This window comes from Canis aureus, chromosome 4 (assembly GCF_053574225.1).
Source record: "Canis aureus isolate CA01 chromosome 4, VMU_Caureus_v.1.0, whole genome shotgun sequence".
NCBI lineage: Eukaryota > Metazoa > Chordata > Mammalia > Carnivora > Canidae > Canis > Canis aureus.
In genome coordinates, this window is record NC_135614.1 from 52,335,724 (window position 1) to 52,440,874 (window position 105,151).

At 43.4% G+C, this 105,151-nt stretch overlaps 2 protein-coding genes and 1 long non-coding RNA gene across 26 annotated transcripts; 2 read left to right on the plus strand and 1 right to left on the minus strand.

Annotated features, from left to right (window-relative positions):
- The first annotated feature begins 8,936 nt into the window (after window positions 1–8,936).
- LOC144311889 (uncharacterized) lies at window positions 8,937–30,825 on the plus strand. 4 transcript variants are annotated; one of them, XM_077894315.1, is made up of 6 exons: window positions 8,937–9,118; window positions 9,276–9,366; window positions 13,049–13,189; window positions 26,023–26,144; window positions 27,608–27,675; window positions 30,376–30,825. In XM_077894315.1, the coding sequence occupies exons 3-6, from the start codon at window positions 13,049–13,051 to the stop codon at window positions 30,432–30,434; spliced, it is 390 nt and encodes a 129-aa protein (XP_077750441.1). In that variant the 5' UTR covers window positions 8,937–9,118; window positions 9,276–9,366; the 3' UTR covers window positions 30,435–30,825. The 4 variants fall into 4 exon arrangements, 1 of the variants encoding a protein (XP_077750441.1); XR_013377377.1 differs by lacking the exon at window positions 26,023–26,144 and having other exon boundaries at window positions 8,937–9,366; XR_013377378.1 differs by lacking the exons at window positions 26,023–26,144; window positions 30,376–30,825 and adding an exon at window positions 28,251–28,445 and having other exon boundaries at window positions 8,937–9,366.
- Window positions 30,826–61,399: 30,574 nt separating this feature from the next.
- PWWP2A (PWWP domain containing 2A) lies at window positions 61,400–98,490 on the plus strand. Of its 21 annotated transcripts, none has more exons than XR_013378290.1 (7): window positions 62,317–62,462; window positions 62,909–62,977; window positions 63,978–64,136; window positions 67,947–68,016; window positions 81,355–83,052; window positions 93,838–93,957; window positions 96,284–96,302. XR_013378290.1 is itself a non-coding variant. In XM_077895672.1 (4 exons), exons 1-4 carry the CDS (start codon window positions 61,480–61,482, stop codon window positions 96,295–96,297), a joined length of 1,719 nt encoding a protein of 572 aa, XP_077751798.1. In that variant the 5' UTR covers window positions 61,405–61,479; the 3' UTR covers window positions 96,298–98,490. The 21 variants fall into 21 exon arrangements, 4 of the variants coding, with proteins under 4 accessions (XP_077751797.1, XP_077751796.1, XP_077751798.1 ...); XR_013378292.1 differs by having other exon boundaries at window positions 64,074–64,136; XR_013378300.1 differs by lacking the exons at window positions 62,317–62,462; window positions 62,909–62,977; window positions 63,978–64,136 and adding exons at window positions 61,967–62,099; window positions 68,736–68,798.
- LOC144312720 (uncharacterized) lies at window positions 91,688–103,851 on the minus strand. Its single transcript, XR_013378303.1, has 4 exons — window positions 102,353–103,851; window positions 99,387–99,548; window positions 92,423–92,548; window positions 91,688–91,936 (listed from the first exon to the last, which is right to left on the minus strand). It is a non-coding gene; the product is annotated as an uncharacterized LOC144312720 (long non-coding RNA).
- Between the last annotated feature and the right edge of the window lie 1,300 nt (window positions 103,852–105,151).

A 105,151-nucleotide genomic window follows, 5' to 3' on the forward strand; every position in this document is an offset into this window, starting at 1 on the left:
TGCCCAGGCAACAGAACACTTGCCTTCAGAGCAATATGATGCATATAGACACAAATATGTATACATTTGTATGTGTTTATATATCCCCCCTGCCTGTCACACTTCGATTTTTAAATTTATATAGCCTGAAGAATGTTCCATGTTGGTGCCAAACAGGTCCTCCTTCTTGATTCCAGCTGCCTGGTATTTCATTCTGTGGCTCCATCACAGTGTATTGGACCAATCACCTACTGATGCAGCTTTTAGGTTACTTCCAACCTTTCAGTGTAACAGAGCTGCAGCAGAAACTGTGCATTGTTTTGTTTCACATCTGTAAGATTACATCTGTCGGATGAAGTCCCCTGAAGTAGCAGAGCTGGCCAATCATCCCCTGTGAGGGTTCATATTCCCCCAGCATGTTTGAGAGCACCTTCCTGCCTCCCCCAACCCCTAGCTCCATCTCTGGGCTGGGTATGAAGGGATGTCAGGTGCAGCCAGGCCGGGAGGAAGGGTGGAGTGGCCCCAGGGAAGCTCAGGGCAGGAAAACACTAGCAGGCCCTGGGGGAAGGCCCTATGACATCAGCTGGTGACCCAGACCTCTCCCCAAGACAAGGCAGCACGTCTGTTCCCAGTGGCCTCGGCCACCTGTGTACCGGGGCCAAAGGGTTAATCGGAAGATTCTGGGCTCAGGGCTGCAGCCTCAGCTGGACAAGGGGCTGTAAGCAAGCGCTCCAGGCAGAGCGCTGAGCTGGCACTTCTGCAGCCTGAGTTCAGAAGGCTTAGGGAAGCTGCCCAAAGAGGTCCAGCCCTTAAATCACAGTCAGGATTTGATCCTAGACTTAGCACTGTGTTTCATGGTCTCGGCTTCCCCTTTGGGCAGTGAGGGGCTCAGAGAGGATCTGGCTGGGGTAGGGCAGGTGGGCATGTGTCCCCCCTCCACGGAGAAGACTGTGTCAAGTTCCACTTCTTACAGGAAAGCCCGAATCTCCAGCAGTCCCACACTGGGGTCTGGTGCTAGGGCTTATCAGAGCAGGGTTCAGAGTGGGTTTACGGATGGAGGAAGACAAGCTTCGGTGAAGGATGAAGCTAGGTAGGGACAGAGAGAGAAAGAGAGACCCCAGCAGGTAGGACACAGGCTAAGGCCAGCAAACCCTCCTCTCTCTGGCCCCAGGCCTCTGGCTGCCACAGATGCCCTGACCTGGGGCGCCCTCTGGTGACACTCTGCAGCCTGGCCTGCGAAGGCCCCCCCCATGGGTCGGGGCCCAGGGGAAAGGCGCTGCCTCCTTCTGGCCTCGAGCATCTCTGGGTGGCTGGCTGGCCTGCCACTGTACCCAGGAGTGGTCTTCTTTGGAGGAAAGTCAGCTTAATAATAGCCATAATGAGGCATTCACAAAAAGAGAGGAGGAAAGGGAATCTTGTAGCCATGATTGGTCCCTCAGAGCTACAAGAGAAGTGTGACAAATCCTGCAAGTGTCCTCCCTAGTAACCCGGGACATTCTAGCATTTGTACCGTTGACATCTCTGCACCTGCACAGAGCTGCCTGGGGCCACATCTGTTGCCCCATCACCAGAGGCTGGGCCAGCCTCGGCCTGTGGGCCTTGCTGAGCCAGAGGACAAAGCCTGCGATGACACAGAGCCAAAGCCATAGTGTAGAAAGGGGCTCCTCAGACCATCTTATCACTTATTTGCCTGTCTAGTCAATCAATCTTCATGATCCTCTACTATGTGCAGACGCCTCAGCCCCGGGGATGTGGAAATTAGCAATAGGCAAGATCCCTAACTTCTGGGAACTGAGATGCAGGGCCAGCAGAGGCAAACAACAAAGGGACAAGGTGAAAAAGTGCTGTGAACCCTATACAACTGGGTGATATGCCAGCATCTAAGGAGGTCATTTGCACACTGGTGGGCAGGGAAGGCCTAATAAGATCACTTGGTGGAGACATTCTAATGCTTAGGACAGGGGACTGCAGACAACGGGCAGAGGAACCTCAGGCAAAATTCAGCTTGTGAAGAGCTGGGGTGGGGGTGGGAGGCCTGCTCAGCATATGGCAGAAATCAAAGGAAGGACAAGGTGGGGTGAAAGAAAGAGCAAGAAGAGCTGAGGTCTGGCAGAGGGCAGGAACCACACATGCTCCAGGGCTGTGCCAGAGGTTTGATTTGATTCTGAGGGCTGAGGCGGTCACTGCAGGGCTTTGAGTCTGAGGATGGCACAATCTGATTTGCATTTTTAATAGGTCGTGCCTTTTACTTTGTGAAAAATAAAGGGTGGAAGGAATGAGGGTGCAAGCAAGGAGGCCAGCTAGGAGGTGAGTCCAGGTCTCTAGATACCTGGAGGTATCTAGAGGCGGTTACTGCAACGGGGTGGGGAAGAGTCATGTTCTGATGGATCTTAGTGGACAGAAGCCCTGGAGTGGCCGGAGAGTGAGACCCGGCTGGGTGCCTTCCCTCCCACTCCGTGCCCTTCCAGCCTGGGCCTGGGGCCTCAGGAGTCATCTCCCTCAGCCCACTTCCAGGCGGGGCAAAGGACCTTAGACTCCACTGCCAGAGGCCCCCAGGCTCTATCGTGGGTGCTGTGTTCAGAGACTAGGGACGCGGGGACCAAGAGTGCTTTCAGGCTTCCCCAGTCTCCCCTCCCCCCAGTCTCCCCCCCCAACCCCAGTCTCATTCTCCTCTCTGGGTCCCTCCTCTGCCCCCTCCCTCTCTCTCCCGCCCTTCCCTTTCTTTCTTTCCCTCTCTCTCTCTCTCTCTCTCTCTCTCTCACACACACACACACACACACACATGCACGCAGTTTACTGCAGCCTTATCAGAAAGAAGCCTCCAGCAGAAACAAGGAGTCTCCAGGGACAGAGCAAGAGGCGCTGACTGAGGAGCTTTCCAAGCAGGGGGAGGTAGCCTTTGCTGCCTTCCCTGTTCCATCCTCCCGCTCCTGCTGCCTCCACAATACCCTCCTGGTTCCTGCAGCAAGAGGAGCTGTGGTTCTCAACTAGAGGCAATTTTGTCTTGGGCTATTTGGCAGCCTCTGAAAGCATTTTCGGTTATCCTACCCGGGGAGAGAAGGAGACAGGCCACCTAGGGGGTGGAAGCCAGGGATGCTGCTAAACCTCCTACAAGGCACATGACAGCCCCCACTTCAAAGAATGATCTGGCCCCAAATGTCAACAGAGGCAAGAGAAACTTCCCTAGGCTCACGGCCATCCAAAATAGAGGAGACTGTCCCCTTCCCCAAGGTCCTGCTGTCATCACGCTGCCATGGATCAGGTGGTGGCCATGTGGCCGCACAGTGGCTGCATTATCTCCCTTAGTCCTCTCAGCCACACGGGGAGGTAGGTAGTAGTATTTGCCCAAGGTCACAGTCAGTGAGAGGCCAAGCCGTTAATCAGACTCCAAAATCTAGGGTCTCACTGCCCCCTCTCCAGTGAACAGATTTCCCAGGGTGTGTCACTCTTATTAGCAATGTGACACTTTGTTTCAAGTGAAGTCTTACTGGGAAGTCCACTGTATAAGAGATAAAGTAGGACTGCCTGGGTGGAAGCGGCCTGGGAGATTATCAAAGGGAGGATAATCCATCCTCCCCCTCGAGCCTCCAAAGCCATCTCTCTATCCTGGGCCACTGTGGAGGGGGCTGCCCAGGTTGCGCTCTGCAAAATGGGGGACCCCATTCCCGTGGGCCACTTGTGGGGCTGGTAGGGCTAGGGCAGAGTTCCCTTTAGGGCAGGGGTGGCAAACAGGTAGCATCCTGAGTGTGAACATGCACTGCTTATTAGACGAGGTGCCATGATTAACTAAGGAGGAGCAGAAAGGGGTATGGGGGTGGCTGTGAATGCTGAGTACCTGCCTTCCCTGTTCTGAGGTATGGGAAATACGAAACTGAATTTTACTAGGAGATATCTTGTCCTGCTCTACTCCTTGCAACTCAGTGGTGACTGAAAATCATAGCTGTCAACTCTGCACTGAAAAAAAAAATGCACAAGACCGGAGGCTCATATACCTGGCAGTCCCCTAGAAGAGCCTCCAGCAAACCCTGGATTAGGGAACCAGCTCTGCCTCTTTCCCAGAACCCTGGCAGGTTTGCTTTCTTGGGTGCTTCTACATTTGTCTTAACCAATATTTTTTTTAAAAAGATTTTATTTATTTATGAGAAGCACAGAGAGGAGAGAGAGAGGCAGAGGGAGAAGCAGGGTCCATGCAGGGAGCCCGACGTGGGACTCCAGGATCATGCCCTGGGCTGAAGGTGGCGCTAAACCGCTGAGCCACCCAGGCTGCCCTGTCTTAACCAATGTTGACCTCAAGTCCTCTGTTTGGGCAGAGAGGGGCTGTTGAGATTTTTTTTTCTTTTTTCTTTTTTACTGTCTTCACTATCCTTTGGTGAGGAAGGTTTAGAGCTAGAAGTGGCCAAATGAGACAGATTGAGGATGCTCCTCCTCCAGGTCCCACACTGGAGTGAGATCCTTCACCCTGGGAGCCTTGGCTTCTTTCCACCCTTTGTCAAGCCGTTTGGCATCTCCGGGGGTCTGGCCAGGAGGACCAGCGGAGACCTTGTAATGCAGGACAGCAGGCACTGTCTGTTCTCGCTGCAAGGGGGTTCCCCAGCTGCCCTGGAGTCTGGGAATCTTCCAGCCTGGGATGAATCATCCTGGCTCTCTGCCTTTACCTCCTCCATCGCTCTGCCTGGACCCAGCTACAGAGAGAGGCCACTAATGCCAAAAGTGATGTTCTCCTTCCTCTGTAGCTAGAGAGGCCAGGAAACGCAGGCTGCAGGCCTCTCTGGGGCACGTACCACGTACCACAAAGAGGAGTCCAGCAGAGGGAAGGGCTGGCAGCAGCTGACCTCCAGGAAGGAGAGGCAGGGAGCCACCTCACGCATACCCTTTTGTACTTCTTGAGATGTGTACATAGTGGAGCTATTCTCAAGAAAAAATTAACAAGAGAAAGTATCAATGGGCGTCTGGCTGGTTCAGTTGGTAGAGCATGCGACTCTTGATCTTGGGGTAATGAGTCTGAGCTCCATGTTGGGCATAGAGTTTGCTTTAAAAAAAAACAAAACAAAACAAAACAAAACAAACCAGCCTGGTAAATCAAAACAAACCAAAACATATTTTGGGGGCACCTGGTTGGCTCAGTCAGTAGAGCCTGAGACCCTTGATCTGAGTTAGGGTCAGGGGTTCCAGCCTCATGTTGGAGGTAAAGTTTATTTAAAAGAAAAGAAGAAGAGAAAACATCAGTTTGGGACTTGACACTAGAGCCTCCAGATAGGGAGGTGGCCAGGCCAATGCAAATACAGAGAATGGGCCACACCTAAGTGGAGGGGCTCTGGAACTCACCGCCTTGTCTTGGCCTCAGAAAGATGAAATTCTGCTTCCCAAGAAATTCCTTATCTGTGCATTTATTTGGGAAATAAATACTTCTTGAACTCATGCTTTGTGCTTTGCACTACACTTGGTGCTGGTCAAGGTCCCTGTGTCCCTGGAATAAATAGCCCTACAGTGTGTGTGTGTGAGGTATAGACAGGGAAACAGGCAGACAGACAATGCAAAGTGCTAGGACTGGGACCCACTACCAGGCTGCCCTCAAGGTGGGGTCTGAGGAGCCAAGGAAGGCCTCCTGGGGGAAGGGTTATGGAAACTGGGGTCCAAAGAATGAATCAGAGCCGGGGAGGGCTGGAGGTGCCAGTAAGAGGTGTTTCAGACAGAGGGAGCCTAAGTGAGAGGCCCAGCTCTGGCACAGAATGAGTATGGGGATTTCTGATTCCAAACCCATGTGGCATTATCTCTAGCTACCTCTGAGCCCAGATAGCTTTCAACAGAACCTGGGCATACATACAGTGTCTCTGGTCTTACTGTGTGTGCACATATCTCTGCCCAGGGGGTCAGAGAGTCACTAACCCCGGGCCTGGGTATGTCTTTGTGGTTGCCCCACTGGCTAACATGGGGCCAGGCACATGGTCAGGCTCCATTTCTCTTGAATGGTTATGTTGCAAGTTCATGATCTCCCACTGAGAGGACAGAGATCCAGCCAAGATGAGTCATTAGCTCATCAGATATTTGTTGAGCACCGACTCTTTATCAGATATGGGCTAAGCACTGGCGATTTAGGAGAGGACAAGCAAACAAGTTTGGGCTGGAATGGAGTTTACATTCCACTAGGGGAGGTACCCTGCGTGCAGAGCATCAGATACCAGGACTGCCGGAAACAGGACAACATAAGGCTTGTGATAAAGGGTGGTTGGGGATGGGGATGGCCAGGGACGCCTGGCTGGGGAGGTATCACTGTGCCATCTCCTATATGAAGACCTGCAGATGAGGCAAGAGGTCAGGGGAGGGCAGAGGATTTGGCACCCTGGTGAGTCAGAGGAACAAAAAGAATGACACCACTAAGGCTGGAGCAAAGGGAATGAGGGCATGAGAGGGGGTTCAGGGCAGAGACAGGGAGGGACTGGGTGGCACAGCACCCTGTGAGAGATATAAGGTTTTAGATTTTATTCCAAGTCAACTAGGAAACCTTCCAAGTTTCTAAGAAGGGGTGTGGAGGGACTTGATCTGCACTTTTATTTATTGTTTGTTTTAAAAAATGTTAAAGGTTTATTTATTTATTTTAGAGACGGAGAATGAGAGAGAGAGAGAGAGAGAGAGAGGAGGAGAAGGGCAGAGAGGGACCAAAAGAATCTCTAACAGATTCCCTGCTGAGCATGGAGCCCCGTGCAGGCTCAGTCTCACAACCCTGAGGTCATGACCTGAGCCAAAATCAAGAATCGGATGCTTAGCTGACTGAGCCATCCAGGAGTCCCTTGATTTGCACTTTTAAAAGATCACAGCAGCCCCAAAGGATATATTTTCAAGGATGAGAGAAAACAACTGGCCAATATGCTGGATGTGGGTTGAGGGAAGGGAGGAGTCATAGAGGGCTCCTGGATTTGGGGCTTGTGCAGTCAGTTACTCTGGAGCTACTGTCATTAGAGCTCAGTTTGGGGGTCAGATAGGCCCAAACTTCAATCTTCACTTAACTGTTTCAAGCCTTGCTTTTCTCTTCTGGAAAATGACAACACATGACAGTTGCACATAGAGGTTGTAAATTCTTGTCCCCTGACCAAAGAGATACAGATGTCCAGAAAAATAAAGTGTCCTGTATAAGGTCACATAGCCAGACTAAGTACCTCCAAGTTCACTCAGAGGAAAATAAGGAAGATGAATAGAGGCTCTGAAGGTCAACCCAATACTCAGTTCAAATTCAGCTCTGAACATGTGACTCTTGATCTCCGGGTTATGAGTCTGAGCCCCATGTTGGGTGTTGGGTATAGATGTTACTAAAAAAAAAAAAGAAGAAAAAAAAAAAAGAGAGACTTAAGAAAAACCTCACTTCTGAGCCTTGGTTTCCTTACCTATAAAATGGGAATATGTTTTTGTCTCTCCTAGGCCTGAAATGATTAAATGAGGTATTGCATGGTGATCACCTAGCACAGAGCTGTCACATAGTAATAACTCAGAAAATTGGGGCGTGCAAGGCCTATCCTGGAAGTCCCTATGCTCTGTTGAGGACACATTTAAACTATAACACAAAAAAAAAATCACATCATTCACACAGTATCTTCATCTGTGGTCTGACTTCATCCCCATAATCATACTGCAATCTGTCAGTATTCTGCAGATGAGGAAACAGCTCCAGAAAGGCCAAAGAACCAGCCCCAGAGCTCCCAAAACAAAGCCTGGGCTATAAACCAGGGCTTGCACAGTGTCGCCTGGGCCACGTAGTGGATTTTAATGCAGTCTGCTAGCTACGCATGGTTTCCACGTTTTTTAACGTGGTATTATTTATTTATTCATGAAAGACACAGAGAGTGAGGCAGAGACACAGGCAGAGGGAGAAGCAGGCTCCATGCAGGGAGCCCGATACGGGACACCAGCCGGGGACTCCAACATCACACCCTGGACGGGAGGCAGACACTCAACCACTGAGCCACCCAGGCGTCCCTAAAAAATATTTTTAAAAGAACACGCTTTCTTGACACGTGAGAATAAGAAACTCACATCTCAGCTGCCATTAGCAAGGCCTTAGGGGAACACAGCCCGGCTCATTTTGCTACAAGGGCAGAGTTGAGCGGTGGTGACAGGGCAGGGCCTAGAGATCCTAAAATATTTACTCTCTGGCTCTAGCGGAGGGGGAGGGGGAGGGGGAGGGGGCGGAAGGGAGAGGACGCGCCGAGCGCTTCTGGAAGGCACAGCTGCACTTCCACGGTTCTCGCCCGCCCGCCCCGAGGCCGGACGGATGGAAGCCGCGGAAGCGCCCCCGGTCCACGGTCCACGGTCCACGGTCCACCTGCAGGCCGAGGGCACGGGGGTGTTCCCGCGAGGAGGAAGGCAGGTCCCTCACGGGCCGCTCCAGCTGCAGGGACCTTGGAGAAACCGAGTCCAGCCGCCTTTTTTTAGACGAGAAAAAGCCGAGGCCCGGAGACGGGAGGGAAGCTGCCCGAGGCCACCGGGCACGTGGCCGGCAGCCGGGGCCGGGCGGGGCGGGGCGGGGCGGCGCGGCCGGTGCCCCTGGGGCCTCTTCCGTTCAGTGCGGAGCCGGGGCCCGGGAAGGGAAGGCGGGCAGCCCCGAGGCCTCCCCGGCGGGAATGGGGAGGCGCCTGGGCCCGGCCGGAGCGGCTCGCGGCTCCCCGCCCCGGGCTGGGCCTCCCCGCGCTCCGCGCCCCACCCCGGCCCCAAGGGAGGCCGCGCGCAGCCTGCGGCTACCGGGGCGCTGGGGCGTGCCCAGCCCTCTTCTGTCTTCCGTCTTTTGTCTGTCCGCTTCGCAGAGCACCGAGCCCCGCCCCGCCCGGGGGCTCCGAAAGCCGCGGGGGAGCGCGCGCGGCGGGGGGCGGGGGGCGCTGGGGCTGCGGAGGGGGCGGGGCGGGGAGTCCCGGGGGCTCCTTCCCGGCGCCGCCCGCAGGATGAGACACGTTCCCAGCCAGCATCTGTGAGCGGCGAGGCTCAGGGTGGGCGCTCGCGGAGTCCGTTTGTGGGACCGCGAGATCCTTCAGGCCGGAGCCGCCCCGGCTGCCCCCAGCCCCTGCACAACTACCCCTCCCACCCAGATTCCCCCCGTTGGGCGACCACCCTGCCCGGGGGCCCTCAGGAGCCACAGCCCTCAGCCAAGGCCTGGGTACCGAGCCGCCTCCCCACCCCGGACCCCATCCTTTCCGCCCCTCGAGGGAGGCCTGCTAACTTCCGCACACCTGTGGGGAGGCGTCGGGGTAGGGCCACCTGCGCGCTCCTCGGGGACCCTGGCAACCCGTTTCTCTTGCCTTCTCCTTCCGAAGTCATTTCTTCTCTGGACTATCCTACCGCCAGTCTAGACAGCCTACAACCCCACTTGTTACTCTAGGGAAGGAAACGTTCAAGGTCTAAAAGGTGGGTGAAGAATTCAGTTTACATGGGACAGATTAGCAGGAGAAAAAAAAACACTACAGTTTTATTACCATGTGCATAGAGGCCCAATAGTGAAATTGAGACTCAAAGAAATGACCAACGGAGGCAATTTTTTTTTTAATTTTTTATTTATTTATGATAGTCAGAGAGAGAGAGAGAGAGAGAGAGAGACGGAGGCAGAGACACAGGCGGAGGGAGAAGCAGGCTCCATGCACCGGGAGCCCGAGGTGGGATTCAATCCCGAGTCTCCAGGATCACGCCCTGGGCCAAAGGCAGGCGCTAAACCGCTGCGCCACCCAGGGATCCCAACGGAGGCAATTTTTATGCTTTTTAAGACAAAGAGGCGATAAATCTGTGAGGATAGACAGGACAAAGAAAATTTAACTTTGGGAACATTCGCTCTGTAAGGAATGCTAAACAGAAGAATTTGGGCTGGAGTGGTAAATTAGTGAAAAGTTAACAGTTGCTCATACAGTCTTCTGGGCTCTGAATTTTCAGTCTCTGATTAAGGAGGTTTCTCTACCTCCTGGTACAGGGAGGGGGACTTTCATGTGGGAGATTTATTTCCTGCTTTCAGAGGGAAAAAGGAGCGTCTGGGTGTCCTTACACAGGCTGTCTCTTCAGTTAACTTTGATTTAAAGTCACCGATATGCCAAAGTGGCCCATCTTGGGATAGCCTGCCTTTGGCCCCTACATTACTCTCTCCTGCAAGCTTTTTCTTTAAGATTTTATTCATTTATTTTGAGAGAGAGTGAGAGAGTGAGCACATGAGCAGGGGGAGGGGCAGAGAGGGAGAAGCAAACCCCTGGCTGAGCAGGGAGCCTGATATCAGCAGGGCTTCATCCCAGGACTCCAGGATCATGACCAGAACTAAAGGCCGACGCTTAACCTACTGAGCCACCCAGGCACCCTCTCCTGCAGGCTTCCTTTTTTTGTTGTTTTTTAATTTACTCATGAGAGACACACAGAGAGAGGCAGAGACACAGGCAGAGGGAGAAGTAGGCTTTCCGTGGGGAACCCCATGCGGAACTTGATGCCAGGGCCCTGAGACCATGAGCCAAAGGCAGACGCTCAACCACTGAGCCACCCAGGCGTCTCTCCTGCAGGCTTCTTAAAAGTGACTCTCACTGGTCAGACACCTCCCTTATTCCTGTTACCCTCTGCCCCCCCGCCCCCTCAGCCACATCCTCCCACCAGTGGTATCCTTAACTCCTATTGCCAGCATCACAATTTTAGGGGTCCTTGTTCCCTTCAACTGCCACCTCCTCTTCCTCCTTTTTCCTTCTCTTCCCTCCAGCATGTCTTCAACTTCATCCAGGCCTCCAACCCATTGTCTCTGTGAGCCACCTTCTCCCTTCCTTCCAGTGCCGTCCCCAGACACCCAGTTTCCTTTACCACACCCGCCACTAGTTTGGTTTCGCGTGTAGTACTTCCTCTTGCGTGGCATGCTTTCTTGAAAAGCTTTTATTCTCCCAAAGAAATGTCTTGGTTTCCCTTATACTTCACTGACTGACCCTCCTCAGGCTCCTTAACATGTTCCTCATCTAGTTGGCATCAGAATGCCCTGCCCTGGGACACCCGGGTAGCTCAGTGGTTGAGCGTCTGCCTTCAGCTCAAGGAGTAATCCTGGAGTCCCAGGATCGAGTCCCACATCAGGCTCCCTGCATTTAAAAAAATAAATTAATTAAATAAATAGTACCCAGAAGCTATAATACCCACATTTGTTTCTTCAGTTCCAACTTCTCTGGGGTCCAGCCACTAACTTGACACCTCCACGTGGGTGTCTAGCAGTCCTCTCAAAGCTAGCATGTATTCATCTTAGTAATGCTGCTCTTTTTGTGTTCATAGGATTTTCTCCCCATGTCCCCAGTCCTGTGCCCCATCATGAGCCTCACACCCCCCCACCCCACCACCTCCACCCCTATCTTCCCCACTGCAACGAATGGCATTCATACCACAGGTGCTTAAGTCCAAACAAGGTATCATCTTTGATTCCTCTCCTCCCTTCTGTGGCCACAGCCAGCCTCTCAGGAGTTCTTGTCAACTCCAAATGAATCCTTGACCCCAAAGTCTGAACTCTCACCCCCTAAATTATCACAATATCCTTATCAGTGATATCTCTGCTTTTTTTTTTAAAAGGTTTTATTTGTTTATTCATGACAGACAGAGAGAGAGAGAGAGAGGCAGAGACATAGCCAGAGGGAGAAGCAGGCTCCCTGTGGGGAGCCTGAGGAAGGACTCGATCCCAGGACCCCAGGATCACACCCTGAGCCAAAGGCAGAGGCTCAACCGCTGAGCCACCCAGGCATCCTGATCTCTCTGCTTCTTCCCTTGATGCCCTGTGGTATATTTACACAGCAGCTAGAGTGACCTGTCAAGGTGAAGTCGTGCCTCTGCTTGAACTCCCACTTCCCTCCCAGTGACAGTCCCTACAGAGGCCCACAAGGCCTAATGACCTGGGCCCTTGACCTCTCATCAGAGTGGGTTAGGGCTGCTGTAACAAAATACTGCAAACTGGGTGGCTTACCAACAACAGAAATTTATTTCTCACGGTTCTGGAGGCTGAAAGTCCAAAATCAGGGAGCTAGCATGGTCAGGTGAGGGCCCTTTTCCAGGGTCACATACCTGTCTCTGTGTCTTCACATGGCAGAAGGAGGCCAGGAATCTCTCTGGAGCCCCCTTTATTAGGCCACTAGTGCCATGTGTGAAGGCTCTGCCCCGTGACCTAAGCATTTCCCAAAGGCCCCACCTCCTAATACAAGTACTTTGGGGATTAGGATTTCAACATAAGAATTTTGAGAGGCCACCACATTCAGACCACAGCCCCTCTCTGACTCATCTCCTGCTAGCCCACTCAGCCACGTGGGCCTTCTTTCTCCCTGTTCCTTCCACATGCTCATTCCCCACACAGGACCATTGGCTAGTGGTCTCCTCTGCTTGGGAAGCTCATTCCCTCACCTGCCACATTTGGTTCAATGACACCTTCTGGGTGCCAAGAGGAGGCACTTCTCATTATCATGAGGTCTCCTTAGGGACCAGAGGTTGCACTGTTGACAAGGGCAGGAAATTGTGTCTGTGTTGCCCTCTGGTATGTGCTCTGCACTTGAACACTGCCTGGCACACAGGATAAGTGACATCAAATCCCTGGAGCCTTAGCGCCTTTGCTCAGCAGCAACCTTCCCCAGCTCTATGCCCCTACAAAGCCAAAGCTCAGCCCCCTCCCTGTGCAGGAGCCCCAGCCTCTCTCACATTTCCCTGATGACACTTATCACCTAGTGTACTTGGTGTCTGTTTCCCTGACCTGATATGTCAAGTTGGCTGTCTTCTTTCCCTCCTGTATCTGACTGTTGGGAGATAGGCTCTCAGCAAATACTGACTAGATCAGGTTAACATTTGCATTACTATACTTCCCCCTGACCCTCCAACCCAGCCCTGAATAGTGAAGAGGGACCAAGAAAAGTTCCTTGGATTTTTAATCAACTCCTTTTTCCCAAATAACTCCTAGCAGTCACAGCCCAAAGAACCATCCGATCATATATTTTATTCAACTAACCTTTATTCAGCAATCCCCATGTGCCTGGGAGGTGTTTATACATTAGTTGTATATTTGATATCCGTTTAATCTTCACAACTCTATGACATAATGTTATTACCCCTTTTACAGATGAGGAAATTGAGGAACATGGTAGGAAAGTCTGGAGTCAGTCCTCTGCTAAACCTTAAGACTGGGAAGACCCAAAATCCAGGCCAGAAATTCCAGCCAGACTCTGCACAGAGCCAACTGGATGCATCTCACACTCCACAGGTCTGAAGAATTTGACTCTCCCTCATACTTCTCTTCCACGGTTCCTCACCACCACCCCCATGCCTCCATTTGCAGGTCATCCCAGCCAGAAACAGGCCTCACAGATCTAATCCAGCACCAAAGCCCTCTTTATCTTTGGCAATCCCACCAAGCAAACCTCCAGGCATTTGCCCCCAGGCCACCGCGCCCATCCTCTAGATCTTGAGCTTTCTAAATGTATAATATCCTGCAACAGTTCCCCAATGTCCTGAGGAAGAAATCCATGTTCCAGTAGCCTGTTGAATCTCCATTTCTACCTTGCTCCTCCTATCCTCCTGGAGCGGAAGCTCTGGTGGCAGCTGTGGCTGACTGCTGGGCCCCTGCTGGGCTGGCCCCAGTTCCTCTCTTTGTCTGAAGAATTGCTTAATTGGTTGGACCAGAAGACTCAGCTTGCCCTCTTTGTCCCCTGGACTAGATGATGCTGTGACATCCAATGCTCATCCCTCCCCTAGTGGAATTGCTGGTCTGTCTGTCCTGTCCCCCAATGTGTGAATGTAAGCTGCAGAAGTGCTGGGATTCCACTGGTCTTGGAAACAACGGCCTGGCAGACAGAGCAGATACTCAATATTATATTTGTTGAATGAGTGAATGAATAGATGAACAAGTAGGAGGATCTGTTGTTTTTTATCTGTTTTAATTTTTAAAGATTTTATTTATTCAGTTGATAAGTCATGCACACACACTAGCAGATGAGTGACAGGCAGAGGGAGAGGGAGAAGCAGGCTCCCTGCTGAGCAGGGGACCCAATGTGGGGCTGGATCCCAGGACCCTGGGATCATGACCTAAGCTGAAGACAGATGCTTAACCTACTGAGCCACCCCGGTACCCCAGAAGGATCAATTTAGATACCAAGCAGAGAGGTAGGCACATTTACACAGTTGTCCTAGGATGGGGTTGTCATACTCAAGTAGTGGAGTGGCCCAGAGCCTTGGTTTGGAGGCAGATAAATGGATTTGTATCCTGTTTCTGACAGTATGTGTATGGGTGACATTAGGCAGGCTCCTTGGTTTCACTGTGCCTGGGGTTTTCCACCTGGAAGATAGGATGACAGTATCATCCCCAGGTGGTTAAAGTAAAAGGCATGACGGGTGGGAAGGGCTCTGCAGACAGTGTTTATTTTTTTTTAAGATTTTATTTATTTATTCATAAGAGATACAGAGAGAGAAAGGCAAAGACACAGGCAGAGAGAAGCAGGCTCCTCGCAGGGAGCCCTACACGGACCCAATCCTGGGACCAGGATCACGCCCTGAGCCAAAGGCAGACGCTCAACCGCTGAGCCACCCAGGCGTCCCTGTTTATTAAATGGTGGCTCTGCCTGTTTCGGCTGCTCAGCAGGATGACAGAATGACAAAGACAAGGATTCGATGATCAGGCTGCCTGGGTCCAAATATTGATTCTTCCATGTATTAGCTGTGCGACTTTGGGCAGATTACTTAACTGATCTGAGTCTCTGTTTTGCCATATAAATTGGGGTCATAGTGTCTATTTCCCAGGGTTGCTGTGAGAATAAAATAAGACAATGTAAAGCAGTTAGCACGATGCCAATAATGGGTGGCTGTATTTTTAGCCAAAGCTACAAATGTAGCACATTTGAGTCCTGTAAAGGGGTATGGTGGGCAGGACCCCTGGGTTCTCCATAAGTGACTTAGAGACAAACTCTTTCTCTCTACTGTTCGGTTTTCACATCTGTACAAAGGAGCAGCTCACCTGGCTCCCTTGAGCTCTGAAGTGCTGTAAATCTGAGTCTTGCCTGATCTTTGCCTTCCCTGACACTCCCTGGCACCCTCTCTAAGGAAAACCATTTTCCAAGGAAAGAAGAAAACTGCTTTCCCGTCCCTCCATCTCTCCTCCCTCAGCCTCTTCAAAGCTGGCTTACTCTGTGACTCATCCCCTCTGGGGTCCCTGTACTTCTGCTTCCACTGGGTGCTAAGGGGTTAATCTTAGGCATTAATGGAACCAACAGGAACTCAGTGTTAGCTCACTAATGGGTCGCCCCATCTGCCCTCCCTGTAACATAATGCCTTCACCCTGGTAAAAGGCACTCAGGGATTTCCTGTTGGCTCCAATCTGCTGGTTTCTGACATCTTGAAAGGCAGAGGCTGAAGAGGGAAGGAGTGGCCTGATAGAGGTGGGGACAGGATGAGGAAGGCTCTGAACCAACAGTCGGGTCATCTGGACTCTCATCCCAGCCCTGCCACTGAGGTGCTGTGCGAGCTTGCACAAATTCGTTCCCCTCTCTGGGCCTCAGTTTCTTCATTTGTGACCTGTGCAGATTGAGCCGTAATGGCCTTGCTGGAGCTAACATTCTGGAATTATCCGATCCTGTCACTTTCACAGCTGAGGGGAGTATGTGCTTCCAGCATCAATGAACATCCACAAACTATTGAGCACCTAACAATGTGCCAGTCTATGCCGGGCACTGTGGTCAGGGTGCAAAGGTGTGTCAATGAGGCACGGTCCTACCCCAGGAGCAGGCTCTGTGCTGTTCTGCTACAGCTTTTCTATTTGCAAATGGAAGAGTGCAGAGAGGCCTCCATGCTTACTGAGGACCTCCTGTCTGCCAGGCTGAGGGCACAAAGCAAGTACAGAGAGCTGCAGATCTTCCATTTCTTTAAGTTTCCTGATGATACCATGTTTTCTCACCTCCTGGCCTTTGTACAAGCCATTCCCTATGCCTGGAATAGTCTTACTTCCCCTTGCTCTTTGTCTGTCTAACTCTATTTATTTTTCTGGCCTTGCCTGTCTTTTTTCCTTCCTTCCTTCCTTCCTTCCTTCCTTCCTTCCTTCCTTCCTTCCTTCCTTCCTTCCTTCCTCCTTCCTTCCTTCCTTCCTTCCTTCCTTCCTTCCTTCCTTCCTTCCTTCCTTCCTTCCTTCCTCCTCTATTTCTAGAGCACTTACCATATGCCTGGCTGTGCCAAGGATTTGGGATCTAGGAGTGAACAAGACACACTGTCTCTGCCCCCTGGGAGCTTATGGATTCTTAGGGGAGATAACAGCCAATTAAACACTTTCATAAAAAAATAAAATACAATAATTTAAGTCACAATGCACACAAGAGGGACAGAAACAGAGCTGAGATAGAAGGTGAGGTGGGGGCGCTCTTGGAAGAGGCAACAGCATGCACACAACTCAGAGGCAGGAAAGCAAATGGCTTGTCAGGAGAGTGGGCAGGCCAGTGTGCTGGAGTGTTGGAAGGGAGGAAGCCAAGCAGGAGGCTGGAGAGAGGGCCTGGCTGGAGCAGATCAGCTTGGGGGTCCTTCGTGGGGAAGCCAGGACTCCTTCCCCACGTTTGGATAGGTGCTCATGCTCCCCCTTTCTTTCCCTATCACAGCACCCATCACCCTGGATCACAGCACACTTCCTGCTCATTTCTCTGACCTCCCTGCCCCCAACCAAATAGACCACAAATCCTAAGGACAGAGACCACTTCGTGTAAGCATTGTACCCTTTATTATTTTTTTTTTAAGATTTTATTTATTTATTTTGAGAAAAAGAGCAGGGGATGGGGTGGAGGGAGAGGGAGAGAGAGAATCTCAAGTAGATTCCTTGCTAAACGCAGAGCCTGAGGTAGGGCTCAATCTCACCACTGTGAGATCATGATCTGAGCCAAAGTTAAGAGTCAGATGCTTAATAGACTGAGCCACCCAGGTGTCACCACCCCCCCCACACACACACTTTTTATTAAGATTTAATTTTATTTTTGTAAGTAATCTACACCCAACATGGGGCTCTAACTTACAACCCTGAGATCAAGAGTTGCATGCTCCACCTACTGAGCCAGCCAGGGACTCCTGTACCCTTGATTCTTGACTCACTGCATAAAGCAAACTACTTCTCATCCGTAGAGCTGCCAAACACCGTCTCTCCATTTAGCCCCATTTGGTTTTTTGTTTTTTTAAGATTTTATTTATTTATTCATGAGAGACACACAGAGAGAGAGAGAGAGAGAGGCAGAGACACAGGCAGAGGGAGAAGCAGGCTCCATGCGGGGAGCCATATGTGGGACTCCATCCTGGGTCTCTGGGATCGTGCCCTGGGCCGCAGGCAGACGCTCAACCACTGAGCCAGCCAGGCGTCCCCATTTGGCCCCATTTCTGTTAATGGCTCTACCTTTCAAACAGCAGCTCACACAAAATACCCAGGAATCATTGCAGACACCTTGATTTCAATTTCTCTCCTCCTGGGTATCCAGAAAAAGACTTGTCCCCTCTATTTCTTGCACCATCCCAGATCTGCCATGGCCAGGGCCCTGGCCCAAGCCACCATGGAGCTGCTGTGCTGTCCTCCCTTCTACTCCCCCCATCTTAAAATGTTGGCAAGTAATTTTTCTTCTTCTTCTTCTTCTTTCTTCTTTCTTCTTTCTTCTTTCTTCTTTCTTCTTTTCTTCTTGGCAGGTTGAAAAGCAAAACAAAAACAAAAGCACAGTCACTCCCCACTGTGCTTAAAATAAAATCTTTATCCCGGCCTTCAAGTCCTTGCTGATCTGGTCTTGTCTGGGTCCAAGCTCCTGTCCTACACTCTCCCCTTTGCTTTTTTAGACATCCTGCTCACATTCTCTCTCTCTCTCCCCTGTTGCTTGCCTATTCCAAGGTTCATTCCTGCCTCAGGATCTTTACAAGTGCTGCTTTCTCCTTGTTTATTGGTTCAGTTATTTATTGTCAGTCTTCTCACTCTCAAAGGTAAACAGTGTGAAAGCTGAGAACTCATCTGCCTCATTCACAGCTGTCACCCCAGAACCTGGCACATCAGAGGCCTTCAGTTTTGGGGTGTTGAATGAATGAAATAATATGTTTATCTCTTTTATATGCCAGGCTCTAGTCTAAGCATTTTGCATGTAGGATCTCACCAAATCTCACAGTGGCAGCCCTGAGAGAGGAGTTGCAGCCTAGAGAGGCAAAGTGACCTGCCCAAGGCTACACAGCTAGGACGTCCTGGAGCCTGGCTGCAAGCCAGCCTGCCCCCCAAGACCACATTAGCAATTACAGTGATGTGCTGATCCCCATAGCAAACCCTTATGTTGTGAGAATAAATGAATGAAAGAATGAGCAAATGGCAAACACCTGGATGGAGCGGCATGCTTGAATGGCAGACATGCCCAGCTTTTAGGAGCTCACCGCCTTTAACTGCGTGGGTCTCTATTTTGAAGTGGGGAAAGAAGGGAGCGCTCTCAATGGCTGAGGGATCCGTGTGGGGGCCGTTCTGTATCCAGTGGCCCTTGTGGTTCTCTGCTCTGCCTAAAGTGGTTGCCATGTCAGCCTGGGCAATGGGGAACACCAGGTAGCATCCTGGGGGGTATGGGCTCCCCCCCGCCCCCCACCTACAGGAAGCTTGCTATCCGGTGAGAGCCCTGTCTGCCTGGCTGCCCACCACCCGCCAGCCCGAGCTTCTTAGCTCATCAATCACGCTGCTGTGCTCTGCCAGGCTCTGCATCTGAGGAAGACAAGTCAGCTGAAGATGGAATGGGCCTCAGACCGGGGATGGGAAGGGAGTGGAAGATGCGGAGGGGGGGCGGGGGAGGCCCAGAGACACAGCCAAGGTCTGGATTAATCCTGCTCTGCTGAGGAGGGTTGACTGGGGACAGAGGCAGGGGCAGGGTTCCCATTAGAAAAGCAGAGGGGGGAGCAGAAGGGGGGGAAGCCTGGTGTGGGGCCCGAGCCGTTTCCCCTTGCAACTGAAATTCAGTCTCCCCTGGTGCCCAGGGAGCAGACAGACAGCTCTGGAGGGCGGGCAGTTTATGGGGGGGATTCAGGCAGGCTCAGCTGCCCACCCACACTGCTCCAGGCGCCCCGTGGCTTGGCTTCCCAGCACCCCCTGCTTCCTCACCCTCGCAGGGAGGGCCAGAGAGGCTGGGGCATCTGCACCTTCACCACTCCCAGTCCTTTCTCAGATGGCAGCCACTTGGGATTGGGCTTTGCGCTCCCTCCCCAGAGAGGTTCTGCTGAAAGTCAAGATGTCTGAGCTGAAAATTCCTTGGAGATCTTCTAGTCCAGAGAGGCAAATCGGCAGGCTTTTGTTTTTGTTTTGCTTTTCCGACTGCACAGTTTAAAAAAAAGAAGAAGAAGAAGAAGAAAAGAAAAGAGTTAGTTGCCAACATTGAAACAGGAATAGATTGCACATAAAAATCTGATTTCTAGTTTCCCTTAAAAAATTCAAAGATCTGACAACTTTGGGCTGGCTTTCCCAGAGCTGAGTAGAGGCAGCTAGCTGCCAATAGAGCCCACCACACCTGTTCAGCCCTTTGTGTTACCTCCCAGGTTTGGAGTGGGCTTGGGCTTTTCGACCCCTTGCCTATCTGGAACCCCTCCCTGAGGAAACTGAGGCCCACCAGGGGCAAGGGATGGGAGCAGCGTCCCAGGGATGAACACCCTGACGCTGGTAGGTCCCTTGGTTTCATGTCCCAGGGCTGCCCTCTTATGAGCTGTGTCATCTTAGACAAGTAACCCAAGAACCTATGGGCTTCTTAGTTTTCTCAACTGACCATGGAGACAATGGCAGTTCCCCGTGAGGAATAAACATTTAGCATGTCCTTTGTGTGTTTACAAGGAACATGCTCTTACTTTTGAATAGTAAGGTGTATGGTAATATATACATGCTACTTTTAATATCACTTCCCCCATCACTTCCCACCAACCACCCCCATGCTTAGTGACCTAGAACAATATTGTAGTACTGTCTTTGGCAGGTCTGTGTGTGCCTTGGTTCAGATGGGTGGTTTTTATCTGGGGTGTCTGGCATTGTGGCTTTGTGGTCACATAGTGGCAGAAAGGGGGGTTGCAGTCATTTGAATGCTCGACTGGAGCTGAACATCTCAGATGGCTTTCTCATATAGCTGACACTTGATGTTAGCTTTCAGCGGGAGCTCAGATGGGGCTGTGGACCACAGTGCCCATGGGGGGCCTCTCCATGTGGGTTGGGCTTCTCCCAACATGGGTAGCTGGGGGCTGAGAGTATCCCAGAGGAGGCAATCAAAGAGAAGCAGATGTAGCTGAATGACCTTCGATGTCACAGAGTGGCACTTCCACCATTCTTTATTGGTCTCAGCAGGTATAAATCCCCTGAGATTGAATGGGAGGGGACACAGAACCCACCTCTCAAAGAATGTGGGGGCCATCTTTTAAAACCATCACAACATATATGTAAACTGAAAAATAAGTTCCCTTCCACCTCATTCCCCCAGGGCTGAATTACCCTCCCTGGTGGCAACCACTAATCCACTTCCTGTGTGTCTTCCCAGAGAGAGTCCACACATATATGGACATGAGAGTTACACCTATACAGATATCCATACTAGGTACTCTGCTTATCCAAACACTATACCAACTCAAGAATCAAATGGATTCAGATAGCCTCTCAGATAAGCTATTTGCTCTCAAACTCCTGCTATTTGCTATCTGAAATGAAATGCAGGAGTCAAAAGATTCCAATAATGCAGCATCTCCTGCTATCGGAACCCTCATTATCTGAATTCAGAAACCAAATAGATTTGAATAGCAAAAGATGCTTGTATAAATATGCATAAAAAACATCTCTCCCCCACCTGAAATGTGAGCATACCTGGCACACCGTCCTGCACCTTGCATTTTTCACTTAACAATTTATCTTGGAGATCAGCCTATTTGTACAGGGTCTCATTCCTTGTACGAGCACAGAGCATTCCATTGTTCAAATGCACCATCATTTGTTTAATCAAATTGGCCACTTGCTTTTTCTCCCAATCTTCTGCTAATCGTAATCCACATGACAGTGAGTAACCTTGTCCCGAAGTCTTTATGCAGTTGTGTAAGATTATCTGTGTGATAAGTTCTTAGAGGCAGAACTCTAGGTCGAAGGGCAGGGTTCTTGTAACCATCTCTACTACCTCCCAGCTGGACAGGCTCAGACTCCACGTCTTGTGCTCTGGCCTGGATCTTCCACCCTAGCCTGTGCTGTCACCTGTGCGATCCTGCTTGCTCCAAGCTGCTTCCTAGCTACTGGCAGCTGCTTCCTAGCTACTCACTGAGGGGACACAGGGGCCTGCGGTGGGGAGGGGAATGAGAGGACTCTGCAGGGACAGAGATGATGGCGTTTGCAAAAGGAGGATGTGGGCACCTGGGAGGTACTTCATCCACTTACTTGCCTCCTGATTTTCAGCAGCATTTATGTCTGTTTGTCTTGGACCTCAAAGTAGTTGCTGAGGAGATTCAGACTGTTGTCCCTTTAAAGAGAATAAGATCTGGGACGCCTGGGGTGGTAGAGCGTCTGTCTTTGGCTCAGGGTGTGATCCTGGGGTCCTGGGACAGAGTCCCCCATCAGACTCCCTGCAGGGAGCCTACTTCTCCCTCTGCCTATGTCTCTGCCTCGCTCTGTGTCATGAATGAATGAATGAATGAATGAATGAATGAATGAATCTTTAAAAAAATAATAAAGATTATGAGAGCTTGCTTCTGTGGTGGGTCCTGCACCTGGCTGTGCAGAACCATCTGTAGAAGCTTCCAGATGTACAAAGGCCAAGAGGAGGTGGGTATAATCAGGAGCTTTGCAATGTCACAGGATGCTCATAACTGCTGGATTCTACTCCCATGCTTGCCACAGCATTGAACTAGGCATCAGGGACTTAAATTCTTGCCCCCACAGTATGTGTCTTCCATTCCCATTTATGGCATGATTGTCCTTATGTGCTCTGCATTTTGATGAGGAGGCTGTACAGCACGGTGCATATGCAGTCATTTCCTGTTTGGTCTTAAATCCATCCCCTGCCCTACCCCTGCTGGGCTCAGCATCTGGGGCTCAACAACATTTCCCAGACTGACCTGCCCACTGGTTTCCTATTAGGTTTGGCCAATGGGAGGTCCGGGCAGATGCCAGGATGTAAACCAGCACTAGTAGGTCTGCAGTCTCTGGTCATGACTCCAGAGAATGGCTCCTTCCTCCAGTGTCCCAGCTCTGCCCAGGGAGCATGGCTCTTGGGCTATAGTGACACCTCTCCCTGGGCAAATAGTGCTTCCCTACAGCTGTTACTCTCTAGATTGTCCCACCAGTTCTTGGTTTCCATCTCTGCTAGCCTGTCTTATTGGTTGCTCATATTCACTCCTTCTCTTCAGCCCTCTGCTGTGGGGTTGACTTCCTGCCTGGACCACTACTGATGGGTGGGTGAGCATGTGGATACAGGCTGGTCAGAATGCCTAGATTCAAATCCCAGCTATACCAGTACTAGTTGTGAGACCCTGGACAAGTCCCTGACCTCCCCATGCTCTAAAGTGAGAATAATAATAGTTCCTTCATCTGTAAAGTGAGAATAGTAATAGTACCCACTTCCTCCGCTTTTTGTCAAGGTAATTCGACCAATAGTTTGTAAAGTGCTTAGAACCAAGCCTGGATATAGTAAGCATAACATTAAAATTAGGGTTTGTTTCTTTCTCTCTCTCTCTCTTTCTCTCTCTCTCTCATCTTGTCCTTACAACTTCTCTGAAAGGAGCTGTTATGTCCTTAATTTCCCGGACATGGAAACAGAAGCCAGAAAGGTAAAGTGACTAAGGTCACACAACTATAGTGATGGGATTCAGACTAGGCCAGTCAGACTCCAGTTAATACCCACTCTATCACACAGCCAATTCAAATCACATTTGGTGTCCAGGCTGGGGACCTGGGCAGGGCTGCTGCAGCTCTCAAGCTGAATGGGGGGCACTGGGTGGTTTGGTCTGCTTGTCACCATACCCCTCACCCCCAGCCCATTTTTGCACCCCCAGCCTATATAACCAGCAGCCTGTTTCCCAGTACAGAAGGAAAGGGGTGAGTCATGTTCTGGAAGGGAAAGAAGTAGTGGCAAAGGAGGCATAGGACCATTTTCACCCTCTTATTGTAATGACCAGTCACTGAGCTCTTCTTATGGTGGCAGATACTGAGCTCATGGTTTTTCATGACAAATGATTTAAGATTTTTGTATCTGCATATAAAAGAAACCCAACTCATTTGACTTAAGGAAAATGCTAATGAGTTGGCTGGAGGAACTGGGAAGTCTAGGAGTGGATTTGGCTTCAAGTAGTGCAGTGTGATGTGTGTTACATCATCATCAACATCGTCATCATCATTAGCATCATCATCTTGGCTCTATTTCCTTCTAAGAAGTAATTTCATCCATGGATACATGGGCTTTGTCCAAAGTCATATTTTCCAGCTCCGGAACTTCAAGCAGGAGAGATCCTTCCCCCAGGGAGACTCTGGTTGGCCCATGGGAATATTGAGTCCACCATAGGGACCAATCGCTATTGTCAAGGAGGGGATATCATAATTGGCTGATATGGTCAACACCCCATCCCTATGTCCAGGAGAAGGCCAAAGCTCCATGACTGCAAGTCTCAATGGAGCACATGGAACAATCTGGATCCCAAGGAAAAATAAATATAAAAAAAGAGTAAATGAACAAATTCATGACTGTGTCACCAGTTATGCATTACTTTTTTTAATCTGTACCATATTAGCTTCATGTTTCAGAGGAGCAGTCAGGCACAGAGACGTTGAGTAAGAAGGCTACTTTTACCCATGATAGTTCCTGTCCTCCCAGGCCCAGAAGACTCAAGGACATGGATGGAAAGGGAAGAATCTAGGAGGGGTGAGGAGTGGGAGAGAAGATGGCAGACTTTGCTTTAGGCCCTGCCTTCAGTGGCCTATAGTTCTTTCCAACAGGAAAATCCAAGCTTTCTCTGTGGGCAAGGAGCTCACCAATGCTTGTGTTCAAGGACTCTGTTGTACCCCCTTGACCCAGGACCCTGGCTGGGAATCTGCCAGCTTGTTTTCTTCTCTGTGGGCATGAGTCAGGCTTTGCTCCAGGCTCATGTTTGCTGCTGAGCTATGTTGCTTGCTAACTATGGGTCTGTGCCCACAGGAAGCTGTCCTCATCACAGGAAATGTGTCAAAGCTTAGCTGCCCTATTCCTGATGGACAATCTCTGTGCCTCTCCCCAATCCAGCTCTGTGCCAGACAGTGCTGGCAGGCCACAGCCTCTCCCATCTCCCCAAGGTTCTATCATGTGCTGTTCCTTTGGCTTACCTGGAAAGCACTTCCTCTACCCACTATCCAGCTGACTCCTCAACATATGGAATTCAGCCTGGATCACTGCCTTCAGAAAGCTTCTTTGCCATGCTTGCTGCTCTTCTCCTGGTATCAAGGCCTCTTCTCTGTGCTTATTTTTAGCAAGCACTAATCACATTCTGATGAAATTCTTTTGACTAGTCTGTTTTCTTCACCAAATCCTAAGATCTCTGATGATAAGAACTTCATTTTTTAACACAGCTGGTGCTCCATAAACGAGTGTTGGATTAACAAATGAATTAATAAAGGGCACCAGGGGGACATGTGACATTTGTTTCGCAGGCAGGTTTGGGCACTGACCAAGAGTGCTCAAGGGTTACTTTGGGGGTACAGACAGGGCAGCAATGCGGCCAGAATCTTTGGGTCTTCAAAAGCAAATCCCTCTGATTTCAGGGAACCAGGGCAGGTCTTCAGAGGCCCAGGTCACTGCAGGCTTCTCTCTGCCGTAAAAAAAAAAAAAAAAAAAAAAAAAGATTCAGTAAAATTTAGTTCTTAAGTAAATTATAGAGTAAATCATAGACTTGAGTGGAATGGTAGAGTCATGGAAGCGGGTGTCAGAGGGAGATTTTTTGATTATGTAAAACTTTTCCTATACCCTCTTAGGCTCATTTTTGAGGCCTGCAAATTAAACTGAAAAAAGTCAGATTTGCTCACATCCAGACAGGAATTCACAGAAAAAAAAAAAAGACTCTGGATAGTGGTTAGAATTTGGGATTCAGGGATCCCTGGGTGGCGCAGCGGTTTAGCGCCTGCCTTTGGCCCAGGGCGCGATCCTGGAGACCTGGGATCGAATCCCACGTTGGGCTCCCGGTGCATGGAGCCTGCTTCTCCCTCTGCCTATGTCTCTGCCTCTCTCTCTCTCTCTCTGTGTGACTATCATAAATAAATAAAAATTAAAAAAAAAAAGAATTTGGGATTCATACACCATCTTCATTGGGAAATGCAAATAGGGAGAAGGCACTTACAGGAAAACAAATGACTTTAAGTAAAGATAAACTGGCCCTTAGGAGACAGATGAGATGATAGTTTTGTGACAATGTCTGTTTAGATGCAGCAATTCTAATCTCTAGTCAGTCTCTCCTGGTTGCCTCCCAGAGGGGATTTATGACAATTGAGTTATTTTGGGAGGCTATTGCATTTAGGCAGATAAGCCACATCAGGAATTCAAATGCCTTCTGCCCCAAATAATTTTGGTGCCATGGTAGCATATTCTTGACCCCTTCATTGAAAAGTCCAAGGATTATGGGGCTTCTGGCTGGCTGGTTCATTCAGTAGATCATGTGACTCTTGATCTCAGGTGTGAGCTCAAGCCCCACATTGAACATAGAGATTGCTTACAAAAAAAGAAAGAAAGAAAGAAAGAAAGAAAGAAAGAAAGAAAGAAAGAAAGAAAGAAAGAAAGAAAGAAAGAAAGAAAGAAAGAAAAAGAGAGAAATAAAAGAAAAAGAAAAGTCCAGGAGTTAAATACTGCATCTGTTAAAGCTGAACCAGGGGCTCAACCCATTTTGTCAAGTCTCGGGTCTCCATCTCTTTCTTATAAGCATCAGTTAATTAATTAATCTGTTCCACTCTCTCTTCCTTCTTCTCTAATTCTCTCCCTCTCATTCCACACTGTCTTCTGTGATGGTTTCGTTCTCAAGAAAGCTCCTCCCCTGTCATGGCCAGATGGTCTCTAGCACCTCCAGATGTGCACCAAACCAATTGCTGGCAATTCCTTTTTTCCCAAGAGTTCCAGCAAAATTCCTTGGATGGGATCTCACTGGACCCAGCAAGCAGAAAACGTAGCTGATGAGCCACGCCAGGCCTGGCATGCATGCCCACCGTGGAGCCAGGCGGGTAGAAAGGCCAGGTCAGCCTCACCCAAGCTGCATGAAGTGAGAGTGGAGGAGGGGTGGTTTCTGGAAGGATGACGAGGGTGCTACTAATAGAAGGAGTGGAGTGGATTCCAGGCAAGGGAAAACCACAGATGTCCTTTATAGAGAGAGAAGTCTACAGTGAGAAAAGCTGAATCATAGTCGTGGAATCAGAGTTTCAGAAGGTTGGAGCTGAAGGACCCCTTAAAAATGGGCTCATGCAGGCCTTTCTGTGACAGCTGCTTGCCTAGTGCTCTGGGGAGTCCTGTGCTGTTACTGGCTGATGCCGGAGTCCTGGGCAGCCGGGGGGGCATAGGGGGAAGAGTCCCCCTGGTATTCTCTCTCCCTCCTCGCTGCTCTTCTGCTGGAAGATTCTGGGTCACAGCTGCCCACCAGGGGCCTTGTTATGCTCCTTCCCGGTGAGCTCTGGGCTCCGGCCATCTGCCAGCCTGGCAGTCAGCCACGCCGATCATGGGCTCCACGCTCCCTCCGTGACACAGAGGCCCAGCCGGAAAGACATCGGGGCTCCTCCGGAGCTAGAAGCAATCCAGGGAACAGGGAGCAGTACAGCCCGAGGCAGAGGCCCGGGGCCCTGCTCAGACCTAGGAGGCTGAGCCCCCCACCCCCTCCCTCCAGCAGCCCTGGGAGCCAGGACCCGCCACTTCAACCACCAACGAACTGGGCCATCCTGTTCAGACCTGTTCAGACACTCCTGAGGCTTGGGCCATTGTGTTTCTCCCAACTGAGAGCTGAAAGCCAGAGGAAAAGACAGTTAACCTAAACAAAGCTCTATAGAGTGGAAAGGCCAGCCTTCCTCTCCCTTTTCCCAACCCTCCACTTAACCAGCAGAGGTTTGGAAGCTCAGCAGAGGCTGAACAGGGTCTCAGAGAGATTCCTCTGTGGCTCCTGCCATCCTTCCTTCTTTCATGTCCTCCTTCCCTCTTCCCTGCCCCCTTCACTTCTCACATAGAATGTTCCAGCAGAAAGGGTGCTTTACAAACACCAACTCCAGAGATTGCAGACTGACGGCTCATGGTTCAGAACATGTTGTATTTGGCCCTCCCACTGTTTAAGAAAAAATTGAGCCAACATTTTGAAAATTGGGAGATTTTACATAAAAATTCACATGTCTAGCTTCTTTAGAAAGCTACGATCTGTTAGCGCTGGGCCTGTGTGTCCACATGGTACCAACTGGTCAGCTGCTCCTGTGGACGGGGAGTGGGCTACAGTCCCCTCCTGCCCCTTCTCCGGAGACCATCTACCAGCTTCCATCTTCCTTCACTCTTCCCGTTCTTGTTTTCATTACTTTAGAAAGTTTGCATATATGACCCCACCAGAAAATGAAAGACTGACAGAGTGGCATGTTTTCAGGAAATCAGAGGATGTTTCTATCATTAGCTTGGCCCCAGTGGGCATTTGTGCTTACAACCCCAATGTAATCAACACCTTAATTTTGCAGAAAGACTGATCTGGCCTCAGAAAGTTACAGTCCTCTCGACCCAGGATGCACACTGAGCTGGTGGAAAGGTATCTGTACCTGTGCTTCTTGGATGGGGAGGGGGCTTGAGGTGGCTTGAGGTCCCCTCCATCCATACCTGCCCTCTCAGCAGGGATGAGGACATACTTTCCAAAGCAGCAGTGTCACCCTTGTCTCTGTGCCTCTGGCTTAAAGAGGGAGCCTTTGGAGAGGAGACAAGCAGCAGAATGGAGGTCTGGGACTCCAGCTGTCAGAAGCCTTCCAGAAAGGGAGGTGGAGGTGGGATGGACCCAGAGCTCTCTGTCTGGAAGCAGAGAGCTGGCTTGTTCTCTGAGGCTACAGGCTCTGTGCAGTGGCCTCTCTCTGGGAGACAGCTATCACCTCACCAGACAGAAGTTTGTATTGAATCTTGCTGTTTGAGGAAGGAGCTGCCTGGGGAGGCCGGAAGTTGGCCAAACAAGAGCAAAGGCTATTGATGGGGATGTTGTAAGGAGAGAAGAGTTACAGGGATTGGGTTGAGCAGAGGCTATTTTTTGGAGGTTCTCTGATACATATCAGAGTTTTGGGGAACCCCTAAAATGACAAAGTTATGTGTCTGAGGAAAGTATTTATGGCTCTTTTTCAGATTCCCAAAGGTTCACTTGAGCCTACAAATAGGTTATTGTGCAAGTGGCAGGTAGATGGCCAAGAGGCAGGACAGTGCAAAGTGAGGAGCACAAGACCATCCCGGGCCTGGGTCCAGTTTCCCTCCCTGTTGTTAGCCATCTGCTGCATCACTCCAGTGGCTTCTCTGCCTGACCTCCTTCCGCCTCTGTTTCTACACTTGTAAGACAAAAATAATAATGGCACCTACTTTGTATTTTAAAGGTTAAGTGAACTTACATTGATAGTTGACACAGGATTAACTATGATTGTTGCTAATTTTCCTTTCAACTCGGAGCTTCTACTGTAAACAGATTCATGCATTTTGAATGTGTGCATACCTGGTAAGGCTTAATATAAGTCTTGCATTTTTTCAGGAGGGGAAGCTATGATCCTTAGGTAGGATTCTTTAATAGTGAAACTTCAGTCTGTGATGGAGCAAGGAGGGGAAGCTGCATAGCTCTGCTTAGAACTTTCTGATTGATTGATCGATTGATTGATTTTGGAGAGAGAGAGAGAGTGAGCAAGGTGAGGGGGGCAGTGAGGGAGAGGAAGAGAAAGTCTTAAGCAGACTCCTCACTGTGCACGGAGCCCTACACACTGGCTCAATCCCACAGAACCTGAGATCATAACCTGAGCCGAAACCAAGAGGTGGCCACCTAAATGACTGAGCCACACAGGTGCCCCTATTTATTTATTATTTTTCTGAGTAGTCTTTGCACCAGATATGCGGCTCCACTCATGACCCTGAGATCAGGAGTCATGTGCTTCACTGACTGAGCCAGCCAGATGCCCCTGCTTAGAACTGTCTTAACATGGCCTTAGTTCAAACTAAGTTAAACTTAGGTAAACTTATGGCCTTAGTTTCTATATTTATAAAATGGGAGTCATGACAGTTCCTACCTCCTAGGGTTACTTTAAAGATTAAATAGCATCATTCATTCAAAACATTCAACCAGTGTTTTCCACAAATGAGAAAGCGCTCAACAAATAAATGATGTTTGTCACCATCGTTCTGGGTAGGACGTTCTTTGGGAAGATCCTAAAATCACAAGGGATGGGTGTACTGCCTTGCACATACTAAGTCTCAGTTGTCACTGTAGGTTCCTGAGATTTATTATGTACATGTACAGGCTCCCCTCTTAGACCTAAGGCCCTTGGGGACAAGAAATGGCAGCCACCACAGATAGTGGAAAGAGCATGAAGCAAGAGCAACAAGTTCCAGCCTAGGCTCTGGCGCTTAATTGGTAGTCTCTACGCTTCATCTCAACATTTCATTTGTATGAAAATGTGCCTAAGAATTATTCAGTCGCTCCCCTCTGCTGATCACTGCTTAAAATGATTAAGGGAGACAATTTAGGTGATACAAACAAATTTATTTAACACTTCATGAAGCAGGCGGTCTCTGTTCCTGAGGGTCCAGAGAACAGCAAAATGGGGCAGAAGGCAGAAAGCTTTTATAGGGTAAAGAATAAAGAACAAGGAAGAGAAAAATAGAAAATGAATAAGGAACAAGGAAATGAGTATGGGGCCCAGAGTGAGCTTGGCCTTTGGGAATTGGCTGCCTGGATACACTGCGTTTCTGGTTTGCCAGAACATTTACAGGGATTCAAAAGTAACCTAAATTTCTATTTCCCTGACTTGGTTCTCCAGGCAGGAGTGGCTCCCTGTTGGGCCTAGACATTTATTTCAACAGCACACGATGCTGACCTTTATATGGCTGAACTCACTTAACCACAGGATCACTTTGTAAAGTACCTTGTATTATTATCATTCTATTTTACAAATGGGGAAATCAAGGCTCAGCAGTTGACTCCAGATGACACAGGAGGTAAAGGATGGAGCTAGTTTTGGACCGAGAGCCTGTGTATTTCACTATTTTACACAATGATCTCTAAGACCTCAATATCCCACACGCAGCAGGAGTCAAACATCCTAGAAAAGCTGATCTAACTCTGGGCCGTTTTATTCTCCCCATCCCATCGTATCTGCCTCATATCTCTCTTCCTACTTCTACCTTCCAGTACTTCTGGGTTGCCTGGACCTGGGTTTCAGCAAAAGAGGTGCCGGTACCAAAAGCCCTCATTTTATGTTCTCTTCTTTTCTAGGCCCTGGAGATATGAACTACTCTTGGTCCACACAGCTGAATATATCTCCCTTAGGCTGACGGCTTCTCGAAAGTTACTGAAATAATTTACCTAAAGTGGCCATTTGTCGTGTGGTGATTTGAATAAGCAAAGCTTGATCCAATTCGAGTTTGATTCTAGAGTGCCATTTACTTCACAACTGTTTATTAAATGCTGGTAATGTGCTAGATACGACCCTAGCTGTGGGGCCAGAGTGATCAGTTACTCTCTAGCAGGTGAAAGAGGAAGAATGAAACCAATAGGTACCTACCTAAACAATTTCAGATAAGGATAAACGTCATGGAGGTGAGAACGCCAGGCGAGTGAGTGAGAGCGTGAAGACATGTGGTTGGTATGCAGAGGGTTCTCTGAAGCAGTGTGGCTGCCAGCAGGTTTAAACTCCACCATGGGCATCATTCCTCAGAAGATCTCCAGGAGGAAAGTATTATGATCTTTATTTTACTGAGGACGAATGAGGCTTCCAGATGTTAAAACCTTACCTGAGTTGCAAAGCTCAGAAGTGGCTGGCTGGGATTCGAACCACATCCCTTGCATACCAGGTCTGTTAACTTCCCTGGCGTTGTGCTCGCTTCACTATAAAATGAGTGGGTTAGAGAAAGATGGCTTCTAAAGGTCTTTCTTCTAAAATCCTATATATGGCAGGAAGCTGGCAAGGGAGGTTATGTGTGCCTGGGTGGCTCAGTTGCTTAAGTATCTGACTCTTGATTTCAGCTCAGGTCTTGATCTCAGGGTTGTGAGTTCCAGTTCCATGCTGGACATAGACATTACTTAAAAAATAAGTTAAAAATAAATTAAAAATAGAAGTGCCTGGGTGGCTCAGTGGTTGAACATCTGCCTTTGGCTCAGGTCATGATTCCGGGGTTCTGGGATCGAGTCCTGCATTGGGCTCCCCACGGGGAGCCTGCTTCTCCCTTTGCCTGTGTCTCTGCCTCTCTCTCTTTCTCTCTCTCATGAATAAAATAAAATCTTAAAAAAATAATAAACTGGGATCCCTGGGCGGCTCAGTGGTTTAGCGCCTGCCTTTGGCCCAGGGCTTGATCCTGGAGACCGGGGATCAAATCCCGCATCAGACTCCCTGCATGGAGCCTGCTTCTCTCTCTCTGCCTCTCTCTCTCTCTCTCTCTCTCATGAATAAATAAATAAAATCTTAAAAAATAATAATAAATTTAAATTAATAAATAAATAAAATCATATATATGAAGAATATACAAAGGAGATCTGGTGGCAATTGATGCCCCAAGAGTAGGTACTCTGGCTATTCCCTCTCTATGCAAGGAATAAAACACTAATATGACAAGAAAGCTGGGAGGACCAGGCTTACTCATATCCTGCCTGTGCACTGGGGTTTTGGAGAAAACATATCAATGGCTTAGTAGCTGCTGAACAGGTCAGCAGTCAAAATACCAAATGCAAATGCCTCGCACCCAGAAATTCCTGCCTTGTGGAGACAGAGGACCTCAGGCAGTCTCAGGAAGGGCTCACCTAGGTGGGCCAGCAGGAGCTTGTGCTAAGGGTGTGGAGCCCTTCTTTTTTCTTTTTTCTTTCCTTTTTTTTTCTTTAAGGTTTAATTTGTTTATTCATGAGAGACAGAGAGAGAGGCAGAGACATACGCAGAGGGAGAAGCAGGCTCCCTGTGGGGAGCCTGATGCGGGACTTGACCCCAACCCCAGCATCCCAGGATAACGCCCTGAGCTGAAGGCAGATGCTCAACCACTGAGCCATCCAGGGGTCCCATGGAGGGGACGCTTTATAATCTATGGTTTCAGGCTCACAGGAGCTGTAGTTTTGGCCTTTCCGAGCTCCCCCCTCCAACTCTATGACAAAAGGTGATTCCTGTGTCACCTCAGCTGTGAAGGGTCCCTGACCAAGCCATAGACAGAGTTGACCAACTTGCTTGCTCCTGCTTCCCTAGCTCTGCTTCCTTCCTTTATTAGAATACTAGGAAGAGGGATCCCTGGGTGGCGCAGTGGTTTGGCGCCTGCCTTTGGCCCAGGGCACGATCCTGGAGACCCAGGATCGAATCCCACGTCGGGCTCCCGGTGCATGGAGCCTGCTTTTCTCTCTGCCTGTGTCTCTGCCTCTCTGTGTGTGTGTGTGTGACTATCATAAATAAATAAAAAATTAAAAAAAAAAAGGATACTAGGAAAAAAGTGATGATAATGAACATCTATTATGTCCTGTCCTAAGAGGCCTTAAAAATGATCTCATTTAATTTTTCTTTGTCGTAGGGTGGTAACATATATGTACCATAAAAATTTATTATTTTAGCTATTTTTCTTTTTACTACTGAAATTTTTTTTTACCTTTATTCAAGTATATTTAATATACAGTGTTGTATTAGTTTCAGGTGTACAATAAAATGACTCAACAATTCTATACAGTACAGTGCTCATCATAAGTGTACTCTTAGTCTCCATCACCTATTTCACCCATCCGCCACCCACTTACCCTGTGGAAACTACGAGTTTGTTCTCTATAGTTACAAGTCTGGTTTTTTTGTTTGTATATTTTGTTCTTTGTTCATTTGTTGTTGTTATTGTTTTAGAGCAGGGTAGGGAGGGGCAGAGAGAGAGGGAGAGAGAATCTTAAGCAGGCTCCACATTGCGCTCCATGCTGAGATCATGACCTGAGCCAAAATCAAGAGTCAGACACTTAACTGACTGAGCCAGCCAGGGCCCTTTTTTTCATTTGTTTTGTTCCCTAAATTCCACAGATGAGTGAAATCACATAGTATTTATCTCTCTGACTGACTTATTTCACTCAGCATTATACCCTCTAGATACATCCATATTGTTAATTATATATATATATATATGTAAATCCCACATTTTCTTTATCCATTCATCTATGGATGGACACTTGGGTTGGGTTGCTTCTATATCTTGGCTATTATAAATAGTGCTGCAATAAACTTAGGGGTGCATATATCATTTTGAATTAGTGTTTCCATTTTCTTTGGGTAAATACCCACCAGTGGAATTACTGAATTATATGATAATTCTATTTTTCATTTTTGAGGAACCTCCATACTGTTTTCCAGAGTGGCTGTGCCAAATTTACATTTCCACTAAGAGTGCACATTTTTTATCCACATCTTTGCCAACACTTATTATTTCTTGTGTTTTGGTTTTAAACATCTGACAAGTGTGAAGTAATATCTCATTGTTATTTTGATTTGCATTTCCCCGATGATGTGTGATGTTGAGCATCTTTTCATATATCTGTTGGGCATCTGTGTGTCTTCTTTGGAAAAATGTCTATACATGTCCTCTGCCCTTTTAATTAGATTATTTGTTTTTTGGTGTTAAGTTGTATAAGTTTTTTATTTATTTTGGGTATTAGCCCCTTATCAGATACATCATTCACAAATATTTTCTTCTGTTTAGTAGGTTGTCTTCCATTTTACCTATTTTTTTAAGTGTATAATTCAGCAGCATTAGGTATATTCACAACCAGCCCCTGGTAAATATCATTCTACTACCTGTCTCTGAATTTGTCTATTCTAGGTAGCTCATGTAAGTAGAATCACAAAATATTTGTCCTTTTGTATCCAGCTCATTTCACTTAGCATGATATTTTCAAGGTTTATTCATGTTGTAGCATGTATGAAAATTTCATTCCTTTATATGGTTGAATAATATTCTATCATATGTATATGCTACATTTTGTTTATCCATTCATCCTTTAATGGACATTTGGAATGCTTCCACCTTTTTGCTCTTGTGAATCATGCTGCTATGACATGGGTGTACAAACATCTGTTCAGTTCTGTGCTTTTAATTCATTTGGGTATATACCCAGAAATGGAATTACTAGATCATCTGCATTTTATAGATAGGCAAACCAAGGTTCCAAAGAATTCATTCACCCAAGGCCAGGAAGTGAATGAAAACTATGTCATCCTTGCTTTCTCAGAGCTTATAGTCTAGTGAAGAGAAGAAAGACATTAAGCAGCTAACTACACAAAATGTTACTTAGTCACAATTGTGACAACTGCTGGGTCTTCCCTTGCTCTCCCATAGCTGGTCACCAAGCCCCTCACCTCTCCATAGCTCTCAAATCCCCCTTCTTTGCTACTCTCCACGGCTGCCACCATCAAAAGCCGCCCCAGCAGTCTCCCAGCTTCCACGCACCCCCAGCCCGGTTTCCTGCAGCAGCTCAGGTGCTCTCTAAAGTGCCAATCTAAGCCTGCCACTGAATCCTTTAAGATTCTTCAGCGCCTTCCTGAGGTTCTCCGAAATGGTTTCTCACTCCCGTGTGTTCCTGCTTACCTTCCCCTCTCCGTGAATGTAGGACTGAAGATCAGGATGTACAGACCTCCAGGGCAGTCCCAGCCCAGGGCTTCACCGCCTTGAAACTACAGACATTTTGGGTGAGATCATTCTTTATGTAGGGGCCTGTCCTGTACATTGTAGGATGTTGAGCAGCATCCCTGGTCTCTCCCCACTAGATACCAGTAGCACCTTCTTCCCCCAACTGTGACAACCACAAACGTCTCCAGACATTGCCAAAGGTCCCCTGAGACACAAAGTCACCCTATACTATCTATTGTGGTTGTAGAAGCTCTTCTCCCTCCCAGCAAAGTCATACATGCTCTTTGGGTGTCACTCCTGGATGTTCCCATCAAGCTGTATCTGTATTTGCCCCTTTCTCTTGGCCAGACTATGTACATCCTGAGAGTAAGGACCATGTCTAATTCATCTTGGTCCCCAGCACCCAGCTCAGTACCTGGCTTTATCCAGACTGAACACAATAAAATTTGTTGGATGAAAGAATGAGTAAATAAAGTATAATCGGTCCATCTCTCCTCACAAACAATGACTTCCTTTTGAGGAGAACAATCCATCTCTGAGTCCTTAGTAATCCCAGGAGAGCTTGCACTTGGGTAGATATTTCTGTCACTATCCACATTCACATATCCCTTATCATATATTGTCATCACTAACTATTGACAGATGGGTTGCTAAGGGAAGCAAAGGTGTTTGGGGAATGCCCTAATTTTTGAAGTTGAGAACAAAGGGACAGCATGGGTAGTGGATTCAGGGCAGTGCTGCCCAATAGAACTTTCCATGGTAATGGAATTGTTCTAATAACCTATGGTCTTCAAGTATAGTAGCCACCAGCCACATGTGGCTATTGAGTACTTGAAATGTGTCAAATACAAATGAATAATTAAATTCTTTATTTTATTTAGCTTTGATTAATTTAAATTTAAATCTGGGCAGGTCTAGAACATTAGTATTAGAGTCAAGAAGCTTGGATTCTAGTCCTGCCTCTGACTTTAACTCATCTGTGCGGCTTTTGACAGTGCTTTTCCTTCACTGAGTCTCAGTTTCTCGTTCTGTAAAATGAAGGATTAAGATTAGGATAGGGATGACAAATATGTTTCCTCTGGCATGCCAGCCCTCATGGATCACTGGTGGCTGGCTGAGCACCACCTGCAGGAGAGTTCTGAAGGCCTGTATTGTGTGGAAGAAAGAATGCAAGGTCTGATGAGCCCCTGCAGTGGATCATGAGGGGGTGCTGCAGGCTTATGGCTCCGGACTGTCAGCTGCCGGGAGTACTGGCATGTTATCAGGGCCAACTCAGCTGAGCCCCTCTCTAGGAGTGGCCCTGGATTGAAAGAGCACCACCCCACTGGTCAATGTGGGGGTCCATAATTGGAGGAAAGTCTGCACAGGTGATTCCAGCTCCTGATCTCCCTAGTAATTCAACATCTCCCCTGCCTCCCATCCTGCTTTGCTCTGTCCCCACGGCTGCTGTCCCAGAAAGCATCTCCAGTAAATTTCCTGCATGCAAATCTCTGTCTCAGAGTCAATTTCCCAGAGAACCCAGCTCTAAGACAGCATGGTGATGGTGAGGGTGGGGGCTAGGGATTGGTGATACTTGGGTCATAAATTTGCCATCTAGGGCCCAGAGAAGTTGTAAACCAAGTTTTCTCACAATGGCCCCTGGTATCTACACCAAATGACAAGAAACAGCCCAGCTACAGCCTCCTTCTAAGAAACTATATTCCCACCTGCATCCCGCATCTGCTGCTGCTGTCATTAAGCACAAGCCAAGATGAAAACCAAGGGCAAAGCCCACAGCTCACTAATTTCTGATGGTTCTTTGATGGTTCTACCTTGCAGAGAAAACTGGGAGGCTGCCCTGAGTTCCCTGACATGCCAGCAAGCCCCAGGAACCTTTGGGAGGCCCGAGAACAATCTGACATTGACAGAAAGGACAGGCCTGGGGGGAGGAGACTCTAGGTGACACAGGTCAGAAGTCACTTGTCATGCAGCTGCATGGGGTGGGGAGGGTAGCACTAGCACGATAGAAGTTAAGTTTCTTGGTGTATACATATGCTGAGTATGTCTGTTTACATTCCATGTGCAAGGAAAAGGGACATTACAAGCATTACCTATTTAATGTGTTCCACCCTTTATGTGTTAGGGAGTCCAATCCTATTTTACAGAGAAAACTAAACTCAGGTCCGAAGAGAACTAACTCACCTAAGATTGTACAACCAGTATGCGACATTGCTGGGATTCAAACCCAAGACTTTATGATTTTAATGCCCATGTTCCTTTCCTACCACTTTCATGGCTTGCCATTGTTGTGATTACAAACCTAAGGGTTCAAGTTCATCAGAATATCAGAGTGTGCAGGGAGCCTGCTTCTCCCTCTGCCTGTGTCTCTGCCTCTCTCTGTGTCTCTCGTGAATAAATAGATAAAATCTTTAAAAAAAGAAAAAAAAAGAATATCAGAGTGGACACGCCCTGAGAAATGACCCAGTTTAGGCACATACCCAGTAGGCACCAACTCTGATCCATTGGTGGTGTGCTGATTAGGACATCGTGTTAAAAAGGATTCTGAGACTGATCCCCAAGAGTGCCACGATGGGTTAGTGACATGTGCCATGGCAGGGGTATGCATAGCCGAATGTAGACCTGGTCTTAGTCATCCCAAAACTGGTCTAATTCCCTCATTTCACAAATGGAGAAACTAAGACCTCTCAAACTGATAGGACTTTAGTAAGATACGGGTTGGTCAGTGGCAGAACCAGAGCCAGAATCTGGGCAACCAGTCCTTCTCATTGTCTTCTAAGGTCAGTCTGCTCTTTGTGCGCTCTGCCTCAGATCCTGGCAAAGGAGCTGCTTGCTGTACTGAAGCTCAGAAATCCCTACTTCCGGGGGCATTCAACTTGGTGGTGACCTTCAGAGGTCAGGGGTCTTGGGGTTGCCTAGTTCTACACACACCACTGGACTAGGATTTAGAGTCCTGAGAGGAAAAGCCATGAACTCACAAAGAGCTGTTCAAAAGGGCCCCTGGGACTGAGCAGACGTCATAGCTTGACCAACTACAAGTTTCACCCCCCACGGCTCTCCATTTCCCATTTTGTCAACCAGCCTGTTGGAGGATGGGGGGAATTCCGGGGATTCTAACAAAACCAATGTGTTTAGTCCATGGCCTTGATTTTGAGAAAATATTTTCTTTAGATTCTGGTGTTCTCTGCAACTGCTGAATAATTTTTACTCATCATCCCCAGGGGAAGCAATTTTGCTACCTCCCTCCCTCCCACCAGACAGAGAAAGGGAAAGATGCCATAAAGACATTTCACAACTCAGATGGGCACTGACTTGAGCAAGAAAAAAGATCATTCAATCAGAAAAAGCGTTGGTTAAAGCTGAGCTGGCAACGGAACAAATCCCTACCATCGGGCCTGGGGGAGCTCAGAGGAGGCTGCTGGACGAATGAAGGAATGAACCAATTAGAAGCTACCCCCTCAAAGAAGCCTTGCTTGGCAATCCTAATTGGAAATGGAAGCTGACTTCCACTTTGACCCAGTCTTTCTCTCTCTCTTTCTTTTTAAGATTTATTTATTTATTTATTTATTTATTTATTTATTTATTTATGAGAGAGAGAGCACAAGCAGAGGAAGAGGGAGAAGCAGGCTCCCTGCCTAGCTGGGAGCCCAATGTGGGGCTCATCCCAGGCCCTGTGATCATGACCTGAGCCAAAGGCAGACACTATTTACTGAGCCACCCAGGCACCCTGATCCAGTCATTTTCTATCTTAAAATTCTCACTTGTTTCTTTTTGGATGTATCAGTATCTCTAAAATTTATTTATTTATATTCAGCCTTTCTTCATTAGAATGTAAGCCTCTCAAGATCAAAGCCCTTGTCTACCTTATAAACCACTGTATCCTCAGTAACCAGAGTGGTGCCTAACACATGGTACTCCGTAATATTTGTTGGAGAGCCCCCTGAATAAGGAGCTAAGTCCCTGAGAAGCCATATGTAACACAAGCCTTATTACTTTTTATAACAGCTCTCCATTTAAAGCATACAGGTTAGGGATGCCTGGGTGGCTCAATGTCTGAGTGTCTGCCTGCAGCTCAGGGCATGGTCCCAAGGTCCTGGGATCCTGTCTCATATCTGGGTCCCCATAGGGAGCCTGCTTCCCTCTGCTAAGGTCTCTGTTTCTCTCTGTGTCTCCCATGAATACATAAATAAAATCTTTTTAAAAACAAGATAAAATAAAGCATACAGGTTAGTGCTCTTTAGTATATTCATAGAGTTTTGTAACTATCACCAAAGTCAATTTCAGAATATTTTCATTATCTTAGAAAGAAATTTCTACCCACTAGCAGTCACTACTCATTCCCTACAACACCCCCAGCCCTAGGCAACCATTAATCTAACTTTGTCTCTATGGATTTGCCTATTCTGGATACTTCCTATAAAGGGAATCATACATTATGTGGTCCTTTGTGACTTCTTTCAGTTAGTGTTATGTTTTCAAGCTCTATCCAGGTTAGAGCATGAATCAGTATTTTATTTATTTGTTTTATGTTTGTTTATGTTAAATTCCAGTATAGTTCACAAAGAGTCTTATATTTGTTTCAGGTGTATAATATAGTGATTCAACACTTCCATACAACACCCAGTGCTCATAACAAGTGCCCTCCTTAATCCCCAACACCTATTTCACCCAGCCCCTCACCTACCTCCAAGTTGGTAACCACAAGCTTGATCTCTATAGTTAAGAGTCTGTTTCTTTCTTTGTTCTTTGTTCGATTTTGTTTGTTTCTTAAATTCCCCATATGAGTGAAATCATATGGTATTTGTCTTTGACTTATTTCGCTTAGCATTGTACCCTCTAGCTCTACCCGTGTCTTTGCAAATGGAGTACTTCATTTACTTTTATTGCCAAATAGTATTCCATTGTATGGATACACCACATTTTATTTATACATTCTTCAATATAGACATATTGTTGTTTCTGCTCTTTGGAGATTATGAATAATGTTGCTATGAACTTTTGCGTCCAAGTATTTGTGTAGACATATGTTTCCATTTCTCCTGAGTGTTTACCCAGGATTGGAATTGCTGTGTCATTTTGTAACTCTGTTTTACACTTTTGAGAAATGGCCAGATTGTTTTCTTTTTTTTTTTTTTTTTAATTTTTATTTATTTATGATAGTCACACAGAGAGAGAGAGAGAGAGAGAGAGAGAGAGAGGCAGAGACATAGGCAGAGGGAGAAGCAGGTTCCATGCACCGGGAGCCCGACGTGGGATTCGATCCCGGGTCTCCAGGATCGCGCCCTGGGCCAAAGGCAGGCGCTAAACCGCTGCGCCACCCAGGGATCCCGCCAGATTGTTTTCTGAAGCAGCTGCACTTTCTTACAACTTCACCAAGAATGTATGAGGGTTCCAGTCTCTCCACATCCTGACCAAAACCTGTTATTCTGTGTCTTTTTAATTTAATAGCCATTCTAGTGGGTGTCAGTGGTATCTCGTACTTTTTGCTTTGCCTTTATCTGACAGCTGGTGACATTGAGCATCTTTTCTTGTGCTTATTGGTCATTTGCATATCTCCTTTGAAGAAATACTTAGTGTCTTTGCCCATTTTTAAATTGGGCTGACTTTTTGTTGTTGAGTTATAAAAGTTCTTTATATATTCCAGATACAACTCCCTTATCAGATATATGATTTGCAAAACTTTTCTCCCATTCTGTGGGTTATTTTACACTTTCAACATGGACTTTAAAATCAGAAAGAATGAGGGCACCTGGGTGGCACAGTGGTTGGGCATCTGCCTTCCACTCAGGTCGTGATCCTGGGGTCATGGGATCAAGTCCTGAATCAGGCTCCTGGAACGGAGCCTGCTTCTCCCACTGCCTATGTCTCTGCCACTCTCTGTGTCTCTCATGAACAAATAAATAAAATCTTTAAAAAAAAAAATCAGAAAGAATAGATTCAAATTTTGGTTCCACCATTAGACAAGTTATTTAACTTCTCTCATCCTCAATGTCTTTATTTATAAAATAGGCATAAAAATACCTGCCTTACAGGTATATTGTGAAGAGAAAAAGAAATAAATAGTGAGTGCAAAGTTATTGGTCCATGCCTGGATACCATACATGGAAACTTCTAGCATGATTAATTATAAAGTGGAATCAATGACTAAATCAGAAAAACAATACATCAAACTCCCAAAGGCTTCTGGTATAATTAATGATTACCAAACTCGTTTTGGAGACATATAGAGTCTCTGGTCCACTAGGGGAATTATGTAAATATCCTAAACAGAGTTAATATACATTTATTTTAGATAAAACAAAACCTAATCCTGCATGCCCAAAGGAGTCAGGGTAGGAGAACAGTTCTACGTGTTGGGAATAAGGAGTGAAGAAGAGAGTGATGATTATAAATCAAGCAGGTCCCTGTTCTGCCTGTGGTCACTGCTCACTTAGACAATATTCATGTAGATGGGCAAAAAACTCAAGCACTGTATTTGTGACTAATTATATAACAGATTATTTTGGTCTCTGCTCTGTGGAAAGTTGTAAGGCATTCCACCAAAGGATTTTAATGTAGATTTTTTTTTTGACATCCATGCTATTGATTGCTAGATGTAAATAGTCTGATCATGACTCTGAATGAATGTGACTTAAAAAAACCAAATCTAATTGGAGATCCATAGACCAAAAAAATGAATTTCAACATAAACCTCACAGCTTATACAAAATTTGATCAAAATGGGTGATAGATGTAAGTGTAAAATGTAAAAATATAACACTTTTAAAGTTTATTTATCCATTTGTGTAAGCTCCACACCAAACTTGGGTCTCAAACTCATGACCCTGAGGTCAAGAGTCACATACTTTTCCAACTGAGCCAGTCAGGCACCCCTAAAAGTATAAAACTTTTAGAACAAAAGTAGGTGAAATTTCAGTATTTAGGGCTAGGCAAGAAGTTCCTGGACTTGACATAAAAAGCAAGATTCACAAAAAGAAAAACTGGCAAATTAGGCCTTATAAGAATAGAACTTCTGTTCTGTGAAAGCCCATGCAAAGACAATGAAAAGAAAAAACACCCAATGGAAGAAAATATTTGCAAACCACATGTTTGGCGAAGGACTAGCATCTAAAATATAGAAATAACTCTCAAACTCAGTAGTAAAAAAATAAGCAACCTGCCAATTACAATCTAGGTAAAAGCCATAAAGAAAAATCTCATCGAAAAGTATATACAGGAGGCACCTGGGTGGCTCAGTTGGTAAGTGTCTGCCTTCAGCTCAGGTCATGATCTCAGGGTCCTGGAATGGACCCCCACATTGGGTTTCCTGCTCAGTGGGAGGACTACCTCTCCCTCTCCATCTGCCTCTCCCCCAGCTTATGCTGTCTCTCTCTCTCTCTCTCACTCTCAAATAAATAAAATCTTTTTTTTTTTTTTAAAAAGGATATACAGATGACAAACATATTTCATTTCCAACATCATTAACTATAAAGAAATGCAAATTAAAACTACAATGAGGGGGGCTGGGTGGCTCAGTCTGTTGAGCATCAGACTCTTGATTTTGGCTCAGGTCGTGAGATCAAGCCCTGTGTCAGACTCCATGCTCAGCACAGAGCTGCTTAAGATTCTCTCTCTCCCTCTCCCTCTGCTCCTTCCCCTGCTCCCACATTCTCTCTCTCTCTCAAAACGAAACAAAATAAAACTACAATGAGATATCACTACACACCTATCAGAATGACAACAATAAAAACTAGTGATGACCCTTTCCAATAGACATCAATAGAAAGCATCAATAGATAGAGGCACCTGGGTGGTACACTTGGTTAATCGTTGGACTCTTGGTTGTGGCTCAGGTGGTGATCTCAGGGTCATGAGATCAAGTCTTGCATCAGAACCGAGTCTGCTTAAGCCTCTCTCTGTATTCCCCGCCCCCCCCCGCCCGCCACTTGCATTCTCCCTCTCTCTCTAAAATAAATTAATAAGTTTTTTAAAAAAGCATCAATAGATAAGTAATTGCATATGCATAACTTTAACTGTAATTGTGAAATGTGCCATAAAGGAAAATTACAGGCATATAACATGGCTGACCAAGGAAATAACATTTGAGCTGGTATCTGAAGAATGAGTAGGAGTTAAAACAAGAAGGAAGGGTGCCTGGATGGCTCAGTCAGTGGAGCATGCTACTCTTGGCCCTGGGGTTTTAAGTTCGAGTCCCATCCTGGGTGTAGATATTACTTAAAAAAAAAAAAAGAAAAGGGACGACTGGGTGGCTCGGTGGTTGAGCATCTGCCTTTGGCTCAGGTCGTGATCCCGGAATGCTGGGATCAATTTCCACATCGGGTTCCTTGCAGGGAGCCTGCTTCTGTCTCTGCCTCTCTCTCTGTGTCTCTCATGAATAATAATAGTAATAATAATAATAATAATAATAATAATAATAATAAATATCTTAAAAAAAAAAACAAGAGGGAGAAAGTTTTCTGTGAGTTTTTCAATTCTTTTGGGTATAGACCTATACCGTAGCGGGATGCCTGGGTGGCTCAGTGGTTGAGTGTCTGCCTTTGGCTCAGGGTGTGATCCCGGCTCCTGGATCAAGTTCCACATTGGGCTCCCTGTGATAGCCTGCTTCTCCCTCTGCCTATGTCTCTGCTTCCCTCTCTGTGTGTCTCTCATGAATAAATAAATAAAATCTTAAAAAAAAAAGACCTATACTGTAGTTTTGTAACATGATAACACTGAAATGTACAAGGGATTTTTCTGTATTGTTTCTTACAACTGCATGTGAATCTATAGTTTTCTCAATAAAAACTTGAATGAAAAAAATCAAGCAAATTGTTCTCATCATGTTAGCCCCTTTTCTGTAGCCTCATAACATCTTTGCACTTAGATAAGGAACCCAAGACAGGGAGAAATTGTCAGCTTTCCTGAGGACAAACATTAGTAAGCACTTAATTCCAAATCACATCCCCTCTACTTCTAGCCTCATGAAACCTACCAACCTGACTCCCAACACACCTGAGGATTGTTCTGAACACCTGGCTCGAATTCCATGCTGTAAGGCCTCATTTCATTTGTCTATATTTTATTTTTTCAAGTAACTTCTGGAACGTTTTTGATTTCTCCAAAGTGCTTGTCACAGGCCCTTGTTACGGTAACAACTCTGGAAAGCTTTGGGCCGATTGCCAGATCTTCTAGATCACTGGCTGAGTCAGCCCTGCCTGCCCTTGAGCCTTACCTCACAGCCCCCCCTCACTCTGTGTTGCCACGCCTGCCTTCTCCCAACTCCTCCTGCCAAACAGGTTCCCTCTGTAGGGCTTTTGCATATGCTGTCCTCCCCCCCCCCCCCCCCCCCCCCCCCCCCCCCCCCGCCAGTAACACTTTTTCCTTTTTAACTCCTACTCATTCTCCAGACACCAGCTTAAATGTTGTTTCCTTGGCCAGCCATATTATATGCCTATAATTTTCCTTTATGGCACTTTTCACAATTATAGTTGAATAATTATGCATATGCAATTACTTGTCTATTATGCTCTTCCTCACCAGCCTGTAGCCCCTGACACCAGGGACTGTGTCTCTATGTTTATCATGATATTCTCAGTATCTAGTCCAGTGTCTGTCACATAGAAGTTTCATACATATTTGGCAATTGGCATAATTCATGGGAAAGGAAATGCTTGGACTAGGAGATCTGAAGGTATATAATACATTGGAGGAAAGAAGACAATAGTCCTGGGGCACCTGGCTGGCTTAGTGGGTAGAGCATGCAATTCTTGATCTCGGGGTCATGAATTTGAGCATCGAGTTGGGTGTAGGGATTACTTAAAAAAAAAAAAAAAAGACAATAATTATACCCAAGAACCTGAGAATTGGGATGGAAAGAAGCTTTACCTTTCACTCTACTCTTCCATGTGGTCTGAACTATTCATTGTGTGCCTGTGTTTATTAGAAAAATTTTTTGGGGATGCCTGGATGGCTCAGCAGTTGGGCATCTGCCTTCCCACGTTGGGCTCCTTGCATGAATCCTGCTTCTCTCTCTGCCTGTGTCTCTGCCTCTTTCTCTTTGTCTCTCAGGAATAAATAAATAAATCTTAAATAAAAAAAAAGAAAAAAGAAAAACGTTTTTCTTTTTTTAAGATTTATTTATTTGAGAGAGAGAGTGGGGGAGGGACAGAGGCAGAGGGAGAGAGAGTCTTAAGCAGACTCCATGCTAAGCTCAGAGCCTCAGGTAGGGCTCAATCCCACCACGCTGAGATCACAGCCTGAGCCAAAACTAAGAGCTGGACACTGAACCAACTGCTCCACCCAGGTACCTCAAGGAAAGGACATTTGAATCTAGATCTTTGCCTGGAATCTCTCCATGTGCCCATCCCCTGGTGCCCATCTCCATGAGCACCTCCCTGGTGCTCAGAAGGGACTTCAGAAATAAATGGACCATTGCCTAGCAGGTGAGGTTCGGCCAGTTGCCTTCATTGCCAAGCAAAAAGTTTACTCAACCAGCCAAAAACCCATGAGGAATTACTTCTGATTCTGACTTTTCCTTATGCTCAAACGTGCCACAATAGCCTGCTCCTCCCAAGATACTGTCCATCCTAGTTTGTCAGGGGTCCTAATCAATACTAATCAATATTTGGAGTCCCAAATCTTTAGTCCTTTTAAAACCACTGACCTTTATCTAGAAAGAAAGGAAGAAAGATAAAAAGACAGAAAGAAAGAAGGAAAGAGAGAGAGAAGAGAAGGAAAGAAAGGAAAGGAAAGGAGGAAGAAAAAAGGAAGGATGGAGGAAAGAAAGGAAGGTAAGAAGGAAGGAAGGAAACAATGAAGGGAGGAAGAAAGAGAGAAAGAAGACCCTCCCTTTTTTCCCCTTTCTGATTCTGAGCTGCTGTCAGACCAGGGGGCATGGTGGGCCTTGCCCTTATTCTCAGGACAAATTTGTTTCTATTGATTCTGTCCTTTTCAGCTTCCCTGAGTGGCCACCTGCCCAAGGCCCTGCTCTGGCCTCCGCAGGGAATTTAGGGCCAGGCTTAACAAGTCCGTATCCTAGCTACCTTGGAAAATGGGAAAGGACCTTGATGAGAGAGGAGCTAGAAATAGCAGGAGAGCATTCTGAGAGCGAGCAGGCAGACAGGAGCAGAGGACACAGCTGCCTCTGGATCTCAGCTGGAGAATGTTTGTTGGAAAAAGCTAGAGCCTTATTAGAATAGGCTTTAGATGGAGATGACAGAGAGATTGATTAAAGAAACAAATGTGTGGTAGACGCTCTGCCAGGTATGATGTATCATGTTTCATGTATACTGGCTTGTCTCACCTTCCTAAGAGTCGTGAGGGTAGTAATGATTAACCCATATAGCAGATGGGAGAACTAGGGCCCAGAGAGGTAAGTGATGGAACCAGAATATAATCTCAAGGCTGCTCTCAAAACTTGTTCTTTCCCAGGGTACCCTGCATCTCTGAGGACTGGTACCCTAGCCATGTTGCTGGGATACTCTGATCAGCTCTCCAGGGTCAGGCATTAGCTCTGGTCTCCAGCTGGTGAATTATGGGTGGTGGCTCTATAGGCCATTAATTAACCATCAATCAGTCAACCACCAAAACATGAATTAATCAAGAGTTTCAGCTTTATTTTTTTTTAAAGATTTTATTTATTTATTCATGATAGTCACACAGAGAGAGAGAGAGAGAGGCAGAGACATAGGCAGAGGGACAAGCAGGCTCCATGCAGGGAGCCCGACGTGGGATTCGATCCCGGGTCTCCAGGATCGTGCCCTGGGCCAAAGGCAGGTGCCAAACCGCTGTGCCACCCAGGGATCCCGAGTTTCAGCTTTAGAGTTCAACTGCCTGGGTTTGAATCTAGACTTTGCTGTCGACTAGTTTGGTATATTTGAGCCTTCTAGACATTGAAGTGACCACTTGTCTGTCTATGCCTTCATTTGTTCATCTGTGCAGTGGGCATCAGGCTGTTGTAAGTATTGAATGAGTTCACATGTATGAAGTACTCACTGCAGATGTTAGCACATGGTAGGAGACCTGTTATTTATTAAGTGCCTACTACATGGTAGGCCTGGGAGTAGGGTTTGAAGATGGGCAAAACAAGGCCTGATTTTTGCTTTCTTTGGTCTAATGCAAAGAGTAACAAGTAAATAATCATTCAAACAGAAAAAGCTGTGTTTTAGGGGGTACAGAGTTCATATGATTAGATAGGAAGCTGTGATCTGAAAGATGAATGGGTAGACACAGACAGACAAGGAAGAGGGCATAGGGCTCCAGGCTGAGTGGAAGGCATATACCTGGGCTCAGAAGATACTAGATTGCCTTGCTTTTTGAAACCCTTTCTGTTAGAATCCTCTGTACCCAAGTGCTTGTGTTCAAAGACAAAGTCACATCTTGCAAGGTGATCGTTGGACCAAAGCCTTCACAAAGACCATCCATCAGTGGTCCTCCAAAGCAAAGATTCACCTGGGGCAGTAAGAAAACATGATTAGTACTGGGTCCCAGACAAGTGAGAGGTTAAAAAGGTGGGTTTGGGGTTAAGACTGAACTAGGTCTAGGTCTTCAACTTTTGATGGGTTTCAGGTCACCTGTGGAGACTCTTCAATACATCCTTGGAGACTTTTTAATATATCCCAGGGGCAAACTCTAGGGAGTCCTGAGTTGGTGACTTAGAGGAGGTCTGGAAATCTCCATTTTATCATGCTTAGCCAGGAATGAAGACCATGGCACTAACTCTGAATCCTGGCTCCACCACCCAGCCTCTGGTTGACCTTAGATAAATTATTTAGCCTCTCTCTGTGACCCATTTCCTTCAATGAAAATAATAATATCTATCCATAGGGTAGTATGAAGATGAAATGATAGTAATACATGAATCCTTGGCAAGTAAACATTCCAAATATGGCAATTAGTTTTATTAGCATTTTTGGCCAACAAGGGACTATTCTTTTGGTAAGGTTGGCAATGGGAATGATCTATGATGGGTATCCTGACCCTTTGCAGGCTGGTAATGGTTCTTCTATGGGCTGCCAGGCAGATCAGACATATTTTCAAATTAAGTTCTTGTCCTTTTCTTCTCAATTTTTCTTCTTTGAACTACTGATTTTAAGTGAACTTAACAACACTTTGGCCTTAGGGGAATGTCAGGGTAAGAGTGAATTCATTTCTTCTACAAATCTTTATTGAGGCCTACTGACAGCCAGAGACTGTTGTAGACACAGGGGTGGAGGCAATGGGGGAGTTGTATGGAAGGGACAACAATTAAGTTAGTGTATAACGAAATAAGATTTATCATTCCATATAGTGATCAGTGATGAAAAGGAACAAACAGGTAAAGGAGTAGAACGGAGAGGGGGAAGTGCAGAGTCTGGATAAATTCTCATGTTCCTTTCAAATTAGTCACTTTGAGCTGCTTTACACTTATTCCAAATATAATGACATTATTCACTATGATTTTCTTTCTCTTGGAATAGCTTGCAGAGACCAGAGCACATACTTTTGAATACTCTTTATAGGGGCTAATATTTAACTATTAAAGGAAATATATCCTTATGGAAAATTTTAATTATGCAAAAATATAGAAGAAAAATGACAATGGCTTTTATTTCTAATGTTCAAACATGACCATAATATTTTAGAGTATATATTCTCAGGATTTTTTATACCTTCAGTCATTGTTATAATATTGTCTATCCTTTTAGACTAGGCCAAACACTTTTTACATTAATGCAAATCTTTATGAACATAACTTTTAAAGTTGTGTAATATACCATGGAATGGTCATATTATAATTTATTTACCAGTCCTTGGTGAAATTTATGTTGTTTGTCACCTTGCCCCTTAATAAAGTATATAGTGAAAACTTCCTTATACATAAAGTTTTCAAAAGATTACTTCCCTAGAAACGGGATTGAAAAATTAAGGTCTTTGTATAATTATCAAATTGCTATGCAAAAGGGAACTATCAAATTGCAGAGGATTGAGTCCTTGAAAGAATGCTCATCTTACCTCATCTTGATTCATTTTTGGTATTATCATTTTTAAATCTCTACAAGATTGCTGGAAAGGGTATGTTCTCCCATTTTTGTTTTAACTGGAATTTTGGCTCTATCACTTACCAGCTATGATGTGACCTTGAGCAAAGTAGTTCATAGTTCTAAGCTTTGGAGTATGATATTCTAGGTTTGAGGTCTTGGCTCAGCCATTAGCAGCTGTGTGACCTTAAGCAAGTCACTTCACTTCCCTTAGCCTCAGTTTTCTCCTTTGTGTGATGGATAAAACCGACCTCGTAGGTTGCTATGAAGACTAAGTGATAACATGTTTGCAAAGCTCCTAGCAAGTACTTATTATAGTCACAAAGCCCAACATGACTGGAAGACATGATTATTATGGCCTCCCCTTACCCTGTAGCTTTAAAATGCCAGCTTCCCTAATCCCCCGCCCTGCAAATCTGCAACTTCGAGAGATTTGATTTGATTTTGTCTGGAGAAGGTTAATACTGAGCAAATTTCCCCCTTGACTTTAGAAGTCAGGCATGATCTCCATGATCTCCGTAAGGGCTGTGCTCTGGAAGCTGAAAGCTGGGAGGTGGCCAAGTCAGACATGAATTGTAGCTCAGGTAAGGGAAACTTGTTTTTTTAAAGATTTTATTTATTCATGAGAATCACACAGAGAAAGGCAGAGACCTAGGCAGAGGGAGAAGCAGGCACCCCGTGGGGAGCCTGATGGGGGACTCAATCCCAGGACTCTGGATCATGACCTGAGCCAAAGGCAGATGCTCAACCACTGAGCCACCCAAGCAACTTGGCTCTAAATGCTCTGTCAGGTGGGGAGAGGGCTAGGTAGAGTGATGACCCCCTCACAACACCTGGTCTCCCGCTGTATGGAAGGTGCCGTTCAAGCTGTGAATGGGAAGGAGACAAGCAGCCCAACTACAGCCTGGTCTTCTTCACTAGACCTGGGGCACCAGGGCCTTCCCATCCGGCTCAGTTTGGTCTCCAGAGCTTCCTGACATTTTCCATTGGAAGGGAAAATGAGAAGGGGCTGGTTAGATAGAAATCTCTCTTCCAGGGGTACCTGAGTGGCTCAGTCGGTTAAACACATGCCTTTCGGGTCAGGTCATGAGCACATGCCAGGGATTGAGCCTGCTTCTCCCTCTCCTCCCAGCTCCTGCTCTCTGTCACTATCTCTGACTCTCTCTCTCTAAAATAAATAATAAAATCTTAAAAAAGAAAAGAAAAGAAAAGAAAAGAAATCCCTCTTCCATATTCATGCAGGATGAAGGCAGATGTGTTGATTTCCTTTTAAATACGAGTGTCACTTCAACTGTAATTATCTCTTCCCAAATGCAAGTACAGACTGGGGTGGGGTTGAGAGAGAAAGGCTATGAACCTATAATAGAATTTAAAAAAAAAAAAAAAACTCAGCAAACTTATAGCCAAATGCAAACTGCCGTCATTCCTGAAACTACTATGGGGAGGCACAATCAATGCAGAACCGGCTTTAGAGTTTACCAGATGGGAGTTCAAATCTTACAGCCCCCACTTATTAGCTGGTGGGTCTCAGAGCCTCAATCTCCTTATCTTTTAAATGAGGATAATTATGGTACCGACCTCATGGTTTTACAGAACTAAAAGAGCAAAAGCATATGTTAGCCCAGTACCTTTAAAATAGTAAGCTCTTGAGAAATGCCAGCTGCTTTTATTATGAGACAGTTGTGAGGGGCAATGTGTTCTTTTATGCAGTTGAAATGTTCAACGATGTTGATATTACAAAGTCTTTCTTTTATGAAATGATGACAGTGCATAATAGTAGTGGGTTTTGATGACCTTATCTGGCAAAATGAAGGGTTGGCATCCTTAAGTTTGCTCTTCAGGAGTAAATGTAGATAACAATATCTTCCAGACAATATTGTTATGAGAATTAGAGAGAGGGGATCTCTGGGTGGCTCAGCAGTTCAGTGCCTGCCTTTGGCCCAGCGCTTGATCCTGGAGACCTGGGATCAAGTCCCCGTCAGGCTCTCGGCATGGAGCCTGCTTCTCTCTCTGCCTGTGTCTCTGCCTCTCTCTCTCTATGTCTATCATGAATAAATGAATAAAGTCTTAAAAAAAAAAAAAGAATTAGAGAGAGACCCACACAGGTGGGCTGAGATGGAACTCCATGCTTCTATCTATAGCAGCTCTGTCTTTTAGAAATATAATGTGAGGCACATACAGCACTGAAAGTTTTCTGGTAGCCATATTAGAAACATCAAAAGTAATGTGTGAAATTAATTCTAAAAAATGTTTAAAAAAATTTTCCCATTAAGTCTTTTTTTTTTTTATTTTATTTATTTATTCATGAGAGACACACACAGAGAGAGAGGCAGAGACATAGGCAGAAAGAGAAGCAGGCTCCATGCAAGGAGCCTGATGTGGGACTCCAGGATCACACCCTGGGCTGAAGGCAGGCGTGCTCAACCACTGAGCCACTCAGGAGTCCCCCACTAAAGTCTTTAAGATCTGGTATGTTTTATACTTACAGCACATCTCAATTTGGACCAGGTTCATTTCATGTAATCAGTAACCACAAGAGGCTGAAGGCCACCCTGTTGCATAGCATAGTTCTGGAGAGTATCAGAAGCAAAGCTATAGAGAGAGACAGATTTCTTTTCTTTTTATTTTAGAGAAATTCCCTTTTATTTATTTTTATTTTTATTTAAATTCAATTAATTAATATATAATGTATTATTGGTTTCAGAGGTAGAGGTCAGTGATTCATCAGTCTTACATAACACCCAGTGCTCATCACATCATGTGCCCTCCTTAAGGTCCATCACCCAGTTACCCCATCGCCCCATCTCTTACCCTCCAGCAACCCTCAGTTTGTTTCCTATGATTAAGAGTCTCTTATGGTTTGTCTCCCTCTCTGATTTCGTCTTGTTTTATTTTTTCCTCTCTTTCCCTATGATCCTCTGTTTGGTTTCTTAAATTCCACATATGATAATTGTCTTTCTCTGATTGACTTATTTTGCTTAGCATAATACACTCTAGTTCCATTCACGTCGTTGCAAACGGCAAGATTTCATTTTTTTGATGAAGGCTGGGTAGTATTCCATTGTATATATATGATATATATATCACATCTTCTTTATCCATTCATTGAGATACTGATTTCAACTCTTCCCTTCCCAAGACTGAATCTTTTAAAAATGCAAAATCAAGCTATGAAAAGCATCTTTCAAATTCATTTTACTTTCTTTGGGATCTCTTTTTTTTTTTTCAAATACTCCGTATTGGTCTCTGGGTGAGCCTGGATGTGGGATGTAGATTTTTTCTTTTTGTCTGTGACCAGCAGTTCTAGCAGGAGAGTACTTTCTAATTTTGGAATAATATAAACCATTTATTAAGTGTCCGGTACAGTGCTAAGTGACTTATGTGTATTGCTTTATTTATTTAAAAAAATTTTTTTTATTGCTTTATTTAAAACTCACAATGACCCTGTGAAATAGGTTCTATTATGCCATTTTTTTACAGTTGGAAAATAGAGGCTCAGAGAAGTTAAGTAACTTGCGTAAAGTCACACAGCAGGGAAATGGCAGGGAAACCTCATCTCACTGAATTTGAAGTCAGCATCTATACTGATGAGCTTTTATGCCATTCTTTATCATTAGCAAATTACACAGTTAGGATTCAAATTCACCTCTGACTCCCAAGTTGTTCCATATAATCACTCTGATGCCACAGGTTTCTCAATTTATTTATTTATTTATTTTTTGGTTTCTCAATTTAAAAGGGAATAATAGTTGTCACTTTGCAGGGTAATTTTGAGGATTAAATGGGCTAATTTACTTGCATATCTGTACTGGAAATGGAAGTGCTTTGTCTCACTATGGGAGCTCTAGTTCTGGGCTTTTACTAGAGGCTTAAGATCTGGTTACCATAAATTTTTGTATCCTTTAGTGACATTCCCAGGAAGTGTGACCCCAGTGCCTGGCACAAAAGGCCAAGAAGTTAGAAAATCTGGGATGACACCGTGGACTCAGGACACTTAGTTCCAGTAGGGGCGTCTCTCTCGGAAGGGCTGAGAAACTTTGGGCAAGTCCCTTCTCTACAAACCATGGGAACAGGCCCGGAGGGGAACTGAATTCTTTCCCAGCTCTGATCCTTCGCTCTGCACAGCAGAGGACCGCGCTATGCGTGCCTGCGCATCCACACACACACACACACACACACACACACACACCCCACACGCGCGCTGTTTAAAGGCCCAGCACATCAACCATGTGACTGCAAATGCGCGCGGTGCTCTGTTCCCCAGTGGGCGGAAAACGCAGGGGTGGCCTTATTATGAATGAATATCGAGCAAAAACCACAGGGTTGAAGCTTCAGAGAGAAGTCACTATGGTGACCAAAGTAGAGAAAACGAGTGCGGGGCCCCCAAAGCCCTCCAAGGTCTCTTGCCTTTCATTCCAGAACTCTGCCGGGCTCCCTGCACCGCGGGCTCTGCTGCGTTAAGTGCCTCAAGGTCAAGGGAACAAAGAGAGGACGACAACTAAATTGGTTTGTCTGTTCCCTTCTTCGTCAGCATCCACCGACCAGGGTGGAGTGGGCTGAGCCTGGAAGGAATTGGGATTTGGATACTGGAGCCAACTCCTACAGAAGGGGGTCACCTCTGAAGGTTCACTGACTGGGTGGGGTGGGGCGGGGTCAGGAGCAGCGCCACCTCCAATTCGATGCACCTGACACTCAAGCCTCCGCTTCTTCCGGAGAATTCCTTATATCATTCAGAGTGCCTAAAAAAATTTTTCTGGGACTTGCTTCTTGCCTTCACCCAGCAAACACACCAGAGTAAAATATGATGTGTTGTGACCCAAAGGAGAACGGTAACTACAGGATGGTGAAGCGTCTGGGTTCTAGGATGCAGACTCTCTTATCCTTCCTCCCACGTTAGATCCTGGGCAACCCACTCAACCTGCAACAGCGCGCTACTGTCCAGCGATTCCGTGTTTGGAATCCTCCCATTGCATGGCTACCCTGGCCCTAGTTTATTCACTCAGTTATGTATTTATTTGGTAAAGTAAGGATTTAAACATTTCTTAAATACATGTTCATTATAGGAAAATGAGAAAATTGGGATAACTCGGACATGCAGATGAGCAAAAAGAAAAGAAAACCCACATTGATTCTACCCCCCAGAAATAACTATTCACTTAGTTAGTCATTTGCTTATGAATTCTACGAATATTTTTTGAAAGCCTGCTATGTGTCAGGCACTGTGCTCCAGGAGAGAGGTGTAGTGATGAACAAGACAGACATCACAAGGTTTTTTGTGTTGTATTTTGTTTTCTATATATAGCTATACACACATTCCTTCCTAAAAAAAAAAATCTTGGCTGTTTTAAAAACAAACAAATACAAATGAAATAGAGAGTAGGAATTTGGCATAAAAATGAACCAAAGCAATTTAGAACTGTATTTGCATATGTAGTCAGAGGAATGGCTGGGAGTAAACACTGAAATAGCTGCTTGGACGTGAAAAGCCATGAGATAAATGCTGAGACTAGTGCCTGGCCCCCAGCTTCTGGCTCAGAATTTACATTGGATGCACCAAATTACTTCCATGCTCCTACCCAGAACTCTAGAGCTCTAGGAGGGATAAAAAGAACTGTTATCACCTCACAGACATGATTCGACTTAATGTTAAACTTCATATCAACTATTTGAGTTATTTTGATTTCTTAAAAAAAGATTTTATTTCTATATTTGAGAGAAAGAGAGCACAAGCAGGTGGAGGCACAAAGACGGAGGGAGAAGCAGGCCCCCCACTGAGCAGAGAGCCCCATTCAGGGCTCTATCCCAGGACCCTGAGATCATAACCTGAGCCAAAGGCAGACGCTTAACTGACTGAGCCAACCAAGTGCTGCATGATTTTTATTTATGTATTTATTTGAGAGAGAGAAGAGAGAGAGAGAAAGAACACAAGTAGCGGGGAGGGGCAGAGAGAGAAAGAGAGGGACAAGCAGACTCCCTGCTGAGTGAGGAGTTCAACTTGGTGCTGGATCCCAGGACCCTGAGATCATGACCTGAGCCAAAGGAAGAGGCTTAACTGACTGAGCCACCCAGGCGCTTGCACAGCAACTATTTGAGGTAGAGATGATGATCATCATTCCTATATTACAGATGAGGAAACTGAGACTGAGAGAAACTGTCATAATATAGGAGCATTCTATCAAAATGATCTTGAGGTAGAGGCTTTTCAAGGTTGGCTCTCATATCACATATATCTCTTTAGCTGAGGTTCTCAACTGGTTTTCAGAAAAGCTTCACTTGAGGTTATCAGAGCAAGTGATAGTCTTCCTAGAGAAAACACAGGAGCTCTTTGTAATCAATGAGCAAATAGGTATTGTTCTCTGATACCTATTTTTTTTAAATACTCTTTACACCCAATATGGGATTTGAACTCACAGTTCTGAGATCAAGAGTAGCGTTCTCCTCCAACAGAGCCAGCCAAGCAACCCATCTGATACCTATTCTTACTAGCGGTATGACCTTGGGCAATTTGCTTAACCTCTCTGTGCCTTACTTTCCTAACCTGTAATGGTAATAATTACGAAATGTACGTCATAAGGATAAAACACCATTTAGTTGATTTAATGCCTGATAGGAAATAAGCCCATGATAAAGATTAAGAATCATTACTTGGATAAGCACTATTATAAGGAAGCTATAAAATTAGAGTCTTTACAAGATTTTTATAATCTAAGAGCTGCCATATTTCAAATGGTAGGAGAACCCAATTGAGAGAAATGTCAAATAAATAAATGTTCTTAGGATTTTTTTTGAGAGGGTAGGTACAATCAGGGGAGTTTAGAATCTAGTCAGGTTTAACCTGTAGGCTTTGAACTAGAAGGCTAGACAAAAAATGCACACTGATATGCCACTTATCCAAGGATCCTGTCCCAGGGGATGGTGAAGGAAATGGAAGAAATAGCCAAGAAATCAAAGTTGCCAAGAGCACATTATTTGGAGACTGACAGGCCCAGTTCCCATCCTAATCCTATCTCCAGCTCTGGAGGCTTTCTTTGACCTCTCTGAGGCTCCCTTTCCTTTTGGATTGTTGTGAGGATCAGCGTCCATCTCTGCAAAACATGCAGCATGGATTCTGGCCAACCATCACAGCTTGCCCAGGACTGTACCACTTTGAACGCTGAATGTCCTACATTTCAGAAAACCCTTCAGCCCCAGGCAAATTGAGATGGTCAGCCTAGAACCATTCCCTCCAAAGTAGTGTCCATTTTTAAGTAATTTTGTTGACATGGCGGCTGTTGAAAATATACAAAGAAGGGAGGGGCAGCATGTGAAAAAACACCCAAGACTGTAGAGGAAGATGTCTCAGGACAGTGCCCATCTTTGATGTGCCTTGGTACAAGAAAAGTCAGAGAGAAATGGAGCTAACCTTTGATCCTGGCTCATCTGGCTGCTGTCTCTACCTCTGCTTCACACATAGTAGATACTCATTAAATGATTAGATCAATGATGGCTCTCCCTATGGGGATTGTTCTCAATATTAGGATCGACCTTTGTAATATGATGGCCTCTTTCACCAGCCTGTCTGAGGTGAAGATCTGTTACGAGGAGGCAGGTGGTATGGGTTATAAAGCATCCATATGGAACAAGACACTTTAACAGAGTCTATGGATGAGTATACGGGGGTGGGGGAAGATTTAGGAAAACATCTCCAATATTTTTCCTTTTCATTTTTTTAAACCTTTGAGTTGTGTGGTAATCAGTTCCCAATGATCCCTGCCTCTTGGAACTCATGCCATTGTATAATCTTCTTGCCTTATGCTTTGGGCTGGATCTAGTTGATATGCTTCTGAAGAGAACATAGCACAAGTGATGAGATGCCTATTCTGAGACTAGGATATAAAAGACTATGACTTCTCTCTTGCTTGCTCCATTTCTCTCTGACTTTTCTTGTATGCTTGCTCTGATGAAGCAAGCTATAAATCATGAACTGTACTATGGAGAAGCTCGTGTGGCAAAGAGTGAGGGCAACCTCTGGCCAAAAGCAACCAAGGAACTGAACCCTGCCAAGAATCATGTGAGTGAGCTTGGAAGTGGGCTATTCCCTAGTCAAGCTTTCAGGTGAGACTGCAGCCCCTGCTGGCATGTGGATTTCAGTTTTGAGAGAGACCCTAAACAAAGGATCCAGCCTTTGGATCCTAAACTATGCCTGAATTTCTGCCCATAGACACTGTGATAAAATACATGTATAATGTTTCAGACACTAGCTGTAATAGATAACATCTATCTATATACAGAAAATCACATATAAATGCATGGCTTGATGAAATTTTATAAGCTGAACATACCTGTGTAAACAAAGGTAGATGAAGAAATAGAAAATTTTCAGAATCCTAGAAAACTCCACTCATATTCCCTTTTAGTCATTAGCTGAAATGTCCCCCTTCCCTGGTCAAAAATGACTTCTATTCTAACTTCTAGCAGCATAAATTTGTTTTGCTTGTTTTGGTACTTTATGTAAATGGGATCACACACTATGTAAAATCGCTTCCAGCACATTCTCAGAGAGATCCCTTGATACATTGAGAACCACTGAGACACATGGAGAGAGAGCCAATGATTGACATGTTTGTCAGTAGTTATCCATTACAGTCTTTATCTGAGAGTAGGCGATCTGCTTTTAGAAGAGAAGTATTGGTTACTGGACAGAAATAGTCTTAGAATAGGAGAAACAATTCATTTAGCCACCATGGCTTTGCAGCCATGTGCTGTAAGTCAGTTCCTTTTGCCTTGAGTTTCTGATCCCCATGTTATTGTTTTAGAGATTTTATTTATTTATTTGACACAGAGAGAGAGAGGGTGCACAAGCAGGGGGAGCATCAGGCAGAGGGAGATGGAGAAGCAGGCTCCCCGCAGAGTAGGGAGCCCAATGCAGGGCTCAATCCCAGGACCCTGGGATCACAACTTGAGCTGAAGGCAGATGTTTAACCAACTGAGCCACCCAGGTGCCCACCCCATGCCCAGATCATATAGTTAGAGGCCAACTGGGGAGTCACATACAGGTTCATTCATTTCTACTCTGAGTTTCTAGCCACAAAACTATAGTACCCTGCAAAGCTCAAGATCAAAGTCTGCTTGTGACAGTGAGAATCCACTTGAGTAGTCAGTTGCATTCCTTATCACTTCTGCTTTTCTATTCACCCATCTGTCCATTCATTTGATGATCTGTCCAATCAATCAATTATCCATCTGAACATGCTCTGAATGTTTGTATGTCTCCAAAATTCATATGTTAAAATCCTAAACCCTCAAAGTGATGATACTAAGAGATGGGGGTCTTTGGAAGGTGATTAGGTCATGAGGGTGGGCTTCTCATGAATGAGATTAATTTCTTTCTAAAAGAGGCCCAAGAGAGCTCCTTTGCCCCCTTCTGCCATGTAAGTATTCCAGATATCTGCAACCCAGAAGAAAGAGGGCCATCACTTAAAACACGCTGGCACCCTGATCTTATATTTCCAGCCTCTGGAACTATAAGAAATATATTTCTGTTGTTTATAAGCCTGTTCTGTTGTTTATAATACCCAGTCTGCGGTGTTTTATTTTAGCAAACTGACTGGGCTAAGACACCATCCAACCTTCCAACAATCCATCCAACCCTCCATCCATTCATCTAACTATCCACCTAGTCCCAGATACCATGTGTGGCTATCCATTCCACAAATACCAAGGGCTTCTTCTATGCTGATTCTATGCCAGGAAGAGGCTGACTCGGATACGAAAGCTAGGTTCCCACTAGACTTGAAGCTCCCTGAGGGTAGAATCTCTTGTTTTTCTGTGCGAGGTATATAAAATATGATTGGGCTCCTGTCTTCCTTTCCAACTTTATTTCACCTATCTATCTTCTTGCTCATTCCTTTTCAACCACACTGGTCTCTTTCTCTTTCTAGAATAAGCTAAGCCTTCTTTTGCCTTAGGACTTTAGCAATTGCTGTTCCTTTTGACCCAAATGTTCATCCAACAGTGTCAAAAACTGGCTCCTTATCCTTTGCATTTTAGCAAAAAATGTCTTATCCTCAGAGGGACCTTTTCTGATCACCTTATTCTCTGCCCCTATGCTAGCAATAACTGCTTATCATCTCATCCTGTTTATTTCCTTTATGGCATTTCTCATAATCTGTAATCATCTTGTGTATTCATTGCCTATTTTCTAACTCTCTAATTAGAAAAATAAGCTCTAGGCGGCCGGCAACTAATTTTCTCATCTTCTTTCTGCATGCCTTCAGCCTGGCTAGCCCAGTAACTGACACATAGTAGGCTTTCAACATTTATTTGTTGAATAAATGGATGAAAGATGCATAACCAGATCCTCCCAATATTAGCAAGCTTGAAGAATAGTAGAAAATAAGCCTGAAATATAGAGGAGGAACAGAGAGGGCCTTGAAAAACAAGGTGAAGGGGGTTATATTTGATGTGAACATGGTGAGGAGACTCTTCAGTGCAGGATGAAAATGGTGATTTAAAAGGAGGACTTGGTATGCCGCAATCTGCCATAAAACCTTAATTTAAGTGATTCACTGTAGCATCTTGCAATGAATTACTACAAGAGTTAATCAGGTCCCAGGACCTGAATTGTATTCTTTTCCCTTCTGATAGATTATACGGTGTGGGAACTCAGCATGGCTCTAGGAGTTTCATAGAACTATATGTAATATTTAATTAATTGACTATGGTGAATTATAGACCAAGTGATCATGGTGAAAGCCCTGTAAGGTGAGATCCTTGTTCATTTACTGCAGGCATCTGGCTTGCAGGAGATAAATTATTTGTTCAATGAATGAGTGAGTGGAATAGTCATGCGCTTGACAGAGTTGGGTTAGATAGGATCTGCTGCTAGCTGTGTGACCTCTGAGATCTTTAACCTGGCTAAGGGTCAGTTTTCTCATCTGGAAAAGAAGGAGAAGACTTCACTCAGAGGATTTTAAATGGGAGCTTATGGGAAAATCTCTGACAGAGTGGACACTTAGTAATTTAATTTCCTTCTGTTACTTTGGAGATGCTGAACCTGTACTGATTATGATTTCTTATCAGCTTTTCCCAAGAGCTCCATGACTTAAAATAGGGCATATGGTAACACTTAGTTTTTGCCATTTTCAGTCCTTTTAGTGTAAACTTGAAATTCTGTCTCTGAAATTTACTAGCTAAGTGACCTTGGGCATTCTCTTTGTGCTTCAGCTTCTTTTTCTACAAAATGGGTATAATAATAGTACCTGTCTCATAGGAGTAGTGTAAGGATTGAGATGGTATATTACCGGTTTGTACTATGCCCTGAAAGGCAGAAGGCACTCAATAAATGTTAGCTGTAATTATTTAGAATTTAAGTTTAAAAAAAAAAGATTTTATTTGAGAGAGAGAGAGAGAGGGAGAGAGAAACAAGGAGGGGTAGCTGAAGAGGGAGAAGCAGGCTCCCCACTGAACAGGGAACCCAACGCTGATGCCAGGCTCCATCCCAGGACTCTGGGATCATGACCTGAGTTATCCAGGAACCCCTGGAATTTCATTTTTTACTCCCCTTAATGCTGTCAACTTTTCTCCCCTCCCTCCTGTCGGCATTCTCAACGCCTACAATCTCTTCCGGAGAATAAGCTGATTCTGCGGTGCAGTCTGAAATAATTGGGTTCGGTAGATTCTTCTAGACACGACAAATCGAGAGACTTAGAGTGGAAAGAAAAGTAGGAGCCTTAAGACATGGAAGAGAGAGACTTTTTGAACCTGTCACATAGAAGAGGCCGAGAAAAGAAAAGGCTTAAGCAAGGAAGCAAGTGCGTCCACTTTCCAGTGAATTTGGAGACAGCAAACAATATTCACACGTAAGTCCCCCCGTGCCTCAGTACTCCTCTCTGGAATGTTCATCAGCTTCCTACAGTACGCACGGTGTCCCTCCTCTTGTCACGATGAGCATTTTCCTACTTTGAAACAAGTAGGTGCATTGTTCCTAGAAAGTGGAGAGAAGTCAAGGAAAACAGTCGCTGCGTGGGGGCTGGAGCGTCTGTCGTGAGGTTATGGAGGACGCCTTGCAACATCATCCTACCCCCAGCGCCGAGCACAGTGCCTAGCTTAGCAGGAGCTCCAAACGTGTGTCTAGAATGGTTTCCAAACTTTAGTTGGCCTTGTCAAGGAGGCTCGTCGTGCCCACACGCGGCCGCCAGCAGGTCCGCGCCTAGAAATAACATTTATTCTAAGGAGCTCGGCGCAGGGATTCTTGGGAAGCTGCTCCCCTCCCGCATTTGCCTTGTCGCTCCTCCCCCCGCCCCCTCTCCCCGGGTCGCCTTTGAAAGAACTAGCGCGCCACGTGATTCTCTCCTTTCTCCCACCTCCGAAAGCCTGACTGATAATGGGCAAGAGCGCAGGCCAACCGTAAAGCTCTCCTTCCCCTTGCAGCCAATAGAAAGAGGCGATGAGCACGGGGCTCAGCTTTTGTGACTTCCCCCGTGCCCTCACGCCTCCTCCAAGGTTCAACATTTGACAACTCGCGCGGCCAATGAGAAGTTCCGACTGCGCCTGGGGGGGCGGGACCGGCCCGGCGATTGACGCCCCCGCCTGGCCAATGAGGTGTCGCACGGGCGGGAGGGGTGTAGGCCGGAACCAATGGCGCGGTGCCAATCACGAGCATCAGGGAAAGGGCGGGACGAGAGTGTCCAAGGGAGGGAGGGGAAGGCCCAGGGAACCGAGCCGCGCTGCCGCGGCCGCTGCGCCCCGAGCTGGAGGAGGGAGAAGCCAGGAAGAAGATGGCGGCCGTGGCTGCAGAGGCGGCAGCGACCGCAGCGTCCCCCGGGGAGGGGGGCGCCGGCGAGGCCGAGCCGGAGATGGAGCCGATCCCCGGCAGCGAGGCCGGCACGGACCCCCTCCCGGTCACGGCGACTGAGGCGTCTGTGCCGGACGGCGAGGCCGACGGGCAGCAGCCCTCTCCGCGGGCCGACGAGCCGCCGCTGCCGCCCCTGCCCCTGCCGCCGCCGCCGCCGCCGCCGCCGCCGCCGCCGGGGGAGCCCGCCCGCAGCCCCGAGGCGGCGGGGCCCGAGCTGGAGGCGGACGAGAAGCTGCCGGCCCGGGCGGCGGAGCCGGCGGCGGCCGCGCCTCCGGGGCCCGCCGACCTCCCGCCTGCCCCCGCCGCGCCGCCCGCGCAGCCGCCCGCGCCCGCGCCCGCGCCCGCGCCCGAGCAGCCGCCGCCGCCGCCGCCGCCGCCGCCGCAGCCCGCAGCCCCGGCGCGCGTGGACTCGGCGGTGTCGCAGCTGATCCCCGGCGCCGAGGTGCGGGTCACGCTGGACCACATCATCGAGGACGCGCTCGTCGTGTCGTTCCGTCTGGGGGAGAAGCTCTTCTCCGGGGTCCTCATGGATCTGTCCAAAAGGTACCGCGCCCGCCCCCAGCACGCCCCCGGGCCCGCTTGGTCCCCAGGGAGGGAGCGAGCCGCCGCGGCCCCCCGCCCCGGCCTGCGGCCGCCCGAGCCCTGGGGTCGCGAGCGCGGCCCCGCCCCCGCCCCCGGTGGGCGCCCGAGAGCGCAGGTGTGTGGCCGGCGGCCGCGCGCACCTCTGCAGCCCGGCTCGGCGCGCCCCCCGGGGCTGGTGGGGCAGTGCCGGCCGCGGAAGGAGCTGCGCGGAGGACCTGGTGCCGGGAGCCGGGCGGGGGACGCTGCTCGTGGGGGCGCTTTCCCCCTGAAATTCACCTTTATCGAGGCTGGAGAAAGGGGCGTGTGCGTCGGGGTCCCCGAAAGGTTAGCTGTCATCCCTTACGGCCGGGGCGGCGGGGGGGGGGGGGACTATTCGTCAGAAGCGAACGTCTTGACTGCTCCGCTCACCGTGAGAGCTAATTACCCCTTGGATAACTGCAGCGGGGAAGCACCTTTGGCTAATTAAAGTGATAGTTTTAAGAAAGGCCTAAAGAAGAGAGAGCTTTTGGGTTTGTTTTTTTGTTTTGTTTTTGTTTTTTACATTTTATAATATCAAGGTGGCATGGTATCGAAATGCCCAAATAATCGACTTCTGAACTGTAGGTAACAGTTTACGTACGAAGGGCAAGAAGGTGGAATTCACCCGCAAGCCTTTGGCTTAGCACATTGTCATCGTTGATTTGAAATGTGTATGGGCATTGCTTTAAACAGGTAAAGAAGGTATCCTAAGTCTAGAGTTAAGTTAACCTTTGTATTCTCTTCTTTTGCAGATATGAAGTGCAGAGACTCCCATTCACGGCTCTCCATTCTGTTTCCTGCAACAGCACACACTCTGATGGGTATCTCACCTGTTTGGAAATGGCTTACTTTAATATGTTTTATTTTTTTTTTATTTTTAAAATTTATTTATGTGAGAGAGAGCATTGAGCAGGGAGAGGGGCAGAGGGACAAGCAGATTCCTCACTGAGCAGGTCTGGGGTGGGATCAACCCCTAAGACCCTGAGATCATGACCTGAGCTGAAGGCAGATAATCATGACCTGAGCTGAGATCATGACCTGAGCTGAGATCATGACCTGAGCTGAAGGACTCAGCCACTGCAGGGGCCCCCAGTATGTCCCCCCACCCCCAGTATGTTTTATTTTTAACTCCTTGCTGTAGCATCAAAGACACCATCTTTTTCCCATTTGGAGGCCGGTCGGAGAGGGAGGGAGGGAATTTAATATACTTGTGGAAGGCAGTTAGAGGGCAGGAGAGACCTGAGAAAATAAAAAAATATAAAAATACACATTGAAGTAGGGCCCTTGGGCACGGAAGAAGATGGGAGCCTTTATAATTATTTTTTAAGATTTATTTGGGAGAGATCACGAGTGGGTGAAAGGGCACAGGGAGAGAAGAATATCCAAGGAGACTCCTTCCTTCATAGCAGGGAAGCCCCCTCATCTCCCCAGTTTATCTCACAAACCATGAGATCAGGACCTGAGCTGAAACCAAGAGTGGATGTTTAACCGAGTGAGCTACCCAGTGCCCCACTTTTTTTTTTTTTTTTCTTCCAGGTTTTATTTTTTATTTATGTATTTTAGAGAGCAAGCATGAGCAGGGGAGGAGAGAATTGGAAGGAGAGAATCTTAAGCAGACTCTTCACTGAGTTCGGAGTCTTCTCATGTCCCATGAGATCCTGAGCTGAAACCAAGTCCTTCGGTTAACCAATAGAGCCATCCAGGCACCCCAACAATTATTTCTGTACATTGTTTAACCTCAAAAGCTTTTTTTAGTTTTCTTTCCTTTTTTTTTTTTTTTGAGAATTTTGGATTAGGACCTTTGTACTTATGTTTTCATAGTTAGAAAGCAGGATGAGACCAATGTGCTTCCTACTGATGTATTTAATAGTGAAGGAGAGAGAGACTCAGTAGTGTGTATGCTATTGAATCAAACAGAAGTGAAGGCCAGTGATTGTGTGAGAATCTGGATTTCAAATCTGCAAAAGGAAGGTGTAAAAGGTAAGTTGTTCCTGGAAGTGAAACGGATAGTTCTTTCCTCTGTTGAGGCGCTCATTGTGTTGGTGTTTTATTTTTTAAAATTTTCTTTGATAGGAAATGGCAGTGTATTTTTTGACTTTTGTTCTGCTTTGCCAACCGTGCTTCTTACAGACACCAGTTCTTTGGTTGAAGGAGTTATTTTTATTATGAACCTTTTGCATTTTAATGTTAGGAGGTGAAAGGTCTGTGTCATTAAAATCTTTTGTGAAAGGTCAAGGAAATCCTGTCACCTTTTCATTCAACTATTATTTATTGATCACATCTGCGTGTAAGGCACCCTCTTAGTATTTGGAATATTACGAGATATGGTCCCTGCCTCTGGAAGTTTCTATTTGGGTGGTAACCACATTGTGGAATTGGTGAAGAAAAAGGGTCTTTAAGATTTAGCACTTGAAGGAATTATCGGACTAATGAATGACTAGTTGGGTATTTTTTTTTTAAACATTTTATTTATTTATTCATTAGAGATACACAGAGAGAGAGGCAGAGACACAGGCAGAGGGAGAAGCAGGCTCCATGCAAGGAGCCCGATGTGGGACTCGATCCCGGGTCTCCAGGATCACACCCTGGGCTGCAGGCGGCGCTAAACCGCTGAGCCACCCGGGCTGCCCGGGTATTTTTTTTTTTTTTTTTTTATAACGGAAGAGCAGATCTGCCCATATATTTTGTAATCTGTGCTTTACCTTGATTGAATACTCGATGCGCAGTTTTGGGGTTAACTGATAATCCAGTAGATGCTCTAGATTGTACCACGATTGTGACTACAGTAATCAGCTGCTTTAAAAACAGTTTGCATCATATTCGAATTGGCCATTTAATGAAATCTTTGGGTAAAAATAACAAGAGCTTCCTATTATGTACCAGGCATTGTACCACTTGCTCTAGTCTTTATAACTCTTGGTATTTTTCATTTATATAGGAGGAAATTGAAGTTCATTTAATTTGGCCAGTCATTGAGCTTACAAATGGCAAAGTAAGGATTCAAATGTAGGTTGATCTGATTCTAAAGCCTATACTTCTGCATTCATGTTAGAAAGTTGGGCTGACAAATTTTCTTTTAAATAAACTGCATATTTCTGAACTTTAGTGCCTGTCCTGATTTCAGTAGCTGTACAGGATAATACAACTGGTATGGGTATTGGAGCAAATGGATTCTTTAGTCAGGTAATAGCCATGAGACCTTCTGCTCTGGAGCTTCCTCATTTCCTTAGCTTTAGCTGTATATTGCAGAACACACAGCAGCCTCTGAAGTCGTGATTCTTGCCTGTTCAGTGAGGTACTCAGGAAAGAATTAACATTTGGGAGACTATTAAGTGCTTCATGTATGTGTATTGTTTTCTTTAGTCTTAAAAAGGGAAAGGGCCAGTTACTGCCTTTTTGATAATTTTATTCTGGCATTATCCATGGTACAGAAATGTTTTTTAAAGTTGGAAGAGTTGTTCACTGTGTTCAGTCCTCATATACAGCTTGTCATATATATGGATTGCTCTAGACTCTGCTTTTGTAAGCATTTAACATTCTTCACCTTCTATCATTGTAGTATTTTTTGCCTTATTTTTAGTTATTTGATTGAATAGCACATTTTTGAGGAGAGTCTTTTCATGGAGAAAAGGAACAGGACCCACGTAATTTAAAAGAATAGAAAGTGATAGTACCACTTACCAAGTAGTAGCAGATTGATCTGGACAGAGTGTCAAGGTAGTTGGGGTCCAACTTCTGGTGCCACGCTCTCTAGTTAACACTATGACTTTGGGCAAAACTCCGTGCCTCTTTGGGCTCCAGTCTCTCTAGTTCTTAGGAGGTTCATTCGATTTCAGGCAGTTCACAAACCCAAACAAGCAAATAAACTTCACGACTTGGTTTATGTATAGAGTGAGTAGGATGACCAGGTCGTATGGTTTTCCTGTATCATCCCAGTTTGATTGTTACTTCCCCCTCATGTCTTCAAAGTAGCTTGCTTTGGCTACTATACAAATGACATGGTCACCCTAAAAATGAAGATACTTGAATATCTGGTTAAAAATTTTATGTAGCATAGGATTTATTTATTTTTATTTTTTTATTTATTTATGATAGAGAGAGGCAGAGACATAAGCAGAGGGAGAAGCAGGCTCCATGCACCGGGAGCCCGATGTGGGATTCGATCCCGGGTCTCCAGGATCGCACCCTGGGCCAAAGGCAGGTGCCAAACCGCTGCGCCACCCAGGGATCCCCAGCATAGGATTTATTTGAAACTGAAAACCCTTTTATGGCATTCTTTAGTTTATTCTAGGCTCCTCCTCTGTTTTATACCCAGCTGTCTTAGATAGTTTGAATTACCTGCCTACTCCTGAATTCATTAGGAATAGGTAAAGCCAATAATCTAATAGTAGCAGATAAAAGTAATCAGCTAACCCACAAATACAGTTTGGTCTCTTCCCTAACCTTAAACTTTTGAAATTTTGACAAACATACATTTGTTTCTTCTTTAGCATTATAGAATTCACATTCCTTCAGGTTGCTAAACTGTCTTAATGATTATTTTAGAATAATCAGTGGTTGTACTGTAATTTTTTTGTTTTTATTATGGGAAATGAACCTCCATGTATGTATTATCCTTGCTCTGACATTTATCAACTATTAATCAAACTTGCTTCATCTTATGTCTACTTCACTGGATTATTTTGAAGAAAATCCTAAACATGTTTTCTTCATCATAAGAATTTTGGTATAGATCTCTGAAAAGAAGTATTTTAAAGCCGTAATGTACTACTGTTATTGCAACTAAAATAATAACAGTGTTGCTTTCTATCATCCTATAGCGAGTCAGTGTTAAAATTTCAGTGTTTCAAAATTAACGTCTCAGTCAACATCTAAGTTTTGTTCAAATTAGGATCCAACTAAAGTTTATACTTTGTAATTGGTTGATAAGTTTCATGTTTTTCATCTGTAGTTCTCTTGCCATTATATTTTATTCCCTTGAAGTTGATTTGTTAAGCCATAGACTTAGGCAGAATTTTCCACATTTTGGATTTTTTTCCAATTGCATCCCATTAGATGAATTTCCATGACTTTTAAAAATAGTTCTTTTCCTTCAGGAGCAGACTGAAGGGACAACCACCACAGCCCTCTGAGGGCCTCTTTAGAAAGCCTCTCGTCCCTTGTTTTGGGTCAGTAGAAATGATACGGAAACCTCTTACCTGCTTGCACACTTGAGACCTATCCTTTAGCACACATCTAACTTTAATGATTACAAATATAGAAAAATTTAACCAGTCAGGATTATCTGCAAAGGGTAAAAGTCTTCAGCCCTAGTTTCTGAAAAGGTATTTATCAGCTCAGTCCATACCTGAAGGGACGGTATTTACTGGGACTTAGGGTTTCTGACTACACAGAGGGATCATTTCAACTATTTTATTGCTGTTCTCTACATCTTGAAAAGTAGTTCTAAAACCACTTTGAAAACCTGAAAAATCTCTTGAATTCCATTTTTTTTTGGATCTGATATGAATTAAGGAGTCATGAAGTAAATGTTTATGCATAAAAACCCTTGTCATTTTAAGTTTTTGGTACATACTTTTTAAAGGTTGTAGCTAGTTATATTTCAGAATTGACCTTTTATAAATACTGACATTTTGTGTGTATCTGTGGGGTACTGTTAATTAAAGAGAATCGAGGGGATTTCTTTTAAAAAAAACTTCAGATTTCACTAAGTTCTTAAAATAATTTGTAGAAAAGTTACTTGTTTTTTAAGGAAATATAAACCAAGACAATGATTTTTTTTCTTTACAGAGACCATGAAACGTATGGTGCAATAGCTCTACTTTTGGTGGGAAAAATATACAGCCATTCTGGTGAAGCAGTGAGTAGTGGTATTAGTAGCTTATACTAAGCATCCAGGTTGAGAATTTAGGTCCTCACATAGTGTGCTTGAATAATTGTGTTGAGTTATACATATTTAAAACACATTTTTTTTTTGGTGATTATTCTGCTTTTATTCTAAGGTGTTGATAAAGGGTTCCCATAGTAAGCCCAGAGCCAAATGCCAATCACTTTCTGATCCAGACATTTAGGACACCCACTACTAAACCAGTGTATATGTTGTATTGAAAGAGTGCTCTCTTCCCTAGCATGTTGCACTGCAACGAATTGTTGGACATTAAAAACTTAGTTTGTAAAAATCCTGTAACAAACATCATGGTATTAAAAACAGATTTTAAAACTAAGTTTTATAAACTGGATAACTAGATACTGTAAACATAAACTATGCCAGGCATGTTTTAATGGACTTGGGGTTTCTAATGAGGTTAATTTTCAGCCTTTTAGTGTAAGACAGACCATACTTCACTGTGTACTGTTTCAAAGCAAAGTTCTTGATAAAACTATATTTAAGCTTCCTAAGATCCATTTTTCTCTGGGAAACTATTAAAGGGTTTGTGCAATATGTATTCATCTTCTCTGTTATGGTGGAGTTAATGTCACATTGATAAAAAATGAAAGATGTTCTTAGTACTTATTTGTGCCTATGAAGTGCATCCTATTTCTTGATATTTATTGGCCCTATTCTCCCTAAATTCCCAGATTAATTTAGGCACACATTGTCAGCAAGACAGAGCTTGCTCTAGTGGCAGATCTTGCAAGAAAGTAAGTGGAGGTTAAGTTACACTTTGGGTGAATTTAATATAGAATGTTTTTGCTAAATACTTTGGTCAGTGATCCTGTAAACAAATGTGCTTAAGATTTCTGAGCTCTACTCCAATTTGCAGTTTTAACCAAGATGATTCTGATGCAGGGTGATTCTTGTACCATATTTGGAGATAAGCAATTTTTAGGGAGTAGCTTTGCCAAAATAGGGCCATAAATTTGTTAAACCTATCTTAAAAGTTACTGGTTAATTTTGATTGGGATGTAATTACAAAGTAAGCAATACATATGGGGATGGGCCACTTGGGTGGCAGATCCAGATCCTTGTTATAGAACTGGTAATTAGACTTGCAAATAGGTTTCTTAAATCTGGTTGCCTACTAGGAATTTAGTAGTTCATAACTTTCATCTTTTTCCCTTGGACCAATTTTATACAGTCACCTTACAATAGAATAGTGTTTTTTAGCCTTTTAAAACTCATAATTGAGTATTTGATATTTAATTTTCACTTTCTGCATATTCTCACCATATAGGAAGGTTGCCATATATGGCACTATATAACACTATATGTTTCTCACTCTTAAACTAGGCACTGGGCCAACCCCCTTGTTTATATTGTTTTCAGTTACTCTCTGGGAAATCCAGTGATGTAAATTCTGCTAATCCCCATTTCACAGATAAAGACACTGAGGCTCAGAGATTAAGTAAATTGCCCCAAGTTATAATATATTTTATATTTATATTAAAATATAAGATATTAGTGGGAAAAGATGCCCTTTTTGAACAATATGCAGTTCTTTAAGATTTGAAAACAATCTTATTCCAAATCTAATAAACTTCTATTTTTACCATTCTCATTTAGCTTATGATTTTAAGGAGGAGTTATCTTGGTAGGTAGAAATGATAAACTCTTTGTTACTCTCTCAACCAGGCAATAGCTGCTTTTGAAATATGAATAGCTCATCAGTTCAATTTAGTGAACACTTTGGGCATTTTTGGAAGTGGGGTTTTTCTTCATATATGGTTCTGAGATGTTTTGCCTTGGTTGGCCTGGCCCTGGCAACAGTGGAGTCCACTTGAGAGAGAAATCAGAAAACATCATATTTGAGTCTCCCTGAGCACAGGATCAGCATTTAAGTGCTGGCTGGCTGAATTGGAAAATAATTTAAAGACTAAAACACTGTAAGTTTTTGAACAGCCTATTTTTGGTAAACTAGAAATTGAGAAATAGTTATTTTGAAAAAGTCTGTTGAGAAATAATTTAGGCCTCTGTATGGTGTGGACTCCATTAGACATAATACAAGAGAAATATTAAAAGTACTTAGAATTCATAATAGAAACCTAGAAAATATAAAACTGCCTTTTGGTGTCTTAGAGCCTAGACTAAGGGAATTCTGTTCAAGAATTTGTATTTACATTAATAATAGTGAAAAAGATCCTTTTATACCCAGTGTTCATTTTCTTGGGAATAGGTCAGCTATATTGCTCTGTGATGTACAAAAGTGAGGTCAAGATTTGTCTGCTCTTAAAAATATTTGGCACTTTATGGCACTTACAATTTTCTTGGATGATTATTTTTAAAAAGAATTTACTATTAAGGAATAATAATTTGAATACCATACAGTTGTTACTAGTATTTGTGTTTTTAAAAAGACTGAAGCATAAGTGTTTTCTCTATAGTTGTCTCTTTTTATTTCCAAACCTAGATATCCAGGTAAGTTTTTAGAGGATTATTTGAAGGTATGTGATTAGGAGCTTAAACTCTAAATTATTAGCATTTACCCCCTACCCTCTCCAAAAGCAATCATGCTGTTATAAAAGAGGATTCGATAGACTTTTAAAAGACTGAGTAAATTTTTATGGTTAGAGAGATGTTATTTTAAAACATTGATGCAGCATCCCTCCCCATCAGTTACTTAGAAAGGTATTTCCTGGTTCATAGTTGATGCGTGTTTTGTTTTTATCTTTTTTTTTAAATTTTTTTTGTAAATTTTTATTATGATAGTCACAGAGAGAGAGAGAGAGAGAGGCAGAGACATAGGCAGAGAGAGAAGCAGGCTCCATGCACCGGGAGCCCGACGTGGGATTCGATCCTGGGTCTCTAGGATCGCGCCCTGGGCCAAAGGCAGGTGCTAAACCGCTGCGCCACCCAGGGATCCCCTTGTTTTTATCTTAATAAAGTTATCTTCCGTACCTCCTTGCCCATTTTGATATCCGTAGTCCCTGCTGCAAATTGCTCTTGTAATACTTTGTTTTTAATTAAAAACATCACTCATATTCACTTATAGTTAATAAAATTGAATGCACCTTAATAATAGTTACCATATATTGTGCTTACTTACTGTGTACTAGGTTCTAAGGTGAGCAATTATGCATGTTCTTTTTTTTTTTTTTTAAATTTATTTTAGAGCACACAAGTGCCCATGAGCAGGGGAGGGCGAGGCAGAGATTCTTTTTTTTTAATTTTTATGATAGTCACAGAGAGAGAGAGAGAGGCAGAGACACGGGCAGAGGGAGAAGCAGGCTCTATACACCGGGAGCCCGACGTGGGATTCGATCCTGGGTCTCCAGGATCGCGCCCTGGGCCAAAGGCAGGTGCCAAACCGCTGCGCCACCCAGGGATCCCGAGACAGACATTCTTAAACTGACTATACTTCTTAAGCTGAGGTGGGGCTTAATCACCTGACCCTGAGAGCATGACCTGAGCCAAAACCAAGCCTCGATGCTTAACAGACTGAACCACCCAGGTGCCCCTATTTATGCATATTCTTAATTAAACTATATGATAATCCTTTGAAGTTACTGAACTACAATTCCGATATCCAAAAAGCTCTGAAAACTAAACTTTTAACTTTTTTGGTGGGAAAACCTAACTTGACTGAAATTATGTGAGATTATATATATCCCATTTAGTGTGAATGTTTTTTCATTTCCTTTTTTTTTTTATTTTTTAAGTTTTTATTTATTCGGGACACTTGGGTGGCTCAGCGTCTGGGCGTCTGTCTTTGGCTCAGGGCATGATCCCGGTCTGAGGATCGAGTCCCACATCGGGCTCCTGTTGAGGAGCCTGCTTCTCCCTCTGCCTGTGTCTCTGCCTCTCTCTGTGTCTCTCATGAATAAATAAATAAAATATTTTTAATAAAAAATAAAAATTTTATTTATTAAAAATTATATTTAAAATTATAATATAATAATTAAAATTATATTTATTAAAATTATTATTTATTTTTTTAAATAAAAACTTTTATTTATTCATGAGAGACACAGGCAAAGACCTAGGCAGAGGGAGAAGTAGACTCCCTGCGGGGAGCCTGATGCAGGACCCTGGGATCCCGCCCTGAGCCAAAGGCAGATGCTCAACCCCTGAGCCACCCAGGCAGCCTTGTTTTTTTGTTTCATTGCTAAAGTAGTAATACGCTTGATGATAGGCTGCTTATTATCTGAAAAGCCAGAAAAATTCCGAATTCTGAAGCCTGTTTATCTCCATGGGAGAAATCAGCATGTAGACCTGAGTTCCTCTACTTCATTAGTGGGGAGGTGGAGGCAGAGGAGAGGGGTTAAGTTACTTGATGAAATGAAGGGAGGCGGCCGCAACAGCAGCTGCAGTAGCAGTAGCCGTAGTAGTGGTGGTGCCAGTGTGGTGGTGGTGTAGGAGTACCAGCAAAGAAGTGGCTTCGGGTTGGCTGCTTGGATTCATATGCTGGCTCTACTGCTTACTACCTGTTTGATGTTGGGAAGGTCGCTTACTCTCTCTCTAAAACGGGTAGTATTAACACTTTAAAAAGGTTGTGGTGATTAAATGAGTTAATGTAAATAAGTATGTACTAAAATAGTTCCTGGCACATAGTAAGTGCTATATGTATTAACTATTACAACTTTTAATAAGTAGTTCCTAAGTGGCAGAATTAATTAGTATGGGTTTACTTGACTAGCCACTCAACCTAAATCCTGTTGTATTGCAGTATGATCTAGATCTTTAAAATTCCTTGAAGTGATTTGTAGAAGCTTCAGGTAATACCTGAAGTATAATTTTCCCCTTTTAGTAAAGATGGATGACATTTATTATTTTACTAGGTAACGAGGTAACAAGGAGATCCTTGCATAAAGTATGGTATAGAATGTTTCTCAATCTTTTCTACCCACTAACCCCTTGGGACAGATGGCTTGTGAGGAAGTTATGGGCTCTCTCATGAAGAAAAAGTTAGTCTCGGATAAATTTAGTCCTTACAGTGTTTCTGTTTTCTTTATGCTTTTAAAACATTGAAAAGTGCTCCCCTTTGAGAATGACGCATTTCAAAGTTAGCAAAAGGAAGATAATTTTGTGCTTTTCTTTGCATTTATTAGATGATGGGACTAGACTAGCATAGCTGAGCTTGGTTTTCTTTGTTTTTGGTTTGTTGTTTTTCGCTGAGCTTGTTTTTAACAGTGATTGAGACACTTTCAATCACATCACTGTATAATCAGAAGCCGTCATTGGCCTCGTTGTAAGAGACTAGTGTTACCATTCAACACACTCACACACCCTCATTAGCAGTGCTCTGCCTCATATGCACTCTTCAGCATGCCTTCTCTTACTGCCAGATGGATTATCTTTATTTTATTGCTTGTTTAAGCCTCTAAATTCTTACCTGTCTCATGGAAAGGGGAATCAGGTTGCTGACTTCCGATTCCTAATGCTGCATCTGGTCATTTGTTAGTTTTTACTACACCTGTTCAGTATTTCAGTTTTTTAAACCAGCTGAAATTGGTTACCAGCATTCAAAAATGTGTAACCACTCTTTACCACTCCCTGTTTCGCTTTTCCATAACTCTACCTGTGCCCTTCTAGGTGTGGTCCTTTTCCTGCAAAGCTGGTTGCCTGATCACTAATCCACAGTGATTCTTTTCCCTCTCAAGTTTCTTTTGGCAAGAAGTGTTACATTCTGGTCTTGCCTACTACTGAAGTTTGGTTCTAGGGCTGGGACTTAGTTTTATACTATCTGAATAATTAACATAGTTGTACCTGAATATAAATTTTGTGCTTAGTGGTACTTGAGAGGTATTTGCTGACATTTCTGCTTAAGTAGGATAATTTTTAAAATTTATCATTTATTTTAAGTAGGCTACACACCCAGTGTGGGGCTTCAACTCATGACCCTGAGATCAAGTTGCATGCTCTACTGACTGAGCCAGCCAGGTGCCCCAAAATTTTCTTTCATATAAACTTTCTTTGCTTAAATGTTTTGGTGGAGCTGTGGTGAGCTAAATTTAAGATTATATTTTTTTCAACTAATGTTTAAAACCTTTTTATTTTGAAATATCAAACATAGAGAACTCTTAAGCTTTCTCTAGATTCACTGATTTTTAGTATTTTGCCATGTTTGCCTTATTGTTCTTTATTTTTTTTTAGTATTTTGAGAGTAGGTTACATACACCCTAAAACTTGTGCATTTATTTCTTAAGATCAATAGTTTTCTTTCTTTTTTTTTTTTTTTTTTTAATTTTGTTTATTCATGAGAGACACAGAGAGAGAGGCAGAGAGAGAAGCAGGCTCCATGCAGGGAGCCTGATGTGGGACTCGATCCTGGGACTCCAGGATCACACTCTGGGCCAAAGGCAGACGCTCAACCGCTGAGCCACCCAGGGGTCCTGAGATCAATAGTTTTCAAATTCAAGAAACAGTACTTTTATCTAATTTGCAGCTCGTGTTTCATTATTTTGTCAATTTTTCTAGTGATGCCCTTTATTTTATTTTATTTTTTAAGATTTATTTATTTATGATAGACCTAGAGAGAGAGAGGGGCAGAGACACAGGAGGAGGGAGAAGCAGGCTCCATGCAGGGAGCCCGATGTGGGGCTCGATCCCGGAACTCCAGGATCGCGCCCTGGGCCAAAGGCAGGTGCTAAACCGCTGAGCCACCCAGGGATCCCCTAGTGATTGATGCCCTTTAAAGCTTTTTTCTTCATCCAGTAAATGATCATGTATTGCATTTAGCTGCAATAGAATATATGTAATAGGGGTTAATTCCTCAATTTAGGTTTATCTGATAGTTACAAAAGGTTTGGGTTATATAGGCAAAGAAGTGTTCTCAGGTATTGCAGGCATCATTTGCTTTCATTGGTAATGTTCACTTGGATTCTCCCTCAGGTCAAGGTGTTGTCCTGTTACCCCCTCAGTGTAGTTACTGTTATTTCCTTTGTATGCATCATTCCTTTACTACCATGAAAATATTACACTGCTTCTTATCAAACTTTTTCCTTCTAAGTTAGGTACATATACAGTTACAAATTTTTTTAATTGTGGTAAAAAACACATAATATGGGCCATCTTAACCGTTTTTTAGAAAGATTTATTTATTTTAGAGTGAGCCAGGGTAAGGCAGAGTGGGAGAAAAAAATCTCAAGCAGACTCCCTGCTGAGCACAAAAGCTAAAGCCCAACAGGAGGCTGAGATCTTGACCTGAGCCAGAATCAGTAGTCAGCGGGCTTAACCGATTGTGGCACTTTGGTGTCTCCTATCTTAACCATTTTTAAGTATATTATTCAGTAACTAGTGTTAAGTTCATATTGTGAAACATCTCCAGAACTTTTTAATCTTATAAAACTAAAACTCGACCTATTAGACAACTTCCTGTTTCTCCCTCCCCTCAATCATGGACAACCACCATTCTACTAGATATCTTAAAGAAGGTGGAATCATACAGTCTCTCTGTTTTTGTTTCTGGCTTACTGTAGTTAGCATAATGTTCTCAAGGTTCATCCATGTGGTTGCATGTGTGAGATTTCATTTTAAGGCTGAATAGTATTCCATTGTATGTACATACCATGTTTTATTTATGTATTTGTCGATAGGTGTTTGGGTTTCTGCTTCTCGGTTCTTGTGAATAATGCTGCTATGAACATGGTTATGTAAATATTTCTTGGAGACCCCATTATCAATTATTTTGGATATATACCCAGAATTTTGGGGGGCTTATTATATAAACACTTACTTTGTAAAAAATATTTTCTGTGTATAGCTTATTGAATTAATTTCATTTGTCCTGAGAGTAAATTTTGATATCATAGCCAATTTCCAGAGATGAAATGTGAACCAAAATAAGTTTGCTTTATAGTTTTCTCTCCTTTGTGATTTAACCTGTTGCTAATTTAAGGAAGAAGTAATTTCTGAAAACATCTGCTTGCATTGAAATAGATGTGGATTATTTTTCATGTGGTTAATTGCATATAAATTTTTTTTTTACTGTAGAATCCTTAAGAGAACATAATTCTGGGAAGGAAAGATTTCTTTTTGTTTTCTGTTTATTGGAGGGAAGTCTGGTCCAGCTAGAAAATTAGGGCCTGTCTCAACTATTCTGAACTCTTTGAGTGCCAAATTTCTTAGGACCTCTGTTTGCTTGCCTAAAATATAATACCTTAGTTTTTAAATTTTTACTGTACATTCTTTAGAAGAATTTCCTCCAAAAGTTGGAACTTTGGCAACCAGAATTTGAAGGAAGAAAATGAGAAATTAGTTGTGTACTATTGAACTATTATAAACAGGAAGGAGAAGAATATATTCCTAGGTCAGAGATGAGGTGATTGAGGTTGCCGTGAAGTTAATGCTGATAAACAGTAGTAGATCAGTGTTTAAAAAAGAACTTTCAGAGTAAGAGGTAAGAGTTATTGGTCAACATTTTTGTTTTGTTTGACATATTTCTGTGGAAAGGGAATTGAGATTATAGTTTTCACTCAAAGGAGTGAAACATGTTTAGGTATAGGATTGATTAAGCAAATACCATAATTTTATCAGTGGGTGAATGAAAGCTTCATTTAGTTAAAGCTGGAATCATCAATAAAACTCAGGCCTCTAAAGTGGAACCTAAATTTAGAAAATATTCTTACCCTTCATGATAGTCACATTTTGAATTTGGGCTTACTAAATGCTCTGTATTACATTTGCTTCACCTTCACATTAGGTGAAGATCCGTTTTCCTTGACACAAAATAACTATTAAGCCCCAATGTTCTCCCTCCTCAAAATTTTGGCTGTCTTTACTCCTAAATTATTAAGAAGGTAACTAGATTTAAAACTCTATTTTATAGATTCACAGAAATTTTCAAAGATAGTTCAGAAAGGTCTCTGGTACACCTGGTTTTCCTCAGAAGCTATTCTTATTTTTTTAAGGTTTTCAAATCTTTTATCAATTTGTTGGTGTTTTTTTTTTTTTTTTTTTTTAAGCAAGAGCCCCCAAGCAAGGGAGGGGAGCAGAGACAGAGGCAGACAGAGAATCTTAAGCAGATTCCCCGTTGAGTGGGGAGCCCAACATGGGCTCAGTCTTACGACCATGAGATCACAACCTGAGCTGAAACCAGGAGTTGGATTCTTTCGCCAGCTGAGCCACCTAGGCGCCCCAACATGGGGCTCAAACTCACAACCCCAAGATTGAGTCACATGTTCCACTGACTGAGCCAGCCAGGTGCCCCAGAAACTATTTTTAAGTAAGCCATAATACCTGTATATTCTTCCTTTAGAATTTTTGGGTAGTGGTTAAAGAACACTGAAAATAGGTAAGGGTTAGGATGAGTCATGGACACGTTAATACCTTCTTGCTGCATGAAGGAAGGGGTAGGGAAAAGAGGAGAGATACTTTGTATCTTACTGCTCAAGTCTTTTTTTTTTTTTTTGTCTTTTACTGTTCAAGTCTTAAAGAATTTGTGAGCTGTTCTTCTAGAAAAAGCTCAAGCAAAGGATACTGGTCAGTCTTCCACTTCTGGAGTGATTGAAATCCTCCTATGCTGAGGTCATCCTTTGGTGAGCATTCACCTGAGACAAAAATACCTTCACCTTAGAAAAAGCTAATGCAAAAGTGCTTGCTAAAAATTTAAATCCTGTATTCCATTCTAGAGGAGGGTTTTAATGATTCAGTCTTGAGGCAGGGCCTAGGAATCTTCATTTTCAAACACCACAGAGTGTTATGTTGCAGATTTCTATAGAACACACTTGAAAAGTTAGATTTTGGGATTTTAAAGAGGTTTCTTGTTTGTTTCTTTTTTTTGTTTTGTTTTGTTTTGTTTTTTAAGTAGGTTCCATGCCTAACATGGTGCTTGAACTCAACTCTGAGATAGTCACATGCTGTACTGACTAAGCCAGCCAGGTGCCCAAAGAGGGCATAGTTTTGTTGCTACTTTATATTCTTATTAAGGTTACAGTTTCATACATGGATGGTTTTCAAACTTTTGAGCATAGTTACAAATGTCTTTTACATGTGGATGTATATGTACATACATATATGAAACAGTTTCATTGCAGTTACATATATTTAGACTCTGAATTTTAAAATTTAAATGGTAATTGTGATCCTGGAAATTGCACAACCAACGTCTCCACCCTTAGTTTGAAAACTGTCATTTTACTAAGTGTTATCCATGTTAGGAAGACAACGTGATTACTGAGATGGAGTAGTACATTGGATAGCCCTTTTCTTCTTTTTATTTTTTTTATTTATTTATGATAGTCACACAGAGAGAGGGAGAGGCAGAGACACAGGCAGAGGGAGAAGCAGGCTCCATGCACCAGGAGCCCGACGTGGGACTTGATCCCGGGTCTCCAGGATCGCGCCCTGGGCCAAAGGCAGGCGCCAAACCGCTGCGCCACCCAGGGATCCCAGCCCTTTTCTTCTTAAGATGATTTAATCTTTCTGGTCCTTTGAGAAAGTTTTTTTTTTTTTTTTTTTAAAGATTTTATTTATTCATGAGAGAGACAGAGGGAGAGGGAGAAGCAGGCTCCATGCAGGGAGCCTGACATGGGGCTCGATCCCGGGTCCCCAAGGTCATGCTCTGGGCTGAAGGTGGCGCTAAACCACTGAGCCACCTGGGCTGCCCATGAGAAAGTTTTTATTACTTAAAAATATTTTTGCTTTTGCCAAACATCTACCACCCACAATTCCCAGCTTGGTTTCTTTTTTCCCCTTTTTGGTGCCTTATTACATAATGAAGTGCCTTCCTATGTTACTTAAAAGTGGTTAATGCTTATACTTTATTTTTATTTTTTAAAGATTTATTTATTTATTCATGAGAGACATAGGCAGAGGGAGAAGCAGGCCCCCTGCAGGAGCCCGATGTGGGACTCGATCCCAGAACTCCAGGATCATGCCCTGAGCCTAAGGCAGACGCTCAACCACTGAGCCACCCTGGCGTCCCAGTGCTTGTATTTTATATGCTTTAGAGGGAAAGGCAAGGGAAAAAAAAAAAAAAAAAAAAACCCAGACGTGAAATTAATATTTTTATTAAACTTTACCTGAGGGAAGACATAATAGATTCTACAGCTTATTTGGCATAAAGTTCTAAAATAATTGGCTAGATCGTCCTCACTTTGAGATTATAAATTAAAGATATAGAAATGATCTTAATGTCTAGAAAATTAGTTGAAAATAAGATCAAATTAATTAAATGAAGTAAATTTTATCAAGAAAATGACTGGCATTTTCCTATTAATCCCTACCTGAATTCTTTAAAGTAGGAAATAGTGTTAGCCCATTTTACACATACAAAACTGCATCTAGAAAGGTTTAGTAACATCATGGATACAAAGTTGGTAAGAATAGGTGTGAAACTCTACCTCAGACATTAGGATGATTATAATTTTAGTTATGTCTAATAAAAGGATGGGTATTTTTTATTTGTTCCTGTGAAAACACCATGTGAAAGTGCAATGGGGCAAAATGATAGCTTTTTAAGAGTTAGAAATTTGATTGCTGATGCCACTAGTGGTCACATCTCAGATGAGTTACATTGTTTATGTAGCTCTGTTTCTCTCTCTCATCTTAAAGTGGTCATTGAGCACCTACATTATAAGAAAATGCTAAATGCTCAAATTACCTTGCAAGTAAATAGGAAGCAAACATTTTAAGTATTAGATGCCATGTTAGAATAGAATAGAATAGAATAGATGCCACTTTGCAAAGTCTGATGTAAAGAAGGTGTCCTTTGTGGACTAGCCCAGATTCAAATTTGTCCCACCCTAGGTAAAAGCTTTCCCCTTCCTTTGTGGTTTGTAAGTATTTTATCACAAGTTGTTGATTTGTGGTCTCCAAACTAACAGAAGACTTGAGGAAGAAAATAATTGAGGTATAAGAAACAGAACTGGTGGTATTGGCTCTTAGTAGTACGTCCCTTTCCAAGTTTAGGTGTGTTTACAGCCTTCAGAACTTCATGTCAGGATTTCTTCCCAACAAAGATATTCTGAACCTTTTTGGGGGATATAACATCATGTTAGAGAATATGAGAACCAAGACTCATTCTCTAGAAAGACATGTAAGACATTTGTACCTTAAGAGTTCTGGACTCCCTGAAGCTGATCCTTGGTTCTAAGACCCTCTGCCTTAAAGGATTGACCCTAGAATTGTGTTCACTGCTATTCAGACAGCATCAAATAGTGCTTAGAATTAACATGTTAACGTGTACATGATGGAATTATTTGGTGGTGTGATTTTATTTTTATGTGCAGATACCACTGTAGCAGGTTTAGCTTTAAGATGTTTAACCCAGGAGGACTAAATCACAGTGATTTCTAAGTCCACATGAAAAAAAAAAGGTTCTATTGACCTTGTTTTATTAGAAACTGAGAATTGTAAAGATTTGTGTTCTATACCAGTGCTTTGCATACTGGGTCCGGACCAGTTTTAAAATCCATTAATGTGTCTCACTAGCATTAAAACAAATGAAATAGATCAGAGTAGGGAAAATACCATTATATATCACATAAGGTTAAACATTTAGTGAAACTTTGGCTTAAGTATGTGTATTTGTATATTTGTATATGTATATATGCATGCATGTAGACATACATAAATGTTATTAGATTACAACATGAAAATAATTCCTAACGTGTGATTTTTCTAACATTTTTAAAATGTTAGAAAGCCATAGTTCTATACCTTCTGCTTGTGCGGTAATTTGGGCATCTGAATTTCTCATATTTTTTGTGGTTTTGGGGGCAGGAGCTAGATAAAGGGCTTTAAGAGTTAGAGTGAAAGAGTAAAGGAGCAGCTGATCTTTGAATATTTAGTGATTAAGTGAAGTTGAGATGGAATTTTGCTAATTCAGTGTTTTTTAGGTAGTTAAGGCTGAATTTGTTTTGTGAATCTTTTGAAAGCTCTTAAAACCAGAGGGAGACATGTATGTTGCAAATTTATAGTTGCATTTACTGGATTTGTTGTCCATGGATCAGTGAATGTAATATCAAATGACATTTACTATTAAGCTATCTGATAGAATGCCTTTCTGATCTAAGATTGAAAGGTCTGTTTTAAATAATGTCAGCTATTCCAGTGATGCTTAAAATAATCATTTGAACTTAAACCTAAATGTATAATCTGTTTATACCTGATATGTTTATACCTAAAATGTAGGACCAATAAAAAATGAAGGGCTTTTAGGGGTGGGGGGAGGTGGTCAGTAGATTATTTTTATTCTTTAATGTAAAATAGTTTTCAGGAAAGGTCAAATGAACAAACATTAGGTGTTGTTTCAGTTTAAGAAACTGAATTATAGACGTTGAGTAAATGGCTTCTTTGTTTCTTTCATTTCTTTCCAAGGTTTGGGCCCCATGGGATCCCTGTGACAGTGTTTCCCAAAAGGGAATATAAGGATAAACCTGAAGCCATGCAGCTCCAAAGTAATACATTCCAAGAAGGGACAGGAGTCAAGTGTGAAGTGAATGGTGCTGTTCCCGATGACCCTTCTCCCATCTCGCCTCCCGAGCCAGGCTTGGCTGAAAGCCTATGGACTTCCAAACCGCCACCTCTCTTCCATGAAGGAGCACCTTACCCTCCCCCTTTGTTTATCAGGGACACCTATAACCAGTCAATACCTCAGCCACCGCCTCGGAAAATTAAGCGACCCAAACGAAAAATGTACAGGGAAGAACCTACTTCAATAATGAATGCTATTAAACTGCGACCCAGGCAAGTCCTGTGTGACAAATGTAAAAACAGTGTTGTTGCAGAGAAAAAAGAAATTAGAAAAGGTAGTAGTGCAAGTGACTCTTCTAAATATGAAGATAAAAAACGGAAAAACGAAAGTGTAACTACTGTGAACAAAAAACTGAAAACTGACCATAAAGTGGATGGGAAAAACCAAAATGAAAGCCAGAAAAGAAATGCTGTGGTTAAGGTTTCCAATATTGCTCACAGCAGAGGCAGAGTAGTCAAAGTTTCTGCTCAGGCAAATACATCAAAAGCTCAGTTAAGTACTAAAAAAGTGCTCCAGAGTAAGAACATGGATCATGCAAAAGCTCGGGAAGTGTTGAAAATTGCCAAAGAAAAGGCACAAAAGAAGCAAAGTGAAACCTCTACATCCAAAAATGCACATTCAAAAGTCCATTTCACACGTCGGTATCAGAGTCCTAGCTCAGGTTCCCTTCCACCCCGGGTTCGTTTAAAACCACAAAGGTACAGGAATGAAGAAAATGACTCTTCTTTGAAGACAGGACTTGAGAAAATGCGGAGTGGCAAGATGGCACCCAAGCCCCAGTCTCGCTGCACCTCTACCCGCTCAGCAGGTGAGGCCCCTTCAGAAAATCAGAGTCCCTCAGAAGGCCCTGAAGAGGCCAGCAGTGAGGTTCAGGACACAAATGAAGTGCTTGTGCCTGGTGAGCAGGATGAACCACAGACACTGGGCAAAAAGGGCAGCAAAAGCAATATCTCTGTTTACATGACCCTAAATCAAAAGAAATCTGACTCTTCCAGTGCTTCAGTGTGTAGCATTGATAGCACAGATGATTTGAAATCCTCCAACTCTGAGTGTAGTTCTTCTGAAAGCTTTGATTTTCCTCCAGGCAGTATGCATGCACCTTCCACCTCCTCCACTTCCTCCTCTTCAAAGGAAGAGAAAAAGCTCAGTAATTCCTTGAAAATGAAAGTCTTTTCCAAAAACGTCTCTAAATGCGTCACACCAGATGGCAGGACCATATGTGTAGGGGACATTGTTTGGGCCAAGATCTATGGCTTCCCTTGGTGGCCAGCCCGTATTCTTACTATAACTGTGAGCCGGAAAGATAACGGCCTTTTAGTCCGACAGGAGGCCCGTATTTCATGGTTTGGGTCTCCAACAACCTCTTTTCTTGCTCTTTCGCAACTCTCCCCCTTTTTAGAAAACTTCCAGTCACGCTTTAATAAGAAGAGAAAGGGCCTGTATCGCAAGGCTATCACAGAGGCGGCTAAGGCTGCCAAGCAGCTGACCCCTGAAGTGCGGGCTCTGTTGACACAGTTTGAAACGTGAACATGGACAGTAAGGTAGGCAAGAACCGTTGGAAGGCGCCACAGATATTCTAGTCTAGTTAGGAGTAATGTCTACGAAATAGCTTGGCCAAATCGGAAAGAGAAATTGTACTCAATTGGCTGCTTTTTTATACTTACCTTATAGCCATTTTTAGACTGAGAAGCTTAAACTGAACAAGCAATCAAATTTTGTGTTAAGGAAGTGAGATTTTAGCAGTATTTTTCAGTTTTGAAGTCAAACCATCCCAAGGCATAGGAGCCATAGCCTCAACTGAAAATGAATTTTTGCAGGGACTGTTAATTGCCATTTGTACCTAGTACTGTGTGTATGTGTGTATATTTATATATATATACACGTACATATATGTGTGTGTATGCATACATACATATATATAAATATAGCCTGTCACTATGTGACACAGGTTGCATATTTGGGATTGCAGTAAGGGCTGGTGAGCTGAGGGGAGGGAGTGAGTGTGGGGGCGGGACCTAGTGTGGATATTTAATGACTACTTGTTTTTTAATTAATGAATACTTAGCCTTTCTATGTGCATAATGGCGCAAGACTTTGATACTTAGGTGTTTGACAAACTGATGCTTGCTATTCAGTTGCAAACTGGGGAAATAGCCCAGTATTTGGGGTTAAGACTTGTAAGGCTGACAAGGTTTGAAGCATCACTTTCTTTTGTCCAATGGGGATTTAACAAAAACTTTCAAATTTCTGGTTTGGGAGTTTAGGTAGGTTTGTCTTTGGATATGTAAATAGTTGATTGCTAAATTTGGTCAGATTTCTCCTGACTGGCTGTTCCTAAATTCTTAGGATACGTCCTGGTAAATTACACTTTGTGAATTGTCATATGTGTAATCACTGCATTTTGGATGTACCTAATTTGATAATTTTTAAAAAATATTTCCGTTTAAGGTATCTGTTTGCAGGTCAGAAAATGAGAAAATGTAATTGTGTAATGCTCTGAAATGTAAAAAAAAAAAAAAAAGCTGTAAATAAAATCGACTAAATCCGAATTATTTGTGTGTGTTTCTCAAAAAGCTTTGAAAAATTTCAAGATGGTAGAAAGTTATTCTTGGTAATAGTGTATGGAGGAGATGGAAAAAATCAAACCTTTATTTTCCTATTTGTCCTATCGGAGAATATATTACCCAATCATAGATAAAATTCAAGGAAGTGATTTATCCATATATTCTGAAAATGAGGTTTTATAGCATAGAGGTCTGATATGCTTCTGGATTTGAGGCCCTCCTGCCAATTGTTCATAAATGTGTGGGTTTAGTTTTCCTCATTTTTAGCCTTAATATATCATCACATGGGTTTTTTTTTTTTTTTTTTTTTTTGTTGTTGTTGTTGTTGTTTTAAATACTCGTGTAGTTAACAGCCAGTCTCTTCTGCTTGGTTGGCTTCCGGTATCCTTGCTTTTGGGCCTGGTAACTTAGATCACTATTTTCTACGTGGTCCATCTGCCCCTCAGATTTGACTTTATTTTCAATTTTTAGCTTTTTATTGTTAGTGAAAAATAAATCCTATTTTTTATCCCAAGAGTTTATGCCAAGACTTTTCAAGTTGCTTTCATAGATTTTTGTGTCTAGCTTACCTTTTGAATTAGATATAGTATCAGTCTGGCAGTTTTGGAAATTTGAAAATTTTAAAGAGAGCAACTTTCTTTAGTAATCCAATTTGAAATGTCTTAGTTACCTATGGAATTAATGATAAGATTAATGGAGATTAAAATCCATGATCTGTAGCTTCCTTAAGGTTATGGACTTTGATGATTTGTGTACCGATTTCTGCAAAAAACCAGTAGAATTTCTTCTGGGGAACTCAGTCAATGCTTTTTGATTATAATAAACACACAATTGAAAAAAAATGTTTTACCTGAGTAGAACATATTCTTTCCTGCAAACAGAAACAACGATACTATTTTGAAAATTCTTTGATTATAACAGGTTGAAAGATGTTCACAGTGTGATTGAGGGGTTTTAAGGAACTATCTTAAAAGATTATTGAGTATTGTTTTAGATTAATGAACTTGTTCAGTTATTTTTGAAAGTTTGGAATCAAAGGTTCAAAAATTTAAGTAAGGCAGAGCAAAAAGTCACTTCTGTAATTCCAGGGCTTCATGTAATGATCCAGGTGAGTTTTATTGTAACATAATGGGTGTGACAGTGGATATTGCTAATATAGTCAAGTGCTTTGGAAAATGTGCTCTGGTGGCATAAACCAAACTTGATTTGTCGGAGGGGAATAGTCATGATTGTTGAGAACAAAAATAACGTTCAATTTTATGTAGTCTATACCACTGAGGGAAAGGTTGAAGCATAATCACTAAAGTACGTGATCTCTAATTATCCTGCCAAATGATTCCTCCATTTTATTTTTATTTATTTTTAAAGATTTTATTTATTCATGAGAGAGACACAGAAAGAGGCAGAGACACAGGCAGAGGGAGAAGCAGGCTTCCCGCAAGGATCCCAGTGTGGGACTTGATCCCCGATCCTGGGATCACTCCTGGAGCTGAAGGCAGATGCCCAACCACTGAGCCACCCAGGCATCCCTTGTTTTAATTTTTTAATAAGTATTTTATTTATTTGAGAGAACACTCATGAGAGAGCACAAGCAGAGGGAGAGGGAGAAGCAAGCAGGTCTCGATTCCAGGAACCTGGGATCTTGACCTGGGCCAAAGGCAGATGCCTAACCAACTGAACCACTCGGGCACCCCTGATCCTCCATTTTAACTGGCTTATTTCATCTGAAGTTTCAATAAGGAAACACATTTGAAAGCATTTCTTATGTACTAAGCACTAATCCAATATCTGCATATTAAGTGTTTTATCCAAATGGGAATTTAAAATAAATTTTTTTAAAGAAATTTTGAATGTAGTTGACACGATGTTACATTAGTTTTAGGTAAACAACATTGTGATTCTACTTCTCTATACGTGTTAGGGCAAATGGAAATTTCTTAAGGTGGCTAAAACAAAAGATTAGCAAGGGTAGAAACCAAGTGAGAGTAAGAGCTGTAACAGCCAAAGATGTCTTTATTTCTAGAATTGCTCAGAAATTTAAAGCATCAGAGTGTTTTTCTCTAGTTTCCCAGAATATTGAACAGAAAGCTGACTATTCATTTGAAAGGGATATATATATTTTTAAGGATTTTATTTGCAAGGGAGAGCCCACAAGCAGGGAGAAGGAGAAGCAGGCTCCCTGCTAAGCAAGAAGCCCAATGCAGGGCTTGATCCCAGGACCCTGGGATCATGACCTGAGCAGAAGGCAGCTACTTAACTGACTGAGCCACCCACGCTCTGAGAGGAATATCTTTTCGACTCTTACAAATGTGGAGCCCGACATCAAAGCGATCAGTGAGATAGGAAAAGTAAAGTTGATTAGTCTTGAGCCCATTTGCATGACTTCATGGTGTGTCTATTGTGGTTTTGATGGGAAATTCTAGAAACAGTAATTTTAAATTAGTATTAAGTAGAATAGGCAAGAATATAGATATGAAGACAGACTTCAGGCAACATGAAGGTATTACTGAAATCAAATGTGTATCTTCATTAGTGGGTCTGAGTTTGTAATCTACAAAATACTGACTTGCACTGCTGTTTTGAGCAGGTTGTACTTAATATTGGTTATGTTGAAGGAAAGACACATTTGCATTCCTTTACATACATACAGAATTCCTTCACATAGAGTAACGGAATCGGGAATTGGAAGTACAGGCATACCTCAGAGATACTGTGGTTTGGTTCCAGACCACCATGATAAAGTGAATGTCCCGTTAAAGTGAGTCATGAATATTTTGGTTTCCCAATGCATATGAAAGTTACTTATACTGTATGGCAGTCTGCGTGCAATAGCATTGTGTCTAAAAAAACAAGGTATACCTTAGCTAAAAAGTCCTACTAAAAAGTGCTAACCATCTGAGCTTTCAGTGAATCATAATCTTTTCTTGGTGCGGAGGGTCTTGCCTTGATGTTGATGGCTGCTGACGGATCAGGCTGCTGGTTGCTAAAGGGTGGGGTGGCTGTGGCCCTTTAAGACAGTCGTGAAGCTCGCTGCATCAATGGACTCGGCCTTTCAGGAACAATTTCTTTCTTTGGCACGCACTGCTGTTAGATGGTGTTTACCCACGGAGGAGCTTCTTTCAACACTGGTGTCCTCAAACTCTGCCGTCCTTTATCAACTAGGGATATTCTAAATTCTCTAATACTCTAAATCCTGTTGTTTCAACAGTCTTCACAGCATCTTTATCAGGAGTAGATTCCATCTCAAGAAATACTTTCTTTGCTCATCTATAAGAAGCAACTCCTCATCTGTTCAAGTCTTGTCATGAGATCTCAGAGTTCAGTCCCATCCTCAGGCTCTACTTCTAATTCTGGTTCTCTTGCTATTTCTACCACATCAGCAGTTACTTCCTCCACTGAAGTCTTGAACCTTCAGTTTGTTAGAACAAAACAAAACAATATCCTTGAAGTGTTAGTAAAGTGAAGCACAATAAAACGAGGTATAGCTTGTACCTTAAGAAATCTATAATTTGGATCTAAAACTAGATTTTCCCTTTTAAACTGTGAATTCTTCTATGGTTTGTGCTATATCAGTTCATTTTTGTTTAGTATTCCTGGCAGAGAAGGGACTGGCAAATGTCTAGAAAAGTTCATCCCATGTTTTGATTCAGGGTATTGTTTTGTTTTGGGCCCAGTGAAGGCCTTCAATACGGAATTTGCCAGAGAGAAGGAAGATCCTATTTCTAAGTTGGGACATATTTACCGTTAGCCTTGAGATTGTATTAGTATGGTGGTTCTTAAGACCGTCTCTACTGGAAATGCCTGATACAGGCAGTTCAGAAATAGAACGAGGAGAGGCTGGTGCCATGCCAGTTGCCAGGAGAAAATAAAACAGCTAAGCTGAATGAGTTGAGTTACTTTACCTGGTTCTAACTGAGTTGATAGGCTCTTCATATTCTGTATTTACAGTTTGTAAATATTAGTATGCCTTCACTCAAGAGAGTGCATATAATTAAAAAATGAAAGCTTTAGCAATTACTATGCTCTATTGTGCTATTTTGAACAAAGGAACAGAAAGTTTAAAGTCATAGTGATATAGATGGCTCTCTGTATTTTTAGTTTTCCAGGATGTCTTGGTGGCTGTACCATGGATAGTTGACCCCAAGATCAGAAGAGAAACAGTTCAACTCTTTTTGTTTAATCTTTACTCAGGAGACTTAATATTTATAGACTCAAGGACTTTTTTCCCCCTTTCCTTGTGACTTTAGGTGGAAATTATTTTCCTGTAATATTAATAGAACACTGTAATTTCTTAGGGTTTTTTTTTTTTGTATTTTAAAAAGTGTTAAGTATACCTTACATAAAACTTAACCATATTTACCATGTTTTAAAAAGTGTACAGCTCTGTGTCATTAAGTACATTCACATGTTGTGTATCTGTCAGCATCATTACACTCTGTAATTTGGATTTTGATAGAAATCTTTTAAATTTGGGCTGATACCGTTCTAGAAGGTATTTGGAAATTAAGTCACAGGAATGTTTTTCTTGGTCAAGCACAGTGATTGGAACAGGCACCTTGGCTGCTTGGCTTCCAGGATTCCTTTGTGATCAACTTGCAGTCCTATGCAGTGCTAAAGGCACCCCATTTTTAAGAACTGTAATGGCCTCTTGGTAAAATTTTTAGGTGAGTTAGTGTGACTGTTTTTGCCTGTTAAAGTCTCTTATGAGGAGGTTTTAAGTTAAAACCATTCCCTCCCAGTGACAAAAAATAATTGTTTTGGACAACTCCATGAATATGGAAACCACTTAAATTATTTCAATAATGGAATTAATTAGCTTCCAACAACACTTTACTTACCCACCATCACACTTTTGCCATATTTTCAAATTTGTGTACTCACTTTTTCTTTCAAGGTTTTATTTATTTATTTATTTATTTATTTATTTATTTATTTATTTATTTGAGAGACAGGGATGGTAACAGATTGTGAGAAAGAGCATGAGTGGCAGGAGATGGTAGAAGCAGACTCCCCGTTGAGCAGGGAGCCTGACGTGGGGCTAGATCCCAGGACCCTGGGATCATGACCGGAGCTAATCATAACCAACTGAGCTACCTGGGTGCTCCACTTTTTCACTTTTTATTTCAGTACAATTAATAGAAAACATATAATCCCTGACATACATACTATTAAAATTCTAGATCATCTGTGTACCACACTCCAGTAGGAAATGCTGAATTAACTTTTTTGAAAAAACTTAGCACAAATGGGAGGGGCAGAGAGAAAGGGAGAGAAAATCCCAAGCAGACTCCATCCTGAGTGCAGAGCCCAACCTGGGGCTTGATCTCACAACCCTGAGATCACAACCTGAGTGGAAACTGAGTCGGACACTTAGCTGACCGCACCACTCAGGCGCCCCTTAGATTATTTTTATGTCATGTCTTTAAATCCATCTTGGGATGGATTGAGTCAGATTTTAATGTATCTAATCTCTGAAAAAAAGTAATTGCTGAACTTCTGTTTTTTCTTATAGATTCTTGTTATTCTGGCACAAGTTAAGATTGGTTGTGGGGAGGTGTAAAGGAAAAGAAATGTGGACCCCAAAATTATAAGGATTTATGAAAATACCAAATTTGAGTCAAATTCTTATTTTCCCACTGAATAAATTAAATGGCTTGTAATATATGTTGTCTAACTTATGGACCTTCTATTGAACACTTTGTACAACAATTTCGTAAAACTTTGTTGTTGAAAAAGATCAGTTGAAAAATACCTGGTCTTAAAACTTGGTTTATTTTTTTATTTTTTAAAGATTTATTTATTTATTCATGAGAGATACAGAGAGAGAGGCAGAGACATAGGCAGAGGGAGAAGCAGGCTCCTTGCAGGGAGCCCGATGCAGGACTCGATCCTGAATCTGGGGATCACGCCCTGAGCTGAAGGCAGATGCCCAACTACTGAGCCACCCAGGCGTCCCTTAAAATTTGGTTTAAATGTGAATTAAAATTTTCTTCTTCAAATTCTTGGTAGTTCTATAAGGCCTCATTAGAAAGTAAGTTGAAAACTCAGCCATAATTTAAATATAGAATTTTCCTTGTATCATAAGAATATGACGGGTAGCTTCTTTTTATTGGTTAAGACTTAGAAATCTAGTTTTAGTCAGAAATTATGATTTAAAACTCATAATTTTTTCTCTCCTAGTGCCTGTATGGAGAAGGAAATTGCATATGCCATAGCTAAAGTGTTAGGCTGTTATTATCACGCTTTCCCCCTTTTCATTTAAACTAAAAACTTGTAATTATAATGTATATCAAGTTTTATTAGCAAAGACATTTTAAAAAGAAATGTGTAAGATAACTTTTTAACTCTCAGTGTCCCTTATCAGTTCTCTCCAGTACAAAGATTCACTTAAAAGTTACTGAAAAAGCCTAGAAGGGATATAATTTTCCCCCAGTAAAACAGTTTTTTGCTTCCCTGGGGAGAATATTTTTGGAAGAACATGAGGGTTATCCTGTTGAGTATAAAATACAGAAATGGATACTTCTATAACTTGCCAGTGACCAGCGGTGCTCCACACCAGCTTTTTTTATTGACCAAACAATCATTTTTTAAAAAAGATTTTTAAGTAATCTCCGTACCTAACATGGGTCTTAAACTCAACTACCCTGAGATCAAGAGTCGCTCCACCGACTGAGCCATCCAGGTACCCTGAGCAAAGAATCATTCTCACTTTTTAGGCACATTTCTCAAAGTACAGGGTCTTGAGCCAGATTTCTTCCTATATTCAAAGGAAGAGTTGGATTTGCTTCTTATAAGCTAGTTGTATGATCTTAGGTTACTTCAATGTCATCCTCTGTGATAAGGAGAAAAATCATACCTCCTTATAATGTAATTGTGAGAACTTAAATATTCAAAGCAGTAAAATGCCTAGCATAAGACCTAATAGAAATAGCTTGCTATCCTTGCCACAACCACCATTTTCTGTGTATGGTGTAGGAATTTCATCCTGGTAGCTTTTGAAATTATCTTTGTGCAGCATATACTCCTTATGAATGAAAGGTGTTATAATATATTCTTATCTGAGATTACAATAATCTTAATATGATGGTCCATAAATATCTAGAAGGCATGAACTATTTCCCATAGGCATTTGTGGAAGGCACTGGGTTGGAGGTTATGGGGATTACAATGAACTGCATTCACCTCCTATTTCAGCTCTTGCCTCTTTCATTTATGTATTGCATAAACTCCAGTATATTCATCTCCTGTTTCTACTCTCCCTTATGCCAAGCACAGGGCCTGACAAAGGAGAAATGATGTCTATCCGTGAATGAATGAGGAAGAGTAATTCTGGTTGAGACAGTTATATACAAACGACCAATCACCATCCCAGAAACCTGGCACATCCCAAATCCTTTTAGAGAGGCAAGAGAAGTTTTTGCGCTTGTGGGGCTCACTGGAGTAGAGGTCCTCTTAGGAGAGCTTTAAAAAGATATTAGAACCATGAAGCTATGCCTTTTGGCTTTTAAGTTGCATAAGTTAGCTGATTTGCGCAAATGCCTTATTCCCTTGGGACCCTAGTGTTTTAATATTTTTTGTCAAGTGGTGAAAAAAATGGCTGTTAATTTGAACATTCCTTTTTATTTTTTATTGCTACTGGTATGATTGAGTAGATTCTTTCCACTTTTTAGGAGGGAAATAAATACACATTCTAAAGCCTTGATCTGTGTGCGTTGTGGCCATATTTTCCAGAAGATAGTCCTCTTTACCCATGGCTCATTTTTGAGATGCTGTTGATTATAAATCTATGATTGCCACCTCCAGTTTAGTTTTTATCTGGGAATCCGGCTGGGAGTGGCATCTTGTTTTAAGTCCTGGTAGGCTGGGAAGAACAATTAAAATCATATTAGAATGACTGCTTAGAAAAATAGCACCAAGGCTAGAAAACCAGAAAGTCTATTGAAGAACGAGGCACTCTGCTTTTCCTGTTTGTTCATGTTGTGTGATACTACACTGTATTAAGGGAAAACTTAGAGTGTTCTGCAAGATAATAGGTACATGTATATAATATTAACTCTTTAAACTTTGCTCTCATAGCATTACTTCCTTCCTTCTTTCATGACTTCCCCTGTTCTGATCTGCCCCTTTATATTTCTGCTGCCTCCCAGGTAGAGTTGCCATTGTGGCATATAAGCTTTCTCTTAAAGGATAATTTCCAGTAAAACACTGCCTTTCTTGAGGGTATCCCTCCATTTGTTGCATCACCACCAGGGCTCCCTGGCTCTTCCTAATGGATCCTGTATGTGTGGTCTGTTTCTAAAGAAACCCCTGAGGCCCTAAAAGCATTGAGAGGAAACTCAGATATTACCACCAAAGACTCATGAGCCAGGTTCTGTGGACTGAGACAGGCATGTTGATATTTTTATGGTGTTTCGGGGTTGGAATGTACAGCAAAAGGTGATCATTTTTCGAGGCAGCTTCTTGACTCTCTTACCTAGAATCCAAGAATAGATTTATTTGTTTTTAAAGATTTTATTTGAGAGCGTGCATGTGCTTGAGCAGCGGGGGGGAGGGGCAGAGGGAGAAGCAGAAGCAGACTCCTTGCTGTGCAGGGAGCCTGATGCAGGGCTCATCCCAGGGTCATAACCTGAGCTGAAGGCAAGGCAGACGCTGAGACTGAGCCACCCAGGTGCCCCCAAGAAGAGATTTAGAATGATTGTTGAAACCTAACAAGTTTGACTTCTGGAGGGAGAGGTTCAAAATTAAATGGTTTCGTGCACTCAGATTACTTTTTTTCTTCTGTGATTGCTGTTGGATTACAGTTAATAGTGTATTTCAGTATATAAGATATACTTACATAGTATATTTAAGTTTTCCCATGAACAAAAAGGTGAATAACCTCATTAAATCTCATTTAAGAAAATTGTTCTCCTTTGAGTTAAAATTCAGTTAAAATTATAGATCATGTATATGAGATTTTTCCATTTCAGTGTCAGAAAAGCCTTTTAAAAAAGTTTTGATTATATGTTACTGTTTCTTATGTACCTTAGTATTCTAAAAATAATTATTTCATTATAAAGACTGAAGATCCTGTAAATCAATGATCCCAGAGTTGACTACCATGATGTGATGAATTGTTTATACTTAAAATAGAGGAGTAAGAATACAAGCAAATATGTTAAAAATAAGTCTTAAAATAGCTATTCTTCATTTGAATTATTCTTTGTATTTGAAGTCTGCTCTGAAAGCCCAAGTGAGGAAGCTTATCCTGGCAAACTTATTTCAAGCAGATACTAACTCACACAGGAGGGTGAGGTCCTGAGTAGTGTGCATAGGTGGTCACGGGCATTAAAAGGTTATTTGCAAAATAGGGAGGGAACATGGACAAGGATGACAACTTCAGCCCTCGCTGAATACTGAGATCAGGACTACTCCAACCCTAGCTAAGTGGTAGGCTAGAAATTTTTGAGCTGGAACATTATGTGGGTGTCAGCCTGGAGGGCAGCATCCTAGTGTGGGCGCCTCAAGGCCTGTTGCTGCTGAACTGACTTGTGCCGGAGAGTGCCCTCTCCTGGCCACTGCTGGTGTGTCAACACCTCAAGTCTTTTCTTTAAGTACCCAAGCTTCACTTACTGTGAAGTCAGCAAGTTATCTACATTCATTATGAAAATTCAACTGAATTTTGGTCTTATTTTTAAAACTTTTTTTTTTTTTTTGTAAAATGGATTTAAAAGAACTCAAATGACTGCTCTATTTTTGTTAACTTGGTTTTTTCTACCATAGGTCTCAACAAATGGCAGCTATTACATCAGACAGTGACGAGTCCTGCTGCTCCCTTACAGTGTCTGACAGACCACTGTGGATTCAGACTGGGAGCATTGAAGTTAACACTGAGACGGGCAGGTCTGTCTGTGTTAAGCCCTGCCACAAAGTGAAGAGGGCATCATGTCATCACTTAATCATTCTAAAGTAGATTAGGCTAGACCTAAAAGAATTCATTAGTTCTTTTTCTGTAGTTTTCATTGACCTTGGTAGCTGGGTGTACCTCATGCAGGTGACAATTTTAATGAGAGAAAATAACTTTCAATTGTGCTAAAAAAAGTAGAGCTAGCCTCCTGTGAACGCCTGTGAAATGAGAGTTTCTCCTAGGGTGGTAAAAGTTGGGTATCAGATTGTAGAATTATGTCAAATAGCAACGGAGCCTCCGTGGGAAGTCAAATAGTGGATTTCTTTATCTTTTCACTATCTCAGTCTTTCTTTGTCACTTTGATATCCATTTAACTTCTTAGTCATTCTTAATGTGTGTATATATAAGGATATATATATATATATATATATGTCCATAGGTGAACATATATATGTTCTCAGTGAATTGACTTCAAAACCACTGTCATTTACATAAAGAAAGTCAAAACTCAGAGGGGCCGTAATCTCTTTAAGTACATTTATTGAGACCTCTTTGGATAGTGCCTTAAAGGCTTATTTTGGGTTTTTATACAGCTGGAAAGATTTAAGGATTTCTGTTGTGCTGCTTTTGAACTTATGATCCCATTTTGCTTCCTTGAATTAAGGCTATTTAACCATATGGTGTTTGCAGCCAATAAAGAGCCATGATATTGCATAGGACCTGTAATTTGCAAGCTGGGTCAGAATGGCACAGTTTGGATCAGAGATTGAGGCTGGGAGATTGTGGACGCTGACCTGTACTATAGGGATGGTAGGGTGATTTCTTGAGGGAATAGTGTTAGTTTTCTGCACCTCTCATATGAATAATAAGACCTGCTTCAACCCTGGGCTTTCTTGTCAACTTGAATAGGCCTCCCTAAGGTTGAAGCCAAATAGTGAGTGATAAATAGAAGGAAAGGGAATTATGCATGGGATTGGCTGTTTACCTTTTTTTTTCTTTCAGTTTACTTACAAAGTTATGTGTGGGTCTAAAAGAGTATTACACGATACTAGTTTTAAAAACTAAACGTTTCTTAGCTCAGTGTCAAATTTAACGGTATTAATGATTCTGTTTCTTCAGAAGTAAAGACAATTCATCTTCTATTCTGATGTGTGTGGTATTTACGGCTAGAAGCCATTGTTCATTGCTTGAGAAAAATGTGATAGAATGCTCTGTTACTGTGTTTTATAGGCCTCGATCCAATAAGTCAGGGAGGCAACCCAGGAAGCTAACAGAAGCTCAAGAGTTCTACCAGAGAATGGCAAAGACACTTCCTTTGAAATGTTTGGAAGTTAAATATTGGGAAGGATTGGGGGGGGGGGTTCTTTTTCTCTTCTGCATTTGTTTTGTCAGTTGTTATTCTGAAAACACCACAGATCTTTGGTTTAAAAATACATTTGACCAAAAAAAATCATCATTCTCTCCATGATCAACTCTTTTAGAATTTAAGCTCTTATTGGTACTTAGTCTACCAGGTCCGAGAGGCATTAACCAAAGATGATAGAGGGTTGCCGTGGGGTTCTTACCACTTGGTATTAAAGGGAAGTTGATAATGTTAGTCAGAAATTCTGATCATGCTGTCTAGCAGGAATTTTTATAAGCCTTGTATGGTGAAGAGCGCCTCTGCTCATGAGATCCTGTGTGCTGGTGTAATAAGGGACTCTGTGGTCAGTCTACCTAGTGTACAGAAGTTGTCTTCGAGTAGCAACACGGTGCTCTGGATGCCTTCTGATGTGCTGTGTCTACCTCTGGGAAGGCACCGTCCATCCTCCTGGTTTGCTCTTTGCACATATGCAGACAGTAGGGTCTGCAGCTGACCTGCACCTAGGTTGGTTTCACATTTAAATCTGCCTAAGTCTGTAGGTGGTCTGTGCTAGAAGAAGGCTGCTGGCGCTTCAGAGCAGTCCACGGCAGCTGCGTGGACTTACAAAGGTTAACATGGATACCAGTGAAGTGGCAGCAGAGAACGGAGCTAAACGCTCCCCCGCCCCAACATCAGGCAAATACTCACTGACAAATATTTTTAAAATCTACTCAAATGCAGATTAACTCTGTGAAGGTGACAACAGTTTTGTGTTGGAATGTGGCCAGATGTACTTTGGAAATAAAATGAATGCTTCTGCTGGCTAAGAGTGGAAGTCCATTGTTTTCTCATATATCGGTTAAGGTTAGCTGGTTTAAAGGAAACATTCAATCTACTGAATTTAAACAATGAGGACATCATTTTTGTCCCATTTACTTGTGCTTAACTACATTTTCTTCCTTTTCTTTACTGTATTTCAGCACAAAGACATTAGCAGGCTGCTGGTTTCATGGACCCGTACCACAGTGACACCACACCAGAGCATCAGGACTGAATGCCATTGGAGACTCAGATGTTTAAAGCTGCACTGAGAAGTAAATGTTAAGGCAGTGGTTAAAACCCACAGTCAATAATAAAGGGGCACTTGCAAACTGTGCTATAGTAAATCGAAGAAAAGGTATTAGGGGAATGTTTTATAAAAAAAAATAAACTATTGCAATAAGTTATGCATGAGAGGAGGAGAAAAGTGCTATGAAACACGCAAAGAACTCACTTGAATTTTATGTATGAAGATTATCACTGACCGTAACTTTTTCTGAATGTGAAGTTCTTTTCAGTACAGTTTGGACAGGCCTAAAAGGCACGGGATGATGACAAAGATGCTGAATTATTTTTTAAACAGAAACTCTGTGCTTTCTCCAAGGTTTTGTTAATCAGTTCAGATATGAGCAAAGGCATTTCTAAGATGGCTCTCCTGTGACACAGCAAGAGTCGCACCTACCCAAGCGAGACCAGAGTCTCCTTCAGGGTACCAGTGGAAACAAGAGAAAAGATTCTCTAACATCCTACTAAAAGGATGGCAAAGTGCCCCACCCCGCAAAGAGAATTTGGATCTTTTCTTTCTTCAATAAAGCAGGGCTGTATTATCTTGAATATACGTTTGCTTGTTAGAACATATTAAGATGTATTTATTTGCCACCAGTATTTAACATTTTGTGCACATTTTCATAACTACATTCTTACCTTTTAAATTCTGACTCAAAGTGGATAGGCTAGTGTTGACCTTAGAGTGAAAATGAATACTCTAAGCTAGTTCTTCATTCTACTGATGTAGAAAGGCTTTCCCCTGAATTTTGATGTGGACCTCTCTCATGGAGAGCCCTCCCTTCTAAGTGCAAAATACTCTTCCAGGTGTCAGGTGGGACTTGACCCTGGGAACAGGCAGTAGGAACAGACCCATAAAGAGCTTTCATGCATGGAACATGAATTCTTATTAGTGGAGACCACAGTCTTTTTCTTGTCTTTGGAAAATACATATTATGAAAAACCTTAATTTTTCTTTTTAATGAATGGAGAAAACTTTCATGACAAAACCAGATGGACCTATCAGAACTGCATTTTTAAGGCATTTTATATTTGATGGTGCCGTACTTTTAATAAAACTGAAGTTTTTTAGTGGCAATACTGATTTATTTTTTAAACCAGAAAGATAATCCATATTGATTACTTAGTACAAAAAAGGGAAAAAAATGCCAAAAAATAAAATATAAAATTCATTTGAAGCAACATAACTGATAAGTGAGCATTTGGCTCAAGTGTTCAAACTTTCCATAATCTTACTGTATAGGTTGGAATTACTTAATAACCCCACACTCAGGATTAAGAAAAGGATCTGAGTGAGAGTTGGAGAACATCTAATAGCCCTGCCTAGGACTTGTTTTACAACTCAAGAAGAAAAGGTGGGCCGTCTTCTAGTGAGCTTAATATAAACTAATTATGCTACAAGTAAGTAAAAGTTTGGAGCGCATGCTAAAGTGTTTTTAGAAACTTCATGAAGTCATTATACACGTTTGATCAAATCTGAAAAAGTCAGCTCAGGAACTGGAGCAGCAGGGAGCTCTAAAGATGTGTACCTCCATGGTACCCTCTTCTTCACGGCCCTAGGGCTTAGGCTTGGGTCCATCTTGTTCTTTCTGATCTTGAACACCAGCAGTACCTTTCAGGCTCATTTCAAGACCCAGGTAACTCCAAGCCATGGTGGACTGTATAATAAGGATTTTTAATGAAGCTTTAGAATTCTTTGCGCAGTGATGGAAATGACCAAGAAATATACAAAGGCAAAACCTGATCTCTCCCAATTCTTTAAGTATCTAAATATTTTTTTCTCATGACAAAATTCTCAAAGGCATTTTGTTATAAGCCATTTTCATTTTTTAATAAATGAAATTTGGTGGTATTTAAAATCTAGACATACCATGTTGCTATTTCACTTTTCATTGCTTTAGTTGCTTAATATTTAAGCTTTGCTTCATGCTACCTTTGTCTGTGTTTCAAATCTTCACAAGCCTATTTCATTTTGTAGACTTGAATGAAAAAAGTTGTTTCTCATCTAAAGTATGCTAAGACTTAAATGTTAAAGAATGTTGTGTAACATTTATCCAATAAAGTCTTGATTTTTTAAAATTTAGTTATTTAAAAACTTTTATTTTTTAGGAGTTAGGTTTTTAAGTTACTGTTTTTTAACCAGTAAGATTCAACCACTAGTTGTTCCTTAGGGAGCTGTTTTAAGTAATACTGCTTTCTTAGGAGAACAGCCTATTTTTATATAATCACTGGAAGATTTTTTATGGGACCCTCTACGACCAAGGAATAGAGGAAGGGTGAAGAGTTTAATTATGATCCTGTCACAAACATTACTGTTTTCCTTTCTGATGGAAACAAATATGCTACCCTTCGGAGCTAGATGAAATTGAGCAAATATCTACTGGTAGGTTTAAGAAGTCCTGCCCTTACGGATAAATGGTTGCTTCTTTAAAAGCTCAGCATGTCCGATGTGTTTGAACCAGAAACACTCCACTGTTAGGAAAAAATGAGCCAATTAAAACCTCAAATTTCTAAAAATTTGAGAATTTTTAGACTGACCAAAAACCTCGGTTAGTGTGCCTCCCCCACACCTCTGGAAAAGCAAGCCTCTGGAAGGCTCTGTTATTCCAGAGTATACATGGAGTCTGTTTTGATCTACCCCGCCCCCCTTGAATTTCCTAGTAATGAAAATGGAATTAGAACCAAGGTAAACAAGCCACATGCACATTATCTGGAAAGCCTCCACATGACACCCACCCCACCACACTCCCAGTCATGTTAACATACATGTGTCTGTAGACACACCTATCAGGAGAGGGAATGAGTGCAGAGACCCATGGCTACAACTTAGGACCTTCCTGGTGCTGTCTTCATGTAAGGAAATAGAAGTTTGGATTCATGCCCTGGAATTGTGTATGGAAGGTATTGGTACCATCCTGGACATGTGGGGTATGTCGCAGCAAGTATGCACTGTAGAAAACTGTTTTTGTGCTTTTATACCTGATAATTCAGTTGTCCTCTTTCAAGTAAGGATTCTTCCCTCAGTGCTTGGAATAGAGCACACTGTATATTGTTAAGTACACCTTTCTCTGGTGATTAACATCACAATGAAATTTCATGGACTAACAACTCCTTTGCTCTGATATCAAGAAAGTACTGAACCTGGAATGAAAAGAGAACACAACTCAGGAATACTGTGCAAGAGGAAGAAAGAGCTGGCCAAGCCCAGTGGCTAGGTTACCATACCTAAGAGTTAAGAATACTTATAGAATTAGGCCTTTCCTAAATTCCTTGTGAGGTGTTCTGTATATAAAAGAACCTTCTAACACAAAGGAAGCAAAGTAAACCGGTGATATTAAGAGGAGGATGCTTCTAGATGCATGACCTGCTTTAAACTAGACTTGGATTTTGATCGAAGTCCTGCCAGTTACCTTCCTGACACAATCTCACTGTAGCCGCACTGGTCAAAAACACGGAAGACAGGGAATTTTTTTACCTTGAGTGAAATAGTCTATAATCTTACCTTTCTGAATTCTAAGTTGTCAGTGCCTAATTCCTGTGGGTTCTGAATGGACAGCTCAGACCTACGATCCAAGGAAGGTGAACTATATCAGCAATGTGAAGTACCTTGAGGTAAAGGAGTGCCTGCTGTGTCACTGTTCTAGAAAAGCACAGCCAGGGGTTCAGTGAGACACAAAGCAACCTTGTGGAAGACAGGGATGGGGGTGATCCTTCATATGTTTTAAATAAATGCAGCAGCTTCAACACTTGTAGAAAACGAGGCGGGCTGGAAACACTTTTGCAGCATAAGCAGAAGCTCTAACTCCTGGTCTCTAATGCCAACTCTGTCAATGGCAGGATTTAATCAGTGTCACAAAGGAAGTGATCTGACCTTTTCTCCCAGTTAACTTCATGAAGCAAAGCTGCAAACAGCACATTCTATTTTGGGGTAGTCAGACTATCCCTACAAAACAATGTTGTGTACCAGAGACTGTCCACCAGGGTTAGGCTTTGAAATGCAAACTGTTTGCCCCACTTGACTCCAATCCCCTGCTTCCCATTCCAGGCCTCCTTGAGGATTTCTGTCTTTAGGCTGTTTGGAGACTTGACCATTTGTGGGTTTCTGAGTTGCTACATTTGGGGAGCTGGAGGGCACTGGGGTGCTCTGGTGGTATGAGGTGGCTGCCTAATGGGAGTCCAGGCAAAGGGCCCGAGGTAGAATTCCCACCTGGGTGAGCTCTATTTCTCAGCAAGCAAGAGCTCTGAGAGCTGGGACTGAACAGTGGCTTCCCTGGCAGGGGGACAGCAGGCCATGCCATGCTTTAGCAAGAGGGAAATGGGAGTTTCCAAAGTTTTCCCCTTGAGTGAAAGGAAGAAGGTAGAGTCCTATTTCTAGTTCTGGCTGACAGAATTTAACTCCTACAGGATGGAGCTTATTCCTAGTTTGCAGACCTCAGAAGGTTGGAAAATTACAAGACTGGAATATTCCTATTACCAAGTATTCCAAACATTGGTAAAGGCAGACTGGACTAACTCACAAGCCCTGAGTGTCCAGCCCCAGCTTCATCAATGAGCAGCCTGGAGCCAGGAAGACTGAAATGTTTAATGCTTTGGAATATGAGGCCATCTTCACTAGTTTTCATGAACATTACTAGTTTCTCTGATTTCCCTTTGAAGGGCTTGAAGCAACTGTTCTCATGCTCCAGGGTAATGCCAGCCCCACCTCTCGGGCTGCCTGGTAGCATTGCGGTGTCAGGAGCGTGAGTGGGCTTGGTCCTCCTTTTTTATAGAGTTCCCTGAAGGAACAGATGTCCTAGCCACTAATGGTACAGTGTGCACATACTTCCTCTTTTAAAGGAAATGAAGGTGCTAGGAGGACTAGGCATGTTACTATTGCAGTTCAGAGGGGGGCATGCTGAAAAGGAGCATACGCATGTCCCTGAAATTGCTCCAGGATTTTACTAGGGTTTAGGGGTATGTCTCAAGCACACAGCACACACCGATTAAGTATTAAAGGAAGAGTTCAACGGGGCAGCCCAGGTGGCTCAGCGGTTTAGTGCTGCCTTCGGCCCAGGGCTTGATCCTGGAGACCCAGGATCGAGTCCCACATCGGGCTCCCTGCATGGAGCCTGCTTCTCCCTCTGCCTGTGTCTCTGCCCCTCCCCCTCCCGTGTCTCTCATGAATAAATAAAATCTTAAAAAAAAAAAAAAAAGTTCAATGCCTTAAGAAATAAAGGAGGGATGAGGTGGGCGGCAGGATCACAACAATAGGAACAAACAGAACAAACCTACCCAGGCTGGCAGTGACCCCTGGGCTGAGGCCGACAGACTGTGCCCCAAACACTCAGCTCTCGAAGTTCCATGCTGCCTTTTAGGCCAACAGCAAGCTTAAGGAAAAGCTCAAATAATAAGAGGAAGAGGGATGGAGGCTTAAGTCACTGATTTTTCCTGTCCTAGGAGGTTTCTTAGATTGGTACTCTGGTCTTAGATGGTTACTGGACCTTTCTCTTTAAAGCTCTTTCTTCTTGAGATTCAAGCGGCCACTCACTTGCACAGGTGTTCCCTACCTTCCCCTTTGACGTTCCACCACTGGCTAAAAGAAAGGATTTGCAGGTCTGGTTAGCTCTTAGGATCAGACAATCCTTGCAAATATATCTTCCAATCAGGTTTACATTTAATTAACACCTGCTGCCAGTTTCTCATCCCACGCCAGTCTGTTGACAGTAAAATGCCTCCAAAAGGTCTCTGGTCTCCCTATACCAGTCTGAACTCCAGCATGAGAGCCGTGTGAAGCCTAACCCAGCAACCATCTCAGAGGCCAGCTCAGGGCCCCACGAGCACAAGTACTCAGCAGGACCAATAACGTTTCCAAAAGCAGTTCCCTACCTTCAACGACACAGAATACTGCAGAAAATAGGACTTTGGTCATTTGTAGACTTAACAAACATTCATGCTTTTAACTATACCTGAGGAACACTGAAGGTCCAATGTGTGAGGTCTTGGCATTTTACTGCAGCTCAAATGTAGGCCCAGTGCTGCTATGTTCAGGTCATTAGCTAGTAGGCTCGGCCACTCCCCAGCCTCCACATCTCAGCATGGTGTAATATTCTCTATTCCTATAAGCACAACAACTTGTAATAAGATATGGCATTCTGGGGGGTAGGACAAGGAGCAAAAGGATATGTGGGAAGAACCCAGGAGCAGTGCTTGTGATGGAAGGTAAACCTATATGCAAATTCAGACTTAGAAAAAGAGGTCCATCTGAAGAACAGAATTTAACCACAACTCAGATCCATGATGTGAGAGAAAGGAACTAATCTACGGTGTACTCCTCACAGAAAAAGCACCGGATGAGTAAGATTTTGTTGGAGAAATAGTCCCAGTTTCCTGGGTGAGCCTTCTGCAGGAGGTTCCGTGAATGGAAGTTGCTCTGTAAGAGCTGGAGGGGTAGCTAAGATATAGTGTGGAGGCACAGAGAACACAGGATTCAGTGGAAATGTGATCTGGGACAAGGTGGGGAGTTTTGAAAACGTCAAGATAAATCCTTGCAGGTATTTAAAATGCAAAAATGAACCTTTAAAGACCAGGAGCCATATGCTTATGAGCCAGGTTGAATGCTCTACACGGTGGCACATGATGGCCTGGACTGGCTTAAAATGATTCTTTTTGCAAAGTGTCTTTTTAAGCTTCATGTGTACAAATACTGGGCTCACTGTTGAGTAATCCTAGGTGTGCCCTCTAAATCAGCCAGAACTGCCCATCTATCCAAATAAAAACACTACTGTACAAAGTTAACCGGGACTAGAAACTGCAGGGTGTTGAGGCCATCCAGGAAGTCCAGATCAATCCACTGGTCTAGACTAGGTCAAACCAAGCTATTGACTTTCACTGCCTCCCACCACACCCTTTGGGTAAGGTGAAAAACAGCACATAAACCTTCTAAGCTGACACTTGAATCACTTGCTGGTCTTAAAATTTTGAGGAAAATGACTAGTTTCTACTTACCTTGAGATAATGGTTAGCAAGGAGACATTTTAAAAACCAGGTACTAATCAAAGGGTACAGAATCTGGAGACTTCTGGATAGTGATTGTTATTCACACTGAGAACACTTCTTATAAAATACCTTTAATACCAACTTACTAGGTTTCTGGTAGAGAAGTAGATGTTGGTGCTATAAAGAAATAAACATGGCCCTTACCTTCCAGGAGGTCGTGAGGCAAAGGGGGAATAGGAGAGCATAGTATTTAAATAAAATGTATCTTATAGTCTTCAAGGAAATTCTAGAAAGAGATCCAAAATTATTTTGATCCACTGCAATATTGTTGGAATAGGAGCATATACAAACATTTCTATTCTATTCCATTCATTGTATTGTCAAACATTTTCAAAAAGTTTGACTCTATTTTTTTCTTCCAGATTTGTAAGTAGAGAAATAACTATGGTTGATTAAGAAAAAAACCAAAACACACCTTGGCTTAAGAAAATGCACATCTAGTTAGATTCCCTTCCTTTCCTTTCCAGATGCATTACTTGGCCACTGTGAGATTTCGGTGTGGTGGTGGTGGTGGACGGTGGAGGAGGAGAAGGGAGACAAAGAGGGAGAAGGCCTGAGAAGCAAAACCTCTAGAGCCCGCAGCAACAGCAATGTCTTGAGGCAGGCTGTATCTAGGCAAACACGTCTATTTCCCCACTCCCTGGAGGGTCAGACAGGTACTCAGGAATCTCAGCCCCAACCTTGGCCAAGTCTCAGTTATTAAGCTTGAAAGTCATAATCTAACAAAGTAGTTCTCAAAATATGGTTTGAGGGGTGCCTGGCTGGCTCAGCCAGTAGAGCATGTGACTCGATCTTGGGGGCAAGTTCAAGCCCCAAAATGGGTGTAGAGCTTACATTAAAAAAAAAGCCAATAAGTGGGCTAAGGCTTCTGAGGAGTTCCTGAGATCCTTTCAGGTCTCCATGGATCCAAGCTATTTTCTCAGTAATACTAAGGGGTCATGTGCTTTTCTCACTGTCCTGCTGTCACAGGTATGTGCAGCGTAGGATTTCCAAGACTTCGTGACGTAACTGTAACAGCCTGAATGCAGAAGCAGATTTTAGAATTTTACTATCTTCTATCAAGCCACACAAGAAGATTTGCAAAAATGTAAACTGATGTCATTTTCCTTACTGAAATGTTTCTGGTTTAGGAGATATTTTTCTAAAAATATTATTTATACTAACAGGAAATGTATGTTATTTTTAAAGGAATTAACTAGATGTTTAATAAGAGAATTCTCTGGTTTCTCATCTGGTTGATGTCAAGGTACATAATCCACATAAACCAAAACACTCTTTAAACTTCCTTGAGTGTGAAGGGGTCCTGAGGCAAGAAGACCTGAGAGCTGTTGCTCTGGCACCGTCGGCTGCACAGGAGGCACTGCCTGCTGAGAGCTGGGCCATACGGTGCTCAGCCCAGGCTCCTGTACAACTTCTGTGATGTCACACAAACACTTTGGAATATGAGATGCCAGATTTGCCATAAAGATAGCAAAGCAAAAGGAACCACGCTTTTTCCCTTTCCCCTTAATTCTATGAAGAATTTCATTTCAAAATCTGGAAGACATGCTCACCTTTTCAGTTAGTACTGCACGTCATCCTGCTACCTGCCAACACTTTCTAAGGGGCTTCGAGGAACAGATCAAAGCAGCAGCATATCCTTCCTACTGGAAGTAGGCCCTATTCCAGCATCACTCAGAGAATGACATGTGCGCTTCCTTTCTCAGATG

What these genes read in the sequence shown, in the direction of transcription:
- LOC144311889 (XM_077894315.1), top strand. Translation starts at nt 13,049, where the DNA reads ATGAGGAAATTGAGGAACATGGTAGGAAAGTCTGGAGTCAGTCCTCTG. An exon ending in CAGGCGGGTAGAAAGGCCAG is followed by an intron (nt 26,145 to 27,607) that starts GTCAGCCTCACC and finishes TTAATTTTGCAG; the next exon opens with AAAGACTGATCTGGCCTCAG. An exon ending in CACACTGAGCTGGTGGAAAG is followed by an intron (nt 27,676 to 30,375) that starts GTATCTGTACCT and finishes CTTCTTTTCTAG; the next exon opens with GCCCTGGAGATATGAACTAC.
- PWWP2A (XM_077895671.1), top strand. Translation starts at nt 61,480, where the DNA reads ATGGCGGCCGTGGCTGCAGAGGCGGCAGCGACCGCAGCGTCCCCCGGG. An exon ending in CTCATGGATCTGTCCAAAAG is followed by an intron (nt 62,100 to 81,354) that starts GTACCGCGCCCG and finishes TTTCTTTCCAAG; the next exon opens with GTTTGGGCCCCATGGGATCC.